Genomic DNA, 143,502 nt, shown 5'->3' with positions numbered 1-143,502 from the left:
TGTGTATTTAAATTACAGTTACTGTAAAGAGGTTACATCTGAATACTTCACACACACCCACGATAACGGTTTTATCTCCTATTTGGGTTTATGTATATGCTTTATTTTTTTAACAATATAGCAGTATTTCTTGTCATAACTGAAAAAAAAAATCAGTTTCATAGATATTAAAATATTTGTATCATTATGGGTTTAAATCTGTATTTAACCTCAGAATGATCTCAAAGTAAAAAGAAGCGCTGAAGTCTGATTTTGTGGTAAATGAATTGAGTAGAATCTGAACTGAAGTGAAGAGATTGTGAAGTCAGTAATCAGTGTCGAGTTCTTCTGGAAGAATGCTTTAATATTTCTAAATGATTAACGGTTAAAAACATTGGTAAGAGTTTTACAAAAGCAATCAAATGTAATCATTTACATTAATAAAGTTATTGATATAGTTACTTTTCAATAGAGTAACCAATTACATCTCTAAAGTACACTGTAACACTGCAAAACAACTTTATTTGGTATTTTCTAGTGTAAATATCTACACATTATTGAATCAAGAAGAATTTACTGTACTAAAAGTGAAATAACTTTTGTGATATATACAGTATGTATATATATGTGTGTGTGTGTGTGTGTGTGTTAACATTTAACAGAATTAGGTAATTTAAATACAAAATAAATATACTTTGTAACCGGCAACTCGTTACATTTCCGAAGTGACCCGTAACACGTCTTACCGGAGGGCTCGGGTCGTCGCTCGTCCGCTCGGCTGTCTTCGGCTCGGGTTCGGGTTCCGGTTCGGGTTCGGGAGAGTGCAGCGCGAGCGCACCGGCCACCATCGCCTCGTGCCGTCGCTTGAGCAGCTCGAGCTCACAGATCTCCGCGAGACTGAGCTCGAGCCGCCGCTTCTGTCTCCCGCGCTCCGCCGCCAGCGAGAACACACGGAACATCATTACCGAACTACAGAGTACTTCGCGTTAAACCACACCGACAGCCGTTTCTAACGAAGTTACCGCGGTGTCCATGATCAAACCCCGTCAGTTTGAGAGAGTTAACGGCTCCGGTCCTCGCAGACCGCGGCTGGACTCCGGTTTCACAGCTGTCAGGAGCTCATTAGCATAATCCGCTTTTTATTGGCCGCGGAGTTTCGCTGCAAATTAACATTTTTATAATCCCCGCCCCCTTGAGACGCAGATGACGTGAAATGTACTTGAATTGCAAATATTTACCAGATACTGATATTAAAATTACAGTAATAACATTTTTTATTGACATTTTCTTTTCATGAATGAACGGTATGAATTTTTTTTAAGGATGGAAAGTTTAAGCTAAAGAAAATTAAATGTGACCCTGAAGCACAAAACCAGTCATTAGGATCAATTTTGTGAGATTTTAGATTAATGCATCATCTGAAAGCTGAATAAATCATCTCTCCATTGATGAATTGTTTATTATAATAGATCAATATTTGTCTGGGATACAACTATTTGAAAATCTGGAATCTGAGGGAGCAAAAAAAAATCCAAATATTGAGAAAATCATATTGAGAAAGTTGTTCAAATGAAGTTATTAGCAATGCATATTACTAATCAAAAATTACGTTTTGATATTTTTACGGTAGGAAATTTACAAAATATCTTCATGGAAAATGATCTTTATTTAATATCCTTATGATTTTTGGCATTAAAAAATGTATAATTGTGACTCATACAATTTATTGTTGTCTATTTCTACAAATACACCTGTGACACTGATGACTGCTTCTGTGCTGCAGGGACACATATATTTAATTAAAGAATTAAAGTTCAGAGCTGAGCTGGTGATTATGGTGTCAGAGCGCCCTCTGCTGCTGACTGTCTGAACTTCTGTCAGAACTTTCATCAGCTCACACAATCATTAATTAGATATTTACATAAATTACATCAGCTGGCAGCATGAACTCAAAGTACATTAACTTTGACAGACGTTTTATTTAGGCTACAGTTTATAAAACAAAATATGTTCAAGAAAAAAAACAATGAGTGTAAAGTCTTCAGAGTTTAAAAACACCCAATAAACTTAGTATTTTCATTTTTGTTGCATTTGTGTACGAGCATTAATTCTTTTTAAGAGTTTAGATTGTAAACTAATATATCTGTGTCTTGATATTGGACACTGTTATATTTTATTTATTATTTAACTACTGAGGTTGACTGCTAGGATGCAATTACTAGAGAAAGATTAATTCCAATATTACACTGAATATAGTGCACCAGCAGAGGGCGCGCATGCGCAATAATTCATCTTGCTGATCTATTCCATACATTCAAGTATGTTTTTTTCAGTCGCTTTGATGCATTTCTCGAATCATCTCATCCACTGCTGAAGCTATTATTGTTTTAATATTATGAGGTTTGCAGGGATTTATTCAGGTCTGTCGTTGTGCTTTGTGCCTTGTTTTATTCATTCATTTTTTTCACCTCAGGCTCTGAAGACTTCATGAACGCAGATCTTCAGTTTTATGTTTTGCTGAATCTTTCTCTATCAAACCTAATAATGTGCTACATGCATATCAAAGCTTAGATGAAACATCATATTGCCATCCTTAAAGCTAAAGAAATTCTGAGATGGCATCAGGTTATTACAGTTATCTGATATAAAGGTTACTTGAAATAAAATACATGTTAACTGAAATAATATATGCATGCAATTCAGATAATAGGCAACAATTTTAATTTCAGTTTAAATTATACAAAGTAAAATTCTATCTAAACACAAACTAAAAAACATGAAAATTACTAAAACCTCAAGTAAAACTAACCTTACCCAGAATTTTTTGTTATAATAATTCAGAATACTAATAAAACCCATAATAGTATCTCAATAATAGTAAAATAACATAGAAATGCAACAACTATAAACTGTCAAATTAATTTGCATGTCACAAAAACTGAAGCGTGCATTGGACATTCTGTTCCACAGCAGCTTCACAACATGCTTTATTACAGTAAAACAACACAACTGCAAACATTTCATTCTGCAGAGCGGAAAGAGGAGAAAAGCCTGATTCTCATTTCCATATATATGACTGTGTGTCGCCGAAGCTGTGTTAATCTGCACCTGATCTATACATTTCTCACCAAAAATTCAGATAGAAACATTACGATAGAAACACTGACTCAGCAGTGTTACATTTTACTAAAAAGAACAAAAATAAAAAAAATTGCATCTAGAATATTTCTTCCCAAAAGCGAAAGAAAATATAAACAGACCGAAAAAAACGAATGTATTTTGTATTTAGCTGTATTTCAAAAATACAAACTTAATTTTTTTAAGATATTTTATTGCATATCAATAAAATAAGGCCTTTCTTTCAAGTCTTTAATTTTCAGTGCAGCACATTTAAACCTTCTGTATTTTAGATTAAACTCTAAAATCTTCACATTTTACAAGAGTACACTGCTTTTTTAGATGCATGAGAAAAATAACTGTATTATGTGCATCTGACCTCTGACTGTGTTCGAAAGGCTCCAGTGACACCATTAATATGTGCATCTACATGTTTTAAAATAACAACAAACAGACCAGCAGGAATAGAAAACATCCCTAAATTATATTTATTTGACAGTCTTATTGGTGAAGTAGATTCAGTCAGACAGTCGCACACAGGAAATCATCACTGAAGCTCAATCGTATAATTGCACTTTTAAACATCGAGTCCACAGTGTGCCGTTTTACACACACACACACACACACACACACACATACGCACGCAAGCATGACAAAACCTCAGATCTCAAGACACCTGTTTCAAATATCAATAAATAGAACAAAAGCAATCAAATATATAAGATATTAATGGTTTCATGTGGTAATTTATAACAGGTATTGATGGAGAGGCTATGATCCCAAAACTATACAACACAGCTTCATAGAGCATCATCATCATCATCATCATCAGAATCCATCTGGAATCACATTCTGATTGTGAGGATTTGAGGACAAACATAAAGCGCTTTAGATACAAAACAATTAGAATAAAGAATCTTATAAATATGAATGTCATCCTACTGGCAGCAACAAACATCAGAGTAAAAATATGCATTTATTTCCATTTAAATTAAGTGTTTCTACGAACGACTTGTGCCAGAAACATCGCCACTGATTTACAAGAGGAAAAATCATAACTGTTAGGATTTAGTGTCATTTAGGAGGCTTCTATGAGAGTGAGTGAATGTGTTACAGTGATTGAAGTAGATGGCACAGGATAAACACGCGTCATTTCCTGTTGGGTTTTTGGCAGCTAGTCTGAGAAGATCAGTTCTGATAGTTTGAGTCTGATGTTCAACATCTCAGAACTTGATAAAGTGACACTCTATCAGCTTTCAGGACATGTGTCATTAGTGGGAACCTGCGCTTCTGAATCTTTTGTAATCTTTTGCTACTGAATCACCTGCGCTTCCAGATCAGCTGCGCTACTGAATCACCTGCGCTTCCAGATCAACTGCGCTACTGAATCACCTGCGCTTCAAGAACTGCTGCGCTACTGAATCACCTGCGCTTCCAGATCAACTGCGCTACTGAATCACCTGCGCTTCCAGATCACCTGAGCTACTGAATCACTTGCGCTTCCAGATCAACTGCGCTACTGAATCACCTGCGCTTCCAGATCAACTGTGCTACTGAATCACCTGCGCTTCCAGATCAACTGCGCTACTGAATCACCTGCGCTTCCAGATCACCTGAGCTACAGAATCACTTGCGCTTCCAGATCAACTGCGCTACTGAATCACTTGCGCTTCCAGATCAACTGCGCTACTGAATCACCTGCGCTTCCAGATCACCTGAGCTACTGAATCACTTGCGCTTCCAGATCAACTGCGCTACTGAATCACCTGCGCTTCCAGATCAACTGTGCTACTGAATCACCTGCGCTTCCAGATCAACTGCGCTACTGAATCACTTGCGCTTCCAGATCACCTGCGCTACTAAATCACCTGCGCTTCCAGATCACCTGCGCTACTGAATCACCTGCGCTTCCAGAACTGCTGCGCTACTGAATCACCTGCGCTTCCAGATCAACTGCGCTACTGAATCACCTGCGCTTCCAGATCACCTGCGCTACTGAATCACCTGCTTTTCCAGATCAGCTGCGCTACTGAATCACCTGCATTTCCAGATCAACTGCGCTACTGAATCACCTGCGCTTCCAGATCAGCTGCGCTACTGAATCACCTGCGCTTCCAGATCACCTGCGCTACTGAATCACCTGCGCTTCCAGAACTGCTGCGCTACTGAATCACCTGCGCTTCCAGATCAACTGCGGTACTGAATGACCTGCGCTACTTAATCACCTGCACTACTGAATCACCTGCGCTTCCAGAACTGCTGCGCTACTGAATCACCTGCGTTTCCAGATCAGCTGCGCTACTTAATCACCTGCACTACTGAATCACCTGCGTTTCCAGATCAACTGCGCTACTGAATCACCTGCGCTTCCAGATCAACTGTGCTACTGAATCACCTGCGCTTCCAGAACTGCTGCGCTACTGAATCACCTGCGCTTCCAGATCAACTGCGCTACTGAATCACCTGCGCTTCCAGATCACCTGAGCTACTGAATCACTTGCGCTTCCAGATCAACTGCGCTACTGAATCACTTGCGCTTCCAGATCAACTGCGCTACTGAATCACCTGCGCTTCCAGATCAACTGTGCTACTGAATCACCTGCGCTTCCAGATCAACTGCGCTACTGAATCACCTGCGCTTCCAGATCACCTGAGCTACTGAATCACTTGCGCTTCCAGATCAACTGCGCTACTGAATCACTTGCGCTTCCAGATCAACTGCGCTACTGAATCACCTGCGCTTCCAGATCAACTGCGCTACTGAATCACCTGCGCTTCCAGATCAACTGCGCTACTGAATCACTTGCGCTTCCAGATCACCTGCGCTACTAAATCACCTGCGCTTCCAGATCACCTGCGCTACTGAATCACCTGCGCTTCCAGAACTGCTGCGCTACTGAATCACCTGCGCTTCCAGATCAACTGCGCTACTGAATCACCTGCGCTACTTAATCACCTGCGCTACTGAATCACCTGCGCTTCCAGATCAGCTGCGCTACTGAATCACCTGCGTTTCCAGATCAGCTGCGCTACTGAATCACCTGCGCTTCCAGATCAGCTGCGCTACTGAATCACCTGCGCTTCCAGATCAACTGCGCTACTGAATCACCTGCGTTTCCAGATCAACTGCGCTACTGAATCACCTGCGCTTCCAGATCAGCTGCGCTACTGAATCACCTGCGCTTCCAGATCAACTGCGCTACTGAATCACCTGCGCTTCCAGATCACCTGCGCTACTGAATCACCTGCGCTTCCAGATCACCTGCGCTACTGAATGACCTGCGCTACTGAATCGTCTATAACAAGCATTTTGATAGGAAAGGATGACAAATACGAAAAAAAAAATGCTTACAAAATTTTTAACTCATTTATCTCACAAAACTGCAATAAATGATTCTCTTACTCAGTATTTTAGTCTTATTTTCTAGTATAAATATCTAAACACTATTGAATCAAGATGCATTTACTTGAAAAGTAAAATATTAAATATGGTTTTCTAAAAGAAAATATAAATATATATTTTTAGTTTTTGCTAAGACAAAAATCCTGAGTAAGAGAATAATGTTTTGCAGTGAAGCGTCCTATCTCAACATGGGCAGCTGAAGGTATGGCTCGTGTCCTCGTCCCAGCATGCACTCCTTGATGCAAGGCGGGTGGATATCGCTGATGAGGCACTCCAGAGACTGCAGGCTGCTGCTGAGGCTCTTCTCTTGCGGCCCGCAGCACAGGTACGCCGGAGGTTGTTGGGTGTATGGATGGAGGCGCATAGCAGGCATCTCCTGAGGGTTATAACAGTCGCTATCCGGCGTTGCAAGCACGCTATTCCAAGCAGGAGTGAAAAACTGTCCAACAGAGAAATCACCATGCATCACGGGGGGTGTTGGGACTTTGTCTAGAATCGTTAGACTGGGAGGGTAGGATCTGTAGGAAATGTCAGGTGAGCGGTTCCCCGATCCATACATGTGTGGATAATGTGCCCAATAATAATCCGAACCAGCTACATCCGCGCTCTGAGTAGGCAGAACGGCTCCGGAATACGGCAGAGCAAAACTAGAGTCTGCGCAAGATGCGGACAGGAACGAGGGACTGGATTGGATGTTAGACGGACGGCTCGTGTGATGGGAAATGACGGCGTAGGGCCGGTGTCTGTTCCTGCTGGGCGGCGCATACGGAGCCACCGCCATTTGAACAGGGGATAGTTTAGTACGTTTTCCATCGGCGCTCTTTAGCACACCTTTGGTCGCAGAGGAAGTCTTGACGATCGCCAACAAGCCTTGGTAGGCGCCAGCGTAGGGGTGCAAGTACGGGCCCAAGCCCTGGTCGCCTGTGTCCAGGCCGTTCACAGTCCTGCTGATTTGTTTGTGCTGTGGGACCCTGATGTTGGTGGGAAAGATCTTGATTGAAAGTGGGCTGTCGGCTGTTCTTTGCGCGTAGGCGTCCAGTTCGGCCGCAGATGGGTACCGCATGGAAATCAGCTCACCTGCTAACAAAGAGAAAACACCATGAATAATTCAACGCTGCAGTATTCTCAGCAAGGCCATACCATGTCTCGAACATTGGGGGGGGGGGTATTTTAAATAAGGTGTACAGAAATTGAACAGTGAAAGAAAAACTGTGTCTAGTTGTAGTTGAAGCACTTAGCAAATAATTCACTCTTAATTGTTTGCGTAATTTGTAAAAAATGCTTAGCATTTCATGTCTCGTAACATTCAGTTAGGAATTACACAAATCATATAAATGATTACAGTGTAAATGATTTGAACATTTCTGTAGTGAAGCAGTTGTTAAATATTAAATGTTCTGTTGCTTCCATTTCTATTTCATCATTAAAACTGATGCTTGAGCTTTAATTCAAACACTGCATTTGTGAACAGTAAACCCCGCCTACTTTAATTTGATTGACTTAATAATTCTGAAATTTGGAACCAAAAACAGAATGGTTTGATTTTAGTGTTGTGAAACTATGCTTCATAAAACTCATCTAAATGAAACAAAGCTAAATGAGATGCAAATTCACTCTCTGACAGCAGGTGGCACTAATGGAACAGCATCGATACAGCGTTTCCTAGGTTACCACTGTAAACAAAGCAGCCCTGCACTTATGAACACAACAAATACATTATACAGAGGCAAAAGGGAGAGAAAATGTCATCTAAGCGTTTCTAAATAGTCACTTTCCCTCAGAGATACATTCATATAAACTCTATCCCCAACTGATTCGTTTAACATCTCAACTGGTTTGAATCGTCACATATTTGTATTGAAACACAGTCATGTATTCTGGCATTTCACCAAGCAAACACCCTCAGCGGATCCCAAAAACTCTCTCTACAAAAAACAATGTTTCCAATTTGAAACCCTGCTGTCCGAAAAAAACGCCTTGTGCCAGAGGTGTTTGGCAATAAATATGGAAGAATGATGAATACTGGATGAGTTAAAAATGATCAGACGTCGCACAAGAAAAATCGTCCAATAAAAATGAAGATATTGGAGCGTCTGTGTGGCTCTCCGTCTCCTTATTTCCTCGGCTGGCTGTTCATCCGCAGACATCTGCATCTCTCTAAAAACTCATTTTGTGGAAGGAGACACCTCGGGCAATGTTTGATCAGTGCATTATGAAATTAATTTGGTCTTTCTTCAGGACAAAATTAGATTACCTTGGGAAAAGAGATGAGGAGGGGGATGGGGAAGGAGCTAATTTAGTTTCAGTGGCTTGAGTGGAATTCATTTCATGGCGTTTGGATGTGCCATCCACTAAAAATGGCTCGGATGCGGATGGAGCTACATGCAAAATTAACATTAGAAACGATGCTATACAAGCAGCAAATTGGAAACGGGGCTTTATATGTGTTTGTGCATCTGTGTGCTGCTTGAATGCATCTCGAATGGATCCCTGGACTATAATAAGGACAGGATTCCCATAGATGGCATCTTATCGCCACAATAAATGCAAGCCAATATCATTTTCAGATGTCTACATATGCAATAGCTTTCAAATGAAAACCTACAGCCAGAAGTGTACAGGAAAACGAGATTGGATTTAAACACCATTATTCAGGCAATTTCATGGCTGTTTAGCTTCCCACAACACAAGGAAGCTGGAAAAGTGTGCTCCATTTCTGAGCAGTAAATCTACTGGTGGACGGAATGACACCTTTATATTTCTGACACGGAAAAAAAGTGCTAAAATTAAGGCCACAGTTGATCAAAATCACTCAAGGATTGAAGGACCAGAAAAACACACACACAACCCAATCGAGTCCCAGAAGTCATTTGGAACGTCTCCTCCGTCACATGATGCCGAGCTAGCGTTGTTCCCGTTCCGGATTGATTTGGGACCTCATTTCATTCCAGGCCCACAATGAGCCTCCAACTGTGAAAACGATTCAATCTACAAGATCCATCGCATAAAGGAAATAAACTGAGTGTTTAAAATGAGGTGAAGAGGAGAGAAGGGGTCACCAAACACAATGAAGCTCCAGAAACACTCACATGGGGACTGGGAGAATCTGAAAGAGTTTGGAGAAGCTAATCGTTGAACCAAAATGTTCCTCCACTGAAGTGAAAGTAAAATACAAGGTCTGAGGTTTCGTCAGCATCTTGACCTTCAGTTATTATCCACCTTTCAGCTATAAATACACACTGTGATAACCATTTCATCACACGCTCAGTGAGAGTCAAGGCTTGGATCAAACTCACACGCATTATTACATGAGGACGAGGACTGGGGGGGGGGCTCTGAAATAATTAACTAATTAACACGCAGCTAATTAACTGCACGCAGCGAACTCTTAAAGTAGGCCAAAAACAAGAACAAACGGACTCGAAGAGAAGAGAAGCCAGAGCGAGACGAGCAGATGGTGGAGATCTTTCAGCATGACCTCTGAACTCTTCCATCAAACAAACAACTCTAACTTCATGTCTGTTCGTGTCGTTTCCACATTATTCGATAGTCCTTGAAAAATAAATGCATAAATCCTCATATGAAAGCATAGACACTTAAATGCTCAGATAAAAAAAAAAGCATGAATAAATGCATTAAAGCATTAAATAATAAATATATAATCAAACTGAAAAAAAATGTATGCATATATAAATGCATAAATAAATGCTCAAATATATATATGCATTAATGCATAAATTAATAAATGCAAAAATAAATAAATCCATAAATAATCTACATATCAATTACCATTATCCAAGAATATTCCTTTAACATTTTGACATTTTAGCCTTTTGAGTCTAAGAGCAGAATGGAAAAAGTGAACCTGAACTGAATTTAGATTATAAAGTTAAATCAGTATGATTTTATCTTTCATAAACTCCTTTATTTTACTGTCATGATGAGTGAATATTGTAGAACAATCCCACAATAAACAATAGATGTTTACCAGGAGTCACTCGCACTGTACTCTTTAAATCCTGATTTATAATCACAACATCCTCTTTTAAAATCAACATGCATCTACACTAAAGAGCAGCTATACCGTATATATATATATAGTATGTGAATGAATATGAGAGTAGATTGAGTGTGGATCCACCCTTGGACGGAAGCGACATGAAGCTGCGTCACGGCTGATCAATGCGCTGGCAGATTCAATTAAAGCGCTGCGATGGACGTGTTTGATAAGAGCTGGACGGAGCTCCTGCAGATCTGAGATCAGATGATGGGAAGCCTGCCTCTCAAGGTGAACGTCTGACAGACGAGCAAACAAAGAGAGTTTAAGAAGAGCCGAATGAAAACGCATACACCTCTCTCGCTCTCCTAACGGATGAACATCCATCTGCTGGATGGAGATCTATGAGCCGCTCGATGAGGTTAAGCCATCAAAATCAAAGGTTACCCTGAAAATTCAATTTACCAGGCTCTTCTTTCTTCCACCTCCAATAAAGTGTTTTAATATAACTCGCTTTCATGCATTTGGTTTTCTTTCAAGTTTATTTCCTTTTTTCTTTTATCTTTCTTTATCTTACTTTTCCCATCTCTTGCTCTGCTTCATTTGCTCTTTTTCGTTTCTCACCATAAAACTGTTCCACATCTGAAGCTCTCAGACGAAAATAATAATAAAATTGGTTTAAAAAAAAACGCTTATTTAAAAAAACAAAAAAACTAAATATAAGTAAATAAGTGTTAAGATTGGGGATTAATTTTATATACAAGTAATACATGTATAAATAAAAAATACATATAAAATATAAGTACAAATTTGAAAAACTTAAAATATTTAACATTTATTAAAATAAAGATAAGTAAAAAAATTCATTAATAAAACCAGTAAATGTAAAATTGTAAAGAAAAAGCACTAAATAAACTAAATAAATGATTCCTCTTATTTTGTTTCAGTTATTCATTTTTGCCCATTCTGCAAGGGTGTGTAAACATATGAGCACAACTGTGGGTGTATGTATGAATTAGAAATTAACATTAAAACAGTAAACAAAAAAAATGGTCATAAAAAGACAGCTTGTTTTTTAAAATATAAGTAAATAATAATGTTAATAAGTGTGTAACTACATAAATAAATAAATAAATAGCACAGAAATAAGTAAAAAATAAATAAATAAATAGATTAGCTAGAGTGATGCTCAACCAAAGCTTGAAGATCTCAAAGCGCTACATCTAACCGTCTGTGTCAGACGTACTCTTGTGATTGAGCGGCGCGTCCAGGATCTTGGCAGCACACGTGAGGTGAAGGTGTCGGTTCTGTCTCTGCAGACACGCCAGCATGGTGCAGTGTGAGCTCTACGGGTCGCTGAAGCCTTCAGGGATCTGCAACAAGAAACAAACCCGTTATGAGCTCATCAAAGGCTTTCAAAATGTTTTTTAAAATGAATTTGTGTGCCGTTACACCCCTAGTTGTGTACAAACTGACCCACAATTTTTTTTTACCACTGAAAATGGCTACAATTGAACTATTTGTCTCTTGGAGCCATATTTAGAGTCCAATATCCTGGAAATGATCAACCAATTAAATTGCTCATTGCACACACTTTAAAATGACGAGATCAGAAGATAAGTTTACTGAGAACCAAATGAGGTGTCATTAATACTTTTTGAGTTACAGACATGCAAACTTTGGGACAAATATACATCTCTTGTTTCAACTAGGGTTGCAAAATGTGGAAAACCGAAACTTTCCAGGAATATTTCCGGAAATATCCACCCCTTTGCAACACTAGTTTCAACACCATTTTTTATCCAGACATTCCTCTTTAAATACAATACAAATCAGTTAAATGCAAAGTGACCCACATTTGGTTTTTGACCACTGAAAATTTCTACATTTGAACCATTTTACTCTTGAATCCATATTAAGATCCCCATATCTCAGGAAATCAAACATACAGGACCTTAAAAATGGTGATACCATATGAAAAGTTTGTTGAAAAGCTGAATCTGAAAGGATATTAAGATATATTTAATGGTTCTTAAGTTATAGCCATGCAAACTTTTTCCCCATTTTTGAATGGTCACCATTCGCACGTAATGCAACACAAACCGCTAAAGTCAACAGATTTTACTAAGAGAGCTACCACTCTCTGTGTGAAAATAAGATCATAATCCTGACATCTTTCTGAAGTCATTATACCTTCCTGTAATTTGGCTCCGAATCTCAGGAGAAACGCAGTAATATCCATCCTTATTTTGACTCATCACTATTTATGTAAGTCTTTCTCTATTAAAATATTACCAAGGTCAACAATTTAAGGGAAGTTTCTGTTACATTGTGAATGTTGTCAGAGCAACAAGGCCTAAAGTTTGCTACATAATAACAGGCAATCAATGGAGCACTGGACTGACCAATCAGAAGAGATCTTGAGTACAGGTTGTTTTGCAGTCATCTGTGCTTTATCTCCTGTCTGTTATTGCTCCGATTTCTGCACACTTAGATGCTAACTGAAAAAAAAGTGTTCAGAAGTATCTGTAGAATCCCTGTCTTCAGAAATGCAGTGACCTGACAGCAATTTCACAACAAGGCCTCCATTATAGCACATTTATCAAAAGAAGACGTGAGTTTGAGAGATGAGGGGAAAACAGGATCTCTTGTGAAAAGCCGGTGTAGTTTTCTCAACAGAGATGAGCTTAAAAGCAGCTTCCATTACGGCGAGCAGCTCAGGGCTACAAACACATTAAAGACACTCACAGAGAGTAAAGCCAGACTCTGAATATAACAGACCGAGGGACTTCTGGACAGAGACGCCACTGGAGCAGCACAGGGTTAAAGATGAAATACACTCATCATTCATTCACCCTTACTGTATGTGCTTCTGAAAAAACACACATGCAAAAAGAGGTTTGCATTGAATAATTATTTTATATGTATTATTATATATTATTTTTATCTCTTCCATTATGTGACTTTAGAAGATTCAGAAAAAGATGCAAAAATGAATACTATAAAATCGAATAATATTATAAATGAATGGGTTAAATCAATTTGAATCATCAAATCACGTCTGAACAATTGAGATCATAATTTGTTTATGTTTAATTGTCCAATCTTTTTAAATGTAAAACAAATAAAAATACAACAAAACATCATGATTTTTTTGTATTTTAGTACATTTAAATAATAATATATCAGTCATAATTTCTTCAAGTTGAACCAAACTTTTATTTTGGTGGTTTGCCATGAAGACGTCCGAGTTTCTGTATTTGATCTAAAAATTAATTTAATTATTTTATGATGCATTCAATTGTTCAAAAGCGACATTAAACATATTTATAATGTTACAAAAGATTTCGTTTGAAAATAAATGCTGTTCTTCTGAAATTTTATTCATCTGTGAATCCTTAAAAAAAATAAACTGCATCACATCTACAAAAATATTGATCAGCACAACTGTGTTCAACATTGATAATGATCAGAAATGTTTCTTGAGCAGTAAATCATCATATTATTCTGATTTCTGAAGATCATGTGACACTGAAGACTGGAGGAATGACATCACAGATATACATGACACTTTAACACAGATTCACTCCTGCAGGTTGAGTGACCGAAGCTGGAGATCAGGAGCACATCAAAGCCATGTTTAGCCCGTCTCAAAGACCCGCCGGCTCTAAACACACCGCTTTCAGTGGAGACGGGATCCTATCAGAATAATGAGCAGATAACGCTGAGAGAGAGAGAGAGAGAGAGAGAGAGACTTTGACACGCTACATCGCCCGATTCATCCCTAAAGCTCCTCATGCATCTTTAATGGAATCTATTACTCCAGGATAAGCCGATAAGAGACGTTCCCGTTCAGATTTCCTAACGCTTAGCATAATTGGTATCAGAGCGCAGGAGAGAAGACAAAGATGTTTCTTTTGAGGCAAGCTGCTAAATAACCTCTGAAACCGTTCAAGCACAGATCACAAAAGCCTCGGATAGGAGACGTGTGCTCTTTTCCATTCCAGCATTTCCAGAAGATCTGAGCTGCTCTCTGTGATCACAATCACATGTAGATGAGAGATTATACAGCGACCGCAGCAAACACACCTTAAACATCAACTCTCCGAACTAATCAAGACAAGTCTAGCGCTTCTACAATACAGACTGGTTCAAAGCAGCTTTACAGTATTAAATGGGACATAATGTAGAAGGATGATATAGTAAACACTCAGTTTTAAGTTAAAGGCAGTGATGTCATCATCCAGCTCAGTTCAGTTTAATTACTATATTTACTGTGTTAAATTTACTTCATTATTTAAATTAACAAAAAAAATGTTATGCAGCACTTTGTTTGCCAAAAAAAAATGAAACATTTTGATTTTCATTTAATTAAAAAAATTTAAAAAAAAAAGAAATTCCTAATCCAGAAAACTTTAAACAGAGAGCAAAGAATTTCTGGAAAAAAAGATAAAAAAAAAAATATTTCATATGGCCCTATTATTGTTAAAGACTAAAATAATTAATTTTATCAGTTTAATCGCTTAGACATGCTTTTTGTGAAATAAGTGAATTTTGAGAACAGATGAAAACGGTTTCATTTATTGTTGTCAAATTGTGTAAGTTTCATGATTTCATTTAATTTTGATTACTAACATTCAGATTTAACCATTAATTCCAGAAAAAAGAAAAAGCAAAAAAATGGAATCTGGAAAATAAAAAGAAAAGAAACTGATTTCTTGGGCCCTAGATTATTTTTTACCATAATGATATCAAACCACAAAAAAATAAAAATAAAAAAAAGATCCCATTCTTTTTTCTAAAGAACATTTATTGAATTTGAATTAAACATTATATTACAGCAGGCTTTCACTAACTGGGCTTTGTGAGGGAAATGCAGGAGGTTTTTAAGTTAATAAAAGCTAAATTAAATCATAAAACTGTACAATTATAATAAATCAAAACATTGACTGAACATCAATGAAAAATATATTTCACATGCATTATTAAACTGAGCTGTGGACATGCAAATGTGTTGATAAATTACTGAAACATCACCTTAAAAGCTCAGGATAAGTAATATGATAATAATAATTATTATTTTAAAGGGTTTATCTGACAGCACAGAAGGCACTATTTGAAACAGAAAGCTGCATGTCTCTTCAGAAAGCCCAGATCTCATCTGATGAACGTCTGTGCTGGATGTGTTGGTCTATGAGCAGCACACTCGCTCTGGAGAACATCTCTGTGGTCTCAGTGAGTGTCGTTTCTCCCCACCGGGCAATGCATTATGCTGTTAAGGGTCACTGAATCCTTAAAGTCATTAAAAATGTTAATAAAACAGGGATGGGTCAAACGCTTCCCGCAGGGCATTCACACGCTAATCCTGAATGACCTCCACCTGTGTCCCACGACTCGACACGCAGAGATAACACGGCTGCGCTTCACACAACACACTAATGACCTGCTGCTTAGTTTGGTTCACAGGGGACAGGCACAAATCACTTAGCAAGCTTTAATAACTGCCCCCAGCTCTAATACCCCCGTCCCCTTTCACCCAGAGTCTTCATCCTATAAAAATAAAACCAGCAATTAGACCGATTTCAGAGGACAGCAGCCTGCCGATGATTACGCACCACATCCTCGAAAGATACGAGATGAACCAGAAGATTGACATGCTGCCTGTAAGAGCAAAACAGCAGAACTCCAACAGAACCATTACAATAAAGACTACACAATACAGAAAAAATAACTGTAATCTTGCTTAATGTTATTACAATATAAAATAATGGTTTCTATTTAAATATCCTTTAAAATATAATTTATTTCTGTGATGCAAAGCTGAATTTCCTTCATCATTATTCCAGTATAAATTGTCACATGATACTTTATCATCATTTGTAATGGCATATATATATATATATTTTTTTTTTTGGAAACTGTGATTGTATTCAGGATTCTTTGATGAATAAAAAGTTCAAAAGAACAGCATTTTTTATAAATAAAAATATTGTCTAACTCTGCTATCACTTCTTAACAATTTAACACATCCTCACTGAATAAAAGTTTTAATTTCTTTAAAAAAAAAAAAAATTTTTTAAGAATAAAAATGTACTGACCCCAGATTTTTTTATTTTTTATTCATTAAAGAATCCTGAAAAAAGTATCACTGGTTCCAATAAATATGAAGCAGAAGCAGTTTCAGCACTGATAATAAATCATCATATTATTCTGATTTCTGAAGATCATGTGACACTGAAGACTGGAGGAATGATGCTGAAAATACAGCGGAGCATCACAGAAATACATTACACTTTAACAGGTAAGTAAAAAAAAATCTAAATTGTACTGTTTTGCTGTACTTTGGATCAAATACATAGGCTTGGTCAGCGGAAGAGACTTCTTTAAAAAACATTACTGTTCACAAGTCAGGTGACATCAAAGACATCAACATGCGTTCAATTCACCAGAAACATCCATCTACCTCAGCATTTATTCACCTCAGTATTTATTTATCTCAGCATGTATTTACCTCACATTCACCTCAGTATTTATTCATCTCAGTATTCACTTTAACATTCATCTCAGTATTTACCTCAGCATTCAACTCAGTTTTTATTCACCTCAGTATTTATTTACCTAAGCATTCATCTCACTCAGTTTTTATTCACCTCAGTGTTTACCTCAGTATTTATTTACCTCAGGATTCACCTCAGCGGAGCAGAAAGAAACTCAAATGAAGCGGTAGTAACGAGATGAAGCTCATCATCAAGCAGACAGAAGGGAACGGTATTTACCACGAACTGACGCTCCGCGCGCTTTAAAACCATCCGATCCCAGCAGAATCATCGATATCCCAAAGAACACGAATCCGGCAGCGGTCAAACCTCCACGAAGCCCTCCAGCAGCTCGGTGCAACGGGACTGAAGTTCATCTTCTGACGGAGAAGCGGAGCAGCGCCTTCATCGTCATCATCATCTCCGGTAAACGCACCTGCTTCACGCTTCATCCGCGACGCAATCCATCCTTCCGCCGAAAAAGCCAACCATCACCTGAAGATAAAATCAAGTTGATAAATTAATTATAAAGACCCCGAACGCAAAGAAGTTTTGTGGTTTATAAAGTGAGTTTCTGTATAACATCAGAAGAGAAGCGGGATCTAACTCTCCTCAGCATCCTCGTCTTCTTCTGATCTCACGCACAAGCGACGCGACGCTCTATCAGTCCGCTGACGGAACCTAAACCAATCACACTACAGACTCCGTGCGTTCTGACCAATCATTAGCGAGAGGGGGCGGGGCAGAAAATCACTGCAGAGTTCGCGGAAATTCTTAAAGGCGCAGCGTAGTCCTGTGCGTTGTGATTCAACTGCTTTTGAACCACTTTGACTTTATAAATATTTATTAGGTAATTTATTATCTCTCTCTCCCTCGTTGTTCTCCCTTTTTTATCAGGAGTCGCCACATCGGAGTGATCCGCACAGCCAATCTGACCATTAAATCATTTTTAATAATAAAATATATATTATATCTGTATTACTGTATTTATATAAATAAATTATATATATATATATATATATATATATATATATATATATATATATATATATATATATATATATATATAAATTTATATATATATATATATATATATTTATTTATTTATTTATTAATTTTTTTATTTTTTTATTTCATATAATTTTTTTCCCTGTATTTCATGAATAAGTATTTGTAACATAACTTTTCTGTGTTCCATAATTCTTTACTGTGAAATTTGAATGAAAATCATGTTTGATACCAGGCAGGGGCGGATCTACAGGGGTGGCATAGGGTGTCAAATGCCACCCTAAAAGAAAGTCTTGCCACCCCTGCCCACCACAATGAATTAAAGGTTATGGCCAAGTTGTTTTACGAGCGCGAATCTTTCGTGATTCGTGATCCGGCTCCGAACTCCTGAACTGATTCAAATGATATGCAATCCCCAAACTGACTCAAATGATTCGCGAAACCCGCTACGAACTCCCAAACTGACTCAAATGATTCGCGAACCCGCTACGAACTCCCGAACTGATTCAAATGATTCGCGAACCCGCTACGAACTCCCGAACTGATTCAAATGATTCGCGATCCCGCTTCGAACTCCCGAACTGACTCAAATGATTCGCGAACCCACTACGAACTCTCGAATTGATTCAAATGATCCGCGAAGCCGCTCCGAACTCCCGAACTGACTCAAATGATTCGTGAACCCGCTACAAACCATAGACAGTAAAAGAAATGGACACAGCGACCCCATTGGAACTCAATTGAGACAAGTGAAGCCCATTTTTAGCGTTTTTTAGCACTTCCGTTTCTGACGCGCAGACTCAAACGAAGCTTGACGACGTCAGCAACCTGTCTGACAGATGTAAATCTTCTAAGTGGCTGTGCGTGCAAACTGCCATCGTTAATCTTGCAGAGACGGCGAGCTTGAGCAGGGAGTTCTTTGTCTTGAGTGAGCAGGAGTAAGTATTCTGATTCATTATTTTGTATAGTATTTTAAAATGTAACGCCAGTGCGCCATATTAAGTTAATTGCCAGCGAGCTTCTCCTCCTGTCTGTACGGTAATGCGACAGAGAGACGAGTGGTTATGACACAATCGTTAGCCTATTTTTTACAAAAACTGTTTATACGGGGCCATAATGTAACATAGAAGGTAATGGAGCCCTTTATACATTGTCGTGTATCTTTAGAAATAAATAATGGACAAACGGAGTCTTTAAACGCCTCAGATGTAAAGTTATTCGCTGTCAAAGTGACGCCAAAATGAATGGGAGTCAATGGGAATGCTAACGCAAGTGAAGTTCTGCTGAAAGATGGCAGCCCCCGCCCGACTTCAACTTCCGGTCGAGTTCCTTGCCCCCTGCTACAAACTCTCGAATTGATTCAAATGATTCACGATCCCGCTTCGAACTCCCGAACTGACTCAAATGATTCGCGATCCCGCTACGTACTCCCAAACTGATTCAAATGATTCGCGAACCCGCTTTGAACTCCCGAACTGACTCAAATGATTCGCGATCCCGCTCCAAACTCCCGAACTGACTCAATCTGCCTAGGGCACCAACTCCCAGTTGCTCCAAAAAAAGAAAATAACTTCCTCCATTCTCCCATCTGCGCTCGTGACCGCTCGCACCTCATGTTTGCTGCTGAATGTTCATAATTGATGGATGTATCCAATCCAGCGAAGAGAAAAGACAACTAAAAGTAAAAAAAAAATAAAATACAAATACAAAATAAACAATGTTATGTAGATGTTATTACAAATGCCATGTGATTGCTGCTGTTACACTTACAGGACAATCAAATGCTTGTTTAGGATACTGACCAAACATTTCATTCAAATATTCACTTAATCTTTCATTTTTGGCCACCTTTTTGCTATAGATGACACAGGCTTTATAATTTCTTCAACAAAAAACGTGCATATCACAACCCTTACAGAAATAAACCATGGTTTTATCATAGTAAAACTGCTTAGTTTCCTTTTGCATGATTTCTGAACGCTTGAGACTATAAAATAAATTAGAGTCATAATAAAGTTATAGCCACAGTTAAATGTCGAGAGCTACAATTGTGATTTGTAAATACAATTTATTCATTTAGTTTTTCCATCATCATATTTGAGGAAGGGGGGCACAACAATAAAATCCTGGTTAGGGCACACATTTAGCCAGCAGCAGCCCTGAAGGTGTTGTTCTACACACACACACACACACACACACACACACACACACACACACTCACACTCTTGGTATAACTTGAAGAAATTCAAACAGAAATAGTACTATTGCAAAGTAGAAAATGCTATACGTCAAGTAGGCCTATAAGCTAATGATAGTTTATTAAAATACAACAACTCACCAAAGAAATTATGTAAGAAATTGCACAGTAAAATGTTATTTTAAAGGAATATCACACAAGTTTTCATAGATAGAGTATTAATTTAAACTTGCCAAAACAATAACACCAAATTTTTCAAAAACAATTTCTAAAAGTACATTTGTATTTGTGCCAATAATGTTTATTTATTATTATTGTCAGCTAATAAAAGCTATGCTTCAGGACCATATTCATATAACATCTAAGGCTAAATGTAGCTCTTGACTGGTTGAGTTAGATGATGATTAACACTAAACTGTAGAAAATCAGTTGAGTCTCCACAGCTGGAAATGGCTGTTAAAATCTTGTGTTTCTTATAATAAATTGACATGTTAATAACACTGAACCTTTTATAATGCTCTTAATTACATGTCGATCCATACTGTATGCATTAGTGAGTGTGTGGTGCTTATGGGGTATGGTCACTTATTCCTTATATGAACTGTTTCAAATGCAAGACATTGATTGCATGAGATTAAGTTTGTAAATGATAGTCTGTGTCCTTTTGTAGTGTGCACATATATTTATCATCAAACTGTGATAACTGTGACTAAATTCAGTATATGTCTGCCATATGTTGCCACCCCTCAAAATTCCTGCTCCCTTCTCGCCACCCCATCAATATTTTTCTAGATCCGCCCCTGATACAAGGTTCCCACTGTGACAACTTACCCCATGTAGTGTGACAACATGCCCCAATGGCTCTCAATATATGTTAAATTGTAGATCTTTTAGGTCTGCATTGTGTCTGTATGCAAACCAGGGTATTCCAGTAATAAATATGTGATTTTAATGCTTATATCTGGAGCGCATTTGTGAGAAGAGCAGAGTGTTGTTGTTTCTCTGCACATCTGAGAGCAATGAGACCTTGACTAAACTGAATTCACTCAGTAATTATTACATCTAAGCTTTAATTAAATGCAACAGTAAAACATTCAATCATAACACAGATTTACACTGAACACTGAATCTCTTATTAATGTTACGGGATCAATTGAAATTCTAATCCAGGACTAATTATGAAGAGTGAAATAGTCATGAAAATCCTTCGGTATGTTCCATCTGTCTGAAAATAACAGGATGAGGATGGTACATCAAGTTCATTTTACTTTCCATGGCCCTTTTCCCTTCGTTTGATGTCTCATTGGAAAATAATGACTATCTCCACCAAGAATGCCTTTGATTTAGCAATTACTAAAAACAGTTCTTATGATTTAAACTCAAAAGCAGTCATTCATATGCATATTTTACAGTGTTTTTAATTAAATAGTCCACATTTTTGAACAGAGTCACTGATAATGTGATGCAAATCCTCTCCAGTTTAAACAAATACCATATTTTGCACAATTTCCCCTTTTTATTCTAATGTTATTTTTTATTATTTTTCATTTTATCAGGGTTTATTGAAGATTTAAACATATCTTCCAGTGGGAACTTTATTTATTTTTGAATGCCTTTCATGTAAGAGAGGTAGACATCTATAATCATTAAATCAGCACTCACTGTTCTTCATGCTTTGACACGAGCTCCTTAAATGTTTTTAAAGGAATATGTGTATGTCAGAGTCTCTGCCGGCACAGTTATAAACACAGACTGATAAATCTTCATGCAGACAGGCGGTGAAGTGTGTGACACACACACACACACACACACACACACACCACTTGGTGAAGCAGCATAAATCACATGATGAAGGGCTGGAGAGAGCTAATGGTCAGCGGTCAGTCGGGGCTCGTCCTCAATCACTGAACAGCCGTCATGATGGGAATCACTGATGATAGCTTCCAGCTTTTTGAACACATATTTATCTTAATGTCAGATCAAATATCCTCTGTAAACAAAAAAACTTCTTTGAAAATTATGTTTAATTCAGTGTGTTATTTCCCATTTCTTTGTAAGTAACTGTGTAATTTACTATAGCCTTCTGTTTGTTTTTTTTCTTCTATTTGTCAGGTTTATCACTGAAATAAGTGCCTGTGCAACACAATATACTGTATGAGAGACAGAGCACAGCTACATTAAGAGAAAGATTTACTTACAGACTATATTGTGATGAAATAGTTATTCTCAAATTGATGGCAAAGTGTCTCAGTCAAGGTTTGTATAATAAGATATAGCAAAAAGAAGAAAAAAATAACACTAGTTCCAGGGGAGTTTTGGAAATGTAGTGTTATGGTAAATCTTGAAAAAAAAAAAAGATTTTTATCTGACTTGCAGCACATGGAAATATCAATCAATGTGCAATCATGTATTTTTTTATTTAAATTTGTTACTATTTATAATTAAAAATGGTAATTGCATGCATGCAGTATGACAAAATCAGATGTGTTCAGGCCTAGATGTAATAATTATTTATTCTGTGTTCAGGCATGTGTGCAGTAGCGCCCTCTGCAGGATCGCGCCGCGCATGCGCAGTTAGTGATGGAAATTCAGATTCTTTTCAGTGATCCGGATCATTTGGCTCAGCTCAGAACCGGCTCTTTCGACTCCTAAGCGAGTCTTTATTTAGCAACACTTCTGGCTTTTATAATTCAGACAAATCTATTAATGCTTTGACCTATGTCTGGGATGTGTGAGCAAATATAATGAAATTATTCAGAGTAATTAAAATAAACCATAAAAAAATCATAATAATCAAAACTAAACGATGCTTCATGATAATCCGATTGGTTAAACCACAGTATTAGTCAGATTTACACAATTCAAATTAAATAATTTTGTCATATTTCTGGCTCCATAAACCTTTCCAAAATACCACACGGATAAAATAGAAAAAAAATAGAGCAAGCTAGTGTTCAAGGCCTTTTTTTGTTAAATATATAATAAATAAAAAGAAAACAAAAATATATAGAATACAAAAATAATAGAGAAGCTAGTGTTAGTTTTTTTTTGTAAGAAAACAAGCATTTATTAAATGAATAGAGTGCAAATAAAAAGGGCAAGTTTTTTAAAGAATATAATTAGAACAGAGAGTGCTAGAGTTACAGAAAGAGATGTGTTTCTAGTCATAATAAATATTCGGATCAAAATATTACATGACGTGCGCATTGGCTTACACATCTTCCTATTATTTTGTCTGGTATTAAGAAAATAAAGAATACAAAAACGTAGAGAGCCATCTTTTAGAAAAAGGCTCTTTAGGCGGCATCCGACTCATATTGTTCACTTAAAAGAGTCGACTCACTGAACCGACTCGTTCGAGATCGACACGTCCTCCTCCCGTCAACAGCGTCGCGCTTCTCTTTAGCCTTGAGAAAACATCAAGACGATTTGATTTGTATTTATTCAGTATCGATATGTTTTTATTATCGTTTGATGTGAGGCTCGGAAGGGTTTGTGATCGTCTGCGTGTGTTTGTTCTGTTCTGTGACGCGTTTCTACAGTAAATGTTCAGACTTCACTGTCAGTCATTGACTAATAATAGACTGGTAAGAGTTTATCTTATAGTTTATTGTTTACTTCATATTCTTGAGTTGAAATCCAGTGGTGTAAAGCCAGTTCAGGCCTGTTTGTTTTATTAAAATGTTCGCCACAGACAGCCTCATGAAAAAATACTGTACAATACTACAGTAAAGTTCTTGATTTATTATACATTAAGTTGTAATTCTGTATTTGCTGGGGTTATATAACAACTATAGTGGCTTAATATAAACAAAATACTCTTCCCAATACTGTACTATGTGTTCTACAACTATAGGGTATACTACACTAGAGTTTACTGTAGTAATAAACTAAAGTAAACTACAGTATTTATTACAGTTAATCAGTTCACTATTGGTGATAATAAAGTATGAGAGATTTAGTTCATGTGCCGTTTATATCACAAATTTTTCATTTCTTTCTTAATAATAATTCATAATAATTAATAATAATATAGAATCATAGGACTCACTGAACAGATCAAAACACCCCCCCAAAATAAATAAATAAATAAATATATATATATATACACATACATAAAATAAATGTTGATTGTTTATATAAAAATATAATATAATATGTACATGTAATTATAATTAATTGTGTTATGTAAATATTAATTTATTTAGTGATTATTTATTAAATATATATATATATATATATATATACAAATCAAACTTTATTAGAGCTGAAAGCCAAAACATAAAATATATTAAATAAAATAAAATTATATATATATATATATTTATTTATTTATTTCATATAAAAAAATGTTCCGTGTACTTCATGAAGAAATATTTGTAACATAACTGTTCTGTGCTCCATAATTCTTTACTGTGAAATTTGAATGAAAATCATGTGTGATTTTTTAAAATATATATATATTTTTTACAAATTGTATTAATTGTTTAATAATAATAATAATAAACCACATCATATTTGTTTCTAATATATTTTGGGAGAAATATAAAATGTGATCGTGGTCAGCAGGAGTGTGTTGTGTGTGTTCGTGGTCAGCAGGAGTGTGTTGTGTGTGTTCGTGGTCAGCAGGAGTGTGTTGTGTGTGTTCGTGGTCAGCAGGAGTGTGTTGTGTGTGTTCGTGGTCAGCAGGAGTGTGTTGTGTGTGTTCGTGGTCAGCAGGAGTGTGTTGTCTGTGTTCGTGGTCAGCAGGAGTGTGTTGTGTGTGTTCGTGGTCAGCAGGAGTGTGTTGTGTGTGTTCGTGGTCAGCAGGAGTGTGTTGTGTGTGTTCGTGGTCAGCAGGAGTGTGTTGTGTGTGTTCGTGGTCAGCAGGAGTGTGTTGTGTGTGTTCGTGGTCAGCAGGAGTGTGTTGTGTGTGTTCGTGGTCAGCAGGAGTGTGTTGTGTGTGTTCGTGGTCAGCAGGAGTGTGTTGTGTGTGTTCGTGGTCAGCAGGAGTGTGTTGTGTGTGTTCGTGGTCAGCAGGAGTGTGTTGTGTGTGTTCGTGGTCAGCAGGAGTGTGTTGTGTGTGTTCGTGGTCAGCAGGAGTGTGTTGTGTGTGTTCGTGGTCAGCAGGAGTGTGTTGTGTGTGTTCGTGGTCAGCAGGAGTGTGTTGTGTGTGTTCGTGGTCAGCAGGAGTGTGTTGTGTGTGTTCGTGGTCAGCAGGAGTGTGTTGTGTGTGTTCGTGGTCAGCAGGAGTGTGTCGTGTGTGTTCGTGGTCAGCAGGAGTGTGTCGTGTGTGTTCGTGGTCAGCAGGAGTGTGTCGTGTGTGTTCGTGGTCAGCAGGAGTGTGTCGTGTGTGTTCGTGGTCAGCAGGAGTGTGTCGTGTGTGTTCGTGGTCAGCAGGAGTGTGTTGTGTGTGTTCGTGGTCAGCAGGAGTGTGTTGTGTGTGTTCGTGGTCAGCAGGAGTGTGTTGTGTGTGTTCGTGGTCAGCAGGAGTGTGTTGTGTGTGTTCGTGGTCAGCAGGAGTGTGTTGTGTGTGTTCGTGGTCACCAGGAGTGTGTTGTGTGTGTTCGTGGTCAGCAGGAGTGTGTGTTGTGTGTGTTCGTGGTCAGCAGGAGTGTGTTGTGTGTGTTCGTGGTCAGCAGGAGTGTGTTGTGTGTGTTCGTGGTCAGCAGGAGTGTGTTGTGTGTGTTCGTGGTCAGCAGGAGTGGTTGTGTGTGTTCGTGGTCAGCAGGAGTGTGTTGTGTGTGTTGGTGGTCAGCAGGAGTGTGTTGTGTGTGTTGGTGGTCAGCAGGAGTGTGTTGTGTGTGTTCGTGGTCAGCAGGAGTGTGTTGTGTGTGTTCGTGGTCAGCAGGAGTGTGTTGTCTGTGTTCGTGGTCAGCAGGAGTGTGTTGTGTGTGTTCGTGGTCAGCAGGAGTGTGTTGTGTGTGTTGGTGGTCAGCAGGAGTGTGTTGTGTGTGTTGGTGGTCAGCAGGAGTGTGTTGTGTGTGTTCGTGGTCAGCAGGAGTGTGTTGTGTGTGTTCGTGGTCAGCAGGAGTGTGTTGTGTGTGTTCGTGGTCAGCAGGAGTGTGTTGTGTGTGTTCGTGGTCAGCAGGAGTGTGTTGTCTGTGTTCGTGGTCAGCAGGAGTGTGTTGTGTGTGTTCGTGGTCAGCAGGAGTGTGTTGTGTGTGTTCGTGGTCAGCAGGAGTGTGTTGTGTGTGTTCGTGGTCAGCAGGAGTGTGTTGTGTGTGTTCGTGGTCAGCAGGAGTGTGTTGTGTGTGTTCGTGGTCAGCAGGAGTGTGTTGTGTGTGTTCGTGGTCAGCAGGAGTGTGTTGTGTGTGTTCGTGGTCAGCAGGAGTGTGTTGTGTGTGTTCGTGGTCAGCAGGAGTGTGTTGTCTGTGTTCGTGGTCAGCAGGAGTGTGTTGTGTGTGTTCGTGGTCAGCAGGAGTGTGTTGTGTGTGTTCGTGGTCAGCAGGAGTGTGTTGTGTGTGTTCGTGGTCAGCAGGAGTGTGTTGTGTGTGTTCGTGGTCAGCAGGAGTGTGTTGTGTGTGTTCGTGGTCAGCAGGAGTGTGTTGTGTGTGTTCGTGGTCAGCAGGAGTGTGTTGTGTGTGTTCGTGGTCAGCAGGAGTGTGTTGTCTGTGTTCGTGGTCAGCAGGAGTGTGTTGTGTGTGTTCGTGGTCAGCAGGAGTGTGTTGTGTGTGTTCGTGGTCAGCAGGAGTGTGTTGTCTGTGTTCGTGGTCAGCAGGAGTGTGTTGTGTGTGTTCGTGGTCACCAGGAGTGTGTTGTGTGTGTTCGTGGTAAGCAGGAGTGTGTTATGGAGGCGGTTCTGAAGCGACTGCAGACGCTGACCGCGGATCAGCTGAGAGACGAGATCTCCGGCGCCGGACTCAGATGTGGCCCGATCACAGCCACCACCAGAAGCGTCTTTGAGAAGAAGCTAGCTCGAGCTCTTCTGGGGGAAGACGCGGTGCATTCTGGGAGCTCACTTCCTGCGGAGGAGCTCCAGCAGCCAATCAGAGAGCAGAACCGAGAGGAAGTGACCAGTGAAGCTGAAACCCCAGAGGCGCAGACGGAGAGTCCGTGTGTTTATTACGGCGTGTGTCCCGACCCAGACGACCCAGCGGCTGAAGAAGGTACTAATTAAATAATTAAACTATCATTAATAAAAAAGCAAATAATAGGAATATTACGCTGCTGTCACTTTAAGAGCTGCACGCATCCAGTTTACTGCTAAGCATGTGTTTTCATCGTGCCTCTGAGAGCGCTTCTTCATGACCATGAGATCGTTTCAGGATCGCTGCGTGTGTACGTCGATAAGATGAAGGCGCTGAAGGCCGTGATGAAGCTGAAAGGAGCTCGATTTAAAGCCTTCGCCAGGAAAGAAGACGCGGAAAACTTCGCTAAAGGATGCTGTGTGTCGCAGCTCAAACCGTCTCCAGAGAAAACCAGCGCAGGTTTGTCCAGCGCTCACATACACACTTCTGTTTCACCTCTTCCGGATCCTCTTTGTTCTTCATTTATCTTTTCTGCTTTCCATTTTTCCATAAATACATGAACACCATCTCCAGAGCTGCTCTGAGGCTCATATCACACACAGAAATAAGTATTCACGGCAACCCGTCAAAATAAAAGTTCGGTTTAACTTCAGGAAATTCTGTGTCCAGATGCTTTGAACCTGGAGAAGGCCAATGAGTTTAAGAGTCCTCGAACCCAGGACCTGACGGCCAAACTGCGTAAAACCGTGGAGAGAGGAGACGAGGAGGCGTTCAGAGAGCTGGTTTGGGGAAACCCACGGTATCTGATCGGATCCGGAGACAATCCCACTATCCTGCAGGTGCACTTAAAGAAGTCTCTTCTGCTCACCACAGCTGCATTTGTTTGATCAAAATACACTAAAAATTGTGAAATATTATTATGATTTAAATCATCTTTGTTCTGTGTGAATCTGTGTTAAAGTGTAATTTATTTCTGTGATGCTCCGCTGTATTTCCAGCATCATTCCTCCAGTCTTCAGTGTCACATGATCTTCAGAAATCGGAATAATTCTAATTCTAATAGTTTACATTATATATAACTATTGTTATATTGATATTATATTTTTATTTATTTAATACATTTATAAAAATGTCAAAAATAATTATAATTTCAATTCCCACGAAAAGTAAAATAATGATAATTTTAATAAATTTAATTAATTAATTAATTACAATTATTATTTTTAGTAGTAGTAGTAATAGTTACATATTACATTAACATTATATAATATTTTTTTTTTTGTATTTTAATAAAATTCTTATAATTATGATTTCTATCGGCATGCAAAGTGAGTATAATGATAATTTTAATAAAAACATATTAGCAAATATTATTATTAGTCGTAGTATTTCTGATTATTATCAATGTTTGAAACGGTCGTGATGCACAAGATTTTTGTGGAAACTCAGGATTCACAGTTGAGTCCAAAAGAACAGGATTAATTTGAAACAGAAATGTTTTGTAATATTCATCACACATGTGTTGCGGAGTGTGTGTCTGAAGTGTGAAGCGGAGTGTGTGTTGTGTGTTGTGTGCAGGAGGGCTGCAGGTATAACGTCCTGCATGTGGCCGCTAAAGAGAACCAGTCGTGCATCGCTCGTCTGCTGCTGGAGACGCTGGAGGACGTGGAGTTCATGCGGCTCATGTATCCGAACGATAACAAGCTCATGCTGCAGCAGCGCATCACATACATCGTGGATCTGTACCTGAACACACCGGACAGAGCTGTGAGTCGCTGCTAATTACACTCACTCACTGCTGTCCGACCGAGAAGTGCTATTCCTGCTAGCACACATTATACTGATGATAACAATTATTAAACTAACAACCACTTTTATTATTATTATTATTATTGGTTGTAGTAATAGTAGTAGTGATGATAATTAATAGTGTTACTATTATTATATTAATATTATGATAACAAATTAATGTATTTAATTAAAAAACAATGTCATATTTTTTAATAAATTAAATGATTGCTATCAAAATTATTATAATTGCAACTTATATTCCCACAAAAAGTATGATGATAATTTTAATAATAACAATTTAAAAATTACTAACTATTTAAATTATTACTAGTAGTAGTAGTTGTAGTAATTAAAATAATTAGTTATAATTACTTTTATTACATTAATATTATTATAAAATATAATAATATATAGTTTTTTTGTGTGTGTAAAAATTTTAATTTTTTTAATAAATAATATTTCTCTTAACAATTCTAATCAGCATGCAAAGTATAATAATGATCATTTTAATAATTTAATTAATATTTCACTTATTATTATTTTAAGTATTAGTGATATTAATTATTCAATTATTTTATATGTAACTATTAATATAATAACAGTAAATTACTGTTTTTTTAATTTACAAATGTAATTATTAAAATAAATGTAATTTCTATTGGCACGCAAAGTATACTGGTAATTTTATTCAGAACAATTAATATAAAATTTTATTATTAATAGTATTAGTGATAATTAACATTAAATTATTGATATAATTTCAATTGGAGAACAAAGTATAATAATGATAATATTAATAAAAACTATTTTATAAATTAATATTACATTTATTATTATTATTTTTAGTATTAGTGATATTAACGAATCGTTTATTTTATATATATATATATATATTTATATATATATATATATATATATACTATTTCTTTATTTACAAATGTAATATTAAAGTTTGTAATATTAAAGTTTCTTACAGTTTTTACCAAAGTATAATGGTAATATTATAGTATATTAGTGTAATATTACTGCTATAATTTCAATTGGCAAACAAAGTATAATTATGATCATTTTAATATTAATAACAAGTGAAATTAGGATTCATTATTACATTATTAAATTAAAATTAAATTAAATTTATGCATTTAGCAGACGCTTTTATCCAAAGCGACTTACAGTGCATTGAGGCTATCAATTTTTACATATCATGTGTTCCCGGGGAATCGAACCCCCAACCTTGCGCTTGCTTGCTTGCTAGTGCAGTGCTCTACCAGTTGAGCTACAGGAACACTATTAATTGTTATTATTATTATTATTACACATTATGAACATTTATATATTTTTTATGTTATCATAATTAAATGATAACATTATTATTTGTTCTCAGAGCAACGAGACGCCGCTGCACTTCGCCTGTAAGTTTGGATGTCCAGAGGTGGTGGATGTTCTGTGTTCACATCCGAACATCGACAAACACTGCAGGAACAAATACGAGCAGAAAGCGTCCGCTGTAAGAACCTGAGCGTCTCAAACAGGTCGTACTCTCATTCGCCAAATAACAGCTCGCGCTCTTTCTGCAGGTGATCTGTGAGCGCAGAAACAAGAGCAAGGAGGTGAAGCAGAAGATCACGGAGTACTTGGAAGGTCTGTTGGGGAAAGTTACTTTTAGAAGTAATGTGTTACAATGTTGCATTTCCCGCTAAAAATCTACCTCAGTTACTTTTTATGTAAAGTAATGTGTTACGTTACTTTTGCATAACTATTTAAATCTGCTTGCTTGTTTGTTTTTAATATAAAAAGTTCTTCTTTTAGAAATGTATAAGTCCGTTCACACTAAAAGTGAAGTGAATGCGGCTCAGGCTGAAGGAAATGTAAATTCAGGTCTGTACAGTAGAGGGCGCTGCTCAAACTAATCACATGAAGAATATGACGCAGGAGAAGAAAGTCATAAAATGGGATTAAATACAGAGGTGAAGTGTAGGATGTGTTTGACTGCAGAGTTGTTGGTGTTTTTGACACAGACAGATTTTACGTGCCATTGCTGCGGGCTGAAGACAACACCCTGCCTCCGGTGATCGGCGCCCCCTGGTGTCTCGGTTCACCGGAGTCCTGCCATCAGTTAAACAGGGCTGACCGGGTGATGGACAGCCCCAAAAACCCAATAATGACCGTCAAGGCTTTCGCTGGGCCTCTCAATTCATCAAAGGTGCTTTAAACCTCTTTGAATCTCACTTGTACAGTAACAGCAACAGAAACGATCATGGTGATAATTATAATAATTACAGTAATTGTTCAAAATTAATATATATATATATATATATATATATATATATATATATATATATATATATATATATATATATATATATATATATATATATATTAAAGTATTGTTTAAATGATGAAGTATAATTTTGCTGTATTTTAAATAAATTGAATTACTGTTGTTAAAATGTAAAAGTAAAAATTATGAATTTAAACAATTTTAAAATTATAAAATTATTTCAAACAAGCATGATAAAGAAAAAATCATCTTAATATTGAAAAAATAATTGGTTGTTATTAAAATATAATTTTAATTTTTTCTTGGCACACATATTATATGAATAATAATTTTTAAAAATAATAACATTAATTGTATTACTATTATTTTATTGCTGTTGTTTTTATTATGACTATTATATCTATTATTATTATGTTTGTAGATTAAATAATAAAATGATTTTTTAGATATAACATTGTTGTCTTTATTATTACAAACAGGCTTAACAAATTATTATTTGTATAATTTTTTAAAAACGTGATTTATTGTTTTTAAAATTATTATATTCAGTTATTATAATGAATATATCATCATTACAATAACTTAAATGTTATTATTATGAAAATTAATATTTGTAGATTATTTGTAAATTATTGTGTTTATTAAAAAACAAGCATAAATAAGTCTAAATGAAAAAAATGCATTATTGTTATTGAAAATGATTATATTACAAAATCCGTTAGCACACAAAATATAACAATAATAATTTTAATAATAACTATTTCGAAATCAATAATATTTTTATTTATAGTAGCAATAGCAATAATCATTCTCATAATTATATATACATTAATAATACATTTTTATATGATGCATTTTAGGTCCACAATTGCTTTGCAAAGGAAAACGAATAGCACACAGGTCAAACAAGCGCAGCGTTCAAACACAGATCTGACGGAGATGGTGTTTTCCCGCAGGCCGAGGAGTTTCACCGGCTGTGGAAGACGCCGAAGCGAGAGCGATCCGAATACTTCCGTCACATCCTGAAGACGGACTCGGAGCGCGGCGCTGAGAGAGTCGGCCGGTGAGCATGAACGCTTGAATCTGATTGGCTGAGGCAGCATCACATGTCCACATCCCTCGGCCGAGCATTAGCATGTGTGTGTGCAGAGAGCTGGCTCATGAGATGGGACTCCCGTGGGCCGAACACTGGGCTTTCCTCGGCTGCTTTCTAGATCTGTGCAGCAGCGATGGACTGAAGATGCTGGAGGAGCACCTGAGCGCCGCTGAGGACCCTTCATCCGCAGGTCAGTCTCTGAAACGTCCTGATTCCCGTGACGTGCTCCCGGTGCGAGATCTGCTGCAGGACTTTGAGAAGCTGGAGGATGAAGACGGCTCCAGCTGCAGCTCGGACGAGTATTTCACGGCGGACGAGGACAGCTCGTCCAGCTCCTCGTTTAAATCCACACACAGCACGCCGGGAGTGAGTCTCAGAGCTCGTGTGTTTATATCAGGGTGAGACACACACACACACTCACACACACACACTCTCTCTTCTCAGCTGCTCCTCTGATTCTTCTGCTTGTGTTGTTGTGTGCAGTGGTTCACCGAGCAAGCTGGACGATGATGTTCTCGTAGCGCTGAGTGACGTGGAGATCGAGCCGCTGGCGTATCCCAGCATCCTCCGCTGGAAGAACAAGATCTTGTCCTATTCTCCGTCACAGAGACAGAGGTAGTGCTCCACAAACTCTGATTCAACTTCAGATCGTCTTCAGATCGTGTTCTAGAACTGAGAAAGCATTATATTATTTAACTTTATTAAATTATTATGAATTTATTAAACAGTGTTGTACTTAAATCTATTATTTAATCTACCAATCATATTTTCTATTTATATTTAATTCTTAAAATGAATAGTATTACATTCATAAACGTTATTAAATTATTATCCATTTATTAATTCATGTAATTTTTTATGTATTCTTTATTTTACCATTTATTATTATTTTTTAATAAATAGGATTAAATTTATAAACTTTTTAAAATTATTATAAATTTGTTAATTCATGTTATTCTTAAATTTATTATTTTTCTTTATGCTACCAATTATTTTTTTCATGTATTATTCAATTGTTAGAATAAGTATTATTAATTTGATACATTTCATTAATGTTATTCTTAAATTTATTATTTATGTTTATTCTACCAACAATATTTTTCATTTGTTATTTAATTCTTAAAATAAATTCTATTAAATTATTATAAATGTATTAATTAATGCTTTTCCTAAATTATGTATTTATTATTTACTATAAATATTATAGTTACAGTTTCTGTTTGCACACAAATTTATTCCATCGATCGTACTTTTTCTTTTAATTGTTTCATTTCTGAAAGTATTTGTTTGGATTGTTAGTGACATCTGTGAACATTTCCTGTCAGCATCTCCTTCAGGATCACATTCACTGAGGCGTGCAGTGCTTCTGTTACCTGCTCTGTGTATATATGATGACAATGTGTGATCTTTCAGCTGGCCGTCGCCCTCACAGACGAACACACACGTGTCCTGCAGACTGAGCTGGTTAACCGTCTCGCCCGAGATCAGAAAGCCCGGGTCAGTTTAACCCTCGGCGGTTCACGTTCAGTCCTCCGAGTGAAGCCTACAGTCGTCTGTAGCCACAGCTCCAGCTCCGAAACGCAGAAGAGCTCTCTCTACTCGAGTCAAACTATGTTTTAGACAATCTTCTGTTTGCACAGCAGCTGTGTTGCTTTTAATAATTGCACTAAATGTCCTGCATGATAATGCATCTGAAGTTTGAAATATTTATAATATATAATTATAATGCATTGAAGTATGTTTCCTTGTTACATAAAGATTTGTTAAGAAATGCATTTGGTGTGTTCTCTCAATTGTTTTACTCTGAACAGTGCAGATGCTGAAGACACAGACAGGGTTTATTGTTCTGTAATATTCCCCTCAGATGACTTCAGATCAGGTGAAACCATAAAAGCAATTAATTTAATGTGACTTTATAAAATTTAACTGCATTATAACTCTATTCCTAAAACAGATGTATTATTTTATACAGCCATGAACATCCAGGTGTGATTAGTGACTATTGAATTGAGTGTAAACCTAAGTTAGGAGTGTGTGTGTGTGTGTGTTTGAGTGTGTGTGTGTGTGTGTGTGTGTGAGAGAGAGAGAGAGAGAGAGAGAGTGTGTGTGTGTGTTAGAATAATTTTTTGCAGTGTAGTGCACCGGCCCAAGGCATAAGCAAACTAGTGGCTGCTGATGACCCCTGTGTCCACCAGGGGGCCCCAAGAGTACATCAAATGACAGCCTGATTTTTTTTTTTTTTTTAAGATAATATTGTCAATGGACAATGTAATTATACAAAAATACAAAATGTATTTAATATATAAACGTGACATATTTTTCTTAAATATATACATGCATGGGTTTGTATTTATAAATACACAATAAATATACGCAGAAGTACACACACATATATTTATTTTCATATTTAACGATTTAGTTTCTAAAGTCACACATTGTTTGCTAAAAACTATTTACAAAATAGGCCTATATGTTTGTATTAAAGTTTGCTAAATGTGCGATACATTTTTTACTATTTCGCAGTTAAATTTGAAGTATTGTCTTAGTAAATTTAATATACTTTAAATAACTAAATGTGACCCTGGAGCACAAAACCAGGCTTAAGTGTCAGTTTTATGAAATTGAGATGTATACATCATCTGAAGCTGAATAAATGATCTCTCCAGTGATGTGTGGTTTGTTCGGAGGACAATATTTGTCTGAGATACAACTATTAGAAAATCTGGAATCTGAGGGAGCAAAAAAATCTAAATATTGAGAAAATCATCTTTAAAGTTGTTCAGATGAAGTTCTTAGCAATGCATATTACTAATAAAACATGAAGTTCTGATATATTTATGGTAGGAAATTTACTAAATACTGTATCTTCTGAACTTTACTTAAACTACTTTTAGTAAATTTAAACTACTTAATGTTGAATGTTGTAAGTGTTTAATTTTACAATAAAGATGTATTATCTTTGAAAATATTTTTTAGTCTTCTAAGAAAGTCTTCACTTTGTACATTCTTCTCCTGTGTATTTTTGCAGCACTTCACTGATCCTCATGACTTTCTCTGGATGTTTTTCTCCATTAATGGATTCTCATTCTGTCTGATGAAGATGTGTACAGGTGTGAGGCTTTTATTGTTGAAACGCAGTGATATTCTGCTGGATTTCAACCCTCTCGGTCTGAAAGAGCCGAATAAATCATCTGGGGGAAGTTGTCTTACATTCATTATTGATTATAATGATTCGCAAACCTGCCCCGAACTCACGAAATGATTCAAATGATTCGCGATCCCGCTCCGAACTCCCGAACTGACTCGATTCGCGATCCCGCTCCAAACTCCCGAACTGACTCGATTCGCGAACCCGCTCCGAACTCACGAAATGATTCAAATGATTCGCGATCCCGCTCCGAACTCCCGAACTGACTCGATTCGCGATCCCGCTCCAAACTCCCGAACTGACTCGATTCGCGAACCCGCTCCGAACTCCCGATATGATTCAAATGATTCGCGATCCCGCTCCGAACTCCCGAACTGACTCGATTCGCGAAACCGCTCCGAACTCCCGAACTGATTCAAATGATTCGCGATCCCGCTTCGAACTCCCGAACTGACTCGATTCGCGAAACCGCTCCGAACTCCCGAACTGATTAAAATTATTAACCCAGCCGCTCTGAACTCCAGAACTGACTCACCTCAGATTGTGGTTAATCTTGCAGATCATGACTTATATCTACTCTTCCTCTCCCTGCAGTTTGGGAATATAAAGATTCCTCCTTTGAACTCTCTTCTGTGGGTTTTATTGTTCTGGGTCTGAATTTGGGCTCCTGGGGTCTCAAAAAATAAACATTTTCAATCTCCAAGGTGAACATTATGACAACACCAGTGTTGTGCTAGTTACTGAGAAATAGTTACTAGTTACAGTTACTAGTTACTTAATTTAAAAAGTAACTCAATTACTTTGTTGATTACTTACACCAAATATAATGCATTACGGTTAAAAGTAGCTTTTTAGTTACTGTTTTAAAAAACTTTCTTTAATGTTCCCATTAATGCGCTTTTATGCGTTATGGTCTATACAAACACAAAGTAAAACAGAAAGTAATTTTTAAACACTATTTTGATTAAGTCAGACCAGCACAAACTGATTATTGTATATCACAAGGATTTCTGAAATAAATAACAAAACACCTGAATAATATATTCAGAATCAAAAACTAAAGTGGCTTCTGCATCATAAAAGCTGTTGTGTTGAGCCCTTAAAAAATGTTCCTTTCACAGCTTAAGTATGAAAACTATCAACAATGGACAACATAACACAGAACATTTAGAAATAAATGAAAGCAATCTGAATTATTCAGGATCAATTTATATATAAATGCTGTTTAAAAACGAAATCTATGTTATCATGCTAAGGATCTGACTGAAAGCCGGTGACTCCACAGTAGAGACAGGTGCATGTTTTCAACAATGTTTCACCTGTATGAGAAAAACATACAGAGAATCACTTAAGACACTTTGCTGTAGACCCATTCCACATAATAATCTTCATTAAAACTGTATGTTAACACGTAGGAGATTGCTGCATGAATCCGTGAGTAGGCTACAGTTTACAAATCCATGGGAACGGATTGCGAAAGTGTGCGCGCAGATTATGGATTCGTGGGTACAGATTCAAAAACCGAGGGTACGGTTTACAAAATCTGAGCGCACGGATTGGAAATTCGTGGGCTAGGATAGGACATTCGAACCAGAAAGACACAGCTTACATTTGACTAAAAGGTTTTTGTCTTTATGCTCAACTAAAGTGAAATAATGAGCATATTTCCACAGTGTGTCTTCGTGTTTACAGTGGTTGGCATCCACCAATCCTACAATGCATCGCTGCCGCAAACAGGTTAGGCTGCACTTCAGTCAAAATTAATTGATTTTTACAAAATTAACAGACAATGCACCATATGGTAATGGTAACGGAGTTCATTTATTTAAAAAGTAATGCGTTACAGTATTAGTTACTATCTAAAGTAACTGCGTTACAGTAATGCGTTACTGCTCAACACTGGTGACAGATCCACAGATCTTCACAGTTAACCCTCATGACTTCCTGTATCGTCCGGGGCAAATTGACCCAGATTGGATTCAATGTAATTCCACAAACAAAACATACAATAAAATAAACTTTTAGTATCAATACTTTAAACATACCAAAGAATGAAAATCTGAATTTATGATTTATAAAAAGGATCTTAACCACTATTTTTGGGCTGCCACTCTCCAGAAACCTGTGAGATGTTTGCGATTAAATTTATTAATGATAATATCTTGGTCTAAATGTAATATCTTTTGAAAGGTTTCTAACTCTAGTTTAGATATTAATGTAAGTTCTCTCATCTGAAGTACTGCTGCTATCTATTGTAATTATATTGTATGTGTGAGTAGTATTGAAAGCTTGTAGATGAGGCTGTAGGCTAACTTCCCTCATGGTCAGTCCATGCAGAAGAACATTCTCAAATGACCTTTGACCTCACCCCCTTCGTTTTTATTTTCCACTCCTATTCCTCTGTTTCCCACTACCAAGATTCATTTTCCGAAACACATAATCAGTTGTGCTGTTGTTCATATCATCCTAAGCCCCTGAGTGTGTGTGTGTGTGTGCGCGCGCGCGCTCTCATCTCTCTGACGCTGTTTAATGAGCGCTAATGATCTCAGTTAATGAATGGCAAACACTAACTGGATGTGGTTCTCCTCTTCGAGTGTGTGTGAATCGCGCTGTTGATTCAGCATCTCCTCCGCTGTGCTGCGTGTGTGTGGAGGCTGGGGGTGCGCGCGTGTGCGTGTGTGTGTGTGTGTGTGTGTGTGAGAGAGAGAGAGAGAGCATGATCGAGTGCATGTGGACGCGTGAGGCACATGTGTGATCCGCAGACAGACAGCTGTATTTACCTGGAGAAACCGCGCACACTCGCCGCTCTGCGTCGCCAGGATGCCCGAGGAGGTGAACGAGGTGAGTGCGTGCGTCGCTTTTCCCGCAGCGCGGTGATCCTTGTGCGTCTGCAGCAGCAGTGGATGCCAGGGCTGGGTGTATGGTGGGCATCGCCTCGCCTGCTCTGCATCTGTTTGCTCGCAGCTTCACACATGTGGCGCGATCGCATGATGTAAATAAAGAGGTTTGATGCTGCATGCGTGCGCGAGCGCTCACAGCGCAGGGGGTCCGTGCTCTTGCGCGTGTCACAGAGATTTAAACTCGGATGCGGCGCTGGTTCACGTGTCCTACTTTGGGCTTGTGACAGCGGATCCGCTGCCCTTGAGCGACTGATGTGCATGAGCTGGATGATGGATGATGGATGATGGATGGAAGGGACACATGACGTAGTGGGTAACGGGCTTCGAACCGCGTAAGAGCATCTGGTGCTTTCCTCACGTGCATATTTTTCATAAACAGATTTTATAGTCATTTACAGTGTTTTTAGTCAGATTTGGATTTGTTTGGTTCTTACTTACTCGTGTATTTTTGCTCATATGTCCCTTGTGAAAACAATGGTGTTAAATAAGTGAAAACGTGCATGCTTTATTTGACTAAGTTTATGATTATTTTTGCCAAATTTATGATTATTATTTTCGAATTTTATAATTCAAATAATGTTACGCATGGAAAATCTGTGGTTACTGCAGTTTTACTGTATATACTGTACTATGGTTACAGTAATAAATAGTTTGTTTCATAAGGGCCAAATAGAAACAGCATCAACACTTGTATTCTCTACAGGGTTGTTGCTTAAGCCATGTTTTATTTAGCCAAATTGATTATTATTATTACTAATATTATTCCCTTTACTGCGGTTTTCAAAACATAGTTGAACTACGGTTACAATAATAAATTAAGTTTCATCAAGATCCATTTCCCACATTTCTAGTGACATTTTCCAAGGCAAGCATCACTGTTATACATTAGTAAGCATCTGCAACACTCAGAACACCTTAGCAACTGCATAGCAACAGTATCAACACACTATCAGTTTTTCACAGGCATACACCACTCATACAGGAAAAAGAAAGCTTTAGAGTTAGTTATTTCTCGCTCTTGTTAGCAGAAACAGTGCAGATGTTTTTCCTGAAGTGTGCAAGTCGTCTCTTGAAGTGTGTGTTGTGTTTATGAAGCTGCGCTCATGTATAATTCACCGCTGCTTTAGAGGAAGTTCTGCTTGCTTTTCATAAGCATGTTTTTACACCAAAGGGCTTTCCATCATCTCATAATGCTCTTTTATGTTTGAGAAACGTGAAGCAGTGAAGTTGTTCTTGACCTGCGTGGTCTCATCTCAACGTCTCCTGTTCGTGTTCTTCCCTTTGGTCCAACAGAAGCCGGATCTGGAGGATCCTTCAGCTCAACACACCAAAGAGCAGACGGAGGAGACGGCAGAAACCCCATCCTCAGACACGTCCAGCCCCGAAAGCTCAAATCAGACAGAAACACACGTAGGAACGCTGCAGAACAGCAATTCTGATCATCAGTTTATATAGAGAACCTGATCAAATAATGATTTCAATCTTCTCAGATTCAGGCCAAACTATGACTTTTTAAATCTTTTTATTTATTTAATGCATTGGCGGTTATTTAGCAAACCAAGGAAACACAATGTTCCTCATAAGTATTTTTGACTTTTTTCATTACAAATAACCTGAAGGACTGTTATTTTAATAAACAGACATAGCTTAATATACAGTAACTCAAATAAACCCATATTGGAAAATGTGAAAATGTGAACAATTGATTTGAATGTTTCTATGATATCTATGATGCATTTATCCCTTTTTGATTATTAAAAAAACTGAGACATTCCTAAAAATCTCAAAATACAGATGAAGCACACACACACACACACACACACACACACAAAAACACACTATGCAGCACAATTTTAAATATTCCTGAACCCTATTGGAATTAATTAAATTTAATAAAACTCATGATTGCACAAAACAATCAGAATTTATGAAACCTGCATATTTATTTCTAACAAAACAACATAAAAATTACTATGAAAAGTTTAAAAAGTATATACATTTATGTTTTTCCATAAACTTTAATTTTTAGATAATATGTAATGGGTAAAAAGGATAAAAATATATTTTATAAAAGTTTTTTGACACTAATTTACCTTCATAGCTAATTTTACAAAAAGTATTTTGGCACTAATGCTACTCCATAAATGACCCGAACATGGAACACGATTAAATCTCTTAAAAATAATTGTAAAAAAATCTGTAAAAAATAAATGATGTGTATTTTGAGGGTCTTAAAGCCTTTGCAAAGTTCCCTTCTCTTACTAAAAACTAATCTTTAAAAATAGTTTTTTATGTCTCTTCCGGGTCACAAAGAGAGATTAACTTGAGGCATACATTTAGATACATCAGATAAAAAGTCTTATTTTCAGAAAATTCTTCCAAAATAAATTATTTATGTCTAAAATAAGAAAAAAAAACATCAAAAAAACAAAACTGTTCCAAAGTGATTATTTTCTGACTCCATGGACAGATATTTGTTGTTGTTGTTGTTGTTATTTTAATAAGCATAAACTCGGCTATGGTGCATTTTTCAGAAATCAAGACTTAATACCTAAAATAATTTTTCTTCTCAAATAACTTGATCTTAATTAAAAAATGTTTAGATATTTGTACTGAAAAACAAGAGGAGGAACATGATTTTTTTTCACAGTTGGCATCCGTCTGCTTACAGTATATTAAACAAGAATTTGCTTATTAACCGGGTTTCATTAAGCAGTGCAATAAATTAATGAAAAAGGATTTAAATATTCATAGTTTGACTTGAATTTGCCAGCCAAAATACAATTATTTTAACAGGTTCTTTTCATAAACAAATCTTTTATAATTAATGCCTAATGATATTAAAGTAGCTATTGTTTCGGAGCCTAAAGTGGCAGGCTAACGAGGCTCTGATGTTAACGAGCTCTTCTCTGATGTCCTGCAGACTGAGAGTCCTGAGAGCGAACCTGATGAACAGGTCGTGCCCAGCCTCCTGAAGGTGAATAATACAGATCTAACACAGATCATCTTAAAAAAAACTAAATATACCTTTGTATTTTCATGCATTTCAATGAGGAAGCCAATATTAAAGAATAATAATAATCTTGTGTCAGTATTGTGGTGCAAAACTTACTTAGTATTTTAGTCTTGTTTTCTAGAGTAAATATCGAAACACTTTTGAATCGAGATTAATTTACTGTACAAATAAAATGATTAGAGATATTAAGTATTGTTTTGTGAAAAAAAATTATAAAAATGTTATTAGTTTTTCCTTAAAACAAGCAAAGAAAACAATCTTAATTCAAAGGCTAAAAAATATATATTTCTTCCCCTATTGGCAGATATTTTTGCTTGTTTTAAGGAAAAACTAACAACTTTTTTTTTTTTTTTTATAGAAAACAAGACAAAATATCTTAAGATATTTTACTTGTACAGTAATCCTGATTCAAGAAATGTTAGATATTTGTGACCCTGGAGCACAAAGACACTCACAAGGGTTCATTTTCTTGAATTGAGATGTATACATCATCTGAAGCTGAATAAATGATCTCTCCAGTGATGTGTGGTTTGTGAGGAGGACAATATTTGTCTGAGATACAACTATTTGAAAATCTGGAATCTGAGGGAGACAAAAAAATCTAAATATTGAGAAAATCATCTTTAAAGTTGTTCAGATGAAGTTCTTAGCAATGCATATTACTAATCAAACATTAAGTTTTTTTATTTTTACGGTAAGAAGTTTACTAAATATCTTCATGAACATGATCTTTACTTAATATCCTAATTATTTTTTGGCATAAAAGAGAAATCTATAATTTTGACTCATTGGCTAAAAACTAAAACCATACAAATTTTGCTTTATATTAAATAAACTTTAACAGAAATAATAATAAATTATAAAATCTTAAACTTAAACAAGGACTTGAGTTCTAATGTGCTCAAATAATTAAGACTAAAGTTGAATTTATTTTAATATATAGACAAAACTAAAACTGAGAAAAATGACAAAAGCACACAACACAATTACTAAAACTTAAAATAAAATTAACATGAAAGCAGATAATATATAAAATCTTTCAAAATATTAACCAAAACTATATTATATCAATGATACTAAAATAACATGGATAAATTCTTTTTCAAATTTGTGTTTAGCTTGTTCATTAACATGCACTAAAAAGACTAAAACTGAATATAAATGAATAAAACTATATAGACATAAAAAAATATAAACAAAATTATAAATTATACAAAAATGAAAAAAATTGATTAAAATATAATAAAAAATAATAATATGATCTGGACAATTCTAAAATAACACTTGATTTGTCATGGGGAAAAAGTATTTGTTTTGCAGGAAAATTTCAAATCCAGACATGAATGATTCCTCAAATCATGTTTATATATTTTTGTATTTTTCTGTGTAGGATGCTTCATCTGAAGGGTTGGAAGTATCCCAGACACCGTATCCGGATGTTCAGTGTTCGGATCAAGCGCTTCCTCCTGATTCATCCGGCGAGAAGGATGATACACACACGATTCGACCTCACCCTGACCCTGGCTTGACCTCTGACCCTCCCAATGAGATTCCCACAGATCAGCCGTCTCTGTACGGCACACTGAACGCTCAGGCCGTCACACTGCTGCATGGATTACCCTTCTTTCCCGGCCGGACCTTCTTTCCGGAGAACTGCTTCACTCTTCCGCTCCACCGCGATGGTTTCACACGTGGTGTTTCCAAACCAGAACCAGACACAGTCCATCACATAAGGCCCGCGCTGGACCTCACCACACACACATATTTACAGGTAGAGCTGGGCGATGACCGGAAATCAAAACCTTGATTTTTTATTTTATTTTATTTATATTTTATTTTATTTATTTTATTTTTTAATAATTTTATTTTTTATTATTTTATTTTATTTATTTATATTTTATTTTATTTATTTTATTTTTTAATAATTTTATTTTTTATAATTTTATTTTATTTATTTATTATTGTTTTGTCTTGTTTTCTAATATAAATATCTGAACATTCTTGAATTGAGATGCATCTACTTTACAAGTAAAATTATTTAAGATATTAAGCCTTGTTCTCTAAAAAAAAGTTAGTTTTTCCTTAAAGGGGGGGTGAAATGCTATTTCATGCATACTGAGTTTTTTACACTGTTAAAGAGTTGGATTCCCATGCTAAACATGGACAAAGTTTCAAAAATTAAGTTGTACGTTTGAAGGAGCATTTCTGTTCCAAAAATACTCCTTCCAGTTTGCTACAAGTTTGGGAAAGTTTTTTTTCGAGTATGGCTCTGTGTGACGTTAGATGGAGCGGAATTTCCTTATATGGGTCCTGAGGCACTTCTGCCGGAAGAGCGCGCTCCCGTATAGCAGAGCACTGAGAGCACAACAGACTTCACTGATCAGAGCGAGAGCGTCGCCAAATGTCACAAAAGGAGTGTGTTTTTGGTTGCTAGGGCAAGACAACCCTGCACAGATTACCAAAAGAGAAACAGCAAGGGACCAGTGGATGGAGTTTATTTTTACAGAGCATCAACGGAGTTCAAGTGCAAGTGTTTGTGTTTGTTCCCTGCATTTCGAAGATGCTTGTTTTACAAACAAGGCCCAGTTTGACGACGGATTTGCACATCGTTTATTTCTTAAGGATGATGCAATCCCAACGAAAAAGGGTCACGATCGTGTGTTGGAACCGCAGGCGGTGAGTAAAACTGCAAATATCTCTGTGTTGTTAACTTAGCTATCGGCGCGTAAGCACATCAAGTAAACCTTGTACACCTTTAAAGAAAAAAAAAGACGACATAAAGTGGAACTTAGTCATTTTCCAAAACCGCTAAGCAAATATATACAGTTTCAGTACATACCACATAGAGACGTCGTTGCTGCTGCTGCTCTCGTTCAGTTTCAGCCTCGGGATCTGATTCTGGATCATAAATATACGCTGAATCTGACTGTAAGCCATGGTTTGTTTTGGATGGTTTTTTCCTCACGGTAATGTCACAGCTTCCAAACGCTCTCAACGCAAAAGCCTACTGTCGCTCTGATACTTTAGCTCCGCCCACACGCTCCAGCCGCTCGTGTTTTTCCGGGAAAAATCGGTACAGACTTATGGAGCCAAAAGAGTCTCAATAAAGATAAATGCACACACTACATTCACATATGCACACACAGGATTCATACATGCACACATATGATTCATAAATACACACACAAGATACACAAATGCGCACAAAATTTACAAATGCACACAGAAAATTTTAAAAGCACAGAAGATTCACAAATGCATACAAAATTCAGAAATGCACACACAATTCAGAAATGCAAACAACATTTACAAATGCACTCAAGATTCACAAATGCACAGGACAAGATTCACAAATGTATTTCTGATGCACACACACATATATCTTGATTTACAAACTACTTGCGGTCTGTGAACTTCACTGCATTTGTGTGTGAATTTTGAGACTCCCCTGACTTGGCTCGACACACAAATGCTTTTTTTTAAACAGGGAATGATCTGCAACCAATCAGATATCTCCCTTCTTTTAGCCAATCACAAGAACGCACCCCACGTGGGGGATTGTTTACTTATAAGCCAATCACATGGCGTTCACACAGCGCAATATGGCATTTTATAGCCTACTTATTTATGAAATTGTATGAACATACAGATGTTTAGATTACAATTCAGGTTTATTTTTTATTATTTTTTACAAAATATAAATTTAAAAATGTCTCAATACATATAGCCCAGTGACTGCAGAAAAAAAGTTAACCATGGATTCATTTGCAACAGGCAACTATTTCATTTTATTGAAATATTTTAATGAAAGTAAAAAATATTTTTACACCTTTTTGAATATTTAAATATATCTAAATATTCTTTTGGATGCAATATAGAAGTCACTTTAATTATAATATTCGGTCCCTACATGAAGAGAAAGTCAGTGGTCCGCTGCGAGAGGAAAGTGACACTCCGGCTGCGAAAAGTGGGTCTCCAGCTGCGTGAGGAAAGTGACACTCCGGCTGCGAAAAGTGGGTCTCCAGCTGCGTGAGGAAAGTGACACTCCGGCTGCGAAAAGTGGGTCTCCAGCTGCGTGAGGAAAGTGAGTCGTTCGCTCAACTTTGCTGCGTGAGGAAAGTGAATCGTTCGCTGAGGAAAGTGAGTCGTTCGCTGCGAGAGGAAAGTGACACTCAGGCTGCGAAAAGTGAGTCGCCGGCTGCGTGAGGAAAGTGAATCGTTCGCTGCGTGACTCGTGAGGAAAGTGAATCGTTCGCTGAGGAAAGTGAGTCGTTCGCTGCGAGAGGAAAGTGACACTCAGGCTGCGGAAAGTGAGTCTCCTGCTGCACAAAGTGGGTGTCCGGCTGCGCAAAGTGAGTCGCCGGCTGCGTGAGGTAAGTGAGTCGTTCGCTGATTGGCTTATAAGTAAACAATCCCCCACGTGGGGTGCATTCTTGTGATTGGCTAAAAGAAGGGAGATATCTGATTGGTTGCAGATCATTCCCTGTTTAAAAAAAGGCATTTGTGTGTCGAGCCAAGTCAGGGGAGTCTCAAAATTCACACACAAATGCAGTGAAGTTCACAGACCGCAAGCAGTTTGTAAATCAAGATATATGTGTGTGTGCATCAGAAATACATTTCTGAATCTTGTCCTGTGCATTTGTGAATCTTGAGTGCATTTGTAAATGTTGTTTGCATTTCTGAATTTTGTGTGCATTTCTGAATTTTGTGTGCATTTCTGAATTTTGTATGCATTTGTGAATCTTCTGTGCTTTTTACATTTTGTGTGTGCATTCGTAAATTTTGTGCGCATTTGTGTATCTTGTGTGTGCATTTATGAATCATGTGTGTGCATGTATGAATACTGTGTGTGCATATGTGAATGTAGTGTGTGCATTTATCTTTATTGAGACTCTTTTGGCTCCATACAGACTATCTTTCTCTTATGAATATAATAAAACTAAAGACTTTTTGGAGTTATGAAGGATGCAGTACTACTCTATAGGTACTCAAGATTAACAGGAGATTGAGTGAAAACGAGCATTTCACCCCCCCCCCCTTTAAAACAAGCAAAAATATCTACCAATGGGGCAAAAAAATTCTATTTATTCAAATCCTAAAAAAGATTTTTTTTTTGTCCCATTGGCTGACATATATGCTTGTTTTATGCAAAAACAAACAATTTTTTTACATTTTTTCATTCCTTAAATCATTTCACTTGTCAAGTAGCTGCATCTTGATTCAAGAATGTTTAGATTCTTGTAAGAGATTCTGTAGATTCTACGTGAGAGAATAATTTTTTGCAGTGAGTTTTTGCATTCTTATCGATTCCCAGTTTCAATTCCAATTAGTTTAGTTTAGAAACTAAACTAATTGGAAATTAAACTGAGAATCGATAAGAACCAGAATTGGAATTGATCAACCCTACACCAGAAAGCCTGTCACAGTGGCTGGGAAACACTAGAGGTTCTGATTTTTTGTTTTGATTCCTTTTTAAATGAATCATTCAGCTCTGTTTCCAGGACCTATACCGTGCACAGACGCTCGTCCCGCAGAAACGCACCAGCATGGTGAGCCTCGACACCCTCCGCAAGGATCCGCGCTGGCGGGACCCGAACCTGCGGGAGGTCATCTCCATGCTGAGCCACCCCATGGACCCGGTGAAGTCCAACGCCGCTGCGTATCTGCAGCACCTGTGCTACGAGAACGACTCGGTCAAGCAGGACGTCCGGCAGCTGCGAGGGATCCCCGTCCTGGTGAGGCTGCTGGATCATCCCAAAGCCGAGGTCCATCGCAAGGCCTGCGGCGCGCTGAGGAACATCTCCTTCGGCCGAGACAACTTCAACAAGGTGGCCATCAAGAACGCGGACGGCATTCCTGCGCTGCTGAGGCTCCTGAGGAGATCCGACGACGTGGAAGTCCGAGAACTCGTCACAGGTGCGTGATTTCAAGTTAAAAAACTCACGAATAACACTTTGTTTTATAGTGTCCTTGTTACAGATATCACATTTACTTGCTATTATAATAACAATGAACTATGCTGTCAAATGATTAATCGCAATTAGTAAATATATATATATATATTTCTGAAAACAATTTGATATATTGTATATTAGATATATTTTTTTATAATATAAATTAAATTAATATAAATATGGATATGTAAATGCATGTAAATATTGTAAAAATATATACTATATGTGTGTGCATTTATATATATATATATATATAAATAAATAAACACAGTACACACACATATATTATCCAAACAAAGGCTTTTATTTTTTAATACAATTAATCACGATTAATCATTTGACGATAATAATAATTACATCTAAGTAACCCTAAACCCAACTCCTAACTATATAGTAAGTACATTTAATTAGTTAATATTACTCAGTACTTAAATATATAAAAACATTGTAACAAGGACAATAAAGTGTAACCAAATGTACTACTTTAATTCATTATGGACGCATTAAATTGATTAAAAGTAACAGTAAAGACATTTAAATTGTTACAAAACATTCCATTTCTGATTCCAAGCAGGATTGTTATAGTTAACTAAAACTGTAAATAAAGCCAATTAATGTTGTCCAAAATTGACGTTTTTGTTAACATATTAGATGTGTGTTCTGTGTATATTGATCATGTATATATAAATACACACACATATGGTATATATTTTGAAAATATATACTTGTATTTACATGCCTGTATTTATATTAATCTCACTTATATTATAAATATATTAGGGCTGTCAAAAATAGCGCGTTAACAACGTTAATTAGTTGTTTGTCGTTAATTACGTCAAATTTTTTACCGCATTTCACGCATGCTCAGTGTGACAAATTAGCTCAGGAAAGTCTCGTCGATCTCTGAATTCTCAAGATAGTAAAAAACAGCGGCGAGCGCCGCGGCGAAAACACAGAAGAAGCTTAAGGTTTTACCCGTTACTCTGAAATACATTCATGCCAAGCTCGATAAACAGAGACGACTTTGGTAGTTGATACGCTGGAGCTTCTTCCTGTTATAGCGTCCTGTGTTTCACACTGCGCATGCGCAGAACGCATACATGCAATGCAGCGAAAATTCAGAAAAAAAGAACCACATATTGATGTATCAATACATGAAAATAATGTATCTGTGTCCTGTTATTTATCTTTTGGTATGCATTTCAGAAAAAAATGGTAAGGATTCAGGTGTAATTGCAAATAGTGATTAATCCTGATTAATCCACTGAAAATTCTGATTAATTTGATTAAAAATTTTAATCATATGACAGCCCTAAAATATATATATATATATATTTAATATATAAGCATAACCTATATTTTTCTAAATATGCACATGTATATATAAATGATAAATATACATAGCACACAAACATATATTACTTAAGCGCAAAGTATTATTTTGGATGCGATTAATCGCGATTAATCGTTTTAAACATCACTACTTGAAATAAATGTAAAAATTAAATATTAACGTAAATTTTAGTTCAAGTAGTTGACAAGGCAATATTTTTTGATTTCTCTTTTTCATGTCACTTTTGCTTGATGTACCTAAATAATTTTAGAATGTAAACAGCCTCTCCTGATGTCTCCTGATGTTTGTCAGGAACGCTGTGGAATCTCTCGTCCCATGAGCCTCTGAAGATGATGGTCATCAACCACGGCCTGCAGACGCTGACCGACGAGATCATTGTCCCTCACTCGGGTTTGAGAGGAGACCCGAACCACCCGTCTCGACCCGGAGCCCCGGAGTGGAACACGCTCTTCAAGAACACTTCGGGATGCCTGAGGTTCGCCCTTCTCCGGGGGTCTTAGGGTACATGTATTTGTACCGAAAATTCTCAGCATGGAGCACAATCATCCCTTCATCTTTACTACTAGTTTAACACAGAATATACATGAATGAACATCTCACCTCTTGCATAATCGCTCAATTTATATTTCAACCATCAACAGCTTGCAAACAAATTTACCCCAGGCAAGTTTTTCAACATAAAAAACATAATAAATATTACTAATAAATTCATTTTACTTGCATAAACTTTCACTTTGAGATGAAAAAAGTGATACATTTTACACGTTGTGCTGGTTTATCAATAGACATACATATTTATGTTCATCATCAAAATTCAGTCCCAAAAGTGTGTGAGATGTGGGGAAGAGGTGAATATGTTACCAAAGTTTTTGACACTAATATAACTCCATACATAATTTCATAAAAAGTAAAACGTTTTTGACACTAATATAACTCCATACATAATTTCATAAAAAGTAAAACGTTTTTGACACTAATGGTGTTCCATACATACTCGGGCCAAAAATGACTAATGCTTAGATCTCTTAAAACATAATTGTAAATAATAAAATTAATTATGTATATTTCGAGAGTCTGAATGCATTTGCAAAGCTTCATACCCTCACTAAATTAAATGCATTTCTAAAGAAATGTGTGTATTCTGGGTCAAAGCGACCTGAGCATGTTCTGAGGGTTAGGCTGTATTTAGTTGCTCTGATGATGGATTGTTTTGTGCTGGTGTGTTTGCAGGAACGTGAGTTCAGACGGAGCTGAAGCTCGACAGAGACTGCGTGACTGTGACGGTCTGGTGGATGCTCTGCTGCACGCGCTCTATTCTGCTGTCGCCAACAGGGACATAAATAACAAAGTAAGCATTTAAAGAGGAATCCAGGCCACAGCACACCTGCACATCAGCTGGTCACCTCACTTTTCACACCAAAAACAAGAAAAAAAAATTAACTTAAAATTAAATAATAATAATAATAATAGTAATAATTATTATTATTATTAACAAAAACTAAATTATTATTATTTAAAATTATTCTGTGATTTTATTCGATATAATAATAATTGTTAATATTATTATTATTATTATCATCATCATTATTATTATTATTACTATTTACTTTTTAATTCCAGTTGAGTTTACTTTAATAGTAATAATAATAATTTATAAACTTTAAACAAATGTAAATAATAATAATAATAATAGTAATTATAATCATTATTATTAACTAAAACTAAATATTTATTATCATTATTATAATGTAAGTTCATTTAAATATAGTAATAGTTATTTTTATCATTATTATTATTATTTAGATTTTAATTCCAGTTTAGTTTAATTGAATAATAATAATAATAATTTATAAATTAACTTTAAACAAATCTAAATTATAATAATAATAATAATAATAATAGTAATAATCATTATTATTAACTAAAACTACATATTTACTATTATTATTATTATTATTATTATTATGCAAGTTCATTTAAATAGAGTAATTGTTAATATTATTATTATTTACTTTTTAATTCTAGTTTAGTTTAATTAAATAATAATAATTTATAAACTACACTTTAAAAAAAACTAAATAACAACAATAATAATAATTATTATTATTGTTATAAATAAATTACATACATTTGTTTTTATGTCATATGATGCTGTATGTGTGTTTCTCCTGCTGTGTGTTTGAATCATATTTGCTTCCTCTCAGTGTCTCAGTGTTTCTCGTGTGTTTTTTCCGCAGTCGGTGGAGAACTGCGTCTGTATCTTGCGTAATCTGTCGTATCACTTGCACAAAGAGGTTCCTGGAGCTGAGAGATTCCTAGCAGCCGATCACAGCGCGAAACCAGGAGGACACCAGAAGAAGAAGGACGAGCCGGAACGTTCTGGAGGACTAACGAGCAAAGGTCAGACTCTTACTGAACCATTATCATAACTCACAATACATCATTACAGATGTAAAATAGTAAACTTCAATTCAGAAGTCTCTTCTGCTCACTAAGGCTGCATTTATTTGATCAAAAATACAGTAAAAATAGTGAAATATTTTAGCAATTTAAATAATCTGTTTTCTGTGTGAATCTGTGTTAAAGTGTAATTTATTTCTGTGATGCTCCGCTGTATTTTCAGCATCATTCCTCCAGCCTTCAGTGTCACATGATCTTCAGAAATCAGAATAATATGATGATTTACTGCTCAAGAAACATTTCTGATCATTAGCAATGTTGAACACAGTCAATATTTTTGTGGAAACTGTGATACATTTATTTTTCATGATTCACAGATGAACAGAAAGTTCAAAAGAACAGCATTTATTTGAATTTAAATGATTTTGTAACATTTCAAACGTCTTTAATGTCACTTTTGATCAATTGAATGCATCCTTGATTAATAATATAGTTCTTTCAGAAGTATATCTCACTGACCCCACTCACATGGACAATATCCAGCTTGAACAGTGTTTATGTAACACGCAGGTTATTTTAGTATCATATTTGTTCTTTAGTATCATACATTAATGCTATTGTATTTAATTAATTTTTTTAATTTGTTTTTGTATATATTTTTTATCATTTTGTTGTGGTTTTCTAATTTTTTATTAGTTTTTAATTTCAGTTTTTAAATGTTTATATAGGTTTTTTTATTAATTTGTATTAAGTTTTATTAGTATTATTTACAGTAGTAATATATTTATTAAGTTATTTGAGTAACTCAAGCTAAACTAAATGAAAATAAGAAATGCTGCTTTTGCAAATAAAATGAATTCAAATACTGTGAAATATGTGTCTGATGAGTGTGTGTGTGTGTGTGTGTGTGTGTGTGTGTGTGTGTTGTGTTTCATGGCCACTCCACTGGTTTCTGCAGAAGAATGGTTCCATCAGTGTAAGTGTTTTAATTCAGCTTCCCACACACACACACACACACACACACACATTCACACACACACACACACACACACACACACACACACACACTGATGTGTGTGCTGGTTCTCCTCAGGTAAGCATCACAGAATCGGAGAGAAGAAGAGCAGTGGTGTGGATCAGTCCAGGAGGAGTCTGCCGATGAAAGGTGCGAGTGTGTTTGTGTTTGATCAGATCCTGAGGAACACTGCAGGAACAGAGACAGCACTTCCTGTCTGCTCCGTGTACTTCCTGTCAGCCGGATCCCTCAGCTCCACCAAACTAAGCAGCACAACTTATTTTAGTGCTGTAGAACTTATGTTTTTTATTACGTAAGATGCAGTGTGTTTCTCAGTCTGACCTGTTTACCAGCTCCAGCATCACAGTTCGGGCAGGATTGGGTCTTCCTGTTTCAGATGTGTGTTAGATGATTGCCTGCCGTGTCTCATGGCTCTGTTTGTGCAGGCCTGGAGCTTCTGTACCAGCCGGAGGTGGTGCGACTCTATCTGTCTCTCCTCAAACTGAGTCAGAACCACAACACCCTGGAGGCGGCGGCCGGAGCCCTGCAGAACCTGTCAGCCGGACACTGGACCGTGAGTCTGACCACACACTGACCACACACTGACCGTCTCATGCATGTAAAGCTCTCAGGTGAGCTGTGATCTGATTGGCTGCTGTTATGTTATGTGTAATGTGTAGGTGTTGATGGATGCAGTGTGGAGGTGTTTGTAAGGTACTAGACTGATACGGCCAGCTCTTCTGAGGATTGAATAATCACTGGTTTCGACTAAACAGCAAGTTTTATTTAGAGGCACTTCATAGCAAGTAAACTAGATCTTCACTGTGTTCTGATTTGAAATACATACATTCTGATCAAGAAGACTTTACACTATTTCTGTACAGTTTTACATGGAGACTGCTGTGCTGTTATTTTAATTATGTAATTATTATTATTATTTTATTTTTTTATATTCTGGTATAAATCAGTTTGACTGAAACATTTTAGCTAGTTTACAAGTCAACATTTCTCATTTTAATTTAGTTTAGCTTTATGTACTAAAATAACTAAAACTAAATTAAAAATGATTTCACATTATATAGAAATATATTTTAAAAACTACTAAAAAACTAAACAAAAGATTTTAACTAATATTAAAATGGAAAATTCATTATACAAAATATTAATAAAAAGCTATAACAGTATCTCGCTGATACTAAAGTATCACTGATATAATATTGGTCTAATGCATGGACATTTTTTTATGTAATTCAAATATATAAATCATACATTTAGGCCTAATATTTTTTCCCCCGTATGATTACAGTATTAGAGAAAAGATTAAAAACTAAAACGAAGATGACTTATGAGTGTCTGAGTATGCTTTATTCTTCACAGTAACAAGTGAAACACAAACTCTTTAAAACACAAACTTCAGATCACAGTACAGAGAAGTGAAGCATGAATCAAAGCCTCTTAATGAAGCGTCCTCTGTGTTTTCTCAGTGGTCCGGTTATATCCGAGCGACGGTGCGTAAAGAGAAGGGTCTGCCGGTGCTGGTGGAGCTGCTGCACTCCGACGCTGATAAAGTGGTGCGAGCGATCGCCATCGGGCTCAGAAACCTCGCCATCGACCACAAGAACAAAGATCTGATCGGTAAGATCCAGAGCCGCAGCTTTACTCTGACGCTGTGCGTGTGATGCTGAGGCTGACCGTCTCTCTGCTGCGGTCAGGGAGTTACTCCATGAGGGATCTGGTCAGTAATCTGCCCTGCGGTCAGCAGCGACCCGCCAAGAACCTGGAGGGAGACACGGTGGTGGCCGTCCTGAACACTATACTAGAGATCGTCTCGGAGAACCTGGAGAACGCCCGATTCCTCATCCAGGGACAGGGAATCCAGAAACTGGTCTCAATCAACAGAACCAGGTTACAATCACACAAAACACTCTGTGCTAAAGCAACATGTAAACATCTGTAGATGTAAAGCTGATTGGTGTGATCAGGGTGTGTGCGGTCTTGTTGTCAGCCAATCGGTGCGCGAGACCAAAGCCGCGTCACACATCCTGCAGACGGTCTGGGCCTATAAGGATCTGAGACACACGCTGTGTAAGGCCGGCTGGAACAAAACACACTTCAAGGTAACAGCAGTTAAAGTCAGACGGATGGATCGATGCGTGTTTCACAGCCATACTTTAGAAATTAATATCAGAGAGCTCTGAGCTGATGATGGATATCAATCGTGTGTTTCAGCCAGCCGTCTCCGTTCTGCCCAAAAAACAGAGGAACGGGAAGCAAGGGAACGATGACATCACACTGCCCTTAATGGAGAAGAACCAAGGTCTCGGATTCCTGCCGCTCGAATGAGGCTTATTTATGAGAAGACATGCTGTAGTTAATGCAGTGATGTGTGTGTGAGTGTCTGTAATGCACTGATGTGTGTGTGTGTGTACTGCACTGATGCACTGATGTGTGTGTGTGTGTGTGTGTGTGTGTGTGTGTGTGTGTGTGTGTACTGCACTGATGCACTGATGTGTGTGTGTGTGTGTGTGTGTGTGTGTGTGTGTGTGTGTGTGTGTGTGTGTAATGCACTGATGCAGTGATGTGTGTGTGTGTGTGTGTGTGTGTGTGTGTGTGTGTGTGTGTGTGTGTGTGTAATGCACTGATGCAGTGATGTGTGTGTGTGTGTGTGTGTGTGTGTGTGTGTGTGTGTGTGTAATGCACTGATGCAGTGATGTGTGTGTGTGTGTGTGTGTGTGTGTGTGTGTGTGTGTGTGTAATGCACTGATGCAGTGATGTGTGTGTGTGTATGTGTGTAATGCACTGATGCAGTGATGTGTGTGTGTGTGTGTGTGTGTGTGTGTACTGCACTGATGCAGTGATGTGTGTGTGTGTGTGTGTGTGTGTGTGTATGTAATGCACTGATGCAGTGATGTGTGTGTGTGTGTGTGTGTGTGTGTGTGTGTGTGTGTGTGTGTGTGTGTGTGTGTGTGTGTGTGTGTGTGTGTGTGTGTGTAATGCACTGATGCAGTTATGTGTGTGTGTGTGTGTGTGTGTGTGTGTGTGTGTGTGTGTGTAATGCACTGATGCAGTGATGTGTGTGTGTGTGTGTGTGTGTGTGTGTGTGTGTGTGTGTAATGCACTGATGCAGTGATGTGTGTGTGTGTATGTGTGTAATGCACTGATGCAGTGATGTGTGTGTGTGTGTGTGTGTGTGTACTGCACTGATGCAGTGATGTGTGTGTGTGTGTGTGTGTGTGTGTGTGTGTAATGCACTGATGCAGTGATGTGTGTGTGTGTGTGTGTGTGTGTGTGTGTGTGTGTGTGTGTGTGTGTGTGTGTGTGTGTGTGTGTGTGTGTGTAATGCACTGATGCAGTGATGTGTGTGTGTAATGCACTGATGCAGTGATGTGTGTGTGTGTGTGTGTGTGTGTGTGTGTGTGTGTGTGTGTGTGTAATGCACTGATGCAGTGATGTGTGTGTGTAATGCACTGATGCAGTGATGTGTGTGTGTGTGTGTGTGTGTGTGTGTGTGTGTGTGTGTAATGCACTGATGCAGTGATGTGTGTGTGTGTGTGTGTGTGTGTGTGTGTGTGTGTGTGTGTGTGTGTAATGCACTGATGCAGTGATGTGTGTGTGTGTGTGTGTGTGTGTGTGTGTGTGTGTGTGTGTGTGTAATGCACTGATGCAGTGATGTGTGTGTGTGTATGTGTGTAATGCACTGATGCAGTGATGTGTGTGTGTGTGTGTGTGTGTGTGTGTGTGTGTAATGCACTGATGCAGTGATGTGTGTGTGTGTGTGTGTGTGTGTGTGTGTGTGTGTGTGTAATGCACTGATGCAGTGATGTGTGTGTGTGTGTGTGTGTGTGTGTGTGTGTGTGTGTGTGTGTGTGTAATGCACTGATGCAGTGATGTGTGTGTGTGTGTGTGTGTGTGTGTGTGTGTGTGTGTGTGTGTGTAATGCACTGATGCAGTGATGTGTGTGTGTGTATGTGTGTAATGCACTGATGCAGTGATGTGTGTGTGTGTGTGTGTGTGTGTGTGTGTGTGTGTAATGCACTGATGCAGTGATGTGTGTGTGTGTGTGTGTGTGTGTGTGTGTGTGTGTAATGCACTGATGCAGTGATGTGTGTGTGTGTGTAATGCACTGATGCAGTGATGTGTGTGTGTGTGTGTGTGTAATGCACTGATGCAGTGATGTGTGTGTGTGTGTGTGTGTGTGTGTGTGTGTGTGTGTGTGTGTGTAATGCACTGATGTGTTGTGTCTCCTCTACAGATGGATGCTGTACTGTGGATCAGGTCGAGCGAGCAGCAGATGTTCAGTGTCACATGATCGAACGAGAAACTTTTCAGGTCAACGATCATGTTGTGTCCAGTGTCATTTCTGTTTTCCAGACACTTTTAAACTCTTTATTCACATGTATTCATATTGCATTGGCAAAACCAAAATAAGATCATCATATAACAGATTATACTGTATACCACTGCTCTAACGCCAAGGACATCAAATATGAATTTGATAAAAATGAACATTTGCTGAAAACGTTTTCACACCCTCAGGTCATCAGAGATCAGGATGAGTTTATTTCTTCATCAGGTTTGGAGAAATGTAGCATTGCATCAGTGTCTCATCAATGGATGCTCTGCAGTGAATGGGTGCCGTCAGAACGAGAGTCTGATAAAAACATCACCAGTCCATCAGTGAACATCTGGAGAAGACAAAAGCTGAAACACATCCAGCATTAAGATGATTTTAACTCAAACACACAGAGTCTAAGATCATAATAACACTTCCTCCAGTGAAAAAGTGTTCTGGTCTGAATCAGGAGAGAAATCTGCACAGATCAAGCAGCGTTTAAACAGATCTAAACTAATCTGTGAGAGACAACAGCAGATGCACTTCTTCACTGGAGGAAGTGTTATTATTGATTATAGACGGCACCCATTCACTGCAGAGCATCCTTTGATGAGACACTGATGCAGTGCTACATTTCTACAAACCTGACACAAACTCATCCTGACCTCTGATGATCTGAGAGTGAGAAGATTTTCATTTTGGGTGATAAAGTGTACTGTGTAGTAGGAGTGACTCTCTGAAGAATGTCACGATGCTGAATGTGTTTCAGGGAGTGAATGATAAGAGGCTTTTCATCAGGACCAGCAGACCTGCGGTTGGTTTAGTGGAGCGAACACCACAGCCGCTGGATTCATGGGTCTGATCCGGCTCACGGTAAACCACATCATCACACACTCAGTCTTTGCATCATCTAACACATGTTAACAACGTTGCGTTTCATCTACTATATGCTTGAACTGATTTATTTTACAGGCTGGAGATCCACTTTCAGACCTGCATTTAGACTGACATTATCAGCCTTCAGCACAATTCACCACAGAATCAAACGAGAGAAATACAACATATACTATGTCCACATCGATGACCTTAGTGAAGGAGAGCTGGAGGAACCGTGTCTGATCCGTCTGGAAGTGGAAGTTGACTCTTTGCTGCTTTGGCAATCTTCACTGTTAAACTCAAGATTCATGATGATGTATCGAGTCATTTGTAGATCGTTTAACATCTGATCATACATCATATTACGATCTTGTGTTGTTACTATTGTTTATTTTTTATTGATGAGTCTCTAAATTGTATAAAAGTGTTCCAATCACACAGACAATTTCATCTCTTTATCTAAAGGTTTATGCATAAAAAATAAAAATAAGAATATTAATAGGTTTTTGGGATTGGAAAAGCAGAAACTGTACTTAATATAGCCTATATATCAGAGATTTTAACTCATTCCTTTCATAACATCAGAGATTTAATTGCTTGAGAAATAAACATCTCTTTTTAATAACTCTATTTCGTCATGCATCCAATAGAAAATAAATTAAATTAAATTAAACGTATTCTTGCTTCGTGGCAATTAGTCGCAAGCCGAATGATTCGCTCGTCTGGTGTGCATTCGAATCTTTCGAGCGATTCGAAAGAAAAGAGTCGATTCAAACGATGCGAGTCTGAAGCGTTTTTTGAATTCGCATCGGTTACAGAATCACTGAAGCTTCAGATGCTGATCAGCAGAAACGAGTGAAAATCATCGATCACAGACGGAGAAGAACTAAAGCAACCCGAAGAGAATCACAACAGGTGTGTGTCACACTCATATTCATTCATCATGTACAACTTTATATGATCTGTAAACGAATCTCTTTGATCGACGCTGAATAGATCATTAGTTCATGTGCATTCAGAGCAGTTTCAGTGTATCTTAAGTTACAGTGTGGACCATGGACATCGGACAAAAAATTTTTTTTTCGTATTTAATTATTACAAATATTTTTGTATAAACATTTATTTACAACAATTGTAACAGTGGAGGAGATTTGTCCAGGTCAGGATAATTTAGTTTTTTTTTTTTTATTATTATTATTTTTAGCATAATTTAGTTAAAACGAATAATTGAATACATAAATAAATACATAAATACTTGAAATAAAATAATCAAGATAGAAAATATATTAAAAAGTAGATTATTTTACTTTGATTAGTTGACAAGGAAATATATTTTTAAGTTTAATTTAGATTAAATAGGCGTAATAAATAAATAATAGAAACTATGAAAACAGATGAAAAAAATTATATTATAAATATATATATATATATATATATATATATATATATATATATATATATATATATATATATATATATATAAATGTGATTTACAAAAAAAGGTACAAAAGTAGCTTATAGGCCCATGTGACCCTGGAGCACAAAACCAGTCATAATTGTAATTTTTCTGAAATTGAGATCTATACATCATCTGAAACTGAATAGATGATCTCTCTATTGATGGATTGTTTATTATGATAGATCAATATTTGTCTGAGATGCAACTATTAGAAAATCTGGAATCTGAGGGAGCAAAAAAATCTAAATATTGAGAAAATCATCTTTAAAGTTGTTCAGATGAAGTTCTTAGCAATGCATATTACTAATCAAACATTAAGTTTTGATATATTTACGGTAGGAGATTTACTAAATATCTTCATGGAACATGATCTTTACTTAATATCCTCATGATTTTTGACTTTAAAGAGAAATGTATAATTGTGACTCATACAATGTATCGTTGTCTATTGCTACAAATATACGTCTGTGACACTGATGACTGCTTCTGTGCTGCAGGTGTAACTTGTAAACAGGTCTCTGATATGTGAATGAGTATTGCATTAGAGGTTAAGAGATGTTTCTGTCTGTGCAGAGATGTTGTCCTCATCTGTCCAGTCATCAGCTGCTGATGCTCCACAAACCCCTCACAGGAACAAGAGCATCGGAGCGGCTCATCCCGCCATCTACCTGAACACCCGCTCGCACAAACTGCTCAGGAGAGCCATACGCATCTGGAAGATGCCGATCCCCATCCTGAACCTCACGGGATCTCTGAAGCCCAAGCCCAGGAGCTTCCGGGAGCAGCTGAAGCGAGTGGAAATGCTTCGTAATCGTTCTGAAGACTCGATGATTCGGAAGCCGATGACTCGCTGCGTCAGAGACCTGCAGCTGTGCAGCTCCGGGACCGACTCGTCTCCATCGCCCTCCAGCACCTCGCTGACGTCCCGGCGCAGCCTCCGCACGAGACCGGTCCACGTGCACCGCAGCCGCAGATACCGGAGACAGCTACAGCTCTACCGGATGCTGTCCAACATCAGGAGACACAGACGGAGCCGTGAGGTGAGTGACCCTGGAGCACACAACCAGAGAGGACATCTCTCCATCATCTGAAGCTGAATAAATCATCTCTCCAGTGATGTGTGGTTTGTGAGGAGAAGACAATATCTGTCTGAGATACAACTATTTGAAAATCTGGAATCTGAGGGAGCAAAAAAAATCTAAATATTGAGAAAATCATCTTTAAAGTTGTTCAAGCTTTGTTCAAGTCCGTCTGCGTAATTAACCCTTTCATTACAGGGTCAGTCATCACCTGCGGCATCCTCTTGTGTTAAAGGTCAGTCTGTACAACATTTGCATATCATTTGAATGTTATTTAATTATATTAGTTCTCCAAGTGTGCACGAAGACGAAAGCAATCGGTTGAGGTTTGTAGGAGCTCTGGGTACAATCAAATATATACAGGAGAATAGAAATCAAGAAGAAAAATAAAAATGTGCACACACATTATGTACAACTGTATAAATATAAACATATTTGCATATGCATAGTAAGTCTATTTATTGCCTATTTAACACCCATGTGTCATAACATCTTATAAAAATCATTTTAGAATTAATCTTTTTTTTTCTCTTCTGCTTACTGAAGCAATTTATTTTTATCAAAAATATAGTAAAAATAGTTAAATATTATTAGGATTTAAAAGATCTGTTTTCTGTGTGAATCTGTGTTAAAGTGTAATGTATTTCTGTGATGCTCCGCTGTATTTTCAGCATCATTCCTCCAGTCTTCAGTGTCACATGATCTTCAGAAATCAGAATAATATGATGATTTACTGCTCAAGAAACATGAAGATTATTAGCAATGTTGAACACAGTTGTGCTGCACAATATTTTTTGTGGAAACTGATGCATTTTATTTTTCAGGATTGACAAATGAATAGAAAGTTAAAAATAACAGCATTTATATGAAACAAATCTTTTGTCGCATTATACTTGTAATTTAATGCATCCTTGTTGAATAAAAATATGCATTCCTTTCATTCGTTATTAAAAGAAATGCATGTTTTCATTTGATAAAAGTGTACTTCTGAATCAGTTTTCTCACACGTTATTGATCTCGCAGGCTCCTCTGAGATTCAGGATGATGGCAGAGAGTCGTCGTCTACCCAGAATCCTCCAGTGATCCGGCCGCCGCCGAGAAAAACCAGTCGCCGCTTGTGGCGCAGACAACTGGACAGCAGCAGCTCAGACAACAGCCCGATGACCGCCAACACAGTTCACAGACCGAGACCGGCGACAACAGACACACACAGTCACAACACGAGTTCGTTCTCTTTCGCTGATGTTTCAAGCGAGTCAGCCGAGTTTGATTTCCCTGACATTGATTCTAGTGCAATCCAAGAAGCTCATGCACACAGAAACATTAACAGCCACGATCCACCGGATGAGGAATCGACTCACAAACCCCTTAAGATCACCGAAGCGAACACAGATGAACGGGAAAAGCCTGACACAGCATCAGCGCACTCTTTGGTTTCACGGCTGAAGACCTTTAAAGAAGATCTCAAACACTGTGAAGATGCCCCTGAGATGAAACAAGAGTCCGTTCAGTTCAAGAGTCCTTCATCCGTCAGAAACACACAGTGTACCGCAGACGCTCTCCAGAAACCAGACACTCCCAGACCCAAGTCAAGTGTGAAATGGAAGAACGTTATGATGCAGAGAGCGCTGTGCTCTTTTACCTTTCCGTCTGAGGATCAGGATCCAACACACGAATCCTGGAGCAGACTTACGCTGGAGGACGACTCAAGAGACTCAGAAAGAGCTGACGTGACGCCTGACAGTCCTGAGAAACCAGCTGAAGATAACGTCAAGAACCGAGCTGCGGGAGACGCTTGCATACCACAGGAAAACAGCTCCTGAGGTGCTTAAACTACAGGATAGTAGCACTGCATCAGTGTCTCATCAATGGATGCTCTGCAGTGAATGGGTGCCGTCAGAATGAGAGTCTGATAAAAACATCACAATAATCCACAGCACTCCAGTCCATCAGTGAACATCTGGAGAAGATAAAACCTGAAACACATCCAGCATTAAAAGATGATTTTAACTCAAACACATAGAGTCTATAATCCATAATAACACTTCCTCCAGTGAATTGATGAGATACGGATGCAATGCTACATTTCTACAAACCTGATGAAGAATCAATTTTCATATTTCTGCAGATTTTTACCTATATGTTTCTAAATTGAAGATGTTTATGTCCATTTCTCGTACAGTCTGACTCCAGTCAATTCAAATGAAGACGAGAAGCATCATAAGGGATGAATGTTGGATAGAAGGACCCATTTTTATATGCTTTATATAACGTTTTATATTAGTCCTACAGTGAACTGACATTTGTTTAGCATTGACATCTGTGTGAATGAATTAAAAAATATATATATTTCATGTAATTGTAATAAATGACCACACGATGGCACTGTTACACAGTCACAAATCTTTCACTCTTTCACTCATGTGACCTGAAAACAGACATAACAACTATGAGCATTATTCACATTTGTTATATCAGTTTAACTTTAATATCATATATATGTGTGTGTGTGTGTGTGTGTGTGTGTGTGTGTGTGTGTCACAAAAAGTATTTGTATGTTTACTTCACTGCAGGAAAACAAAGGTTGTTTTATTTATTGTGAATTATTTTAAAGTGTTTTACTTTGTTTTTCATGCATCTGCATCTTACCTATAATATATTTGTTAATTAATGAATCATTAATTTAGATTTTAATATGGTAACATTGAGTAAAAACAGAATACTAGAGACTAAACTAATTAAGTCAAGCTGTTAATCAGGTTTCAGGACACTGAACGGATTCTTCTTCATGAATTACCCATCATGCACTGCAGAAACAGTGCAGAAAAACTATGTTTTCCAGTCTAGACATCACACAGGAGTTTCTGTATCCTCTTATGAATGAAAATACACGTTAACTCATTTGGACGACCACTGTGATGCTGATTTGTTTGATGTTTATCAAGGGAAGTCCGTTTTGGTTGCTAAGTAACTCGAACAGCTAAAATGGTGATTATCTCCACTACAAGGAATAATGACTTAGATGCATGAACCACTTCAAACTAATTGTGATTTATTTGCAGAGAATTGTGGCTTACGTGAATATAAAGAGTTTAAATTAAAGCCGACTAATAGTGTAACCCAAGGTCTAATGATTGCTGCATCTCACAGGAAGTGGAAAGGCTATTTTAGCTCACAACAAGTAATAGCTTTAGTGGCCTGTGTTTGTTCAGAGGGATTCTGTTAAAGCCGCTGGGGACCTGAGACTTTCTGAGCTTCATTAGACTGTCAATTTAACCTCCTCGTAATCAAATATATATTATATAGTGCCATGCTTCTTCTCAAAACTACCATTAGAAGGGATTCTTACGTTCTCTGTGCAGATGCACGTCTTCAGCCCTGCGTTGAGATCTGATAAAAGGAGATCTTGTAAAAGGAGTTTGAAGCAACAGGTTATTTAAGAAGAAGAAGAAGAGACAGAGTGTGAGTAGGTCTAACAATCTTGTTTTTGGACTTGCACCTGGATGCTCTGCAGTGAATGGGTGCCGTCAGAATGAGAGTCTGATAAAAACATCACAATAATCCACAGCACTCCAGTCCATCAGTGAACATCTGGAGAAGACAAAAGATGAAACAAATCCAGCATTAAGATGATTTTAACTCAAACACATAGAGTCTATAATCCATAATAACACTTCCTCCAGTGAAAAAGTGCATCTGCTGTTGTCTCTCACAGATTAGTTTAGATCTGTTTAAACGCTGCTTGATCTGTGCAGATTTCTCTCCTGATTCAGACCAGAACACTTTTTCACTGGAGGAAGTGTTATTATTGATTATAAAAATGATTCGCGAACCCGCTCCGAGCTCCCGAACTAATTAAAATGATTCACGCTCCGAACTCCAAAAACTGAATCAAATGATTCGCGATACACAAACTGACTCAAATGATTCGCCATCCCGCTCCGAGCTCCCGAACTAATTAAAATGATTCACACTCCAAACTCCCGAACTGATTAAAATGATTCATGCTCCGAATGCTCTGACTCAAATGATTCGCGAACCTCTGACTCAAATGATTCGCGAACCCGCTCCGAACTCCTGAACTGACTCAAATGATTCGCGATCCCGCTCCGAAGTGACTCAAATGATTCGCGAACCCGCTCCGAACTCCTGAACTGACTCAAATGATTCGCGATCCCGCTCCGAAGTGACTCAAATGATTCGCGAACCCGCTGCGAACTCCTGAACTGACTCAAATGATTCGCGAACCCGCTGCGAACTCCTGAACTGACTCAAATGATTCGCGATCCCGCTCCGAAGTGACTCAAATGATTCGCGATCCCACTCCGAGCTGACTCAAATGATTCGCCATCCCGCTCCGAACTCCCGAAGTGACTCAAATGATTCGCGATCCCGCTCCGAACTCCCGAAGTGACTCAAATGATTCGCGATCCCACTCCGAACTGACTCAAATGATTCGCCATCCCGCTCCGAACTCCCAAACTGACTCAAATGATTTGCGATCCCCAAACTGACTCAAATGATTCGCGATCCCGCTCCGAGCTCCCGAACAGACTCAAATGATTCACGAACCCCAAACTGGTTAGGCTGCACTTTAGTCAAAATTATTTAATTTTTTAAAAAGTAATGGACAATGCACCATATGGTAAAGGTAACAGACTTAATTTATTTAAAAAGTAATGGGTTACAGTATTAGTTACTTTCAAAAATAACTTCAGTCACAGTAACGCGTTACTAATAACCCCTTACTGCCCAACACTGTTAATATCTGTGCAGATGCTTTCTGACCCATCATTTTCATATTGTTTAATGGCAGTTATCACAGCAATAGCTCTTGCAGCTATTAATATGTTAAATTAAATAAAAGATGCATGCTCAGAATAAATATATTTAAATGAGATCTTTATATTTCACAGGTGTTGATGGAGAATTACCCACATACAGGTGCTTCATAAGAGTTATTATCTTTAGCTCGAAGGAAAAACAGCTGGTACAATGACATTATGGAGCATAAAGTAATCTTAAGACATGTGTTTTCTCAGAGAATAAAACTGCTGCATTGTAGTCTGAAATTGCTATTTTTGGGTTTAATGCACATCAGATGCAGGGCTTGACATTACATTTATGCATTTAGCAGATGCTGTTATCCAAAGCTACTTATAGTGCATTCAGGCTATACATTTATTTCATTTTTTTAGCCAGTATGTGTGTTCCCTGGGAATTGAACCCATGACCTTTTGTGCTGCTAACACAATGCTCTACCACCAAGCCACAGGAACTACATTGCATTAGCTGTTTTGCCTCACCAGCTAATGTAGCTAGTGGTTTTCCAAAATTTTCACTGGCCATAATTTTGTTGCTGTGAAATTATATTTTATATGAATATAAAAGTTCACAACTGCATACTAAAATTGACTTATTTGGTTTCCAGATAATTTTTGCCTATGTCTTTTTACTAACCTTATTAAATGTATGCATCATTTTTCATATTAAATAGTTAAATGTAACTAATAATTACAGTTAATATAATGAGACACTATAAGACTGTTAGCAATCAAATTAAATCAGAATCAACAAAACAGATCTTTCCATCCACAGACAAATGTAGTAAAGCTCACATGTAGCCTTGTATGCACTTATAGCTGCAAAATTACAGCTGCATGAATAAGGTTTGTTTTTGTTTTAATAAATATACAAATATGAAATTATCTTAAATATAAAAGTAAACTGATGGCAGGTGACAGCATCTTACTGAGTGAGTCATTGAGTCATTCCTTTAAACGATTTGTTCAGACGACTGATTTATTCGGGAACGAACCAAGTGCCTCCTGCAGGGTTACTGAATCATTGATTTGTTCGATACACTGAATCATTTAGTCATGAATGTGTTGCCCAGATTAATGTATTAAACTGAGAAATTAGTCTCCCTTGCAGTAATGTAACTCTAGTACTGTATGTCGACCTAATTATGAATATGTGTGAGTCAATTATAGCTTGAAAACATGCTCTAATTATATTAGTTTTAGCATTCATAATAAACGCCTTACTTAATGTAATTATTTAGAGTAATTTCTGTTTCAGTGATTATTATTCAGCAGGTATAATTATGATTACATTAGATTAATTGCAGCACGTTAAAGAACAAATGGTCCTGACGTGTGAACGCGATTCATTTCAGGAGTCGGTTCATTTGAATTGTTCGTTTAAATGATTGGATTTGTTCAGGTCAGCCTTCATAAACGTCCTTTTACCAGTTAATATAAATATATAAAATAGTTCTGGCGAATCATTAATCCCACACAAAATATGTGTGTGTTCTGTGTGTATTTAATATGTATATATAAATATACACACATACTTTTAAAAATATTTACATGTGTTTACATGCCTATATTTGTATTCATATAATTTATACTATAAATAAATAAATTTAATATATATATATAGAAATAAAATCTGAAATATATACATGCATATGTGTGTGTGTTTATATATACATGATAAATATACACAGCACACATACATAATGTAAACAAAAACTTGTATTTTGTATGTAATTAATCGCGATTATTGTTTGAAAGCACTAATATAAAATATAATCCAAAAACAAAACTGAGATAATTTATAAATATTATTATCATTTATTAAATATGACTTTTGCGTAATGGTCAAGTAATTTATAAACGAGTCGGTTCAAATGAATCAACCGGTTCGTGAATCGAACATCAGTGGCGCGAGACGGGCGCGCGCGCGGGAGTCAGTGCAGAGTTGATCAGAGACGGACACGATTAGAACTGAGCTGTTTTCACATATTTTATTAAACCACTTCGTTTGTTTCACCCTTTGAGCTGAAGGACAGTAAGGTAAGATCTTTGTGACTTGCATTAACTGATAAAACACAAATGTTATTAACTATTTCAGCTGCTTTGATCAGTTTATGCACCTGAGATGAAGTTCTCTCAGAATCACCGTTTGTACAGACATCACTGTTAATGTGGAAAAAGGTTCAGGTGTAAGGATAATAAATATGTCTTAAACATTCATATTCCTAGACGAACAAAACATGTAACGTTAAGTGATGTGTTATAAGTCGGTTGGAACGAGCTGTTTTTCCTCACAGAGCGTTTATTTATGTAATTTAACTTACAACAGTTTCTATAAGAATGAACCTTCTTGGCTATTAACGTTTAGTTATTAAACATTTCATATTTTTTGTACATCTAAATTCATTGTACAGATTTTAATGATGTGGGCTAAGTTGTTTATTTTATTTTTTTTAGCAAATCTGACAGTAAAGCAATTCTGAAATTAGCAATTTTTATTATTTATTTTTTTATCCCAGAATATACCCGTCTTATCTTGTTTCAGTTATAATAATAATAATAAAGCAATTTAAAAAAAAATTATACAAATAAAACACAACCTGTCTGTAAATCGAGATTGTGATATTATCATTTTAGTTTTGATGACATGAAACTTCACAAAAGCCACTGTTTTGTGTAACGTTAATTGGACTTTTGATTAAAAACATCTTAGTTTCTGGATTATATTAATTTGGAGGTTATATAGTCCCAGATATATATATATATATATATATATATATATATATATATATATATAACTGGGACTATATAACCTCCAAATTATTAGATAAAAAGTTAAAATTACCTTTTGTTTATTTACCTTTTTTATTTTTTCACCCTGGAGTTGATTTATATAGCGCTTTAAACAAAATACATTGCGTCAAAGCAACTGAACAACATTCATTAGGAAAACATTGTGTCAATAATGCAAAAATAATTATATATATAATTATTTTCTTTTTTTATTCAGGGACAGAGACACAAATAAATCTGAATTTATAGCATGCAGTTCTGATGTTTTTCTGTGTTTTTGTGTTTTTCATAACTGCGAGAAACATAGCTCAAACTAAATGTCAGTAGTATTTATGGAAGCTGGTTTCCACCAAGGAATAAAAAAAATATATAACTGGGACCTTTTCCCTCACAATTGCATTGACTTTTTTCTTGCACTTATGATTTTTTTTCTGTTTTTGTATTTTTTCATAACTCCAAACTGTGAGCTAAAAAAAAAAAAATCCCCGAACGTTTTTATTAACTAGCAGAACAGGTTTTCAGAGCTGAAACTGAAGAATACGATTCAGCTTGTTTATTTGTGTGTTTGTTCCCAGTATTGCTTTGCATTCATGGAGGCCTCTGAGGGATCATGGGATACCTCCTCCGTCTACATCATCTCAGATCTGGTCTCCTGCATCAACCAGACCAACAGCACTAACTCCAGCACAGCAGGGGGCGACGTCCTGTTCCCTTACTACCAGCACTCTCTGCCGACGGCCGCGCTCTTCACGCTGGCGTATCTCTTCATCTTCCTGCTGTGTCTGATGGGGAACGCTCTGGTCTGTGTGATAGTCCTGAGGAACCGGCACATGAGAACCGTCACCAACATCTTCATCCTGAATCTGGCCGTCAGCGACCTGCTGGTCGGGATCTTCTGCATTCCCACCACGCTAGTGGACAACCTCATCACAGGTGTGGAAATCTAGTTTTTGATGCGTAACAATATTCACCTGTGCAAAACTCACTGTCGCAGACAACACAGCGTTTCCGAGTTGCATACTGAATGCTTGGTGCTTGATAATTCGGTAACGGTAATTATCGCGGTATACCGTTCTTCAATAAAACATTTATTGTCATTGTCAGGTTGGCCTTTCAGCAACACGATATGCAAACTGAGTGGACTTGTGCAAGGGACGTCCGTCTGTGCCTCCGTTTTCACATTGGTTGCCATTGCTGTGGACAGGTAAGTGTTAATCATCTTGAAATGAAACGAAATAAGAATTGAACAAACACATGTTTGTGAAGGAAACCGTCGAGCGGTGTTATTGTGTGAGCTGTGGCTCGTATCTGAAGTGTGCAGCTCTGCTGGAAGCACTAATTAACACACTGTTAGAGCAGATTGAGGTGTAGACTCACGAAACGCAGCGGTCATTATGACAGATACATGATGCTGTTTCTGTTATGTGCTGAAAACACTAGACCAGGACTGTGAAAGCTGAGCTCAGTCAGCAGTACTTACAGCTAGATGAGCTGGTAATGCGTGATAAAAGCATGAAAACATGAACATTTGCATGCAGGTCAGTGTAATTAACCTGTATGTTAGGATAGACGCTGAGATATACCAGTGTTTTGATGACATGGAAAACCCTTTTACGTATGTACAAATTTATTCATCAGTAAACGATGCTAAAGAATGTTTATAATTCTGTTTATAAATGTAAAGTTATTGCACCATTTTCATGGATTAAGTATTAACAAAGCTCCTCAAGATGTGTGAAACATAAGTGAAACATAATAACATATGCTTAAATGTGAGTTAATTTATTAGAATTACACACACACACACATATATCAGGGGTGAGGGAAAATTAAATCTGGGTTAATGTCCCCGTGTGTTTTCTCCTCGTCTGAAACCCAGGTTTCGCTGCATCGTTTACCCGTTCAAGCCCAAACTTACGCTCTTTGTGGCAAAGGTGTCTATAGGGATGATATGGGTGCTGGCTCTCACCATAATGTTTCCCTCCGTGTTAATGTTAACCGTCCAGCAAGAGAAAGGGCACGTCATGGTTCACAGTGACAACAGCACATACCCGCTGTACTCCTGCTACGAGACCTGGCCCGACCCAGAGATGAGGAAAGTGTACACCACCGTCCTGTTCATACACGTATACGTCATTCCCCTGGCGCTCATCATGCTCATGTACGGCCGGATCGGAGCAAAGCTGTACGCCACAGCCGTCCTGGCCCGAGCCGAGCAGCCCGATGTCCCCGCGTCTCAAAGAAAGATCCGGGTCATTAAGATGCTGATGGTGGTGGCTGTGCTCTTCATGCTGTCCTGGCTGCCTCTGTGGACGCTCATGCTGCTGACCGATTACGCCCGTCCAGACGAGGACAGTCTGGAGCTCCTCACTAGCTATGTGTTCCCTCTCTCTCACTGGCTGGCCTTCTCCAATTCCAGCGTCAACCCTATTATCTACGGCTACTTCAACGAGAACTTCAAGAGAGGCTTCCAGGCCGCGTGTCAGCATCAGGTTTGTTGCTGGGGCCGAGAGAAGACGAGATTCAGCGTCAAACGACTCAGAGCTGGAAGCCCTTTGAATACGGCTGCTAGCGGACACCCGCTCAGCTTAGGCTCGAGAACCAACCGGATCTTCACCGAAAGTGACCTGACGGGATGTGTCCGTCTGGAGCTGGAGCACCGCAGGAGCTCGATGGACACCAAGGGCTCTTCAGCCGAAGGGGGAAACAGCAGCACGTCTATAAAAAGAGAAGTTCACTTTGAGATTGAGAAGGTGTCTTCAGCAGGAGGGAAAATATACAGCGCCTGGGAGCTTTGAAACCTGATGTATGAGCTAGAGAGATTTATTGGTGCTTGGTATTTCGGTTCTCAATTTCTTAGTCACGCTTTAAGCTCTGGAAGCTGCTTCATGTAGAGCCCTATGATTTCTGCAGTGTGGATGTAATCAGAAAATACAGTCATAAAGACATAATTTACTGTATTTATCAAATTTCGATGAATTAATCAAAAGTAGGTCATTACACTTAAATCAAATCGCAATATGTACCAGTGTCTGTAAATCTCACAACTACTTAAATTTTAATATTTAATACTTAAATTTAAACTAATGATAGGTAAAAATTGTTAGCCTGAATGCACTGTAAGTCTGCTAAATGCATTAATTTAATTGAATTTAATTTAAATTTAATTTATAAATTTAAATTTGATTTCTTATTCTTACAACCTCTCCAGAACTGTTCTAAAAGAGTCACTTCATGAGCCTTTTGCCGTTTTATTTGAGAGAAACTATATCATGTACATTCAGAAACTTAACAGGTATTCACAGCAACCTTTCAAAATAAAAGTTCGGTTTAACTTGAAGACATTGTGCCAGAAATATTTTAACCTACTATTTTTCAGTGTAATGTACTAATACTAAAATTAATTAGTTAATTAAATTTTTTAAGGAATAATCATGTTTAATTTTTCTTTTCTTTTAAAATAAATATTTAAATACACTACACATAATTTCTGAGGAAGGTTATTGTAACAATCAATTTTATTCGTTTTTTTAATGCATACAAATAATTAGATATGTTATTACAGAATTTGGTGTGGTGAGGAAAGAAAATAAATACATAAAAATCCCTTGGGCCCTAAACATGTGATTTTTGTTAAATAATATATTTATGTGAGATTTTTTTAATGATTTTAATGAGATGCTTTTTGATTAATAACATTCAATTCAAGAAAAATTCAAACGGAAAAAATGTAACTGATTTCATAGGGTCATATTCATATGAATAAATAGATAATAATAAATAATAAATCATTTATGGACACTAAATTATGAGAAAATATTAATTCTCTTCTGCTCACCAAGGCTGCATTTATTTAATAAAAAATACAGTAAAAATAGTGAAATATTATTACAGTTTAAATGAACTGTTTTCTGTGTGAATCTGTGTTAAAGTGTAATTTATTTCTGTGATGCTCCGCTGTATTTTCAGCATCATTCCTCCAGTCTTCAGTGTCACATGATCTTCAGAAATCAGAATAATATGATGATTTACTGCTCAAGAAACACTTCTGATTATTATCAGTGTTGAACACAGTTTTGCTGCACAATATTTCTGTGGAAACTGTGATGCATTTTATTTTTCAGGATTCACAGATGAACACAAAGTAAAAAAAAAAGATATTATTTGAAATAGAAATCTACTGTAACACGTTTGATCACTTAAATGCACACATGCTAAATAAAATGTTATTTAAAAACAAAAGTATTTCCACTACACCGTAAATGTCATATCTGACTAACTCATCACAGCTTGCTGCGAGGCATTTAATTTGACATTCATAATCTAGTTGCGTGCATACTGTGATTTGTAAAAATGTAGGTCGTTTTATGAACTAATCATGAATATTAATTAGAGACGAGTTAAATGCACAAGATGAACGTGATATTCCTTAATATCTTTGCATCAGATTCTAAGGAACATCTGGCTGGAAACGTTTGTGAGGCATTTGAACATTTAATGGAGGAAAAGTGTTTGAGCTGACATTTAAAGAATAGATCTCGCTCTCTGTAGAAAAACAGTAGAGCTATTGACAAACGGAAGCACTTGTGAGAAAATGACAGGAAAACTGCAGCAGATTACAGCACCGTGAGCCTCTCTCATCATTTCCCTTGAGAGATGACCAGCCAGAATACGCTGGAAGATGACGATTACTCGTGATGTGTCTGGAGGATTGAATGTCCTCCGATGTGTTTAGATGAAGCTGTGTTGCTCTACGTTTACAGCCACCACACGTTATTAAAGTCAATATGAGATCAACGTTTACTTTCTTAATGAATGTCGCTGGTCTTACTCATGAGGGACATTCTGCTAAACAACAAATATATGTCTTCATAAAGTTTCCTTTCCACTGACATCATTTTAGTAAATAACGGCCACTTTTTCAGTCTAATCAAATCCTGTCTGGCTTTTTGTTGTGTTTCTGTCCTAAATATATCATGAATGAGCCGCTACATACTATATTCTGTTCTGTTCTTTTGCAGAATGAGCTAAAGAAACGTAAGCTCCCGAGTGAGATTGATTTATCTGCAGAGGAATTTCTAATATGAGAATGACTTTGTTTACATTTTCTTTAATATTTGTATCACTGTGAGTAATGGCACATGGAGTCAGTCATTTATCATGAAACACGACGTGCATTACTCTGTGAAACTGAGGTTTTTATAAGGTTTATTAGTGTGAGTATACCTTATGTGTAATATTCTGCACCACATCACGCTTTTATTTTTAGATGTTGTTTGTCTTGCTGTTGCTGACAGTTTATACGAGAGAACTTTAAACAATGATTTAGTGTTTTAGAGATACAGTGTCTGGTTTTGTAGGGGATGTTGATGTCTGTGTCATATTTAGTAAGTGAATGTCACACGGGTTAAACATCAGCAAACACTGGCTCTCTGTCCCTGATGTTAGTGACTCATTTCCCTGTAGGTGAAGGGAATTATAATCTGCCTCCATCTACTTCCAACCTTTTCTCTCTGTGTCTCTGCGGCCCACGTCATGTGGAGCGTTAGAATAAACCCACGGGGGGCACAACCACGCAAAACAGCCCAGCCTTTAAGATTTAAAACACTGCTAGATGTAATTAGGAGTTTTGTGGTGTTTTCTTTCACTGTAACAGTGGGAATTATTCATATGACAGATATGAGTGTGTGAACCAGACGCACACTTATTTTCATCCGCTTAATAACAAAAATCAAATACATTTTCTTTTAATGTGTAATTTATGCACGTAAAACAACATTAGCATCTAGGTTAGCATTATGGAATGAGAAAAATTTTTCATTACCAATAATTTTACTGATGACTAAAATTTGAGATGACTAAAAATTTAAAGATTCTCGATTAGATTTCATGAAAGAAATAGTCAGCACTTCAGGATTTCTTCAGTCGTTTACTCACAATCAAACCTGTCTGCACAGGAGAACAAGTTCAATTATGCTGCAAGTCTTCTGAAATCATACCATGTGAACTGAAATGTAATATATTATTCCCTCGTAATCTTTCCCTTGTACAATAAATTAATATAAAACAAATTAATAGTGTGATTTAGGTACTTGAAATCGCATTTGCTAAATTATTTGGATTACAGTAAAAAAATAAAATGATAAAAACTTAAATTCAGTTTTTTTTTAAGTATAATCAACTTGGTCATGCAAATGACGTTCAACTTAAATTATATCAAACTGATTTATTTTAAAATAGTGTTGAAACTTGTAACTTGCATAAAAAATGTTAAATTGTTAATCTTGGACAAAAAATGTTCAAACTATTATTTGTACGTTATTACAAATAATCTACTAATATTTGAAATTATATTTTCACCAACTAATCGCATACTTCTCTGTCATACAGAATTGAAACCGGTCAGATTTCTGTAATGGTACTAAAATCTGAGCAGAAATCCTTGCATTAAAAATGTTGCACACACTGCAAAAAAACGAATCTCTTCCTCAGTATTTGTCTTGTTTTCCAGTGCACATGTCTGTGAAATTGAACAAAATACAGTGTATTTGATTAAAACAAGAACAAATATCTGTCAGTTTCTTTTTCTCATAAATTAACCTTTATAAAACCTGCTGTCAGTTAAAATCACATCGATGCAAATAGCAATAATAAATGACAACATTTGAATTTGTTTGATAAAGTTATGAAATCCAAATGCATGGCAGTTTTCAAACATATACATTTTTAAATTATACATTTCAAAATCGGTTTAAATTTTGGATTACTTTCATTTGAAATGTAGTGCATTGTGTGCATAGAGGAGTCCCTTCAAATCATCTCCTTTCCCAAAAAGAACAAAAGCGCAGAAGGTTCGGAGTGACATCAGTGCAAGTCAATTAAAAAAAATGTAATTTTTAGATGAAATATTTCTATATGACAGTCCATTTCTTCCCAGCGCTGCTGTCTATCTATAGCCTGATGTTGGTGAATCTCTGAACAGCACAGCTGGAGTCTGAATGAAGGCTGTGGTTAAAACCTGACTTCACCCTCCCATCACTGTTCGTCGTGATGTCACTGGTGCTGTATGTATAGAAAGAATCAAAAGAAGCACAATGAATGCTGCCATCAGCCACCTGCAGGGAAGCTTAATCAAGCATTCAAATCAAGCATCAGGAAAACTACTAATGTTTGAGCCGCTTATGATTTCCCAATCACAGCAATCCAGCCCTTAATTAGTCCTCTTTCAGAGTGATGCTGAACACACATCATCTCATCAAACTAATGCTGTTACATCCCCCCTGAATGACTTTACACTGACACCTAGTGGATGTTCAGTGATACAGCTGCGAATACAGCTCCATAATGTTCACGACTTTGGTCAGACAGAGTAGCAATAACATATAATGTATAAATAAACATTAATTATGTATGTGTACTGTGAACAAAACATAGCATACAAAATAATTTGTAGTAATAGACAACAATACATTGAATGGACAAAATTTTAGATTTTTCTTTAATGCCAAAAATCATTAGGATATTAAGTAAAGATCATGATCCATGAAGATATTTAGTAATTATCCTGCCGTAAATGTATTTAAAACGTAATTTTTGATCAGTAATATGCATTGCTAAGAACTTAATTTGAACAACTTTAAAGATGATTTCTTAATATTTAGATTTTTTTGCTCCCTCAGATTCCAGATTTTCAAATAGTCATGATTTTCATGTAGTAAAACATATATATATATATATATATATATATATATATATATATATATATATATAAAAGCATTTAAAATTATTTCAATCCCAGAAAAGCTTTATTCACTGTCAAACAATTCTACTAACCTAAAGTACTGGCACAAAATTGCAATACATTGTTAAATTTTTCTATGTTATATATTTTTTTCTTGCAGTGTTGAATCTGTCAGGAAATGTATTCATTCTTGATCGCTGAGCTTTGCAGAGTTTGTGTGTGATGTGAATAAACCTGTTGATGTTCACTTAAGCAAATGTTCTCTCATGCATGCATGCATCTAATAAATCAAACTTAATTTTTATTAGCAAATAGTAGGTAACATAGTTAAAAGAAATATTGATTTTAAGAAATTAACAGTAACATTACATAATAAAAAATAAAAAAATTGCACCAAATAAATAAAATTAAAAATGTTCTAATAAAATGTTTTTAGTTAAATTGCCTTATATTTTCAATTTTTGTTTTGCAAAGAACACATTCTAAATAACTTTGAATTAAACTTTTTTTTATATATACATTTAATTTAAAAACAATGAATAATGAGTGATAAATTCATACATGTGAATGAAATAAATATAATAAAAAAGATTTGATTCAAATGCATATTATATAGCCTAAGTAAAATATTGGATTAAATGATTAAATAATATACCTTTATTATGAATAAAATAAAATAAAAATAAACTAATGATTTTAAAAAGCACTTACTGATGGGAAAACCACGCGACGCAAAATGACTCACAGTTTCGAAGTCCTCGCTTCAGAGCGTGTGTTGTGAATCATTTGATCCAAATCCGAGATTGTCTAGATCAACTTTAAATAAAGAAAAGAGATGTTTAGTCAATACATTTTTTTATATTAATTTTTTGAATTAATTTATATTTTCCTAAATTATATATTGAATAACCGACCAATCTAAAGAAAACATATTTTTATTTATTTATTTATTTATTTCTCGGTGTGTCTTGTTTTGATTGAGAGCAGTGCGCATGCGCAGCTCGCCATATTGCGCAGTAGGGCGTGAGGTGCGTCGAGACTCTCGCGGTTAACATTGTTTATTTTTGTTGAGCCCAGTGACCGCTTCTGTCATTCTTTTAACATATATATTGCGCTTAACAACGTCTAACAGAGTTCTCGCTCAAATGAAGAGCTCTTGACGTCTGTCGTCGCTTTAAATAGTTGTAAAGTCCGCTCAAGTGTGTTACGCGCGGTTAGCCGCTAACAAGATTCACTTCAAAACCATCGAAACTGGACGGATAAACACAGACTCGTTTACAGGACACAGAACAGGTATGCCATTTCAATACACATTTTTACATTTAAATGTGTTTAGTTTGTCTACATCATAAGTTAAAATATATATCAACAGCCGCTTGTGTGCTAGCATTAGCATGTTATGCTCACGTTGTTTACATGCGCCTCAGCTCATTTGTACATCACTCTTCACATTCACGAGTTCACGGCTCTTCTACACCTCTATAAGTCTTCACAGCTTGTCTGAAGTCACTTATCGTGGTGTGAGACGCTTGTTAAACTCTTAGTTTGTGCTGTCAGAGGATTGATCAGGATCACTGCAGCTCATGGTTTACTAAAACCGATATCCGAATATGAAATTGAAGTTCTGACGTAAAACAAATCGCATTTTTATTTTATACAATTATTTTATTTAAATTTATTATAATTATATATTTAACATGTATAGTATTTTTATATATTTTATTTATATTTGAATACATAATGTGTCTTTTATATATAAATGTTTTATGTTTTCCATATACATATACGAAAGAAGCCACTGAATTTAAAATAAAAAAGGAAGTTGTGACTGACTTTCACAATTATATAATTATATAAATGATTTTGAGTTATAAAGTGAAAATTGCATGATTTAAACTCATGAGAAAATGTAAGAATTATGAGTTGAATTTTTTTCTTAATGTTTACGTTTTTCTGACGGTGCTGTGAAAAGTAGTCAGAAAGAATCCCAGGATGCAAACTCACAGTTGCGAGGAAAAAGACAGAACTGAGAAATATAAAGTTGCAATTACTTTATTTTTATTTTTTTATTTTTTTTTAGTGGTTGCAGAAACATGTTTCCTTAATATTAACTAATCTCTGATATTTTGTTTCCTATAAAAGCATGCAGTATGATTGAGGAAGAACCGTCAGTCGCTCATTAACATGATCAATCTCAATTCTTCCGCAGGTACAGTTTGGATGGACTCTTCACTGGCGGCAGTGCATTGCTGAAACGAGTCTGAAGCAGCACACCGGAGTCTCTCTGAAGCCTATAACCAGCGCAGGATGTCCATCACAAACCCCCCCACTAGTAACGACGCCTGTCTGAGCATCGTGCACAGTCTGATGTGTCACAGACAAGGCGGCGAGAGCGAGACCTTCGCCAAACGGGCCATTGAGAGTCTGGTGAAGAAACTGAAGGAGAAGAAAGACGAGCTGGATTCGCTCATCACCGCCATCACCACCAACGGCGCTCATCCCAGCAAATGTGTGACCATACAGAGAACACTAGACGGCCGTCTGCAGGTGCGACAGGACCGCATCCACACTCTTCACACTGAATCTGTGTGTATATACATGTGTGTGGTCCTCTCTTCTGCCTTTAGGTGGCTGGTCGTAAAGGATTCCCACATGTCATCTATGCACGGTTGTGGCGATGGCCGGACCTTCATAAGAACGAGCTGAAACACGTCAAGTACTGCCAGTTTGCCTTTGACCTGAAGTGTGACAGCGTGTGTGTGAACCCTTACCATTACGAGAGAGTCGTGTCTCCAGGAATAGGTGCGTTTAATGTTTGTTTAAATAGCGTAAAGCTTGTTCATGATGGCCTTGACTTAATTCAACTATCCTGTGTTTTCTTCTAGATTTATCTGGACTTACACTTTCAGGCTCTGGTGAGTGATACTCTATGAGAAAAAAGTTTCTCTCTTGTGTGAAACAAACGTTATTTTGAAGAATATTGGTAACGAACAGGTGATGGTCAGAATTGACCTCCATAGTAGTTTTTTCCCATACTATGGGAGTCAGTGGGTACAAATAACTGTATCTATGAATATCTATTAAGACATTCATTAAGGTTTGGAGGGAGAGAAAATGATGACAGATATTTTTATTTTTGGGTGAACTGTCCCTTTAAGGGCACATGCTTCACCAAAGTTATTAGACTGCTGTCACGTTAAAACACAATACTATAAATGATTGTTATACAACACATTATGTTGTGTATATATACTGCATATCTATTATGTATTTAGAAGTATTTTTAATTTTAATACAAAATACATGTGCACACACGACACAAAACAACATCATGTATATATTAAGAATTATCGGTTATCAGTATCGGCCAAAATTTTCATAGCGGTTCACCCCTGTTTTCAGGTCCGTCGGGTCTGATGGTGAAGGACGAGTATGATTATGAAGGCCAGCAGTCTCTGCCCAGCACTGAGGGACACATGCAGACGATTCAACACCCTCCCTCTCGCCCGGTGGCCCAGGAGCCCTTCAACACGCCCTCCATGCTCCCGCCAGCAGAGGGCAGCAGCTCGGCCTCCACCTCCGCCTTCTCCAGCATCGCAGTGGGATCCACAAGTACGACACGCTTCACAGTCGCTCGCTCATATCCTTAAACGCATAGGCCATGCTGAAAAGCTTTCTCGTTCGTGGAGGCGTCTCATTCTTCATTGGTGTGCAACAGGGCTCGGTGCTGTGACCGTAGAAGTTTTGCTATAGCCTTTAAACTGCTTTGTTGTTTGCACATGAGAACTGCATAGAAACATAAACTAATGCGAAAATACAGAGTGGGACATGTTGAGCAACTTCCTGTATATGTAAAAGTCCACAGGACTATATATTAAGATTTGCATTGATGCCATTATATTGAATGGCTCGTACAGTGATGCACGCTCGCGGTCACGCCGTCCAGTCCTGGTGTTTCATTGTTTGTGTGTGTGTGTTGACGTGTGCATGCCGCCCTCTCTCCCCAGCTCAGCCCAATAGTGTTCTCTCAGGAAGCCACAGCAGCGATGGTCTGCTGCAGATTGCCTCTGGGACGGGGCAGGGCTCACAGCAGAATGGTTTCCCCCCCGGCCAGCCCTCCACGTACCACCACAGTAAGCCCTCAGTGAACCTCCACCCAGCAGCTCCTCCTAGAGTCCGAAAGCTTTTCAGCATCTCCTGCATTCAGTATTCAGAGCATATGAGTAGATGTGATGTCCGGAGTCAGACGTGTGCTCTCTGCTCTTCTGTCCACAGACGCCGGCTCCAGCTGGACGAGGAACAGTAACTTCCCCCCCACCGTGCCTCACCATCAGAACGGTCACCTCCAGCATCATCCGCCCATGGCCCATCCAGCACACTTCTGTGAGTGTCTCGCCTCAGATTTTGAAATGTAAAAACCAATTTGGTACCGTAGTATTGTTTCTCATGACATCCCTAGTCCGGAGTTTTTTTCTCAACAATAGCATACAATAAGAGGAACATGCTTGTAATTATCAACAATACAAAAAAAATATGTAAAAAAAAAAAAAAAACTTGCACTTGCAGGATACGAGCAGGGCCGATATAAATATAATTAATTCTTACGACTTATTCGTTTATGGATACTGTCCCATGTTTCAGTAACTTGTTTCCTATAAAACCCATAATTTAACGACTTAAGACGGTGAAGATTTGAGAAAAGAAACAATAAATATTTCTGAATTCTTTTAAATTTGTGATCAACTGGAAAAAAACGACACAATGTATCGAGTAGCATGACTGCAAAAGCATGGTTACAATGTAACATGAATTTAAATAATTTAACATAAATGTAACATTTGCCTGTTAAATCCATTATTTCTCTTATAAACAAAGCTTTGTACCTTACTTGTGTCTCAACACACTTGTTTCTGAGGAAGGGTTTCATAAAACCAGGAAATCATCAGAGAAGGGACTGAGCAGAGTGGAATAAAGGTGTAACACATTTTAGACTGCACCTCTTTAAAGTCTTTGATTTATGACTCCAAAAGATAATCTGTGTTGTTTCTCCTCAGGGCCCGTTCACAACGAAATCGCGTTCCAGCCACCGATATCCAACCACCCTGGTAAGAGTTTGATTCTGTCTCGATCTAATCTCGCTCGTGTTCGGGTGTCTTATGGTCTCCTGCTCTCGGGCAGCTCCAGAGTACTGGTGCTCCATCGCTTACTTCGAGATGGACGTTCAGGTGGGCGAGACCTTTAAAGTTCCCTCGTCCTGTCCCATCGTGACCGTGGACGGGTACGTGGACCCCTCCGGAGGAGACCGCTTCTGTCTCGGTCAGCTCAGCAACGTCCACCGAACGGAGGCCATCGAGAGAGCGAGGTAGAGCTGACGCCGTGCCCCCGGTGAAGCTGGTGATTACTGGGCTTGATCTGCTGTGTTGTGTCCTGTTTTCAGACTGCACATCGGGAAGGGCGTCCAGCTGGAGTGTAAAGGGGAAGGGGACGTTTGGGTTCGCTGTCTGAGCGATCACGCCGTCTTCGTCCAGAGCTACTACTTGGATCGTGAAGCCGGTCGAGCTCCTGGAGACGCTGTGCACAAGATCTACCCCAGCGCTTACATCAAGGTCAGAACGAGAGGGACGTCTGGTGTCTGCACAACCATTCAGAGCAGTGTTACACTTATTGTTTTTATGCTTAAAACTCTTAATTGTTTTTATGCTGCATAACCCTTTTCTAATACTAACTGAATTGGAACGGTCACTTAAAATATAATCAGAACACTACACAAGGCTCAAACACGTAGAATAATGCATCTGCAGTCTTGACGCTGTGCATCTGAAGCGGTGTTGTGTCCTGCAGGTGTTTGATCTGCGTCAGTGTCACAGACAGATGCAGCAGCAGGCAGCGACCGCACAAGCAGCAGCAGCCGCTCAAGCAGCAGCGGTGGCCGGAAACATCCCCGGCCCTGGATCTGTGGGAGGAATCGCTCCTGCTATCAGTAAGAGATGCACTTCCACCTAATTCAGGATCGGACAATCATCGCAGATTTTAATAGCATAGACATTAGAGGTGTTTCAAAATAAAGTGTAGTTCTGTCGTAATGCATGATTTCTGATGAAGTAGTGTTATGTATGGAAGCTGGTTTCTATCACGGAATTAAAACAATAAAGGGAATTGTAACTTTAAATGTAAAAAAAATTATTGCCGTCGCAAATTTAGATCTCAAAATTTACCTGTGTTTTTATTCATCATTGCAAGTTTATATCTAGCAATTGCTAATTATTTATTTGAATTGAGTTTTAGCTTGCAATTTTTGCTGTTGTTCAGAATTGTGAACACTTTTTTTTTTTGAGTTAACAGCTTGGAATTTTTACTTTTTTCCTGGGAATTTGTTTAATCTAAATCTATTTATCGGAATTCTGAGTTAATTCAACATTTTTGAGTCTACATCTTGGAATTTAAAAATGTATTTTTTATTTATTTATTCTGATCTTACATCTTGCAGTTGTTGTTGTTTTTTTTGACACAGAATATAGTTACTGAGCAAAAACATTCTCATTTGTTTAATTGTGAATGTATCTCTCAATTATAACAATTTTTGCTGATAATTGTTTTATTAAAATTTACATCCTGCAATTTTTACTTTATTCTTAAAATTCAGAGTTTACATCTTACAATTCTGACTTTTTCTCTCAAAATTTAGAAAAAAAGTCAGAATTGTAATACGACTCAAAAAAAAACAAAAATAAACAATTGTGCAGTTAAAAAGCCGGAATTAGTATTTAAATGTTCTTTATTGCATGCCAGAGAAAAGCTGGTGTAAAGTGCACCATGTGGTCACTGGGACTGTCAATATAGATGAAAAATTAATTCGAATTTTGTACTTAAATATTATCAATATTTTAATTATAATCGAATTTAAAAGGCATAATTTCAGTCAGGCCACAAGAGGGTGCATCAAGTAAAATATTACTATTATGTGAAAAAAAGTGCATGATGTTTAGAATATATACTTTTTTTTTAAACAATACATCATGCATGTATGCATAGTTTAATACAGTGGACCGAAAACCAACCACAATGAGTACTTGTTCATTTAAAAACATGAGATACAGTGAGTTGTGGGAGACCTGTTTTTTAACAGTTGAACTTGCATGGCTCCTGCAGGTTTGTCTGCGGCCGCTGGAATCGGTGTGGATGACCTCCGCCGGCTCTGCATCCTGCGCATGAGCTTCGTGAAGGGCTGGGGTCCGGATTACCCCCGACAGAGCATCAAAGAGACGCCCTGCTGGATCGAGATCCACCTGCACCGCGCGCTGCAGCTGCTGGACGAGGTCCTGCACACCATGCCCATCGCTGACCCCACGCCGCTGGACTGAGACTGAGACTGAGAGTCAACACCAATCAGATCCACAGCTGCATTCACTCAATTTGATCATCTTTGTTTTTACCTGTGTTGCTTTTGTTCTTGAAACATTCAGACCTTGAAGTGCACAGGATTTATTGATCTATATCTATATGCAAAAGTGTTTTTCATGATGATGATGATGATGATGCACAGCGGAGGTGCATGCTGGGATTCGGTTGAGTCTGTTTAAATGAATTTGTTCCCAGACATTTTCTTGGTGCGGTTGCTTCACTAGCCAGTAGAGTCTCCCATTATGATGCCATTTTCAGGTCATCATTTTCATTTATTTTTCTACTTTGTTTGATCATCATCATCATCATCTCTGTAATGCAGTCCAGAATCTCTCAGGCCAGACGTCTGTGGTCTGGAAGTGCGATGGGAATCTTGTAGCAGAAGAGGTTTGGACTCGCAGTCGTATAAACAAGTGTTGCATGTACCGAAGACATGTGGTTTCTTTCGTGCTTCTTACTTGCAGCTAATTGGCGCTTTTTTTTTTTTTGCAAGTTTCTCACTGCATGCTTCTGATATAATCATAGCTAGACGTATTAGTCTAGACTCATACATGCACAAGCTGTATCAACCGGCTTTTTCTTTTCTTTTAGCCATGTACTACTTCTAGCACTTTATGCATGTGTTTTTCTTTCCATTTTTCAGTTTCTCTTCTCTGCAGCCTGTGAATAAAAATGTTCTGCAGCTCTTTTACAGAAAAAAAAATTGTCTTCATCAGGTTTGTAGAAATGTAGCACTGCATCAGTGTCTCATCAACGGATGCTCTGCAGTGAATGGGTGCCGTCAGAATGAGAGTCTGATTAAAAACATCACAATAATCCACAGCACTCCATTCACTGCAGAGCATCCATTGATGAGACACTGATGCAATGACGCATTTCTACAAACCTGATGAAGAAACAAACTCATCCTGATCTTGAGGAAACTGAGGAAATGTTTATTTTCAGGTGAACTGTTCCTTTAATGCATTACTGGTTTCACTGATGAAAGGTCACAAGGGCTCCATTTGATCTGTGTCTAAAGGAAACTAATGACTTAATACTTTTATACCACTAATCTCTCTGTTTTTAAGCGCGCACACCATGTTCTCCTCTGATGCCGGAGAATATCAGTTATAAATGATGCTCATGTGTGGATTTGAGATGAACTGGAACGGTGTGTGTGTTGATGTGAACACTGAAAGCCATACGACATGAACATGATGGAAAATAAGATGTCAGTATTATTCAGAGCTAGTGTTTTCTCTGTGAAATGACAGACTCACTCTTTTAGTAAGTCTTGCATGTCTGGGAGTGAGTTTAGATGACAGATCAATACTTCTGTTAACCCTGATTTCATATTATGTTCAAAAAGATTTAGGAAAGTTCTGAATGAGGAGAGTGTTTCCTCATATAGTGCATACTTTTAGCAGTTTATTAAATACAGTATAATATCACCTTGATTTTGAAGTCTTGTGTGTTTCATATGTATTCATCTTCACTGAAATGTTTTTGCACTTGTGCTTGTCACGTTATGGCAAAATCTAAATTAACGGGATGTTTTAGGCCATGAACAACTAAGAAAATATTTAAGTTTAGGATTCCGAAGATTTTTAATAACAGTTTAGACATTCTTCGGATAATGTTAGACATAGTTTATGTAATAAGTAATTAAGTTTTATGATTTGCATATTCAGTCTGTGGGTATCATAGACTGTAAAAAAATATGGACGTAGTGTCCGTGACGTCACCCATAGACTCCTCAATAGCGGTTTTGAAGCCTAAAGTGTGCAGAGCAGGCCGTCGCCATCTTGGCAGCGCGTCACCCGCGCGACTCTCCCGGATAATCGAAAATGGGCAAAAAGGCGGGAGCTGACTGCTGAAGCCACGCCCACCTAGCACGACGGCATTGTCATCATCGGCAATCCATCTGTCACTCAAGTGGCCACGCCCTTTATTATGCAGAACTTTAAGGCTTAATATAATTTAAACAGATGAGTTATAAAAAAAAATCACCCCCCTCACAGTTGTCATGAAGGGCAAAATTAGCAATATAGACCAAAATCATTTTTTGAACCAGGCTGTAAACATATCTTTTCCTGCTGTAAAGTTGGTCATTTTAACATGGGGAGTCTATGGGACTGACTCCCTTCTGCAGCCAGCCTCAAGCGGCCAGTCGATGAATTGCAGTTTTAGTCACTTCCTTATTGGCCTCACGAGAGAGAGCGGGAGGTTGCCGCTTGGTGCGTATGTGTGTACAGTCATTAATATCCATGAGGTGGGCGTGGTCTGTTATTTCATCTGGTCGCTCATTAAGAAACGCTTCTCTGCTGAACTACAAACACTGAAGCCTCTTATTAAGGTAAAACTATGTGTGAATGGCTGTTTTTATACAAAATACTTCAGTAACTGTTTGCGTTTGGAGTATTTTGAACTCAAAAAGTTGTTTGTGTGTGTATGCATATATATTATTTAATAATAGTAATATTGTTTTGGTTTTATCAACAAATAATTGCATTTGACTTGACTATTTTAAACTGTATTTGACCAATTAGACAAATATGATCCCCGAAGCCTCTGCGAAATCCCGAACTGATTCAAATGATTCGCGATTCCAGTCTGAACTCCCGAACTGACTCAAATGATTCGCGATTCCGCTCTGAACTCTCGAACTGATTCAAATGATCCGCGAACCCGCTTTGAACTCCCGAACTGACTCAAATGATTCGCGAACCCAATTTGAACTCCCGAACTGATTCAAATGATCCGCTATCCCGCTTTCGACTCCAGAACTGATTCAAATGATTCGCGAAATCGCTACGAACTCTCGAACTGATTCAAATGATTCGCGAACCCGGTTTGAACTCTCGAACTGATTCAAATGATCCGCGATCCCGCTTTGAACTCCCGAACTGATTCAAATGATTCGCGATCCCGCTTTGAACTCCCGAAATGACTCAAATGATTCGCGAACCCGCTCCGAACTCTCGAACTGATTCAAATGATTCGCGAACCCGCTTTGAACTCCCGATCTGACTCAAATAATTTGCGATCATTTGTTGTCAACAATTCTCTATGTTTACCTTATATGTAAATTAATTTAAAGAACTTTATAGCAATAGCTTTCGGTCTCTAATCACCAAACCACAGATATAATTCAACACTGGAAGAACATGAACATGAAATAAAGATGTAATAACCTCTTTAATTCGTCTCGCTCAAAAACATTTCGAATGTTCTCAGTAACTTCCCATTCAAAGCATGCTTTTTCAATTTGTATATGTATGTATGTATGTTTCACGAAATTGATTTTGAATTATTCAGATTGCTTTCATTTATTTATTTCTAAATGTTCTGTGTTATGTTGTCCATTGTTGATAGTTTTCATACTTAAGCTGTGAAAGGAACATTTTTAAGGGCTCAACACAACAGCTTTTATGATGCAGAAGCCACTTTAGTTTTTGATTCTGAATATATTATTCAGGTGTTTTGTTATTTATTTCAGAAATCCTTGTGATATACAATAATCAGTCAATAATCAGTTTGTGCTGGTCTGGCTTAATCAAAATAGTGTTTAAAAATTACTTTCTGTTTTACTTTGTGTTTGTATAGACCATAACGCATAAAAGCGCATTAATGGGAACATTAAAGAAAGTTATTTCGTGTGCATTTTGAGTGCATTATTCGGTGTTTTCAAATGCATTAATGAATGCATGTGAATGATCACAAAATTCAAGATATGGGTGTTAGAAAATGTATATATTTATATCATTTTATGGAGTTAATCAATATCTCATGAAGAGTGCCATTTAAGTTTTTCTCCAAAAATCAGTCACTACAAACAATAATTTAATTACAAAAACAAAATGTTGCAGAATAATATATGAATGAATAATAGCCTAAAGAACCTTTGTGCCAAAAGAGCTCTTTCTTGTCATTATAGAACCTTTTTCATCTATAATGAAGACGGAATTGCAGCAAAGTCTCCAGAGTTACACATCAGATCTGTTCATACAATCAATGCACTGTAATGATAACTTGTGATGGCATTGAATGAGAAACAAACTGGTCATTTGAACAGCAAAACGTCCAGAAGGATGTGTTAGAGCCCTGCACGGGCCTCAAATATAGGACATGGACATAGACTTTGCAGGATATGGAGGTGTCAGTGCGATCACTTGCACTTTTTTCAGTGGATACACTGTCATTTTTGCTCATAAAGGTAAGAGTAATACATAATTCATAACTGTAAAGGGTCTATATTTATTTGTGCGCACTCACAATATCAGCAAAACGTTGTGCTTTTATAAAATAAAGAAAACTTTCGCTTTCTGCCGACTCAGTCTTGAACAGAAGCGCTTTACAAAAATGAACTGAAACTCAGTGAATGCATGCCTCAAGAGACATTATAAATACATCTATAGAAAGCTTTAGATTACACCTTAATTAAATAAATTAAATCGAAAACAAAAACTCTTTCATTATAATCATAATCCGTAAAGATGCACTTCTCTCTAAAGGTGTGTCTAATGAGGAGATCATCGTCCACATTTTTGCGACACTGACACAAAAAACACTAATTTGTTAATAAATACTTCAAATAACTCTTTACTATTTCCCCTAACATATACATGGTAATTACTTTTGCCGTTGCTTTGTGGCAAGCTTTAGCCTATTTCCTTATAGCTTATTTTTTTTAAGATTACTTGTGTTTCAGTTTAGATTTTTATGTGCATTCAGTCATTCTACTTTTTTTATCTCTTCTTCTTTGTTGGTTGCCATGTGTCAAAGATGCTCTGTTTAGTTTTTAGGATGACTTTTTCAAGTGTCTTCAGATAAAAAAATAGCCTCTTTCCAAACTGTTGCTGATCTATTTTTTCATGATCCCACAAAAAGGAAAATTATGGACAAATGGACAAAGGTTTTGAAGAATTAAGACTGTTTAAATACATCTCTTCTGCTCACAGAGGAAGTGTTTATTCAAAAATGCAATAGAAAGAAATCATTCTAGTAGACTAAAGATGTTGATAACGAAGTCTTTAAACGTGTAAGTTGTTAAGAGCCTTGTGTAGGAGCTGTTCATCATCAGAGGAACAAACTGAAGCTCACATCACCATAGATACAGATTCCTCATGATCTGGGAGAGAAAAAACACTGTGATTATTACGAATTACTCACAATATTCTGTATTCTTAGACACACTAAATATAATCACGCTGTGATATTTTAACCATGTGCTCATGATTAATTACTGTACATTCAGCTCAATTAAGCAAAAGATTAGAAGCCAATTATCTGAGACATCATCTCCACTTGTTGTCATCTATTTGCGTTAATATCATTTGGAAAGTGAATGTAGTCAACATGAAATCAAACTGGACTTTTGCTTTTTTTAGTCTTATTGTGATTCATTGGTGCATGTCATTTCAAATATATAATCCTAGTTATTTGTATTGCTTATAATCTAAGAAAAATAGATATTCACACTTTTAGTTTAAGCATAGAATTTATCTATACTCAGAAAATGCATTTAAATTGCATAAAAATAAAAACATGAAAAGGGCGAGTAACACAGAATTAAATGCTGAAAATCCAGCTTTGATCGCGGAAATAAATGACCTTTTAAAATATATTGAAATACAAAGTAATTATTTCTAATAGTTAAAATATTTCACAATATTACTGCTGTGTTTTGGATCAAATAAATGCAGGCTTGATGAGCGGAAGAAACTTCTTTAAAAACATAAAAAATCTTACTGTTTAAAAACAGTGTATATGATAATACAGTGCATTATAAGATGCATAATTAATGCATTAAAACTACTTTTATAATGCATTGCATTTAAAGGCTTTAAGTAAAGCGTCATGTTGATTTGTGACCGTGTTTGATGTGACGTAGTCGTAGTTGAGATGCAGCACAGATGTCACAGCCTCGCTCCACTGGACCTGATTGAGACCAAGCGCTAGTCACCCACTAACGATCTCTACACTAGTATGTAACACTAATTAACACATATATATTAGAATAACAGGGGCTGTTCACTAGACGCAGAAACATTTTTCTTGCATATCATGTCTTCTTTCAGACTAGAGGAAAGAAAACATCTTTTGAGTATTTATTTTACTGATTTTTTTATATTTGTGTCAGTGTTTCAGTTACATTTTCTCTTACAGAATGATTTGTAATGTTTTTTAAAGAAGTCGTAATTTAAAATGTATATATATATATATATATATATATATATATATATATATATATATATTAAATAATTCATTATTGCTTTTTAATAAAATATTACAGAAAAACTATTTTCTGATCAATTTACTTTTAGATTAAATATGTAAAATAACTATATTAATGCTTACAGATGCACTATTGCACAAAGCAATACTGCAATTTTGTTTTCTGTTTAGATTGATTGTGCACCAAAAAACTAGACAGCCTTCCTAGCAACCAGACAACACCACCCTAGCAACACTAATAGGCAGCACATCTGTGTGTCATCCAACACTATGTTATAAGCACATTCACATATATTGCATATGTGCAGCAAGCAGATGCTAAATGCATATTAAAGATGTGACTGCAAGCTGAGAACAAACCGATCAGCGCTGAATGATTCACAATCTGGTCGTTCCACTCTTATAGCAACAGATGGCAGTCTGTCAGGCGCAGTCTAAAATAGATCCACGTCTAATCTCATCATACAGATTATATAAAGTTTTCCCAAGCTCAAATATCGCCCCGAGGAAACATCATTCAAACCTGGAATCTGGAATGATGGACTACAGCTGTTAGATGGTAATGTCGTTTAGTGTTTTGAATAATCAAATGGCGTGATGTTTTTTTGCATTAACACCCGTCAGTTCTCTGCCGATGCCCAGACCGTGTTCTCATACGATGCCAAACACATTACTCCCTGTCCCATGATCCAGATGCCCATGTTTGAGGACAATCTGTGCTCCTCAGATACGTCTCAGCCAGAGCTCGACCTCCAGCACAACTCAGAAAAACACAAATACTATAAATAAGCATGATTGCATTGCAGAAACTCTCATGCTTCACATCTGTACGGTGGAGAGAAGCTTGAGCCGGATCTCATGCGTCTTTACTGAAGGATGCATCTGCTGTTGTCTCTCACATCAGAATCCAGACACAGATTAGTTTAGATCTGTTTAAACGCTGCTTGATCTGTGCAGATTTCTCTCCTGATTCAGACCAGAACACTTTTTCACTGGAGGAAGTGTTATTATAGATTATAGACTCTATGTGTTTGAGTTAAAATCATCTTAATGCTGGATGTGTTTCAGGTTTTGTCTTCTCCAGATGTTCACTGATGGACTGGAGTGCTGTGGATTATTGTGATGTTTTTATCAGACTCTCATTCTGACGGCACCCATTCACTGCAGAGCATCCATTGATGAGACACTGATGCAGTGCCGCATTTCTCCAAACCTGATGAAGACACAAACTCATCCTGATCTCAGATGGCACATTTTTGGATGAAATTTAAAAATAAAGTTCCTTTAAAAATATTTGTGCATCTACATTTTAAATAAAGAAATATTTTTGGGGCCACTATATTTAAATAATTCATAAGCCAATAAGAAAAAATAATGCATTTATGACATATTAAAGCCATATCGTTGTAAATATTTATAAACAAAGCATACGTATGTAATGTTTTATCTACTAAAATATCGATCAACATGAATTGCTTTTGAGGTTTACATACCCTCATCTAGTTTGTGAAAACCTTTTAATTGCTGATCAAATGACAGCAGTAGTGTATTTTGTGTAGTTTTGGATCAAATGTTTGACTGAATACCAAAATATCATATTTATGTCATTTATTTCTTTTTCAATTGGGTTGTGGCTTGAAGCAACACAGCTAAAACCGGAAGCCATCAATAAACGTATTAGATTGTGTTTTATTAACGTCTAAACCTACCCCTTACACTAATGCAAAATAGTAATTATACAGTATTCATTCATTACACACAGACTGATATATTTCAAATGTTTATTTCTTTTAATTTTGATGATTATAACTGACAACTAAGGAAAAGCCCAAATTCAGTATCTCAGAAAATTAGAATACAGCTTAAGACCAATACAAAGAAAGGATTTTTAGAAATCTTGGCCAACTGAAAAGTATGACTTGTAAAGTATGATCATGTACAGCACTCAATACTGAGTTGTGTCTCTTGTGTCTGATTGACTGCAGCAGTGCGGCGTGGCATGGAGTCGATCAGTCTGTGGCACTGCTCAGGTGTTATGAGAGACCAGGTGTCTCTGATAGTGACCTTCAGCTCTTCTGCATTCTTGGGTCTGACACATCACATCTTCCTCTTCACAATACCCCACAGATCTTCTATAGGGTTAAGGTCAGGCGAGTTTGCTGGCCAATTAAGAACAGGGATACCATGGTCCTTAAACCAGGTGCTGGTAGCTTTGGCTCTGTGTGCAGGTGCAGAGTCCTGTTGGAGAATGAAATCTGCATCTCCATAAAGTTGGTCAGCAACAGGAAGAATGAAGTGCTCTGAAACTTCCTGGTATATGGCTGTGTTGACCTTTGACCTCAGAAAACACAGTGGACCAACACCAGCAGAAGACATGGCACCCCAAACCATCACTGACTGTGGAAACTTTACACTGAACCTCAAGCAACGTGGATTGTGTGCCTCTCCTCTCTTCCTCCAGACTCTGGGACCCTGATTTACTTTCATCAGAGAACATAACTGTGGAGCACTCAGCAGCAGTCCAGTCCTTTTTGAAGCGAGACGCTTCTGATGCTGTCTGTTGTTCAAGAGTGGCTTGACACAAGGAATGTGAAGATGAAACCCATGTCTTGCATACGTCTGTGTGTAGTGGTTCTTGAAGCACTGACTCCAGCTGCAGTCCACTTTTTGTGAATCTCCCCCACATTTTTGAATGGGTTTAGTTTCACAATCCTCTCCAGGGTGCGGTTATCCCTATTGTACACTTTTTTTTTCTACCATATGTTTTTTTTCCCTTCACCTTTCTATTAATGTGCTCTGTGAACAGCCAGACTCTTTTGCAATGACCTTTTGTGTCTTTCCCTCCTTGTGCAAGGTGTCAGTGGTCGTCTTTTGGACAACTGTCAAGTCACCAGTCTTCCCCCATGATTGTGTGTCCTACAGAACTAGACTGAGAGAACATTTAAAGGCTTTGCAGGTGTTTTGAGTTAATTATCTGATTAGAGTGTGGCACCAGGTGTCTTCAAAACTGAACCTTTTTACAATATTCAAATTTCCTGAGATACTGAATTTGGGCTTTTCCTTAGTTGTCAGTTATAATCATCAAAATTAAAGGAAATAAACATTTGAAATATATAAGTCTGTGTGTAATGAATGAATATAATATACAAGTTTCACATTTTGAATGGAAATGGTTAAATCAACTTTTTGATGGTATTCTAATTATATGACCAGCACCTGTAGTTGGACAGTGTGACGTGCGCATGCGCAAATTAGTCCTTTCATTCATCTCAACCACACTTGCTTCAGAAAGCCCCGCCCACAAGGCGTCAAGCGCCTCCTATTGGTGTATTAGCATTCTGTGTGTGAGCAGCACACGGTTGCGCGCTGAGCTTTATAGCAACCGTTGCCCTGAGCTGCAGCGCCATAGTCACCGTAGTCCTGGCGACTGTAACCCACCAACAATAACAACATCCTAACCGTCACCTTCCTCATCCTCATCTTCACACCAGTCCAGGTGAACACTTCCACAGTACCCGCTCGCTCATCAGTAAGTTCCCGCTTTAATCGCTGCTGGATGCTCAGGTGTGTTATTTCTGATGATTGGAGTCGAATCTGAAGATCTTGTGACGGTTTCATCGCCGTCGATCTTCCTCATCCTTCTCTACAGATGTTTCTCATCTCAATCGCGTCTCTTTGTTAAACCCGAATATAAAAACGACATCTGTCGCGGTTTGAATGCTGTTTACGAGTAAATACGACGACAACGACACGCGTTTGTGAGACTTTGAGGCAGAAAACGCGATGAAATCGGTGTTTTGTTGAAGCGCAGCATCATCTTCTCCTCACGAAGCAGGTGTTGCTAAGCGGCTAACGTTAGCATCGCGAAGCGATTCTTCATCACAGTTTGCGTTCGTGCTCGAAAACACACCGTTTGTGTGATAATTTTCACGTTTCTATTTTCTGAAAACGATTTAGTTGTAATAAACGTGTATATATGTGTCTCGTTTTTGTGAGGCGTTATTCCCAGCTTCATTCTGACGCTCATTTGTGATGAAACCGAGTGAGTTTTCTCTTCTCCGAGTTGTTTGAGCTGTTGGTTTCGGCTGATGAATGTTCCTGAATGGTTTTAAGATGTGTTTTGTGGGGTATAATGCGCATATGAAGATAATGTGTCTGTCTTCTATTGTTATAAAGCAGGAGTTACTCTTGCTAAGCTATTGGCCCTCAGCCTCTGTGGCCGCGTCTCAAAACCTAGTGTGCTCCCTACATAGGGCGCACATAGTTGGGCATCCATACACTAAAACTTGTGTGCTGGATATCTAGAGCTCATTAATAGCCAAATGTCAAAGAGTAGTGGACATCTCAGCCTAAGTTAGCTGTGTAGAATCCATTATAAGCTCATAGTCACATTAGTATTGACATCACTTGTCGAATTAAACATGGCATTTTGACATTATATTTTGTAGCTGGTTGGGTTGCATTAAAGGAAGAAATGCAGGGAAGGTGGGATCATGGGACTGAAGATGTGTCCTGCTGTTGAATGTTGTCAGAATTGCTTGGTTAACAACCCAAACTAGATTTCTGTATTTATAATCCTTAATTTTTCTATGAAAGGCTCAAGTATAATAATGCATCATCATCATAATCAGTTTTCTAGTGCTGCCAAGCAATTAATCGCACCCAAAATAATCCCAATATTATTTACTTATGTGTGTGTTGTGTATATTTATGTATTTATATATAAATACACACATATGCAATTTTATTGCATTAGATGCAGTTTGCGGGCGATCCTCACATACTCCAGACCGCAGCAGGTTCGAGTCACATCGACTAAACAAACCGCCGAGGGTTTCCTGGAGTTGCATCAGGGTCCTCTGTGAGATGAAGAACGTCTCGCTTCCCCTGTTGTCTTCATTATAGACCGAGGGACAGGTGTGTGTCATGAAGAAGACCTGACATGTGCTCAGTGGAGAGAGGCATCATGGGATATCACTCCAACCTGCTTCACTGATAGAAATGCAACTTTTGATATTCTGGAAAAGAATAGTGAATTTAATTCATTTTTTTTCTAGAGTGTTTTCTCTGAAAGCAAACAAAAGCAATCCAGCTAGCTTAGGTGATCTTGTTATTCCAGGTGTTTCTCTCAGGTCCGGTGTTTTTAGGTTTATCTTCTGTCGTTGTCTTCCTCCTGTTAGTCTGTTAATGGTCAAACCGAGAGGACGGAGGGATGTCAGAAAGCGCTAGTTATCAGCGAAGCCGTGCCACCTGTCCGCGGTATCCCGTTCCCTTCCCAATCTCTTTAAGAGATACTGATTGAGTAAATAATTCATATCCATTTCAGTTCTAGCTAAACGCTTTGAGGTTCATAGCTCACGAGCGCGTGGGCGGATGCTGCTCGGGAAAAGAAAAATAGTTAAGATTAATCAAGTCTCTCTTTTTTTTGCTTTATTTTAGTGTTTTTTTTTTATCTTAACCACCCCTGGCATTGCTAAATATACATCAGCAACTGTAATCACTTCAGAAGTCTTTGTTTTAATGATTGTTTCTGCGTTCTGAATATTTTCGCTTCAAGCTCAATTGGCGCAGTAGATACACTCTTAAAAATAAAGGTTTCTGAAAGAGGGGTTTGCAATAAAGAACCATTTTTGGTTGCCCTTTAGGTGAACCGTTTTTAAAACGATCACTTTCATAATCTTTAATAATCTCAAGAACCTTCTTCCACTTTTTGGTCAATGCATTGTTGCATGGCCCTCTGTTGTAACCTTTGTGCATCCATGAGACTCAAACTCAGATTTTCCTGCCTGATATATATATCTCTGTATGGCATCCCAAAAGCAGGTTTGACCCCTCGCTCCGTGGGCCGTGGGGGTAGAGACCGCTAGTGTCGCCCTCCTCTTGGGCCTTTGTTACCCTTCAGCTTTTGAGTGTGCAGAAGCTTTTAAGTGTCCCACAGGGAGCGGATGAATGAGAGGAGCTGAAGGTGAAGCTGGGGGGTGGAGGAGGGAGCAGACAGGTGCATGATTATACACAGACGGGGAGCAGGTGGGGTCACTTCAGACAGAGCCCTGCTTCAACATGCACACTTTACACTGGACATCAAGTGCCAGAATGATTCATCAATAAACAAAAGTAGATATAAAATCAAACAATGCAACATTTTATTTCCATGAACCGTAAACAAAACTATCAACTTTTTGTGTTGCACTCTTAGCTGTCAGTTATTTGCTGTGCATAAATGTTATCAAACTATGTTGGTAACACTTTAGGGAACAATTCTCGCTATTAACTAGTGTCTTATTAGCATTCCCATCATTATTGTCTGTTTATTACTACGTAATATAAAGCACATATTCTGCACAACCTTCTACATCCCTAATACCAAAACCAAAACTACCTTACTATTAATTACCAGCACATTAAGAGTTTATTGCAGGAAACGTCATAGCTAATGGTTTGTTAATAGTGAGAATTGGAGCTTAAAACAAAGTGTGTGATCACAGTTTGAATCCTTGTTGGAGTGAATGTGTGTTTAATGTAGTGTGGCCTGCATTTTCTTTCACCTTGTTTATAATGTTTTGGGTTAGGATGAGGGAAACATCTGTCTCTGCATCTGTCAAGCGTCCGAGTAACAGATGCATGTGTGTTGAAATAATGTAGAGTTTGACTGGGCAGAATTCAAAGCTGTAACTCAAATACTTTTATAGATGTGCTTCATTAGTTTATTTCACTACGTGCACAAATGGATAGTTGCAATTTATCTTTTTGCATTTACCATATTTCTGTGAATCTGATGCTGTGTGGATTACTTAATGCCACCAGGAAGTAAAAAACAAGTAACTGAAAACTAGAAACTAGTCTTTTTAACCTTAATCTGCATAAACATATTACACCAAATACATAAAATAATGTTATTTTTAGCAACGCCATATGACCCCATATGGTAATCCAAACTGGCATCAAATGTTAGAAGTGCTATCTCTGAATAGTTTAAGCGTGTTCTAGTTGGCGTGTGCATTGGAAATGGCCGTGATTATGTGTGAGTCAGGAATGCTGGGTAATCAGATGTTTAGGGCTGGGGGGGAGGTGAAGTGAACACAACAGCACCTGCACCCTTCAGGTAAATGAGGAGCAGAGGAAGAGGAGGAGGAGGGAGTCTCTGGGGAGAGAAGCTCGGCTGTAGGGTAATTAACCTGCAGAGACCTGATCATGGAAACTTTTACAGCTGAGAAGCCTTGGGCTGCGTGTACGGTCGAGCGCCGCTGCTCAAACACGGCTTGTTTACCTGCCGCATTAATGCTCGCATGCACAGGAGCAAGAACAACCAATGCAATTATACATAGTTTCTAACATTAATGATTTCAGCAATACTGCATTCAAGAGGAACGTCAGCTGTTGCTTTTGAAATCTCATCGGCTTAAAGCGTGAGTATAGAGAAACCTGTCGAGGTGGTTAAATATTAACTACATTTATTGCTCTGGGTACGGGCAGTGATCTCCACCCACTGACCTGCACAGAACACACAGATCCCGTCCAAATCAGCACTGTGTGTTTGTGCAAGCAGAAAAAAAAACCAACCATTGGACCGATCTCATTGCTCAGAATTCTGAAATGCCATTTTTTTAATGCTAAAAAGCTTGAGCAAAGTCTGATAAAAGTGGTTCATTAGAATTATCTCCCAGAACTGTGTTCACATTCACAAACAACAGACTCCGAAAATTAGATAACACGACCGCGTTTCGTCTGCAGGCTCTGAAGCTTGTGATTTATTGTATGCAATAATTATTAAATACAGTGCCTTCTGCTGCAACAACTTCAATGTTTCTTCGTGATGTTTAAGGCAAGTTAACTCTTTCCCCACCAGCATTTTTGCTGATTTTCACTAAAATCTCATGGCCTCCAGAATATTTTGTTGTATGAATATCTGAACTTATTCCAGCTTCAAGCATTGTTTTTTTTTATTAACACTTGAATGTAGGTAGATTTCATAAAAAAAAGCAACATTTTGAGCAAAAAGCTGAGAAGATCACATTTTTCTCAAACTGTACATCAGGATCATATTCAGTAATATAATCAGAGTAAAGCTGCAGTAGATGTCTCCCATCAGAACTCCTTTAACACTTTCTGGATCCACACTTCACTCGCTAGCATCAGACTGTTCTCTTTATACACTGTTAGTGTTGAGGATCACATTAGTTTTCATACGAGATGCTCGTTTCTGCGTCTTCCTGGTCTGTGTTTTTGATCAGTGACTCATTCAGGAGATGTGTAACAGCGCCCCCTAGTGTATAACAGTGAGAACACGGACACTTCTGTGTTTGGCAGAGAAAGAGTTAATCAGGAATTATTATGTGAATGATGGTGATTCTGTGTGTCCAAGGCGCCATGCAGACCCCCGAGGCCGGCGCTGACTCCACGTCCAGCGTGCCGCTCCAGACCAGCGTGCCTGTGCCGTCTGCGGTCAGTGTCCAGCAGGTGGCGTCTCAGGTCCAGCAACAGGTGAGGCAGCCCACATCAGTCTAACAAACTATTATAGCTCAGCCGAAACTGCTGAAAATGTGCTCACCCCTCAGGCCTTCCAAGATTAGGACCAGTTTGTTTCTTCGTCAGATTTGGAGAAATGTAGCATTGCATCAGTCTCTTTCTGTTTGGATCTTAATGAAAGAATTGTAACTGTAATATACTGCTGTTTGCTTTTTCTTCTGAAACCACTTATTTATATATTCTCCGGCTTTATGGAGACGTATACTCCCACAATTACTGGGAGTAATTGTGTGGTGTGTTTCAGGCGCAGACTGTTCAACAGGTCCAGCATGTGTATCAAACACAGGTGCAGTACGTTCAGGAGGAAAACAACCCCGGTTACACCAACGGGACCATGTGAGTGTGTTCATGAGCCGGCAATACATGCATGATCTCTACAATGTATGTCAGAGCCATGGCTTTGTCATTAGCACAAATGCTGAGAAGTGTGTAAGTGCACCAGTAAAATGCAGAATTAGTCTTCATACAAATAAAACATGGGCGATATGGGGAAAATGTGCAATATTTTTTTTTCTCAGACATTTGACCGATTCTCAATTTAGCATCTTGCAAAAAGTGTCTATTTCTAAAATTTGGTAATAATTTGGGATCGTCTGCTTTTTACAGAAGAAGCAAAAAGCACTTCCAGACGTTCACCTGAAACTCTCCTAAGTGCTTCTGTCTGCTCTCTCTCTCTCTCTCTCTCTCTCTCTCTCTGTCTCTCTCTCTCTCTCTCATTCCCTGAGTAACATTCAGATCGCTCATATTTAGAAATACACACAGCAAGAGGCTAAGATCTTTTAAATTGGCTATTATAAATAAAATGTCATCAGCCGAATGAAGAGAGCATATATCAGAAAGGCAATCAGAAGCAATGTTCTCTATAAAATAGTTATGCTTTGGTGATTTGTGTATCCATGGAAACAGCACTCTCACCTGAAGCTGAAAGGATGCGAACGCATCAAGACGAGACTTATTATGTTTCTCGAGTCAATTAAAGAAACCGAACTCTGTCTGAATCGCTCTTGTTTTATCGGCAGACGGACGTATTCATACTCAGAACCGCAGCTGTACAACCAGAACAGCGGCGGGAACTACTTCGACACGCAGGGCGGCTCGGCTCAGGTGAGCTCTCACAGTTTGACCAACAACGGGAACGGTGCTCTGGCCATGGGGCTGTCAGGAGGACAGATCATCAGCAGCTCAGGAGCGTATCTGATTGGAGGAAACTCCATGGATGGCTCCGCCCCTCACAGCACGGCTCAGACCACTAGAGCCTCCCCCGCCACGGTGAGCTCCAATCACAGACGCACACGACTGAACTTACTCTGCAGCACAGAACCAGTCATCAGTAGCAATAGACAACAATACATTGTATGAGTCACAATTATACATTTCTCTTTTATGCCAAAAATCATTAGGATATTAAGTAAAGATGTTCCATGAAGATATTTAGTAAATCTCCTACCGTAAATATATCAAAACTTAAAGTTTGATTAGTAATATGCATTGCTAAGAACTTCATCTGAACAACTTTAAAGATGATTTTCTCAATATTTAGATTTTTTTGCTCCCTCAGATTCCAGATTTTCTAATAGTTGTATCTCAGACAGATATTGTCCTCTGAACAAACCACACATCACTGGAGAGATGATAAGTGTAAATCTCAATTTCACCAAATTGACTCGACTGGTTTTGTGCTCCAGGGTCACGTATGTGCTTGGAACGATTAAAGCCGTATTTAATAATTTTTCTGTTTAGCCCATGATTTACTCACCCTCAAGGCATCCTACGTGTATATGACTTACTTCTTTCAGACGAATCCAATCAGAGTTATATACAAATTGTTTTGCTCCTCCAAGGCTTATAATTTTAGTGAATGTTTAGTTTTTTTGTTCAACAGTCCATAAGTAGTCAAATAAAGCTCATCCATCCATAATAAAACATGCCTCATGTTGCAAATCAGTGTGCTTTTGTAAAATAAAATCCATATTTAAAACATTACAAACACTTTTCTCTCACTGTAGACAATTTTTAATATAACTGATTGAATTCATCTGAAAGAAGAAAGTCATGTATACTAGAGGGTGAGTAAATCATGGGCTGATTTACATTTTTGGGAGAACTAACCCTTTAAGTGCTAATCATTTTCAGACTGTTTTTTTTACGAGAGACGTCTATAAGAGCTGAAAACACACTTCAGAATCAAATGAATAGTCATTCTTAACAATTGTGAGCCGTGCTGGAAGAGTGAGTGAGAATGCACACAGGCTAATTTTAAACTACATGCAAACAAAAAAATTAATTTGAGGTCTTGTTCCTGCTACTGTTCTCTTTAAAATAAATGTTCCAAAATTGGGTTTCCACATAGGACCAATTTATTTTTTTCCTTGATGTGAATAACCTTTTCCCACTGTGAAGACCATTCGTCCAAATGAAAGTTTCCGTGGATCTCAAAGGTTCTTCATGGAACCAATAATCTCCATTTTTTTAGAGCGTTCCATTGCACAAAAGTTTATTTTAGATTACACTCTTCACACTCAGTTATCGGGGTTCCTTCGAAGCCAATAAAGAACGTTTAGCAACATCTTAAAAGAACTCCTTGCACACATATTACGTTTTTTAATTCGATTGTACCGTTTACTAATCGTTGACTTTTTTAGTAATGTGTATATATGAACACACAGTGCATATGCAAAACAAGACAACACCGCTACTTTTTTGAGAAGCCTTTAGATCAGGTCTTAAAATATCCCCTATCTAAGCAGCTCATTAGATTTTGGAACGGAGCCAATGTGTCTACATCCGATTGGCTTTAAAAATAAATGGTTGAGCATCATTAAAAGGTACCTTTGACAATTTTCTGCCAGGTGTGTGTTGTTGCACTCACTGTCAGTGCTAGATGTAAATGCACAAAGATGTAAAACGCATCCTTTTGTGAATGAAAGTGAACCGAAGCTGGATGATTATGATTATATGTGCGGTGCAGGGCTGAAGTGTGTGTTTGGTGGCTGGGATGCTTCAGTCGGGTCTGTTTCTGCTGCTCAGCTCTCTGTCGCTACAGCCTTCGTTTGATTTACTTTCCCCCCCTTTTTTGTTTTTGTTCTCCTTTATTCTTTTGCTCTTTGGTCTATCAGATTGAAATGGCGATTGAGACGCTCCAAAAGTCTGAAGGTTTGTCCAGTCAGAGAAGTTCGCTGCTCAACAGTCATGTAAGTTGTGAACATGCACCGCTTCGCTTTCTTTGCACTTCGCTTTCTCTCGCTTTCTCTCTTTCCTACACTGTGCCATTAGAAAGAGTCATATTATAAATTCAGAACATTGCATTCCATACATTTTAAATAAAGTAAATGTTTATTTCCAGATTTTCAGTGTGGACTTTTTAAATGGCAACGTTTACTTGTATCGTTCTTCTGTGTGTATAGTTTCAGTATTTGTAATATTAACTGTTTTACTCGTCCAGCACCATTGTCATTGCAAATCTGTGACTTCCTTCCTTCCATAGAACACAAGATGCTATTTTTTTTAAAGAAATGTGCACTTTATCTGATGAATTCTTCACAGCTGCAATGGCTTCTGGATAATTACGAGACAGCGGAGGGCGTGAGTCTGCCGCGCTCCACGCTCTACAGTCACTACCTGCGCCACTGTCAGGAGCAGAAGCTGGATCCCGTCAACGCTGCATCCTTCGGGAAGCTCATCCGCTCCATCTTCATGGGGCTGCGCACACGCCGCTTGGGCACCCGGTAAAATCAGCTATATTTCACACACCTAAATCGCTTTTATTTTCCAGATGTAATCGAATCATTTGGTTGGTAATGTGCACTGAACAGAAAGCCTGCATTTATTCACAGCAGTCTGATTTCTCACCTTGATTTCAGAGGGAACTCTAAGTATCACTATTACGGGATCCGTGTGAAGCCGGACTCTCCTCTGAACCGGTTGCAGGAGGACATGCAGTACATGGCATTGAGACAGCAGCCCGTCCAGCAGAAGCAGAGGTACTGTAGACTCTGTCAAACCACAGGAAAGAGATCTGTAGCGCTCTTCTCAAGAGTATCCCGTGTGCTAGTAGTATTCCCAACAGAAGAGCATGACGCTAGCAACACAAAGGTCAAGGTTCAGTTTTCAGGAAATGCATGTACTGATCAAATGTATACTTTAACTGCATGCACAAATGTGGACTGAATCATGGGATCCAATCATAAAAATGCAATTTACTATATAACGCGGAATGGCATAGAATTTGATTATGGGGTGTAAAAAAAAAAAAAAAAAAAAAAGTATAACAAATTTAATAGATGTTTTTGATTATTAGTAATTAAAGAAACCATTAAAATTGAATCCGGAAAATAAATGGAAAACACAAATTTGGTCAGAAAACAATTTGAGAAAATAAAACATTTTCTAGGGTCTTAATTTTACTTTTGTTTTAATAAATTGTCATTTAATATTGTAAGTTTCATTATTTCAGTTAATTAGGATAGTTTTTTATTTAACCATTAATACAGAATCTAGAAAAATTTAAATGGGGGGGGGGGAACATAATCCAATTTTTTTTTTTTTAATAAAATGTAATTTGGAAAAAAAGAATTAAAAAAAATTCATAGGGCCCTATAAATTAACATGTAGCGCCTGTGTAAAGTTTGTTGCTATCCATTTAAGTTATAAAGGTAGCTGGTTTTGTTTTGGAACAGGGCTCACCTGTTGTTGTCTCTTCTCTAGATTCAAGCCAGTACCGAAGATTGACGGTGTTTCAGGGAGAGCTTCTCCAGCGGGGGGCACACACCCAGCGCTGCAGAGCAGTCCTTCATCGCTCAAAGCCAGCATCATCAGCAGTTCCTCGGTAAACATTACGCAAAAATCACAGGAGACGGTTAGCGCACATTCGTATTATAGAAGAGCTTTTCTGAATTTCCCCATGTGCCCCATTAGACGGGTCCATAGCTCTGCCAGAGTTCACTGAACTTGACCTCGGAGAGCCTGTGGAAGGTGTTGGACCAGAGGACGTCAAAGCCCTTCAGACGCTGTACAGAGAGCACTGCGAGGTCAGTCGTCACGCTCAATTAGACCTTTATCACAGTCTGCGTGTCGTCATATCCGGCTTCGATAAGTAGTTTAAAGGAAATTCCAAAATCTAATCTAAAATGTGACGATTCAAATCAGTTGAGATGCTAAACAAATGGCAATTCAGTTAGTGGCATGAGTTTATATGAATGCGTGTCCGAGGGGAACTTACTGTCTTTAGAAAAGTTGAGATGGTATTTTTTCTTTTCATCTTGCCTCTGTATAATGCATAAGTGCAGCACTGCTTTGTTTACAGGAGACGCTTTAAGCTCCACCATCTCGTCTGCTGTTTCGGTTTCATGCAGATATTTATGTATAGTTTCACAAAACTGAAGTCAAACCATTCTGTTTTAACTTCAGATTTCGAAATTATACAATTTAATTTAGATTAAAAACTGTTCGTGTTGAACGTATGCAGCATCTTTGTTTGGATCATTATTAAAATGCAGTGGTTGCTTTTACACACACAAAGCCTTATTTTGTTTATATGAAGAGATTTTTCTTTTCTCGTTACTTATTTGATTTGGGGTTTGTTTTTATTTTTTAATTTAGTTTTGTCATTTACGCTTTTATCCAAAGCAACTTACAAATGAAGACAATCGAAGCAATCAAAACCAACAAAAGAGCAATAATATGCAAGTGGTATATTAGCATATTATTATTATTATTATTATTATAGTGTTATATTTCAGTTTCAGAAAGAAAAGTGCAGCGTTTTGTCCAAGAAATAAAAATGGACACATTTAATTTATAATTTGTCTTAAACTCATTTTGTAAAAAAATTTTTTGAATTGAATCGTGAAATCAAAATTGTAAATCGAATCGTGAGTTGAGTGAATCATTACATCCCTACTATTATTTGAAAAGTCTGCTCTTCGACCGTGGAAGTGTGATAAAGGCCTATTCTCAGCTGAATTCAAGTTTAACGGTGTTGTTACCATTTTCACACGTAGGCCATTTTGGACGTAGTGGTGAACCTTCAGTTCAATCTAATCGAGAACTTGTGGCAGACTTTCTGGCGCTATTCTCCATCCAGCTCCGTAGAGGGCGTCACCATCACTGAAAACAGGTGTGTTACTCTTGTTACCTACCTCTGTTTCATCAAGTTTACTAGATTAAACAAGCAACATTGGTTACACTGTATTGTTATGTTCCACTTTTGAAATTCTACTAACAACAAGTAACTTTGCCAGTACGTCAACTGATTCGTGCTCATCTGCAGCTACATGTCGACTGATTCGCGCTCGTCCGTGGCTACATGTCGACTGATTCGCGCTCGTCCGCGGCTACATGTCGACTGATTCGAGCTCGTCCGTGGCTACATGTCGACTGATTCGCGCTCGTCAGCGGCTACATGTCGACTGATTCGCGCTCGTCCGCGACTACATGTCGACTGATTCTCGCTGGTCCGTGGCTACATGTCGACTGATTCGCGCTCGTCCGTGGCTACATGTCGACTGATTCGCGCTCTTTCCGCGGCTACAAGTCGACTGATTCGCGCTCGTCCGCAGCTACATGTCGACTGATTCGGGCTCGTCCGCGGTTACATGTCGACTGATTCGCTCTCGTCCGCGGCTACATGTCGCGGCTACATGTCTACATGTCGGATATTATATACCTATTTTAAACAACCATCTAAATTTGTATTAACTCACAAATTCAACCAAAACATATAACATACTACATGTCGTACTACATGTCGACTGATTTAGCGCTCTTCCGCGGCTACATGTGGACTAATTCACGCTCGTCCGCGGCTACATGTCGACTGATTCGCGCTTGTCCGCGGCTACATGTAGACTGATTCGCGCTCGTCCGCGGCTACATGTGGACTGATTCGCGCTCGTCCGCGGCTACATGTCGACTGATTCGCGCTCATCCGCGGCTACAAGCCGACTGATTCGCTCTCGTCCGCGGCTACATGTCGCGGCTACATGTCTACATGTCGGATATTATATACCTATTTTAAACAACCATCTAAATTTTTATTAACTCACAAATTCAACCAAAACATATAACGTACTACATGTCGTACTACATGTCGACTGATTCGCGCTCGTCCGCGGCTACATGTCGACTGATTCGCGCTCGTCCGCGGCTACATGTCGACTGATTCGCGCTCGTCCGCGGCTACATGTCGACTGATTCGCTCTCGTCCGCGGCTACATGTCGCGGCTACATGTCTACATGTCGGATATTATATACCTATTTTAAACAACCATCTAAATTTGTATTAACTCACAAATTCAACCAAAACATATAACATACTACATGTCGTACTACATGTCGACTGATTTAGCGCTCTTCCGCGGCTACATGTGGACTAATTCGCGCTCGTCCGCGGCTACATGTCGACTGATTCGCGCTTGTCCGCGGCTACATGTCGACTGATTCGCGCTCGTTCCGCGGCTACATGTCGACTGATTCGCGCTCGTCCGCGGCTACATGTCGACTGATTCGCGCTCGTCCGCGGCTACATGTCGACTGATTCGCGCTTGTCCGCGGCTACATGTCGACTGATTCGCGCTCATCCGCGGCTACAAGCCGACTGATTCGCTCTCGTCCGCGGCTACATGTCGACTGATTCGCGCTCGTCCGCGGCTACATGTGGACTGATTCGCGCTCGTCCGCGGCTACATGTGGACTGATTCGCGCTTGTCCGCGGCTACATGTCGACTGATTCGCGCTCGTCCGCGGCTACATGTGGACTGATTCGCGCTCGTCCGCGGCTACATGTGGACTGATTCGCGCTCGTCCGCGGCTACATGTCGACTGATTCGCGCTTGTCCGCGGCTACATGTAGACTGATTCGCGCTCGTCCGCGGCTACATGTGGACTGATTCGCGCTCGTCCGCGGCTACATGTCGACTGATTCGCGCTCATCCGCGGCTACAAGCCGACTGATTCGCTCTCGTCCGCGGCTACATGTCGCGGCTACATGTCTACATGTCGGATATTATATACCTATTTTAAACAACCATCTAAATTTTTATTAACTCACAAATTCAACCAAAACATATAACGTACTACATGTCGTACTACATGTCGACTGATTCGCGCTCGTCCGCGGCTACATGTCGACTGATTCGCGCTCGTCCGCGGCTACATGTCGACTGATTCGCGCTCGTCCGCGGCTACATGTCGACTGATTCGCTCTCGTCCGCGGCTACATGTCGCGGCTACATGTCTACATGTCGGATATTATATACCTATTTTAAACAACCATCTAAATTTGTATTAACTCACAAATTCAACCAAAACATATAACATACTACATGTCGTACTACATGTCGACTGATTTAGCGCTCTTCCGCGGCTACATGTGGACTAATTCGCGCTCGTCCGCGGCTACATGTCGACTGATTCGCGCTTGTCCGCGGCTACATGTCGACTGATTCGCGCTCGTCCGCGGCTACATGTCGACTGATTCGCGCTCGTCCGCGGCTACATGTCGACTGATTCGCGCTCGTCCGCGGCTACATGTCGACTGATTCGCGCTTGTCCGCGGCTACATGTCGACTGATTCGCGCTCATCCGCGGCTACAAGCCGACTGATTCGCTCTCGTCCGCGGCTACATGTCGACTGATTCGCGCTCGTCCGCGGCTACATGTGGACTGATTCGCGCTCCTCCGCGGCTACATGTGGACTGATTCGCGCTTGTCCGCGGCTACATGTCGACTGATTCGCGCTCGTCCGCGGCTACATGTGGACTGATTCGCGCTCGTCCGCGGCTACATGTGGACTGATTCGCGCTCGTCCGCGGCTACATGTCGACTGATTCGCGCTCATCCGCGGCTACAAGCCGACTGATTCGCTCTCGTCCGCGGCTACATGTCGCGGCTACATGTCTACATGTCGGATATTATATACCTATTTTAAACAACCATCTAAATTTTTATTAACTCACAAATTCAACCAAAACATATAACGTACTACATGTTGTACTACATGTGGACTGATTCGCGCTCGTCCGCGGCTACATGTCGACTGATTCGCGCTCGTCCGTGGCTACATGTAGACTGATTCGCGCTCGTTTGCGGAGTATACTGTTAGGTTTATGGTTAGTTAAATAAGTTGACAGATTCTCACAGTCTTGTATGTTTTGGACCTATCAAAATAAAGTGTTAGCAGATATTAAGCAGACAATCTAGTTATACTCTAATGACTGCTAGTTGACATGTAGTTGCAAAGTTACTAACTGTTAGTAGAATATCTAAAGTGGAGGATCAAAATAATGTGTAAACCGTAATGTTAAAATCTAATTATTTTTGATTAAGTGGTCTGAGCGAAATCGAAGGCCGCCTGCCGCGGACCGGACTGGTTCTTCTCTGTGGAAACGAGGCAGTGCTAAAGTGGATGAACACCTGTGATCATCTGATGTATCAGGCCCTCGTGGAGATCCTCATCCCTGATGTTCTGAGACCCATTCCTAGTGAGTCTTTCTTCATAGTCATAGCCTCAAAAGGCCAAATGTGGATTAGCATGAAACTCTTTTCTTCCAGTGTTCTGTTCAGTTCAGATACTATAAACTAGGGTGTAAATCGGAGGGTTCGTCTTAATACAATACAACATTGATTCTCATACCCAGCAATACATTTGCAGATAACTCAAAATATTCTACGATAAGATTTGATACTGTATATCAATCGATTTATCGATATTGGGATATTATATACCTATTTTAAACAACCATCTAAATTTTTATTAACTCACAAATGCAACCAAAACATATAACGTACATGACCTAAAGGCCTTCACAGCATCCTGTCAAAATAAAAGTTTGGTTTAACTTGAAGAAACTGTGACAAAAATATTACTCAATGTAAATGATCATATTACTACTTAAAAAAACTATTTTTTAAATAATTATTTACCAGTTATCAATTCACTTAGCAGAAATATGTAAGTACACAACACAGTTTTTCTGGGGGAATATGGAAGAAAAAAAAATATAACATTAAATATTTATGCTTCAATAAACTTAGCTCAGTCTAAAAGATATTTCAGGTACTGAAATGTAATAAATATAAAATAACTGCATAGGCCTCTATGTATAAATAAAATATAAATGAATCATTATTGATGTTAAAAAGGATATTTAGTCAGGAGCAGTGAGCACAACTTATTTTTCTTTGACGGCATTAGGTTTATTAGTTTTCTTTCACAGAAAACAACTTCTCACACAGCGCTCCACAGCTCCGACAACAATCCTGAGCATGTTTTACGCTCACCTTTGCCTTCAGGCCGTCCTTATATTGAGTCCTGATACGTGAGTTTGAAGGAGAAAAGGAAGTCTCTTCTGCTTAACAAGCTTGCATTTATTTGATCCAATATACAGCAAAAGTGGTAATATTGGGAAATATTATTCCAATGTAAAATAACAGTTTTCTGTGTGAATCTGTGTTAAAGTGTAATGTATTTCTGTGATGCTCCGCTGTATTTTCAGCATCATTCCTCCAGTCTTCAGTGTCACATGATCTTCAGAAATCAGAAAAATATGATGATTTACTGCTCAAGAAACATTTCTGATTATTAGCAATGTTGAACACAGTTGAGTAAATTTTTTTTCAGGATTCTTTGATGAATAGAAAGATTCAAAGATTAGCATTTATCTGAAATAAAAAGCATTTGTAACATTATACACTAACAGGGGAATTTAATATATTTTTAAATGTATTCACATAGAAAACAGATATTTTAAATAGTACAAATATTTCACAGTTTTACTCTTTGTGCTGTATTTTGGATCAAATAAATGCAGGCTTGTTGATCAGAAGAGACTTCTGTAAAAAAAAAAAAATCTTACTTGTTTCTCTGTCCTTTATTCAGTGTAAATCTAAATCTCCATCTGTGTTCGACAGGTGCCTTGACTCAAGCCATCCGTAATTTTGCCAAAAGCCTTGAGGGCTGGCTCACCAACGCCATGAGCAGCATCCCTCAGAGGATGATCCAGACCAAGGTAAGACTGTAGAGGGTTTCCAGCTGATAATGAAAGCCTTTGTCTGCTGTAGAAATCCCAGTTTCAAGAAGTCCTTCCTCTATTGCGCAGGTTTCTGCTGTTAGTGCCTTCGCTCAGACGCTGCGCAGATACACGTCTCTGAATCATCTGGCGCAGGCGGCCCGTGCAGTGCTGCAGAACACCTCCCAGATCAACCAGATGCTCAGCGACCTCAACCGGGTCGACTTTGCCAATGTTCAGGTATGTTTTGCACTTCGTGGCATCTTGACAGAGAAAGCCGGCATTTTGTTCCATAGTTTTGAACATGCACTCTTTTGTAAAGGCTGGAATACACAACACTTGCCGACTTTGTGAATGGTTAATCCCAAATATTGATTACCTAGTAAATAAGGAATACATTAATTTCATACTATAGTTAGTATCTATTAACATATGTGACCCCGAACTACAAAACCAGTCATTAGGGTCAATTTTGCAAAAATGAGATGTATACATCATCTGAAAGCTGAATAAATGATCTCTCCATTGATGTGTGTTTATTCGGAGGACAATATTTGTCTGAGATGCAACTATTTGAAAATCTGGAATCTGAGGGAGCAAAAAAATCTAAATATTGAGAAAATCATCTTTAAAGTTGTTCAGATGAAGTTCTTAGCAATGCATATTACTAATCAAACATTAAGTTTTGATATATTTATGGTAGGAGATTTACTAAATATATTCATGAAAAATGATCTTTACTTAAAATCCTAATGATTTTTTTCATTAAAGAAAAATGTATAATTTTGACTCAATCAATGTATTGTTGTCTATAGCTACAAATGCTCCAGTGCTACTGATGACTATGAAATGAAATTATAAACTAAAATTTCTTAATATCAAGCATAAAATGTTACCGATATTAAACCGATATTATTCAAACCGATATTATTCAAAGATCATACAATCCTCATTTATTTGTGACATTAAAACTAAAACTTCAAAAGCAAGATAAAATGTCCTTGCAAAGGTTTCATTTTAGCACCATCAAAAATACTTCAGTATATCTTTAGCTTCACTATTTACAAACAATTAAAGCGCGTTAAAAAATAAGTTGTTCTAAATTTAGCAGAGACAAGTTTATTATTATTATTATTAAGTACAATTTGAGGGTATTTATATTAAGTGCATGCATTTGAAGTGTGCTTGGCACAAAATGTATTAAATTAATTTTTCACTAGGGTTATTATACTTGGCCTTCACATCATTTATCTCTCTGCCCGTCATGCACTATGCAAATATTCAGTGAAATCTGTCAACTGTGGACTACCCAAAATCTGCAGACTGGCTTTGGCTTTTGGCAACTATCTGACTTTCGAATCTATGCTAAGTTCATGTAGCCTATTCCAGCCTTACAATGTCGATTAGCCGATGCATCGCAGTGATGTTGTGATGGTTGTTGATGGCGTACAGGAGCAGGCCTCGTGGGTGTGCCAGTGTGAAGAGGGCGTAGTTCAACGCCTCGAGCAGGACTTCAAGGCCACCCTCCAGCAGCAGAGCTCTTTGGAACAGTGGGCAGCTTGGCTGGACAACGTGGTCACTCAAATACTCAAGCCGTACGAGGATAAACCATCCCTCCCCAAAGCTGCACGCCAGTTCCTGCTCAAGTGGTCCTTCTACAGGCAAGACATTTCACACTTGGTTCAGTTTGTGTAGATTGAAACCATACTGGGATCTCCCCAAATCCTTTACGACCAACCAAATGAACCAAGAATCTCTCCTACACCCTTACGATCAAAGTGTTAACTGTACTTTTGCATGTTTTACTGTGCTCTCACAGCTCTATGGTCATCAGAGACCTGACCCTCCGCAGCGCGGCGAGTTTCGGCTCGTTCCACTTGATCCGGCTGCTGTACGACGAGTACATGTTCTATCTGGTGGAGCACCGCGTCGCACAGGCCACAGGAGAGACGCCCATCAGAGTTATGGGAGAGGTAAAGACTGTGTGTAGCTCAGCGTGAGCCGTAAAGAGCCACGAAGTCAGTCTTTCTCTTTAATCACCATTTCTTTGTGCTGCTCCATCTATCGCAGTTTCAGGACCTGAATAACATGTCACCTGCCAACATCGACAAAGGTAAGCTCAGACTGCAAGCTGAGACCTCATTACACCCAGAGTTACATAATTACAGTCCGGACTAACGAGCCCAGCCACTTTAGACCAGAGAGACAAGACATTACTGTACAAACACTCTACAGTTTGTGTTCCTCCATCATTACGTTTTCCTTTCTGGCTCACATCACCAATAATCCCTCTAAATTTGAGTCATTCTGACTAATAGAGACCATGCTGGTGGTCCATTGTAGAATAAGTTTTCCTTTTTTATCTTTATAAATAAAATCAAGCTAAATTGCCTTAAATTTTCTTTTTGTTTAAAGGGATAGTTCACCCAAAAATGAAGATTAAATCAGTTTACTCTTTTTCTGTTTAATACACTATGCCTTTCTTTCATTTCGGACAACCGCTCTTTTGAAATATGATACTTTTGCATCTTTTTAAAGGGATAGTTTACACAAAAATAAAACTTCTTTCATTAATTATGTAGAAACGTAGCGAGGACATTGGTTAAACAGTTCATGTGACATCAGGGGTTCAACTGTAATTTAACAAAGCTACGAGAACACTTTTTGTCCGCAAAGAAAACAAGGTTGTTCAACAATTCCTCTGAACCACTGATAACACACAGACTATTTTAACGATATATCTTAATTTGTGTTCTGAAGATAAAGGGTTTGAAACAACATGAGAGAGAGTAATTAATGACAAAATAAAAATTTTTGGGTTAACTATCCCTTTAGAAGCTTGATGTACACCACACGCTAGCATTATATCACTAGTGCACCCGTGACATTATTTAAACATTTCCTTCTGTAGTATACAACAAAAACACGACTTGATCTTCATGTTTGGGTGAACCAACCCTTTAAAGTCCCTAACAAAAACATTGTATTTTAGTCTTGTTTTCTAGTATAAATATCTAAACATTCTTAAATCAAGATGCGTTCACTGTACAAGTGAAATGATTTAAGATATTAAAATAAAAAAAATCTAAATTTTCTTAGTTTTTCCTTAAAACAAACAAAAATATCTGACAATATCTTGTCAAGAAAAATAATCTTGTTTAGCCTTTGAATTAAGGCTATTTTTCCTATGCCATTGGCAGATATTTTTGTTTGTTTTAAGTAAAAACTAAATTTTTTTTTTTTTTTTTTTAAGAAAACAAGACGTAATATTTGACCCTGGAGCACAAAATTATACATTTTTCTTTTATGCCAAAAAGGATAAAGTAAAGATCATGTTCCATGAAGATATTTTCTAAATCTCCTACCATAAATACATAAAAACATCATGTTTGATTAGTAATATGCATTGCTGAGAACTTCATCTGAACAACTTTAAAGATGATTTTCTCAATATTTAGATTTTTTTGCTCCCTCAGATTCCAGATTTTCTAATATTGTCCTCCAAACAAACCACACATCAGTGTTGAAGTGAAATGGGTTGTGAATGACCTTCTGCTTCTCTCTGATGTCTGTAGACGAGGTGAGTGAGATGGACAGTGATCTGGACGAGGAGATGGAGGAGATGGAGGAGTGTGACGAGCCTCTGGCCAAGCGGGAGAAAGCGGAGCCCGAGGTCATGCAGGTGGAGGACGGCAGCGGCGCGGTGCTGAGCGTGGTTCAGTCCAGCATGCTCCGCGCTTCACCCTCGAGCGAACACATCCTCAGCTTGAGCGGAACCAGCACCATCCGCCACTGCAGCAGTCTGGGAAACACATACGCCTCGGTCTGAAAGCCTTTCAGTGCATCTGTCTCCAAAACATCTGTCCTCATCCTCAGCAGAAACACAGACTCTCGCTGAGATCATCAAACTCTAGCAAACCAACTCCAGGATGTTTAAACCCCTCATGTTCCCAGGTGAAGAAAAATAATGCACTCTGATTTTGTGCTTAATATACTGAAAATGATTCTTTAGTACGTCTTTAAGATCATCTAAGAGTCTGTTTTGGGACACCAGAAAGATAAACTAAAATGTACTTCTAACACACCGCAAAAAAACGATTCTCTTTTCTAGTTTAAATATCTTAACATTTTTGAATCAAGATGCATTTACTGTACAAGTACAATGATTTGAGATATTAAGTCTTGTTTTCTAAAAACAAGCAAAAATAATCTTAATTCAGAGGCTAAACAAGATTATTTGTTCTGCCATATTTGCTGATATTTTAGGGGAAAATATATATAAAAAATGTTTTTTTAATAATTTTACTTGTTCAGTAAAATTATCTCGATTCAAGAATTTTTTGATATTTAGATATAAATACCAAGAGTTTTTAAAAAAAATGTTTTTAGTTCACACTTGTACACTCAAGCGGTGACTAAATACATTTTTAAATGCACAAATAGTATGCAAAAACGGTGTCCCAAAATAGCACAGTTGAGTTTAAGTACTAAAGAGTAATGTTTTGTATATTAAGAACAAAATTAAGGCGGAAAACTGCACTTTTGTTTTTTAGTTAACAGAAAACACTTGTGTATGACCCAGATCTCCAGTCCAAGCCTCTGGCTCCAGGGAACCGTCCCATTATCACTGCTCTGCTCAGAGTTCAGTCATGTTTAGATCGTGTTATCGAAGCACGCTAGACATCTTGTACCAGACGTAATGAGCTTGCCTTCTCACCTTCTCTGCTTGTGTTTCCAATGCCTTCTGTTTGTGGATTTAGTCGTCCGCTAGCTTGAAGATGAGGTTTTCTTGGTCAGATATGCTGCATGTGTGAACTGCATCGTGGGTCTTTTTCTTTTTACTAATTGGACCAAAAACACAAGTGTGAGAGACAACAGGGCCGTTTTGAAGCTTGGGTGCTTCTCGTGCAGAACAGAGCGAATGTCAGGGATTCTGTGTACCTCGGGTTCATCTTAGTGCCTTAACCCAAACAACAGCTTTCCATTCGGTCTGTAGTGAAACCACACGCCAGAGAATACTCCTAGTGAGCGTCTGCCGGCCCATTCATCACGTGCATGTGTTTGTGATCAGTAACTGGAGACCGCGTGGATCTGGCCGAGGTGTTTGTCGTCGTGTGTATCTTGTGGCTCTACCTCACTTAAACACATCCTGACGGGGTCGTGTCTCTTAATTGCTGACCCGTGGGTCGTCATCAGCTGCCCTCTAAAACCACGACTCGTGCACCAAACACTGATGAGTATCAGTAGAGAAAAAGAGTTTATGAGTTGGGTCTCGCTCACAAACGAGCAGATTTCACTATCAAAACATTTACATAAATTGTGCTACTGAATAATTTAATGAATGAGATGTTGTATACATTTTTTATTTTGTGCTGTCAAATTAATAATTGCATCCAAAATAAGTTTTTGTTTACATAATATATGTATGTGTACGGTGTATATTTTTATATAATATATAAATATATATGTACTAATATAATTTACAATATATTATATATTAATATTTATGTAAACCACATTTTCTTTAAATGTACACATACATAATATATATGAAGGGTTTATTTGGAAAAAATATATAATTTTCAAAAATAAGTTGTTTTTAAGTTTTTTTATTTTTTATTGTACATTGTAATTGATCTCAATCCAACTACAGTTGGGTTAGTTTGATATAAAGTAAAAATAACAACAACAAAAAAAATACAGCTAACTTACACAATAAAAATAAACGTTAACATTTAAAAGTAAAAAAAAAAAAATTCTGCAATTAAACTCTTTTATATATATATATATATATATATATATATATAGTATGCACACATTATGTAAACAAAAACGTATTTTGCATGCGATTTAATGGCGATTTAATCATTTGATAGCACTATTTTGTTTTAATCTGCATGAATAGATGATGGCGTTTTATTTAGTAATTGATCTGTTTTGTTTGTTGTTTAGTTCGTGTGAAACGTTATTACAGCATCCGTTAGTAAAGTTAAGGAAGAAGTCGTCTCTTTGGTTTCAGGAGGTACAGCTATCTTACCGATAACTTTTATACTTGACCTGTCGTAAATCGCTGTGCTATTGTGGAAAACACTGGAAAATTGTAGTCGGGAACTGGAAACTGCGTTATTTTCTTCACTACTTGACATTATTTTAAGCGAGCGACTGTGCGCAGAAGCCGTTTCATGTTGTTTTATGCATTTTTATTTTGTGTTAATAGCAATGTATTATGAATCTTATTTTATTTTTAAAGTGGGATGATCGTTTCTGTGCGTCTGACGCGTCCAGTTTTCTGATAATCGTGATGTTGATTTATATTTACGTGTGCAATTTGTGAAAAAGTCACGTTTTTAAGCGTAACGACCAGCTACTAAAGATTTCTACAGCTGAAGAATTATTTCTGAGATTATGTATGGTTTTTGCAAGTTGATTTGCGTTTTCGTTCCTAGAGAAGAGCGTTGGTTTGTGTTCCTTCTGTCCTCGTGCCTGGACTCTATTGGATTGATGTTGATCGTGTGCGATGACTCGACTCAAAGTGCTTTTGGTCTTGCATGCCTTTTCTCGTGCTGCTAGAATATCATGAGTTCGCTTTCGGACAGCGTGCCAGAAAGTATAGAACAGTTCAATGCATTGATTTCAAACCACATGCCTGTTTCGACTTTGCCAAAACGGGGGGTTCACATACTTTTGATTCGGAAAGTCTACTCTTTGTTGCATTGTTTTTTTTTTTTTTTGTTCTTTTCTGAACAAGACACTAATATTCCTCAATGGATGTTTGCAACCTTACTCTGGATATCAATGCAAAGCCGCTTCTGATATCAACATATCAAGCGCTGAGGAGCGTGAAGACAAGACTAGAGACTTCAGTGCCTTTGACTTCTCCAAGACCTCCAGAACCAGTACAAGCCAACGCACGGCTGGACGTCTCCCAAAAACACCACTCACCTTTGACACATATGCAGTTTAAAGGCACCCAAACTGATTCAAGTTCTGATGAAACGATGACATGAACAGAACTCTATTGGGATTCCACCAATACGAGCACTGCACTATCAGTGTCATCACGAGGGGTTTCGCTTTTGCTTTTGGTTTCTTTCTATTGTACGTAGAGTGACATGCTTGGTTTCTACGTGGTCTTATTTTAGGGGGTTTTCAGAATATATTTAAGTGCCATTTGACTGTTTACGTAGTGAGTCGTGGCCTGCTGTAGCGCGTTCAAATGCAAGCACAAGCATCGTGGTACTCAGAACTGAAATCCTAGATGTAAATATTCAGATAAAATGGAAGGATATTTATTTACAGTCCCTTACATCAAGCAGTTTAATAACAGATATGCTTTGAAAGTGTAAATTGTGATATTTCCCCCCATCTCTCGCTCTCTCTTTATCGTTTTGGATGATGTAACTTACATATACAGTACAATTTTTTCTTTTTTGTGTGTTGTTCCAATTTACCTCTTAGTAAATTAAATCCTTTGAGAATTAGAGTGATTTGTATTGTGTATTTTACATGAAGGATAACAAAACCGGGGAACTTTTATATTTATAAAATGATATATTAACATTTAGTGTGTCGATTTGAGGAATATATAGGAATTATCCAAGACACATGTAGTTTGTCTTTTCTGAATATTTCAGACTTGAGCTCAGGCTAGCTTATTAGTGTCGTTTTCTTAAATCTGTGGCTTGTCTTTCAATTAATAAACCTTTTCTTGTTGAAACGAGAACTTGTTGTGTTCACTCTCTCCAAATGACTGATCTGTTGGAGATTGTACAGAAACTGCAGCAGAACAGCAGGTGAAATCTCCATTTGTTGGCTTGAATGCACTCAAGGGGTTTTGCTTCTTAAACATTCTTATAATTATGCAAACTTTTAGACATCCGTTTTTGCATTTTTTGCTGCTTGCTCAATTTGCTTAAATTTAAATAAGCAAATGCAAAACAATTGTTGAACATCTTATTACTATTTTCTCATAAATCTCATCTAAATGTTGCGGTGAGGGGGCGACAATAAACATAACATTTCTCATGAGCAAGTTTTGAAGGGGACACCAATAAAATTGTACTTAAGGATTTGTGTACACAGAGGAAAGCCTTACTATTGCATGGAGACCGATCCATTATTCTTCTTCTCAAAGTTTCTTTCTGGGACAATGAAAAAGCTGACCAAAACATTCTTCAAAAAAAAATTTTTTTGCAATGTTTTTGAAGTTGTTTACACAATCAAGCCACCAAAATACAATGGAATTTGAACATAACTTCAACTTTTATTTATTTATATAGCACATTTAATAGCAATGTTGTTGCTTCACAGTTATAATTAAAACATGCATGTATAAAAACATTTGCCATGCCTAGCAAAATGAAGGCATACACACTCTTAGACATACCCTCACACAACTGTATAGTGAGATCGATATAGACGTGAAAGAATTTATTATGTCAATGACTGATTTGTTCAAAAAGTGGATTCACTCAGTTAGGAAACACCTCCTCAATGCTTTTCTCAAAATTAGTGCTGTTACTGTTGTAGCTTAGTTTTCAACTTTTTTTGTTGGTGAAATAGTGCTAAAACAAGCAATATGGTGCCTAAAATGCACTTAATATTAACTTCTTGTTTATTCAATTTTTATAAAAATATAAATCATATTTGTTATGCTAATATCAGGAGAACAACTCCACTCTTAGAATGATATTAGATTAGATTAACTATATTAAATGAAATAAACCGACCAGTGGCGGCTCGTGGATTTTAAAATAGAGGAGGGGATCCTTGCCAATTGTTATTATTATTATTTGCTTAACCATTTTAAAATGCCTTTTTGGTGGCTTTTAGTCAGAAACCGTAAAGAAAATATATTCAATATCGATACTCATTATAAATACTTGGTAAATTATCAGCCCAGCCGCTCCGGGAGACGTTCAGACCATAGACTGTATAAAAACAGATTCAAACTAATAGCATCTTATTTATGTCTCTATGATGGTTGGTTGATATTCCAAAAGGGAGGCTACTCAGGCTAGCCTTCTCTATGATGTTACTTTTCTCAGCACTCCTCAGCGCTGAAAGTGAACACTCGATGCTGATTGGTTCCCCTGGCCTCCCCCTCCAGAGACATGTAAATACCTAGACGCCTCATTGGCCGCTCGACCGCACGTCATCGTTGCCGCCATATTGGATCGGGCAACTCTCATAACTCTCACATCAGGACAGAAGAAAACATACCAGACTCATCGACTGAATGGACACCTACAAACCGTCACACGATAATAAAAACAGATCTCGGGGTGTTATCTTTCACAGGTAAGACTCAGCTGTTCTTTCTCGATGTTTTTTGCTCATTTTTAACATTATGTTTACAGCTTAATTAACCACCAGTGTCAGACTATTAATAGTAGATAGCGATATCACTAACCTAGTTAGCAGTGATAGCTGAGACTTTATAAGAATTCATAGTTTAAATGAATTCTTATTACGTTTTAACTTATATTGCCGTTTATATAATAAATTAAAAGGTGTTATGAGCACAATATACAGAGTGAGCCCTTTGACTGTCTAGATTAATGATGGAGCTAAAGCTTCTCTCTTTAATTTCACTACCGTTACTTATTTACAAAGATGAAGTGGTAACACTTTAGAATACTAGTCCTTTAGTTAATTCATTTATTAACATGAACAAACAATGAACAATACATTTATTACTGTATTTATTCATCTTTGTTCATGTTAGTTAATGAAAATACAGTTTTTCATTGTTAGCACAACTTTTGATTTAAATAATGCATTAGTAAATGTTGAAATGAACATCAACTAAGATTAATAAATGCTGTAGAAGGATTGTTCTTGCTTAGATCATCTTAACTAAAGTAGTTAACTAATATTAACTAAAGGACCGTTATTCAAAAGTGTTACCGATTAAGTTTATCATCACTTGATTATAAGGATCTCATCACTTTTCATAAAACTGTGAACTGATTCTATATATTCTGTTTTCTTCTCTTTTAGTCATTTGCAAACAGGACAAGGACAGTCTTAAGGAAAGCTGAGGAAAGCTGTTCTCAGAGACGAGACTATTCCTCCACAGACTAGTGTTGTGTTTGTACTAAACCCAGAGCAGCCCTGAATGAATCGACAGAATGACCAGCTCATATTATAATACTATAGACTGCATTTAAGAAGCTTTGCACAGGCTGTTTAATGCTGATAATGTACTGCGTGTGTCTTTACACATGAACTACATGATGTTAATAGACTAGAAATGACAAACACAGGAACTCATAGTGAATCCAGCTGCAATATCATGATAAACTCATTGTGATGTTGTAAGAATGATCATTAATTTTGATTAATATAAAGTTTTTTTGAGGGGACCATCTCATATTCTGGTCTGTGATAAACATAACTATACTTTGAGAATTTGTTGCGCAAGGTAAACCTCACACACACACACTCAAACATTCATATGTGTTAACATCAGTGTTGTGCTAGTTAACAAGAAATAGTATCTAGTTACGGTTACTAGTTAATTCAGAAAGTAACTCAATTACTTTGTTGATCACTTACACCAAAAAGTAATGCATTACTGTTAAAAGTAACTTTTTAGTTATTTTTTAAAGAAATAATGTTCCCATTAAAGCGCTTTTATGTGTTATGGTCTATACAAACTAGGGGTGTCCATGGTTAACCGATTAACCGATTAACCGTTAAAAATTGCATAACCGAGTGAAACATTTTGCTCGGTTAAGTGACGTCAATGGCGTGCATTGATTTTAGTTGTAATACATTTTTGAACCACTAGAGACCGCCAGAGCGCTCCCAGACATTTGTAATGTCCACAAGAAGAAGTCATTTTTCTAATATGAAGCGGGCAAAGAAAAGTACAGCGTTGGAGCACTTTAAAATTGAGAGTGACGGGGCACAATGCAAGTATTGCAATACAGTGCTTAGATTTACTTCAAGTACAACCTCGTTGTTGTAATCTCAACAGCCAACACCCGGGCATCATTAGGCCGGCGACACACTGGATCTGTGGCGAAAGCATCTCAGCTGCGTGGCGTGTCTGTTTTTAATTCCCATGTTAACAGGTTAGAGCTTGCCGACTGCCTGCGTGAGATGCCCGGCTCAGGCGCTGCTCGACGCCTGCATGCTAGAAATAGAACCGACGCCTTGTTGGAAGCATTTCCATGCAAAATATAATAGGAAAATATGTTTATACATACATATGAATTCATGACATTTTGATATTTGAAAGTCTATAGGTTGACATAAATTCAGATATAAATGTAATAAAAAAAAAAAAAAAAATTATCGATTTGCAAATATTGTACCTGTCAAACATAGTCATAGTCATAGCCTTAGCGAGGCGACCGCGGAGCCTGCTTGTTACCTTAGCCTAAACAAGGAAAGTTACATAACTATTACTAGAGCCTGTTCCTTTATAACATAGCCAAAAGTCGGTGTATATTTGCGTTATACATTTTAGGCTTATTTTCAAATTCAGATTTTGTTAGGGGGCGGGATTATTAGGCCGTTTTAATAGGACAATTTGACCGGAGAGATTAAATTTTGTTGGACATTTCATTTTTTTTTCAGCCAATGTCCGGCAATTACCGGACAACGGAAACCCTGGCGCACACTATGGTTAACCGAGTATTAACCGCTAAGGGCCTCGGTTAACGGTTAATGAAAAACTTGAAAACGTGCAGCCCTAATACAAACACAAAGTAAAACAGAAAGTAATTTTTAAACACTATTTTGATTAAGTCAGACCAGCACAAACTGAATATTGTATATCACAAGGATTTCTGAAATAAATAAGAAAACACCTGAATAATATATTCAGAATCAAAAACTAAAGTGGCTTCTGCATCATAAAAGCTGTTGTGTTGAGCCCTTAAAAATGTTCCTTTCACAGCTTGAAAACTATCAACAATGGACAACATAACACAGAACATTTAGAAATAAATAAATTAAAGCAATCTGAATTATTCAGAATCAATTTCGAGAAACACGCACACACACACACACACACACACATATATATATATATATATATAAATGCTGTTTAAAATGTTCTCATGCTAAGGATCTGACTGAAAGCCGGTGACTCCACAGTAGAGACAGGCTGCATGTTTTCAACAATGTTTCACCTGTATGAGAAAAACATACAGAGAATCACTTAAGACACTTTGCTGTAGACCCATTCCACATAATAATATTCATTAAAACTGTAAGTTAACACTTGCTGCATGAATCCGTGAGTAGGCTACAGTTTACAAATCCATGGGAACGGATTGAGAAAGTGTGCGCGCAGATTATGGATTCGTGGGTACCGAGGGTACCAGTTTATAAATACCTTGATGTTGTTTGGACGCCAGAACCGCGCGCGCGCGCGCGTGTGTGTGTGTGTCTCCTGTCCGTCCTGCAGTGAACAGTCCACCTGGATGTTCCCGTGTTTGGCTCCTGATCTGAATCCTCTCAAAGTCCCTCCCCAGGATGATGACGTCACAGCCAGAGTAGTACGCCTGTCCCACGAGCCCCGGACAAAACAACACACACAGTCTGACACTGATAATCACAGAGAGTTCTACATATCATCTGAATCTAATGTTTTGCTACATTTTTATTTATTTTTTTAAATCGAGGAATCAGAGTTTTAGATGTTTTCATTTACGGTTAATAATCTCTGCTGCTGCTGTTACACTCACAGTCACGAGCAGCTTGAATCATCCGGACTTTTTGAGTCAAATTTTTTTAGCATTTTTATTTTATATTATTTCTTAACATATCAGACAGTATCTGCCTTCATTTTGCATGCATCTTGTTTATTCTCGCTTATAAACATTTTGTTGCTCTTTTTGTTGTGTTGTTTTTTATCCTCATTTGTAAGTTACTTTGGATAAAAGCGTCTGCTAAATATATAAATGTAAATGTAAACTTATCAAATGATGGCTTCGTTTCGTTACATGAATATCGAAATATTCAACTCAAATAGACGCTTGTATGATGCAGTATTAGAATTAGAATTTAATTTGGGTTCCTGAAATACCCTGAACACTGCACAGAGGTTAAGATCATTGCTACAAAAATAAAATAAAAATTGAAACTCATCCTATTTTGTTTTAATTTTCCCTTACTATATTATACAGTTACTGATGCTATGGACTGTGGGATTACTAACAGGCTATTAACAAAAAACTGTCTCTAAACCTCTTTTCACTTTATTAAAAGTTGATCTAGACAAGTACATGATAGAATCAAATGTTTTGCAAATCGCTCGAAAGGCCTGATCTCAAATGATTCGCGAAGCGCGATTCGGAGTCCCGATCTGATTCAAATGTTTTGCGAACTCCGAAGCCCCGATCTAAAATGATTCGCGAAGCGCGATTCGGAGTCCCGATCTGAATCAAATGTTTTGCGAACTCCGAAGCCCCGATCTAAAATGATTCGCGAAGCGCGATTCGGAGTCCCGATCTGAATCAAATGTTTTGTGAACTCCAAAGCCCCGATCTCAAATGATTCGCGAAACTCGATTCGGAGTCCCGATCTGAATCAAATGTTTTGCGAACTCCGAAGCCCCGATCTCAAATGATTCGCGAAACGCGATTCGGAGTCCCGATCTGAAACAAATGTTTTGCGAACTCCGAAGCCCCGATCTCAAATGATTCGCGAAACGCGATTCGGAGTCCCGATCTGAATCAAATGTTTTGCGAACTCCGAAGCCCCGATCGCAAATGATTCGCGAAACGCGCACTTCGGAGTCCCGATCTGAATTCTGAATCAAATGTTTTGGATCCGCCTTCAAGTCGCCAAACCCGCGTGACTGTCAAATTCGTTTTGGTGCCGCCCAGAGGATCAGCTCCGCGGGCGGCGCCGTCAAACAGCGGATCCTGAGCGGACCTTTGGCGTGCATCAGTCGAGAATTTCTTTGCTGGGACACGGTTGCGCTGAACCCTCTTTTGAGTAAGTATTGATATATTGCGACATTCACAGCATTGGTTTTTAAATCATCTTGTATATTAATGATTGTAAGGCGTTGTTTGATATTAGGACAACTTTAACATGTTCACTCGTGGATAATGGTTTAGCGCTAGCTTAGCTAGCTGTGCATTATTAAGTTTGCATTTTTGTAATTTTGGTCTCGTGTGTGCGTATCTGCCTCTTTATAATAAAAATCAAGCTTCAGCATTTTAATCACTGTTTGAGTTGGTTCAGACAATAGGCCGCCTGTTTGAATGTCAGAAAGTGCGGGCTTATCTGCTAATGTTAGCTACCGTCGCTAGAGATCGCTAACACGTGACCAACTGAACAGAACGCAAAGAACTATGGGTATGTTTGGCCATGGGCTAGCATAGCAGGCAAGTGTTCTGGCATGAACATAATGAAACATTTGCGTGAAAAACAGAATATAATCCTACAAAATGCAGCGGGCTAAAGAAAACATTGTCGGACCATAACGCCTAAAACTAAATCCTAATGCAAAGATGAGATATGACGAGAAAATAAAGAGAATCAAAGAACTCGATATTTACGAGCAGATCGACTGGTCAAGGTAACACCCTCCAGCCCAAAAGAAGAGCATGTGAAAAGGCTGTGTTGTGGTGCTTTTGCAGACAGCATCATTTCTATGGACTCTTTATAAATCTAAATGTATTCATCTAAATGTATTTACATGTTAAATATGTAAAGAAACCTAAGAACACTGATTTCGCACAATTCTTCCTTAATACAGATAAAGGAGGCAGAATTTAATTCAATCTTTGTGTATTTTATTTACAGACATGGCTAAAAAAAACATTATATGTGAGAAGAGACATTACAAAATCTTTTAGAAAACAAAACAAAAACATTTAAATATTAGATGTGAGCATGGTGTATAATTCTAACATGACGCCTTCACAACAATACTTGGACACATATTGGTCAAAGCACAGCACACAATCGATTATATCCAGCAAAGTCTTCATCTCAGTCTCATGACCGGTGTGGACAGTGTCCGGTGATGGGGTGGATTCACAGGACCTTCCATCCAAAGGCATCATGATTTTGATGTTTAAATGCTGAAACAGACTCCTGATTTAATGAAATTTTTCATTGCAGAAGTTACTACTATTTTTATTTTTCCAGAAATGAAAATTATTAATTTATCATTAAATTTATTTTACAATGTATTTAAATCTATATAGTAAAAGAAAAAATCAATCAGCAAATTTTGCAATCCGTTATTATTACAGGATTTTGCTTTAGGCAAAAATACTCTTTAAAGTCCAATATGAGTTTAAATTAGTTTGATTTTGTCGACTCTCTTTGTCTGAGTTGCAAGGTGTCAGGTCCAGTGTTGGGAAGTTTACTTTGGAAATGTTATAGTTTACAGATTACAAAATACCTTATTTAAAATGTAATATGTAGTGTCACAGTTTCAAATGACTTTAAGTAATGTAACTGATTACATTTGATTACTTTCCTAAATTTCTATTGTTTTCAAATTTTGATTATTTTGAATCATCTAAAGCAGGCAGGGTTAATGTTACAGTGGTACTCAACACTGATTTCTCTCAGATTTCAGAATCTTCACTTGAATTAAGACTATAATTTAATTGTAACATACAACCACCTCAAAATAGGACTTTAGCAGCTCTTTTTACTTTGCAATCTTTTTTAGGTTAAATACAGATTTAAAATAATAAGATATAGTTTAATAGCTATGATACTGTTTTTGAAATCAAATCTTTGCATAGCTATGACAGGAAACATTGGCATCTAACAATGCCTTGGAAAAAAGGCAGTTAATCTAAAAATTTAATAAAATTAATGAGTTGTTTTTATTAAAGTGTTATGTTTAACACAAAATAATACATGTATTGTTGTTTGCTTTATGTTAATTAAGTGCTCTTGCTGAGGCATGGGAAAAATAAAGGAGCTGGAAAAAACACCTGCTAGTGACATCAGCATCATCTACACACCTGCTAGTGACATCAGCATCATCTACACACCTGCTAATGATATCAGCATCATCTACACACCTGCTAGTGACATCAGCATCATCTACACACCTGCTAGTGACATCAGCATCATCTACACACCTGCTAGTGACATCAGCATCATCTACACACCTGCTAGTGACATCAGCATCATCTACACACCTGCTGGTGACATCAGCATCATCTACTCACCTGCTAGTGACATCAGCATCATCTACACACCTGCTAGTGACATCAGCATCATCTACACACCTGCTAGTGACATCAGCATCATCTACACACCTGCTGGTGACATCAGCATCATCTACTCACCTGCTAGTGACATCAGCATCATCTACACACCTGCTAGTGACATCAGCATCGTCTACACACCTGCTAGTGACATCAGCATCATCTACACACCTGCTCGTGACATCATGCTTCTCTTCACCTGCTAGTAACTTGTCTGCTTTGTGATAAGCAAATGTTGCTATCTTCTAGTAAGTTTAAGCTTTTGTTTCCTTCTCAGCCAGGGTTTTAACCAACATTATACATATAATCTTTCACATACTTCTCAGTTTTTTTTTGTTTGTTGAATTTAATGCTTAGATTTTAGGGGAAAAAATTAAGTCAGAAATCTTTTATAAAAATCTAACTCTTTAGTTTTACTTGTCACAAGATCACACCAGGTTAACTAAGCCAGTAACCATCAGCTGACCGTGGAAAGCCAATTGTGTGTTTCTTTCTCAGTTTGGCATGGTCCCCAATAAACTCAACGTGGGATGCCTCTCCGATTTCTTTCACATCAGGGCACTTAACCTCTACCAGGACACAGGGAGGTTCTTCATTTGGGTCCACCACTTTGCCATCTGCACCAAGGTGTGGAGCATCAGGGTGGATGATGAGACCAGATGGAAGAACGTTAACGTCAAAGGTCTCCTCATAGCGGTGAAGAACCTCTGGCTCAAGTTTGAATCCTCTACACATCTCTCTCTAGAGACCCCGACAGATGTTTACACACACTGTTTAATGCAAGATATAAATGCATTTAACCTGCAATTACAAATGCATAATGTTTTGATGTTTTAATCCCAAAATGTTGAATACTGATATTTGCAATGATAAAAGAAAGAAAGTGCTTTAAGAGGTGAAATTAAAAACACCAATATCTAGACAATCATGAATTGTAACATCACTTCCTTTAATGTTTGTACTATACAGTTGATATGGAATTTGTTTAAATGTTACATTTTAGAAAAAAAGTATTACATGTTTATATGAAATGCTTATACAAAATAAATATGTAGTTACATTTAAAGTATATCTACAATTTTTGCTTTCATACATGGTCATATGAAAAATGTGCCGTACTTAAGTGGTAGATTTCTGCCATTTACTGGAAAACATTTAAAATTACAATTTTAAACAAAAGCACTATATGAACATTCTGAGTGATTTTATTACACTAATATACAATCAGACATCCCAATTTCTGTTTTGGTAAAGTCATTAAGTGTCGTCATTTAGATGAATTAGAATTTAATTTGGGGTCCTGAAATACCCTGAACACTGCACAGAGGTTAAGATGACCATCGCTACATAAATCAAATACAAATTTAAACTCATCCTATTTTGTTTTAATTTTCCCTTACTAAATTATACAGTTACTGATGCTATTGAATGTGGGATTACTATCAGGCTATTAACAAAAATCTGTCTCTAAACCTCTTTTCTCTTTATTAAAACTTGATCTAGTAGCCTACGTGATAGAATCATATGTTTTGCAAATCCGCTCGAAAGACCTGATCTCAAATGATTCGCGAAGCGCGATTCGGAGTCCCGATCTGATTCAAATGTTTTGCGAACTCCGAAGCCCCGATCTAAAATGATTCGCGAAGCGCGATTCGGAGTCCCGATCTGAATCAAATGTTTTGCGAACTCCGAAGCCCCGATCTAAAATGATTCGCGAAGCGCGATTCGGAGTCCCGATCTGAATCAAATGTTTTGCGAACTCTGAAGCCCCGATCTAAAATGATTCGCGAAGCGCGATTCGGAGTCCCGATCTGAATCAAATGTTTTGCGAACTCCGAAGCCCCGATCTCAAATGATTCGCGAAACGCGCTTCGGAGTCCCGATCTGAATCAAATGTTTTGAACTCCGAAGCCCCGATCTAAAATGATTCGCGAAGCGCGATTCGGAGTCCCGATCTGAATCAAATGTTTTGCGATCTCCGAAGCCCCGATCTAAAATGATTCGCGAAGCGCGATTCGGAGTCCCGATCTGAATCAAATGTTTTGCGAACTCCGAAGCCCCGATCTAAAATGATTCGCGAAGCGCGATTCGGAGTCCCGATCTGAATCAAATGTTTTGCGAACTCCGAAGCCCCGATCTAAAATGATTCGCGAAGCGCGATTCGGAGTCCCGATCTGAATCAAATGTTTTGCGAACTCCGAAGCCCCGATCTAAAATGATTCGCGAAGCGCGATTCGGAGTCCCGATCTGAATCAAATGTTTTGCGATCTCCGAAGCCCCGATCTCAAATGATTCGCGAAACGCGATTCGGAGTCCCGATCTGAATCAAATGTTTTGCGAACTCCGAAGCCCCGATCTCAAATGATTCGCGAAGCGCGATTCGGAGTCCCGATCTGAATCAAATGTTTTGCGATCTCCGAAGCCCCGATCTCAAATGATTCGCGAAACGCGCACTTCGGAGTCCCGATCTGAATCAAATGTTTTGCGAACTCCGAAGCCCCGATCTCAAATGATTCGCGAAGCGCGATTCGGAGTCCCGATCTGAATCAAATGTTTTGCGATCTCCGAAGCCCCGATCTCAAATGATTCGCGAAACGCGCACTTCGGAGTCCCGATCTGAATTCTGAATCAAATGTTTTGGATACGCCTTCAAGTCGCCAAACCCGCGTGACTGTCAAATTCGTTTTGGTGCCGCCCAGAGGATCAGCTCCGCGGGCGGCGCCGTCAAACAGCGGATCCTGAGCGGACCTTTGGCGTGCATCAGTCGAGAATTTCTTTGCTGGGACACGGTTGCGCTGAACCCTGTTTTGAGTAAGTATTGATATATTGCGACATTCACAGCATTGGTTTTTAAATCATCTTGTATATTAATGATTGTAAGGCGTTGTTTGATATTAGGACAACTTTAACATGTTCACTCGTGGATAATGGTTTAGCGCTAGCTTAGCTAGCTGTGCATTATTAAGTTTGCATTTTTGTAATTTTGGTCTCGTGTGTGCGTATCTGCCTCTTATAATAAAAATTAAGCTTCAGCATTTTAATCACTGTTTGAGTTGGTTCAGACAATAGGCCGCCTGTTTGAATGTCAGAAAGTGCGGGCTTATCTGCTAATGTTAGCTACCGTCAATAGAGATCGCTAACACGTGACCAACTGAACAGAACGCAAAGAACTATGGGTATGTTTGGCCATGGTCTAGCATAGCAGGCAAGTGTTCTGGCATGAACATAATGAAACATTTGCGTGAAAAACAGAATATAATCCTACAAAATGCAGCTGACTAAAGAAAACATTGTCGGACCATAACGCCTAAAACTAAATCCTAAAGCAAAGATGAGATATGACGAGAAAATAAAGAGAATCAAAGAACTCGATATTTACGAGCAGATCGACTGGTCAAGGTAACACCCTCCAGCCCAAAAGAAGGGCATGTGAAAAGGCTGTGTTGTGGTGCTTTTGCAGACAGCATCATTTCTATGGACTCTTTATAAATCTAAATGTATTCATCTAAATGTATTTACATGTTAAATATGTAAAGAAACCTAAGAACACTGATTTCGCACAATTCTTCCTTAATACAGATAAAGGAGGCAGAATTTAATTCAATCTTTGTGTATTTTATTTACAGACATGGCTAAAAAAAACATTATATGTGAGAACAGACATTACAAAATCTTTTAGAAAACAAAACAAAAACATTTAAATATTAGATGTGAGCATGGTGTATAATTCTAACATGACGCCTTCACAACAATACTTGGACACATATTGGTCAAAGCACAGCACACAATCGATTATATCCAGCAAAGTCTTCAGCTCAGTCTCATGACCGGTGTGGACAGTGTCCGGTGATGGGGTGGATTCACAGGACCTTCCATCCAAAGGCATCATGATTTTGATGTTTATATGCTGAAACAGACTCCTGATTTAATGAAATTTTTCATTACAGAAGTTACTACTATTTTTATTTTTCCAGAAATGAAAATTATTAATTTATCATTAAATTTATTTTACAATGTATTTAAATCTATATAGTAAAAGAAAAAATCAATCAGCAAATTTTGCAATCCGTTATTATTACAGGATTTTGCTTTAGGCAAAAATACTCTTTAAAGTCCAATATGAGTTTATATTAGTTTGATTTTGTCGACTCTCTTTGTCTGAGTTGCAAGGTGTCAGGTCCAGTGTTGGGAAGTTTACTTTGGAAATGTTATAGTTTACAGATTACAAAATACCTTATTTAAAATGTAATATGTAGTGTCACTGTTTCAAATGACTTTAAGTAATGTAACTGATTACATTTGATTACTTTCCTAAATTTCTATTGTTTTCAAATTTTGATTATTTTGAATCATCTAAAGCAGGCAGGGTTAATGTTACAGTGGTACTCAACACTGATTTCTCTCAGATTTCAGAATCTTCACTTGAATTAAGACTATAATTTAATTGTAACATACAACCACCTCAAAATAGGACTTTAGCAGCTCTTTTTACTTTGCAATCTTTTTTAGGTTAAATACAGATTTAAAATAATAAGATATAGTTTAATAGCTATGATACTGTTTTTGAAATCAAATCTTTGCATAGCTATGACAGGAAACATTGACATCTAACAATGCCTTGGAAAAAAGGCAGTTAATCTAAAAATTTAATAAAATTAATGAGTTGTTTTTATTAAAGTGTTATGTTTAACACAAAATAATACATGTATTGTTGTTTGCTTTATGTTAATTAAGTGCTCTTGCTGAGGCATGGGAAAAATAAAGGAGCTGGAAAAAACACCTGCTAGTGACATCAGCATCATCTACACACCTGCTAGTGACATCAGCATCATCTACACACCTGCTAGTGACATCAGCATCATCTACACACCTGCTAGTGACATCAGCATCATCTACACACCTGCTGGTGACATCAGCATCATCTACTCACCTGCTAGTGACATCAGCATCATCTACACACCTGCTAGTGACATCAGCATCATCTACACACCTGCTAGTGACATCAGCATCATCTACACACCTGCTCGTGACATCAGCATCATCTACACACCTGCTAGTGACATCAGCATCATCTACACACCTGCTAGTGACATCAGCATCATCTACACACCTGCTAGTGACATCAGCATCATCTACACACCTGCTCGTGACATCATGCTTCTCTTCACCTGCTAGTAACTTGTCTGCTTTGTGATAAGCAAATGTTGCTATCTTCTAGTAAGTTTAAGCTTTTGTTTCCTTCTCAGCCAGGGTTTTAACCAACATTATACATATAATCTTTCACATACTTCTCAGTTTTTTTTTGTTTGTTGAATTTAATGCTTAGATTTTAGGGGAAAAAATTAAGTCAGAAATCTTTTATAAAAATCTAACTCTTTAGTTTTACTTGTCACAAGATCACACCAGGTTAACTAAGCCAGTAACCATCAGCTGACCGTGGAAAGCCAATTGTGTGTTTCTTTCTCAGTTTGGCATGGTCCTCAATAAACTCAACGTGGGATGCCTCTCCGATTCTTTCACATCAGGGTACTTAACCTCTACCAGGACACAGGGAGGTTCTTCATTTGGGTCCACCACTTTGCCATCTGCACCAAGGTGTGGAGCATCAGGGTGGATGATGAGACCAGATGGAAGAACGTTAACGTCAAAGGTCTCCTCATAGCGGTGAAGAACCTCTGGCTCAAGTTTGAATCCTCTACACATCGCTCTCTAGGGACCCCGACAGATGTTTACACACACTGTTTAATGCAAGATATAAATGCATTTAACCTGCAATTAGAAATGCATAATGTTTTGATGTTTTAATCCCAAAATGTTGAATACTGATATTTGCAATGATAAAAGAAAGAAAGTGCTTTAAGAGGTGAAATTAAAAACCCCAATATCTAGACAATCATGAATTGTAACATCACTTCCTTTAATGTTTGTACTATACAGTTGATATGGAATTTGTTTAAATGTTACATTTTAGAAAAAAAGTATTACATGTTTATATGAAATGCTTATACAAAATAAATATGTAGTTACATTTAAAGTATATCTACAATTTTTGCTTTCATACATGGTCATATGAAAAATGTGCCGTACTTAAGTGGTAGATTTCTGCCATTTACTGGAAAACATTTAAAATTACAATTTTAAACAAAAGCACTATATGAACATTCTGAGTGATTTTATTACACTAATATACAATCAGACATCCCAATTTCTCTTTTGGTAAAGTCATTAAGTGTCGTCATTTAGATGAATTAGAATTTAATTTGGGGTCCTGAAATACCCTGAACACTGCACAGAGGTTAAGATGATCATTGCTACATAAATCAAATACAAATTTAAACTCATCCTATTTTGTTTTAATTTTCCCTTACTAAATTATACAGTTACTGATGCTATTGAATGTGGGATTACTATCAGGCTATTAACAAAAATCTGTCTCTAAACCTCTTTTCTCTTTATTAAAACTTGATCTAGTAGCCTACGTGATAGAATCATATGTTTTGCAAATCCGCTCGAAAGACTTGATCTCAAATGATTCGCGAAGCGCGATTCGGAGTCCCGATCTGAATCAAATGTTTTGCGAACTCCGAAGCCCCGATCTAAAATGATTCGCGAAGCGCGATTCGGAGTCCCGATCTGAATCAAATGTTTTGCGAACTCTGAAGCCCCGATCTAAAATGATTCGCGAAGCGCGATTCGGAGTCCCGATCTGAATCAAATGTTTTGCGAACTCCGAAGCCCCGATCTCAAATGATTCGCGAAACGCGCTTCGGAGTCCCGATCTGAATCAAATGTTTTGAACTCCGAAGCCCCGATCTAAAATGATTCGCGAAGCGCGATTCGGAGTCCCGATCTGAATCAAATGTTTTGCCAACTCCGAAGCCCCGATCTCAAATGATTCGCGAAACGCGATTCGGAGTCCCGATCTGAATCAAATGTTTTGCGAACTCCGAAGCCCCGATCTAAAATGATTCGCGAAGCGCGATTCGGAGTCCCGATCTGAATCAAATGTTTTGCGATCTCCGAAGCCCCGATCTCAAATGATTCGCGAAACGCGATTCGGAGTCCCGATCTGAATCAAATGTTTTGCGAACTCCGAAGCCCCGATCTCAAATGATTCGCGAAGCGCAATTCGGAGTCCCGATCTGAATCAAATGTTTTGCGATCTCCGAAGCCCCGATCTCAAATGATTCGCGAAACGCGCACTTCGGAGTCCCGATCTGAATCAAATGTTTTGCGAACTCCGAAGCCCCGATCTCAAATGATTCGCGAAGCGCGATTCGGAGTCCCGATCTGAATCAAATGTTTTGCGATCTCCGAAGCCCCGATCTCAAATGATTCGCGAAACGCGCTTCGGAGTCTCGATCTGAATCAAATGTTTTGGATCCGCCTTCAAGTCGCCAAACCCGCGTGACTGTCAAATTCGTTTTGGTGCCGCCCAGAGGATCAGCTCCGCGGGCGGCGCCGTCAAACAGCGGATCCTGAGCGGACCTTTGGCGTGCATCAGTCGAGAATTTCTTTGCTGGGACACGGTTGCGCTGAACCCTGTTTTGAGTAAGTATTGATATATTGCGACATTCACAGCATTGGTTTTTAAATAATCTTGTATATTAATGATTGTAAGGCGTTGTTTGATATTAGGACAACTTTAACATGTTCACTCGTGGATAATGGTTTAGCGCTAGCTTAGCTAGCTGTGCATTATTAAGTTTGCATTTTTGTAATTTTGGTCTCGTGTGTGCGTATCTGCCTCTTTATAATAAAAATTAAGCTTCAGCATTTTAATCACTGTTTGAGTTGGTTCAGACAATAGGCCGCCTGTTTGAATGTCAGAAAGTGCGGGCTTATCTGCTAATGTTAGCTACCGTCGCTAGAGATCGCTAACACGTGACCAACTGAACAGAACGCAAAGAACTATGGGTATGTTTGGCCATGGGCTAGCATAGCAGGCAAGTGTTCTGGCATGAACATAATGAAACATTTGCGTGAAAAACAGAATATAATCCTACAAAATGCAGCGGGCTAAAGAAAACATTGTCGGACCATAACGCCTAAAACTAAATCCTAATGCAAAGATGAGATATGACGAGAAAATAAAGAGAATCAAAGGACTCGATCCTTAGGAGCAGATCGACTGGTCAAGGTAACACCCTCCAGCCCAAAAGAAGGGCATGTGAAAAGGCTGTGTTGTGGTGCTTTTGCAGACAGCATCATTTCTATGGACTCTTTTTAAATCTAAATGTATTCATCTAAATGTATTTACATGTTAAATATGTAAAGAAACCTAAGAACACTGATTTCGCACAATTCTTCCTTAATACAGATAAAGGAGGCAGAATTTCATTCAATCTTTGTGTATTTTATTTACAGACATGGCTAAAAAAATACATGTGAGAACAGACATTACAAAATCTTTTAGAAAACAAAACAAAAACATTTAAATATTAGATGTGAGCATGGTGTATAATTCTAACATGACGCCTTCACAACAATACTTGGACACATATTGGTCAAAGCACAGCACACAATCGATTATATCCAGCAAAGTCTTCAGCTCAGTCTCATGACCGGTGTGGACAGTGTCCGGTGATGGGGTGGATTCACAGGACCTTCCATCCAAAGGCATCATGATTTTGATGTTTATATGCTGAAACAGACTCCTGATTTAATGAAATTTTTCATTACAGAAGTTACTACTATTTTTATTTTTCCAGAAATGAAAATTATTAATTTAACGTTAACTATATTTTACAATGTATTTAAATCTATATAGTAAAAAAAAAATCAATCAGCAAATTTTGCAATCCGTTATTATTACAGGATTTTTCTTAAGCAAAAATACTCTTTAAAGTCCAATATGAGTTTATATTAGTTTGATTTTGTCGACTCTCTTTGTCTGAGTTGCAAGGTGTCAGGTCCAGTGTTGGGAAGTTTACTTTGGAAATGTTATAGTTTACAGATTACAAAATACCTTATTTAAAATGTAATATGTAGTGTCACTGTTTCAAATGACTTTAAGTAATGTAACTGATTACATTTGATTACTTTCCTAAATTTCTATTGTTTTCAAATTTTGATTATTTTGAATCATCTAAAGCAGGCAGGGTTAATGTTACAGTGGTACTCAACACTGATTTCTCTCAGATTTCAGAATCTTCACTTGAATTAAGACTATAATTTAATTGTAACATACAACCACCTCAAAATAGGACTTTAGCAGCTCTTTTTACTTTGCAATCTTTTTTAGGTTAAATACAGATTTAAAATAATAAGATATAGTTTAATAGCTATGATACTGTTTTTGAAATCAAATCTTTGCATAGCTATGACAGGAAACATTGGCATCTAACAATGCCTTGGAAAAAAGGCAGTTAATCTAAAAATTTAATAAAATTAATGAGTTGTTTTTATTAAAGTGTTATGTTTAACACAAAATAATACATGTATTGTTGTTTGCTTTATGTTAATTAAGTGCTCTTGCTGAGGCATGGGAAAAATAAAGGAGCTGGAAAAAACACCTGCTAGTGACATCAGCATCATCTACACACCTGCTAGTGACATCAGCATCATCTACACACCTGCTAGTGACATCAGCATCATCTACTGTATTTTGTATGAGCAACAATATAACATAAATAACAATAAAATATAATTAATTGACGCATGATTTATTGGGGTAACTGTTTTTTTCTTGTAATAGAACACTATAGAACTACATTCACTATAGAACAGGAACATCATTTGTTGGTAAATTTTTCTTGCCTATTTTCTTCCTAGCAAAAAATTAATGTATATGCCAAAGTAGAATTCAACAACTTTAGCCGTGATCTCTGTGATCAGCTCATCATCTCTCCATACCCTCTCCACATGGAAGTCACCTCTTGTACTTGTCACAAGATCACACCAGGTTAACTAAGCCAGTAACCATCAGCTGACCGTGGAAAGCCAATTGTGTGTTTCTTTCTCAGTTTTGCATGGTCCTCAATAAACTCAACGTGGGATGCTTCTCCGATTTCTTTCACATCAGGGCACTTAACCTCTACCAGGACACAGGGAGGTTCTTCATTTGGGTCCACCACTTTGCCATCTGCACCAAGGTGTGGAGCATCAGGGTGGATGATGAGACCAGATGGAAGAACGTTAACGTCAAAGGTCTCCTCATAGCGGTGAAGAACCTCTGGCTCAAGTTTGAATCCTCTACACATCTCTCTCTAGAGACCCCGACAGATGTTTACACACACTGTTTAATGCAAGATATAAATGCATTTAACCTTCAATTACAAATGCATAATGTTTTGATGTTTTAATCCCAAAATGTTGAATACTGATATTTGCAATGATAAAAGAAAGAAAGTGCTTTAAGAGGTGAAATTAAAAACACCAATATCTAGACAATCATGAATTGTAACATCACTTCCTTTAATGTTTGTACTATACAGTTGATATGAAATTTGTTTAAATGTTACATTTTAGGAAAAAAGTATTACATGTTTATATGAAATGCTTATACAAAATAAATATGAAGTTAACTTTAAAGTATATCTACAATTTTTGCTTTCATACATGGTCATATGAAAAATGTGCCGTACTTAAGTGGTAGATTTCTGCCATTTACTGGAAAACATTTAAAATTACAATTTTAAACAAAAGCACTATATGAACATTCTGAGTGATTTTATTACACTAATATACAATCAGACATCCCAATTTCTGTTTTGGTAAAGTCATTAAGTGTCATGTCATTTAGATGAATTAGAATTTAATTTGGGGTCCTGAAATACCCTGAACACTGCACAGAGGTTAAGATGACCATTGCTACATAAATCAAATACAAATTTAAACTCATCCTATTTTGTTTTAATTTTCCCTTACTAAATTATACAGTTACTGATGCTATTGAATGTGGGATTACTATCAGGCTATCAACAAAAATCTGTCTCTAAACCTCTTTTCTCTTTATTAAAACTTGATCTAGTAGCCTACGTGATAGAATCATATGCTTTGCAAATCCGCTCGAAAGACCTGATCTCAAATGATTCGCGAAGCGCGATTCGGAGTCCCGATCTGAATCAAATGTTTTGCGAACTCCGAAGCCCCGATCTATAATGATTCGCGAAGCGCGATTCGGAGTCCCGATCTGAATCAAATGTTTTGCGAACTCCGAAGCCCCGATCTATAATGATTCGCGAAGCGCGATTCGGAGTCCCCATCTGAATCAAATGTTTTGCGAACTCCGAAGCCCCGATCTAAAATGATTCGCGAAACGCGATTCGGAGTCCCGATCTGAATCAAATGTTTTGCGAACTCCGAAGCCCCGATCTATACCCAGATAGCAATTACATTTGGCCCGGATCCGTTTTAAGCCCCTTGCCTCCGTTTCTATCTTAGAGACGTTTTCTGATTGTGTACCAGATCCGTGCCAGATAGAGGTTTCAGCTTAAACATTCTAACTGTCATCAGTTCAGTATTTATATCATTTTACAGATCTGGCCCAGATCACTTTTCCCATAGGTAACCGAAAGACATTAGCTGTGTCTGATACTGATTTGGTCCAGATCTGCAATATGAATCTGAGCCGATACTGTTTTCACATAGGCTACACTGGTGTGGCCCGAATCTGTGAAACATATCTGAGCCGAATGCATTTAAAAAAGGGCTAAAAACTGCTCTGGCCCATATCTGCAAAACGTCTCCGGTTACTATCGTAACCTCGGTTCCCTGAGAGGCGGGAACGAGACATTACGTCAGCTAAGACGTATATGGGAACTCTTCCCTTCTCCACTTTCACTGAAATCTTATTGGCTAACGCCAGCTGGGGACAGCTGGCCAATTGACGCGAAGCATGCAAATACTGGCGGGTAAGCGTGCAGTATAAAATGCATGGGCGCGAAAATTACGTCAGAATCACGACTGAACGCTAGCACAGCTGATCAAACAGCGACCACGGCGGCTAACGTAATGTCTCGTTCCCGCCTCTCAGGGAACCGAGGTTACGATAGTAACCGGAGACGTTCCCTCTCGAGGCGGTAACTCAACATTACGTCAGCTAAGACGTATATGGGAACTGTATAAAATCCCGCCGTGAGAGCAGTGAAGATAAGCCCTGAACGGAGTCAATCACCCTCACACAAGCAGTACAGTTCTAGCCAATGGCCGTGTCGCTAAGAGCGCTTGCATCTGATAGGCGGAACTAGGCCAATGAGACATCTGCTCCGACCCTAACAAAATATGCATAACTTCAAGCAATATATCGAAATCTGCACTAATCAGGGCAGACACAAAGCAATAAGCACTCAAGCATGAGAGTTAAACAGAGTCGACGGCGTTTGCGGTGACTGCTGCATAAACCATTTAAACCATAACACAGAGTTAGCAGCCATGGTAACTACTGTATAGCTGGTTATAACAGCTTTAATGAATAAAACTTAACTCACCGAAAAACATGTGACGCTACAGAGGGAACATCCAGCTTGTTAAACCTGGCGATTGTGTTCTGGGAAGACCAGCCAGCAGCAAAACATAAATACTGGACAGACATACCTCTAGACCAGGCCCATCAGGAAGCATTTATAATGTCCTCGCAGAATGAGCTCTGATGTTGAGGGGGTAATCCTTCCCCTGGCATTTGATAGCGTCCACGATCCAGTGAGAAAGTCTCTGTTTAGAAACAGCACGTCCCTTATTACATCCACCAAGCACACGAACAGCTGGTCCGACTGACGAAAGGCGGCCGAGCAATTCATATACATCCGTAAAACCCTAACAGGGTCCCGGCGCTCTGAGTATCAGCGTCGCGCGAGGCTGACGGCTCAACAGATAAGGCGGGCAGGGAAACAAAACGGTGTATTGAGTGACTTCGAAACGAAACCCGGTCTCGGCCGGAGAGTGATTATCTACTTGCTCCCCTGAGAAAACTGAATACCAGAGCGTGCTTACCGATCGTTTACCCGTAACCGGGGAACGAAAGCGGCAATAGCGGTCACATACACCTTCAGCGTGGATGGTTTCAAACTCCCGCTATCCAACTGTGCTGTAGAAAGCGCAAAACATCCGACACGGAACAGGTCCCCGGGTCAATATAAATGTTCTCGCACCATTTTGTGAAAACTCACCACTTCTGAGTAGCAGCGAATGTTTGATGATGCTCGCGTTTCAGTAAGTGTGTTTAGCACTCGTCAGTGCAGAGAGTCCCGCTCATTAGGGTCCCCGCAGCGGCCACACATGAAGGTTCCACAGCTCGGGGCTGGGGTGCTATATTGTGCCATTCGCCTGAGACAGCAGGTCCTGCTTGAAGGGGATTCACCATGTGGGAGCCATCAGTAACTCTCTCAGGTCCGCGAACCAGGGCTGATTCGGCCAGTTCGGGGCCACGAGTATAACTGAAGCTTTCTCCTCCCTGATTTTGCACAACACAGGCAGAATCTTCACAGGAAGGAACGTGTAAGCCTGGCTTCCGGCCAGCGCGATGTCAGAGCATCTCCCAGCAGGGGGGAGTGAGATAGCAAACGTGTTCTCGCTCGTGGCAAACAATCCACTTCCTCCCTCCCAAATCATTAGATCTGATCTTGGGTGAAGCCAACATCTCCTTAAGGAATCCCGTTCCTCAAAAGCATGCTCACTCCACGGTTCAAAGTACCGGGGATGTGCGACGCTCCTATGGAGATTAAGTGTCGGTCCGCCCACAACAGGAAACTCGCTGCCTGTTTGAATAGAGCTCTGGAGCGCACGCCGCCCTGGCGATTTATGTACGAGACCACAGACGTGTTGTCGGTTTGAATCAGTACATGTTTCCGCTCCAATTTCGACCAAAAGGCTTGCAGGGATATTAGGACACCGCTTCCATATTCCAAACGGTTTTGTGTCACCTTCTCTGTGACTCCGACCACAGGCCCAGACGGACTGCTCCCCGGCCTAGATCGCGTTCGTAGAGAAAAGAACTCCTGGGCTGAACATAACCGGGCTGTTCCACGGTCTCAGAGTGCTGACGCAACTGTGAATGACCGTAAGTGCTTGTGGACCGAAGACCACGCCCTCGGCGGAACTCGAGTTACAGCCAAAACTGTAGCGGCCGCAATGTAGCAGACCCAGATGGCACACTGAAGAAGCCGCCGCCATCAGTCCCAGAAGCCTCTGAAATTCCCTCAGTGCAAACGACCTGCCCAGTCAGAAACAGCGCAGAGTCGATGAAATGCTCTAGAGAGAGATGGGCTCGCATCGCCATCGAGTCCAAACATATTCCCAGATATGTTACAGTCCGACTCGTAAAAACACGCTTTTCTGCATATTCACACGCAGTCCCAGCGTATCCAAACGGCGAAACATTGTTTCCACGTGACTGATAGCACATCTCTTGAGTGGGCTAAAATCAGCCAATCGTCCAGATAATTCAACATGCGCATTCCGCTCGATCTGAGGGGAAATTTCGCTCTATCGCTCTCTCTCGAGCAGACTGAGAACTTCCTGTCGCAGAACAGGACGGTTTTGGGGCAAAGTCAGTGACGGGACCACGCCATTGAAGCGGGGAGGTCTGCGTTTGAAATGGAGAGAATATCCGTCGTGAATTATTCCCAGTATCCACGGTGAAACGCCCGGGATAGCCCTCTTACCGTCCATGAGATGACACGGCCGACGCGTTAGGTCTACAGCCACTGATGGCTATTTTAATGAGGGCCTCGCCCCCGCGAGGCTGGAAGCACTGGCGGGAGGGCGGGCGCGTCGCTAAATGGTGTGACACTCATGCGCCATCATGAGGCCATTATAATCATGGACTGTGGCTCTTCGCTGTTTGAGACAGGGCGAGTGACACAACGTTGGGTGCAAGAATTTGTATATATGCTTCTTTAGTACAATTTTTACTCACAAAAACATCATTTAAACACATATAGCAATCGTCACCCATAGTGATGTGGGGGACATGATGCATGTGTCTTAGTGGTGTTGGCACTCTCGCTCCTTCGCGAGGCCATTATAATAATAGGTTGTGGCTCTGCACTGTTCTGAGACAGGGCGAGTGACACAGAGATGAGTGTAAGAGGAAGTAAAGCTCTTTAGTTGATTGTAACCTGCTTTTATTGTGGAACTCACACAAACAGCATTCAAACATAGCAATCGTCGCCCGAAGAAACATGGGGGACATGATGCATCTGAACATTGAGGGTGACACCGTGTTCATGTGGTGTTGGCACTCTCGCGAGGCCAGTATAATCATGGGTTGTGGCTCTGCACTGTTCTGAGACAGGGCGAGTGACACAGAGATGAGTGTAAGAGGCAGTAAAGTTCTTTCGCTGATTGTATACCTGTTTTATTGTGGAACTCACACAAACAGCATTCAAACAGACATAGCAATCGTCGCCCGAAGAAACATGGGGGACATGATGCATTTGAACATTGAGGGTGACACCGTGTTTATGTGGCGTTGGCACTCTCGCGAGGCTAGTAATCATGGGTTGTGGCTCTGCACTGTTCTGAGACAGGGCGAGTGACACAGAGATGAGTGTAAGAGGAAGTAAAGCTCTTTAGTTGATTGTAACATGCTTTTATTGTGGAACTCACACAAACAGCATTCAAACAGACATAGCAATCATCGCCCGAAGAAACATGGGGGACATGATGCATCTGAACATTGAGGGTGACACCGTGTTTATGTGGTGTTGGCACTCTCGCGAGGCCAGTATAATCATGGGTTGTGGCTCTGCACTGATCTGAGACAGGGCGAGTGACACAGAGATGAGTGTAAGAGGCAGTAAAGCTCTTTCGCTGATTGTATACCTGCTTTTATTGTGGAACTCACACAAACAGCATTCAAACAGACATAGCAATCGTCGCCCGAAGGAAATGGGGGACATGATGCATATGAACATGGCGCTTGGGGGCGGGGCCTCCCGCTCACTCACTCTTTCACCGTCAGGGAGACGGCTCGTATGGCGCGCTGGCTATCTTGCGGCGCGGGGTCCTAAACTGACCCTGACGTTACCTTCCAGGCTCTTACCACTGCTGGTTTCGGCAGAAACGAGCGTCCGGTTCAGAGCGGGGTGCCACTGCGGGTTATTTTAGCTGGTTTCAGAGCCTGGCCCGGTGCATAAGAATCTCGCAGAAGAAGACTGGGGTGAGCGACGGGGTATCACATGGCTCATACTTTGGCGCGCTTTCTGCGTCTCTGAGAATAGCTCCATGACGTCACCAAAGAGGCCGGAGGGAGCAACTGGAACGTTTAGGAGCGGCCTACGGTCCGCGTCTTTCAGGACAGCTAGGGAAGCCATAGGTGCCTGTAAAGATGACCATGAGCTCCGTGAAACAGCTGAGCAGAGCGCTTAATAGCAATCAGCGCGAGATCAGTTGCCGCGATCCTGATGACGTCAGCGCTACTGTGCCGCCGTTTGCCTGAAACACCTTGAGTATTGCCCTGGCAAAGAGCAGAAGCTGCACTCGCTCTTCCTAGACTGTGGTCCGGACCAAAAGCAGAGGGAGACGAGCACAGGTGTGTGGTAACAGTCTCCCAGACGGGGGGGGGGAGGGTTTCCGTCCCGTCCACGTGCGTGATATGGCCTTCGTAGCAGAGTGGGTGCGCGCCGATTGGGGTGCAGCCCACGATTTCACCACGAGCTCTTGCATACTGGAGGAGCCACGAGTCTAGTTACCTATCACAGGTTCGTCATGTGCGTTGCAAGCGAGACTCAGCTCCGAGACGACCTTCCGAAGACCCTGACGAGCTTCTCCTGGAGGTCTCAGGGCCCTCTTGGTCGGGGCGGTCCCACTGAGAGGCCCAAACCTTTTTTCGACGTCGAAGCGACATGGAGTCGTTTTCTTCGCCAGCACCGAAGAGGACGAAGTTCGCGGAAGCTATAGTCCACCACGCCGACGTCAAACTCGTCTTCGGGCGGGGGAGGGCCCACCAGCGGCTCGCTGGCGGCAGTGGGCCTCATTCCCGCCGTCCTCCGAGCCACTCTGGCTCTGAGGGCGCGCACTGGCAACTTTCGGTACAGTGGGCGCAAGTGTTGTCCGTGTGAGAATCCCAAGCAGGTCACACAGAACTGTTGAAGGTCCGAATCTAGCATTAGCAGCCATCGGATGCGGAGAGGAAAAACAGGGTGAGTAGTCCTCTATTGCAACTTCCACGATGACTTAGATAAGACTTCTAGCGTGAAGAAAGAGATTCTGACGTAATTTTCGCGCCCATGCATTTTATACTGCACGCTTACCCGCCAGTATTTGCATGCTTCGCGTCAATTGGCCAGCTGTCCCCAGCTGGCGTTAGCCAATAAGATTTCAGTGAAAGTGGAGAAGGGAAGAGTTCCCATATACGTCTTAGCTGACGTAATGTTGAGTTACCGCCTCGAGAGGGAACGGATTTGAGCCAACACTGTTTTGACCATAGACTGTCAGAGACTAACGTTACCTGCTGTGGACCACATCCGAAATACTTATCTCAAACTGTGTGAAGAACTCCGTGCAAAAAACATTTTCAACTGTCTGCATATTTTTTTATTTATTTTTTATTTTTTATCTAGAGCATGAGATAAATGCATTGTCTTTAAGCTGAGCAATATTATCAGTGTTTAAAAACTACACAGCAACATTTTGTGATGCTATAAGGTCCGTTACAGCACAGGTCCGTTTGAGCTCCGTTTTAGGTCTGTTTTGCGACAGCGCCAAAAGTGCCAAGTGAACGTTGGGTCTCGCTTGACTGTCGTCTTGCAGATACGGTCCACATCCGTACTACGGACTTCAGTCAGAAGCGCCAAAAAATAATAAAAAATATCATCAAACCAAGCTGTCAACGGAGATTTATCTGACCAGCTACCTCACGTAAGTTTTATGTGTCTATGTGTTTATTATGTACATCTATTTTTATGCGTTTATTCTAATTTACTGTCTGTTACTTAAACGTGCAAGTGAAGTGCTGTTTGCTTGGTAGATAGCAGTTACAGGCTGTTATTTGCGCACCAGTCTGTGTTATGTTAAAGCCGCATCTGCTATAGCGCTATGAGTGTAGCACAGAATAGACCAATTATAGGATAACCGAATCAACTTTTTAATATCATAGCATATATTTGCGCTAATGTGAAAAAGTTAGTCTTAGCGATGTCCAGACGAGTAAAAAACTTTTTGCGCATTTTAATATGCTATAGTGCACACCTAGCCTAAGTGTCGGTTACGTTCAATAAAAAATAAAAAAAACACACATGGCTTGTTTCTCAAGTCCAAATTTCATTTTTGAACTTTTTTGAAATGGATTGAATCATTATTTAAAATAATCTTGGAGATTTCTGAATTGCCTAAATCATAAATGCAGCCGGTTGAAGCCTGCAGCGATGTTTTTCTTTTGTTATGGCAGTATAAGTTATATATATATATTGAGAATGTTGCACAGCACGAAACTTCATGCCAATAAATAGGAAATATTGCTGACTTGTGCGTTTCCAGCGCTCTCTTTACGTTCGTCCGTTATTTGATGTTGAAAAAGGAAACGTGCTTTTTTTAGACATGGAAAATCGATTCAATAAACACTTATGTCTTAAAAATCGAAAATGATTTTTTCACAAAAGTGACAGCCATAGTAGTAGGGAGATGAGTGAAGAAGCCTACTTTTACTCGCTAAGAAGTACGAGGATAAACGACATACAAAAGAGGATGACAATCGATCCTTCCCGCACAGATTTCTTTTGATTCAATTCTTCCAGTTTTGACGTCTTCGTAAAACATCATACACCAACAATAATGCCTTCTGTTTATTCTTCTTATTCTTTTTATTACTAGGCCTAATTGGGGCTACGTCTTAACCTCAATGGTTACATAGTTCATTTGTCTTATTCAGTTTTACATGACCAGTTTTTCTTATTATTAGGCTATTATTTTATTACAGTTCCATCAACTAATGCACAAATCGTTATAGAAGTAGG

The 143,502-nt window shown here is 38.3% G+C and overlaps 6 protein-coding genes and 1 pseudogene across 7 annotated transcripts in view; 5 read left to right on the top strand and 2 right to left on the bottom strand.

Annotated features, from left to right (window-relative positions):
* LOC113110085 (dapper homolog 3-like) overlaps window positions 1-1,079 on the bottom strand; it is an 8,227-nt gene extending 7,148 nt beyond the window's left edge. The window contains exon 1 of the mRNA XM_026274093.1: window positions 726-1,079. Within this exon, the coding sequence (XP_026129878.1) occupies window positions 726-941 (216 nt within the window). The 5' untranslated portion in view covers window positions 942-1,079. The remainder of the gene's footprint in view (window positions 1-725) is intronic.
* Window positions 1,080-6,400: 5,321 nt separating this feature from the next.
* On the bottom strand, window positions 6,401-17,603 carry LOC113110094 (protein FAM222A-like). Its single transcript, XM_026274109.1, has 3 exons — window positions 17,273-17,603; window positions 11,743-11,869; window positions 6,401-7,576 (listed from the first exon to the last, which is right to left on the bottom strand). The coding sequence occupies exons 2-3, from the start codon at window positions 11,825-11,827 to the stop codon at window positions 6,678-6,680; spliced, it is 984 nt and encodes a 327-aa protein (XP_026129894.1). The 5' UTR covers window positions 11,828-11,869; window positions 17,273-17,603; the 3' UTR covers window positions 6,401-6,677.
* A 6,010-nt stretch (window positions 17,604-23,613) lies between these two features.
* Window positions 23,614-33,862, top strand: LOC113109496 (ankyrin repeat and LEM domain-containing protein 2-like). Its single transcript, XM_026273049.1, has 12 exons — window positions 23,614-23,824; window positions 26,998-27,325; window positions 27,485-27,646; window positions 27,857-28,026; window positions 28,766-28,954; window positions 30,363-30,485; window positions 30,556-30,619; window positions 30,997-31,181; window positions 32,216-32,322; window positions 32,394-32,753; window positions 32,839-32,970; window positions 33,769-33,862. Exons 1-12 carry the CDS (start codon window positions 23,783-23,785, stop codon window positions 33,860-33,862), a joined length of 1,956 nt encoding a protein of 651 aa, XP_026128834.1. The 5' UTR covers window positions 23,614-23,782.
* Window positions 33,863-41,230: 7,368 nt separating this feature from the next.
* Window positions 41,231-57,618, top strand: LOC113109495 (armadillo repeat protein deleted in velo-cardio-facial syndrome homolog). The gene is made up of 17 exons (XM_026273048.1): window positions 41,231-41,248; window positions 41,327-41,380; window positions 42,810-43,190; window positions 46,921-47,335; window positions 49,019-49,202; window positions 49,958-50,075; window positions 50,965-51,127; window positions 52,086-52,103; window positions 52,221-52,292; window positions 52,589-52,716; window positions 53,627-53,777; window positions 53,855-54,047; window positions 54,148-54,259; window positions 54,372-54,459; window positions 56,395-56,471; window positions 57,245-57,348; window positions 57,448-57,618. The coding sequence occupies exons 1-16, from the start codon at window positions 41,231-41,233 to the stop codon at window positions 57,335-57,337; spliced, it is 2,265 nt and encodes a 754-aa protein (XP_026128833.1). The 3' UTR covers window positions 57,338-57,348; window positions 57,448-57,618.
* A 10,477-nt stretch (window positions 57,619-68,095) lies between these two features.
* LOC113110088 (neuropeptide FF receptor 1-like) lies at window positions 68,096-70,303 on the top strand. The gene is made up of 3 exons (XM_026274097.1): window positions 68,096-68,438; window positions 68,610-68,709; window positions 69,385-70,303. The coding sequence occupies exons 1-3, from the start codon at window positions 68,096-68,098 to the stop codon at window positions 70,301-70,303; spliced, it is 1,362 nt and encodes a 453-aa protein (XP_026129882.1).
* Window positions 70,304-76,239: 5,936 nt separating this feature from the next.
* On the top strand, window positions 76,240-83,360 carry LOC113110084 (mothers against decapentaplegic homolog 4-like). 2 transcript variants are annotated; one of them, XM_026274092.1, is made up of 12 exons: window positions 76,240-76,539; window positions 77,456-77,793; window positions 77,874-78,048; window positions 78,132-78,161; window positions 78,649-78,858; window positions 79,254-79,379; window positions 79,522-79,629; window positions 80,301-80,351; window positions 80,431-80,608; window positions 80,684-80,852; window positions 81,088-81,226; window positions 82,396-83,360. In XM_026274092.1, the coding sequence occupies exons 2-12, from the start codon at window positions 77,554-77,556 to the stop codon at window positions 82,605-82,607; spliced, it is 1,638 nt and encodes a 545-aa protein (XP_026129877.1). In that variant the 5' UTR covers window positions 76,240-76,539; window positions 77,456-77,553; the 3' UTR covers window positions 82,608-83,360. The 2 variants fall into 2 exon arrangements, with proteins under 2 accessions (XP_026129877.1, XP_026129876.1); XM_026274091.1 differs by having other exon boundaries at window positions 80,425-80,608; window positions 82,396-83,359.
* Window positions 83,361-92,206: 8,846 nt separating this feature from the next.
* Window positions 92,207-112,301, top strand: LOC113110078 (transcription factor RFX3-like; annotated as a pseudogene).
* The last annotated feature ends 31,201 nt before the right edge of the window (window positions 112,302-143,502 follow it).

Source organism: Carassius auratus, chromosome 10 (genome assembly GCF_003368295.1).
Source record: "Carassius auratus strain Wakin chromosome 10, ASM336829v1, whole genome shotgun sequence".
Classification (NCBI taxonomy): domain Eukaryota; kingdom Metazoa; phylum Chordata; class Actinopteri; order Cypriniformes; family Cyprinidae; genus Carassius; species Carassius auratus.
This window is presented reverse-complemented; position numbering and strand designations above follow the sequence as displayed.

Bases quoted from the DNA above. Each gene is read 5' to 3' on its own strand.
- LOC113110094 (XM_026274109.1), bottom strand. From the start codon at position 11,827: ATGCTGGCGTGTCTGCAGAGACAGAACCGACACCTTCACCTCACGTGT. The intron at 7,577-11,742 runs GTACGTCTGACA...CTTTGTTAGCAG, and splicing joins CGCGCCGCTCAATCACAAGA to GTGAGCTGATTTCCATGCGG.
- LOC113109496 (XM_026273049.1), top strand. From the start codon at position 23,783: ATGTTCAGACTTCACTGTCAGTCATTGACTAATAATAGACTG. The intron at 28,955-30,362 runs GTGAGTCGCTGC...ATTTGTTCTCAG, and splicing joins TGAACACACCGGACAGAGCT to AGCAACGAGACGCCGCTGCA. The intron at 32,754-32,838 runs GTGAGACACACA...TGTTGTGTGCAG, and splicing joins GCTCGTGTGTTTATATCAGG to TGGTTCACCGAGCAAGCTGG.
- LOC113109495 (XM_026273048.1), top strand. The intron at 52,293-52,588 runs GTGCGAGTGTGT...CTGTTTGTGCAG, and splicing joins GAGGAGTCTGCCGATGAAAG to GCCTGGAGCTTCTGTACCAG. The intron at 53,778-53,854 runs GTAAGATCCAGA...TGCTGCGGTCAG, and splicing joins CAAGAACAAAGATCTGATCG to GGAGTTACTCCATGAGGGAT.
- LOC113110088 (XM_026274097.1), top strand. From the start codon at position 68,096: ATGGAGGCCTCTGAGGGATCATGGGATACCTCCTCCGTCTACATCATC. The intron at 68,439-68,609 runs GTGTGGAAATCT...TGTCATTGTCAG, and splicing joins AGTGGACAACCTCATCACAG to GTTGGCCTTTCAGCAACACG. The intron at 68,710-69,384 runs GTAAGTGTTAAT...TCTGAAACCCAG, and splicing joins GTTGCCATTGCTGTGGACAG to GTTTCGCTGCATCGTTTACC.
- LOC113110084 (XM_026274091.1), top strand. From the start codon at position 77,554: ATGTCCATCACAAACCCCCCCACTAGTAACGACGCCTGTCTGAGCATC. The intron at 80,853-81,087 runs GTCAGAACGAGA...TGTGTCCTGCAG, and splicing joins ACCCCAGCGCTTACATCAAG to GTGTTTGATCTGCGTCAGTG. The intron at 81,227-82,395 runs GTAAGAGATGCA...TGGCTCCTGCAG, and splicing joins AGGAATCGCTCCTGCTATCA to GTTTGTCTGCGGCCGCTGGA.